This window comes from Phyllopteryx taeniolatus, chromosome 2 (genome assembly GCF_024500385.1).
Source record: "Phyllopteryx taeniolatus isolate TA_2022b chromosome 2, UOR_Ptae_1.2, whole genome shotgun sequence".
In the NCBI taxonomy this organism is placed as follows: Eukaryota; Metazoa; Chordata; class Actinopteri; order Syngnathiformes; family Syngnathidae; genus Phyllopteryx; species Phyllopteryx taeniolatus.
In genome coordinates, this window is record NC_084503.1 from 39,709,390 (window position 1) to 39,853,568 (window position 144,179).

The following is a 144,179-nucleotide window of genomic DNA, read 5'->3' on the forward strand; positions in this document are numbered from 1 at the left end:
TTCTTTTACTGTCATTAATTGGACAGGCTTTGACATACTGATATTATCGCCAACATCCGGGTTTTGTATTCTTTACTTTAATAAACCCATTTTCTTTATTATTATGTGATGATCTCTTATAAAGTTGTTTTGATGAATGAGTATTATATTTTATGATGTACATAGATGTAAACTTGGTAAATTCAAATTGCTTGATGTTCATTTAAGGAATTACGTGTACTTTAACATGAATTTTTTTTAAATGTGATGCCATTAAAAATGATCATGAATCTGAAAGCCTTTGATTATGTACCTTAGAGAAATATGGGAGGCATTCAATGAGACATTTGTCATTGTATGTCCCTCAGACTGTCGGAGGACACCGGCCCCTAACTACAAAGTGGGTCAGCGAGTTTGGCTTTCGACCAAACATATTCCACTACGGGTGGAGTCCAAGAAGCTCGCTCCCAGGTTTGTTGGGCCCTTCCCCATCACAAAGATCATCAACCCTGTCACCGTGAAGCTGAGGCTCCCAAGGTCGATGCAGGTCCACCCTGCTTCTCACGTCAGCCTACTCAAGCCAGCCCGGGAGTCCTCTCTGGTCCCGCCTTCCAGGCACCCTCCTCCCCCCCGGGTTGTGGATGGGGACCCTGTCTTCTCTGTGAAGAGGCTGTTGTCGTCTCGTCGGAGGGGGAGGGGGTTTCAATATCTGGTGGACTGGGAGGGCTACGGGCCTGAGGAACGTTCATGGGTGCCGTCTGCGTTTATCATGGATGACTCGCTCATTCGGGACTTCCACGTTGCGCATCCAGGGGCCGTCTGGGGCCGGCCGTTAAGGGGGGGGGGGGTACTGTCATGGGTGTGTGTTCCGGTTTTTGTCTTCCCCGTTTCACACACACCTGCTCCTGAGAGCATCTTCACCACCTGTGCCTCGTTCACCCTAATTACCCCTTGCATTTAACCTCGTGTCTCATTCGCTCTCGTCGCCAGTTCGTTGTACCTTGTCGTCGCATTCCTTGTTTCCATGTCACAGACCCACAGTAAGACTTGACCCTGTTTCGATTATCGACCTCGCCTTTTTGCCTCATGTTTTTGGATACTGTTGCCTTTTTTGGATTGCCTGCCTGTGTACCGACCTATGCCCGCATATTAAACCTCTCTTTTTTGAAATTGTCCATTTGTTTTGGAGTCGTGCATTTTTGGGTCCTATCCTCTCTTCCGTTCATGTGACAGACTGACACCACCTGCCATGGCCAGTGTTGTCTTGGTCTGTTTGCAGGGCACTACAATTGACAACGCTTGTACACTTCAAACGTTAAGGAAGATGGACTTTGAATAGAGTTTGCAGGGCAACTGTAGCTACACAAGTACAGTAGCTTTCCACCACTCAGTTGTGACTTTGGAGTGAATGAATTGTGTTCAATTGTAAAATGTCTTAGTCTCTTCAAGAGCGCTATACAAGTCAAATCCATTATTATTATTATTATTAGTAGTATTAATATTATCCATCCATTTTCTGAGGCGCTACTCCTCACTAGGGTAGGCAAACCCAAATGATGGTTTCCTTCCTGTTTGTTTGTATGTGCCCTGCGATTGGCTGGCAACCAGTTCAGGGTGTACCCCGCCTCCTGCCCGTTGATAGCTGGGATAGGCTCCAGCTCGCCCACGACCCTTGTGAGGAGAAGTGGCTCAGAAAATGGATGGATAGTTAAAATGACTACTACTAGAACTACTAGTACATAGAAAAATTATAAATAAATAAGGGGACCACGTTATTGTATTACACTGCCAACATAACATTTTTGCACCCTTTTGCACAATTACATTGAATGTTGATTAGTGAACATGGCAAGCGGTATTGCGAATGGATGGATGGATGTTACGTGTATATATGTATTTTGCATTGTACATGTATTTTAATGACTACTTACAATTTTGTTTAAAGGTTGAATTTCCAATCTATAAATTATATACCACATCTAAACAAGTCGTATTTAAACATTACTGTAAAAAAATAAGCTAATAAGTTTTTAAAAAGTAGACCATCGAATGCTTTATTCACGTGTACAAAACTCGCTTCGTCTAATTCGGAGCACATGACTTCCCGTAGTTACATCATCGTAGGGAAATTTTCGAAGTGGCAAGATGGCTACCGAACCAAACAAGACTGAAATTCTTACAATTTTCAAACGACTGAGATCCATTCCTACAAACAAGGTAATTCAATTCGACACATTTGTTGCACTTGTCTCATCCAGTCGATGTATGTTTGATAGTCGTCGGTTAGCTTCGTGTCTTCCGTAACGAGGCGCAGCTCCTCCTCGGTTTAAGCTAGCTGTGGCTAACAGCTGCTAGCCTGCCGGTAAAGGACCAAACACGAAGGCCACGTATACGATTTGAGTTGGCCGATAGAAGCTACTCACATATGGCACACACGGTACATCGAAAAAATGTACCGAATGAACCAACTGTGCAGTAATACACTACAGTCACATTGTAAAGTGGAGTAGTAGTTTGACTGTCATTTGACAGGTGTATTTTAGAGCCTGTCTCTCCTCCTATCACGTCTTACTGTAGTATTGATTGTATTCTGCATTACCGTTTCCCGATTATGTTAAGTTGAATAAAGGCAGTGTATTGTAGTCTCGGACTTGCCGTCACTAAAGACAAAACAAGTATGATTCAGTTCACTTATGCATCACTTCAAACCAGAGTAATACAAAATATATATCCCTTTGGCTGTCAATCAATAGTGAGCGTTTTGTTAAGTCTGAACATATGATACAGCTCTAGAATGTGTTCTTATTAAAGTGTGTCTGTAATCTTGATGTTGTCAGTGTCCGTAGTATTTGCCATTTTTAATTGTAAAATTGCATTTTTATGTTTTTGAGAAACTTAAAAATTTACTATTTGCCATACAATGGTTAAGTACGGTCACTCACAAGTCAATGTAAATTGTGAAAATATATATCAATAAATGTTTGTTCAAGAGCATCAGATATTTAAATTGCATTGCTTGTTCCAATACAGGTGTGTTTTGACTGCTCTGTGAAAAACCCGAGTTGGGCCAGTATTCCATATGGTGTCTTCTTGTGCATTGACTGCTCTGGAATCCACCGCTCCCTCGGGGTGCACCTCAGCTTCATCAGGTGGGTGACAGTTGTTTTTTTTTGTCACAAAAAATGATAACAAATGCTGTATACAGTTTGGTTTGCTGGAATTTCTTTTTACATATATATTGTCTGTTACTACAGTAAATAATTTGAATTTGTCCTTCTCATTGGGGATGCTCCTGACCCCCCCACCCCACCCCACCCCACCCCAGATCCACTGAGTTAGATTCCAACTGGAACTGGTTTCAGCTTAGATGTATGCAGGTTGGCGGCAATGCCAATGCAGTAAGTTGACACTGGCTTTGACAAGCACAACACAAGTTTAGCCTAAATAGAGTGGAATTTAAAAATTACTTTTGTCAGGATTTAACCACCAAGTGCAATGTTGACTGGGCTAGACACGCTTGAGGCAACTACATTTTTCTTTCTGTTTGAAGGCTGCATTTTTCCGCCAGCATGGCTGCTCCACAAACGACACCAATGCCAAGTATAATAGCCGTGCCGCACAAATGTACAGGGAGAAAATTCGACAGCAAGCAAACTCTGCACTGTCTAAGTATGGAACAGATGTGAGTATAAGTCAAGCAGAACCAGTTGGGAAGGATGTGCTTTTATTATTTTTGGAATGTGGTGCTGTTCTGTTTTATATGCTGATAGTCATAATAAATAAACTGACTACAGTATATCAGTCTGTCTTTTGTCAGAGGTGGTAGAGATAGAATGAGAGGTGTCAAGTGATTATCAGTGTGTAAGCCACATAGGAGGCCATGTTCAGAGTCCATAGGGTGTATACTGATGGTACTATCTCATGATTAATTAGCTGGCAATATGCTATAAACATAAACGTTAGAATTCTCATGAAGAGACCATAATTGATGGATGATTGTACCCATCTGTCCTCTTTCCATTGCAGCTATGGATTGACTCCTATGGGGGAGGCAATGCAGCAGCTCCTGAGAAGAAAGAACCAGACTTTTTTGCAGAGCAGACACGGGTCAGTTAGGAAGATGTCTTTATTAATTTTGATACCAAGTTCAGCTGAGCTGCTCGGCAAAGCATGGTGAAAGTACAATTTATTTTTCACATTCAAATGACTAGACGGTAGAATGAACTCATTTGAAATGCAGATAACACTGGATACTTGTATTACGTTTTAAACTTAAACTAAACCAGAGCACTTACCACACAGACCTTCCTCAGAGCTCAGCATTTATTTTATCTCTTAAAAAAAAAAAAAATGCTTGACTGAACGAGTTTGCATTTACAAAATAAAAAAATGTGTTACCTCCAAAATCAAAGAGCTACAAGATCTAGGACCTTATAGGTGTTTAGGCTGGGGTCATCAGTTGGTCATCTTTCAACCCGAAGGTTGCTGATTCGATTGGCAGGACCCCCAGAGACACTGTATTCTGTTTTTATTTGTTTAACACAACCTCCCAACTTCATTGGAATTGGGGTTGTACATGACAACATTTACTGATGCTCATTCTGCAAGTGAGACAACATTCTAAAGCATTTTAATAGCTTAATAGCGTGACAGGTGAAGACCATACATGCTAAGATAATGGAAAGTGTTGTTCTAAGTTCTCCTTGATGTAAGGCAATACCTTGTCACAGCGTAGAAAGCACAAAAATTTCCAATATTATCTGAGTTTTGACAAAAGATACAAGCTTTTGAACATCCATCCATCCATTTTCCGTACCGCTTATCCTCACTATGGTCGCAGGCGTGCTGGCGCCTATCCCAGCTGACTCTGAGCGAGAGGTGGGGTACATCCTGAACTGGTCGCCAGACAATTACAGGGCACATACAACAACCAACCATTCGCGCTCACATTCACACCTACGGGCAATTTAGAGTTTTGCATGCATGTTTTTGGGATGTAGGAGGTAACCGGAGAAAACCCACGCAGGCATGGGGAGACCATGCAAACGCCACACAGGCATGGCCGAATTTGAATCTGGTTCCTCAGAACTGTGAGGCAGATGTGCTTAGCAGTCCTCCACTGTGCTGCGGCTTCTGAACATAATACATTTAAAAAATCTGTTTAACAGAACAGCTTCTGATGCCACCGATGGGAAATTTAGGTGTATTCACATTTTACAGCTTAAAAATGTTGCCTTTCTTGTGTTTTCAGTCTGCTAATGACTGGAGCATGACGCCAGCCTTGGAGCTGGAGCAGAATGGAGCCTCTGTGGCCATGCAGCTGAGGGACACGATGACCAAAAGCCAAGATGACAACCGTTAGTAGAACTGGCACTGCCAGAATCATTGCACCAGTTTTATACATAACGTAGCCATTATCTGGACAACACGTAGCGCAGCACTCAACATGTACTATACCGATCATCAAATCACACTAAACGTTTTCAGTTTTAGGACAATTAGGATTACCAAAATTATTTCTAATTGCTAAATGCCAAAATGTTTTTTTAAAGGCATTTTTTCATTACTTTCTTAAAAGTCAGAAGTTTTTTTCAGCTTGTGCGAGTGCACATTTTAATGGTTGAAAGTTGCCTTTTTTCACACTGCAATCTCCTCCTGCTGCACGCTCTCAGAGAGAGAGAGAGAGAGAAAGAGAGAAGGAGCCGTCTCGGTCGTTGTTTTTAATTCCATTTGAGATAAAAGCGATCCGCTACAAGTTGATTGGCTGCCTGCCACGTAATTGGCTCCTTCTTCCAGATGGGACACGCTTTTTTCCACAGCATCGTTGCATACATGCGGCCCACATATGCGCGTCACAGACGGGCCAGTTCGCCGTTGTGTCTTGTCAGTAGCCAGCCACTACGTATTCATTTTAAATGACAAGTGTGAGCTGTAAACGCATCTGGACTGCTGGTGAACAAGCAAGCAAATGGAAATAATTTTGGTAATCCTAATTGACCTAGAACAGGAAAGGTTTAATGTGATTTTATGTCAGACAGTGAGGGGAAAAAAAAGACTTTTCATACAGTGTATTTAAACTGCTGGTTTCATGTGTGTAATGAGTCTATCTATAATGTTTTTTTTTCTGAAACAAGTGACAAAAAGTATAGAAATTGTTCATGATATTCTCATTTCTTTTTTTATGTTACCTGTATTGCATAGTTATTCTACCATCGTGTTATCAATTGTATCTATGTATTCAAAATTAATATTTGTGGAAATGACTCCTAGTTTCAACGTTATTTTGCTGTGCAGCATCCAATGATTTGATGCCGGTTGTTGTTTTTAACTATTGCTTTATGCAGAGCCAGAGGAAGGACCAAGCATCGATGGTTTGAGCACATCACCCAAAGCCACTACGGGTGAGCCCATTAACTCATCCCTGTTATAAAGTCACCACTTCTCATCTCTCAGGTCCCTTATCTTTAACGCATGTTTTTTTCCCCTGTTCAGTGTCATGCACGGACCCTTTATTCTGAGCTTGGAAATTTTCATCACAGGTATACCTCACCTATGAGAGACAAAATGAGAAAAAAAAATCCAGAAAATCACATTGTCTTTAAAGAATTTATTAGCAAATTATGGTGGAAAATAAGTATTTGGTTAATAACAAAAGTTCATCTTAATACTTTGTTATATACTCTTGTTGGCAATGACAGATGTCAAACGTTTTCTGTAAGTCTTCACAAGGTTTTCACACACTGTTGCTGTTATTTTGGCCCATTCCTCCATGCAGATCTCCTGGTGGGAGTTGAAAGTCTGTTGCCCAGCGACAGCCCCCAAAACATCACTGCTCTCTTATTTTCCACCATAATTTGCTAATAAATTCTTTAAAAATCAGACAGTGATTTTCTGGATTTTTTTTTCTCATTTTGTCTCTCATAGGTAAGGTAATACTGTGCTGAAAATTACAGGCCTCTGTCATCTTTTTAAGTTAAAGTTTTTGCCCCACTGTATGTACACACATGCATACATACACTGTCAGTGCATGTAATCGTGTAGCAGTGGTAGCTTTACCACTTTCAGTCAGGTCAGTTAAGAACTCATTACATACATAAGAATGACTGGCGGAACCACAGCAACACATTTTGAGTCTTCATACGGAGGTGGCATGTTATATTGCTTAATATGAGCAGTGTTTATGAAACCAACCCAACCAGCTACCTATTTTACTTATGTAAAAGTAGCCGATAGGTCCTTCTAATACAGACTTGTCAGGATGACTTTGGCCCGCGCAACGCCATCAGCCAAATGTGCACGTAATTCTACAAGCAGCATCTTCCTATTTGTAATGAACTATACAGTACTCAGAGTTGGGGGTGTGGGGATATGACAGTCGGCCAATCAGGTACCAGTTCCAGTATCCACATGACTATTTATGCACCGCTCATGGATTTTACGTACGAGTAACTCTTACTGCTAATTTTGGAAGCTCTACTTGTTATCGAGTTAATGAAGCATTGCCGAAGAACTCGTGGTTGTGTCTGCGCAAATCTGACTGCAGAAAGTGAAAGTGGCTGGTGAACGATGACGACGAAAACAACACTGACTGACCTTATTTGATCGGAGGCATTGAGGTCGACAGAAATACTTTTCAGATTCTCATGGGGTTTATTCTAAGTTTTGACAAAGCTGTAAATGTTCATTGTGGTTGTTACAGAGCAAATCTGCAAAAAGTGTTTTCATCATTGAAAATAACACTTTTATAAGATTCGGACACAATAGAAAACCACAGTGCCGTGAAAAAGAATTGGCCCCCTTTTGTAATTATTTTATTTTTGCATAGTGTTCCCGCTTTGTTTGCGATTATCAAACAAATATAAATATCAGACAAATATAACCCAAGTGAATTGAAAATGTTGTTTTTAATTGGTGATTTCATTTAGTAAGGAAAAAAACTGCAAAGTTACCGTGCCTGTGTGGAAAAAGTAATAACCAACCTTGTCAAATCATGAGTTGTGGCTAATCACAACTTTTGGTTAATTTTCACTGATCACACCCAAGCCTGATTACCTCCAGACCTGTTCAATCAAGAAATAACTTAAACAGGATCTATCCTGACAAAATCAAGACGGCCAAAAGAGCTTAAAAAGCTGCAACAAAATGATACGATCCAAAGAACTTCAAGAACAGTTGAGGAATGAAGTAATTTACATCTATCTGTCTGGAAAGCGTTACAAAAGCCATTTCTAAAGCTTTTGGATTCCAATGAACCATAGAGAGCACCATTATCCTCACGTGGAGAAAACATGGAACAGTGGTGAACCTTCCTAAGAGTGGCCAGTCTACAAAGATTACCCCAAGAGAACAGTGATGACTCATTCTGCAGGCCACAAAGGAACTCAGGCCAGCTTTTAAAGAACTGCAGGCCTCCCTTGCCTCACCCATGAAGAGTTAAAGCTGTAGGCCTTTGTTGGTCTTTTCAACATGCTCACTTCTTGGTATGACGACTATTTTGCTGCTAGCATTTCACACGCAACATCACTTGGACAAGACGGAAGCAAAGACATGACAGTGCTCATAGCTGACAGCTTGACATGTGGGAGATTAATAGTTTCTCAGCTTCTGCCTATGTCAATTCTCTTAAATTTATGATGCACATTCTTCAGAGGTCAAGCAGGGCTGTGAGTTTGTGAGGTGAAACTTGCTCATCTTTACTGTCACGCCAGAAACATCGGCGCAAATAACTCATTGGTGATGTTGGTGTTAAGATCTGCTTTACAACACTGGTTTGCGGTTTTGTGTTGCAAATTCCTAACAACCCTGATTCCTTCACACTTGAGATAATATGCTTTAGTTTATTAACAAGTTGCACTCAATTTCACAGAGGTTAAGCCATCCATTATTGGGAAGAAGAAACCAATGGCTGTCAAAAAAGGGGTAAGCAATTATTTATAAACATTTTTTTTTCCAACCCACAACACATCCATCATCATTTGGATGGCCAGATGCACTGACTAAACTAAGATGCAAACGGTGTTTGCTATGTTCTCATGATACAGCTCGGGGCAAAGAAGGGCCTCGGCGCCCAGAAGGTGAGCAGCAAGAATTTTACAGAGGTGGAGAAACAGGCTCAAGTGGCTGAGAAGCTACGAGAGGAGCAGGCAGCTGAGGCAAAGAAACAAGCAGAGGAGTCCATGTGAGTATCTAAATTAACCTATTGTATGAAGGATTCTGCTCTTATAGAAAAAGTGAAGCATTTTTAAACTATGGTTTGGATCTGACCCTCATTATGGCCTTTGCAGTGTGGCTTCGATGCGTTTGGCATACAAAGAGCTGGAGATTGACAGGAAGCTTGAGGAAAATAAGCTGAAGAACCTGGAGGGCAAGAAGAGGGAGCAGGCCGAGAGACTGGGCATGGGATTCGGGAACAGGAGGTGACAAAACAACAGACTCATTGTGTCACATCTTCTTAGCCTTTGATCAGCCTTTGAGAGCTTGCAGAGTAACTTTAGACACTGCATTTTGCTAATAATAATATCACGGTACAACGATTGTGTCGCAATCAATATTGTGAAAGTACAAAACATTTATGATATAGCTACATGACTGAAGAAGGGATAACTTTTAAAAAGTCTACATGCTAGTAATGCATGTAGAACTACAGTCCCAAAGGTTTTGGAACAGCAAGGTCAGTTCCTTTTTGTTTTTGTTGTATACTGAACACATTTGTGTTTCAGATCAAAAGATGAATATGAGACGAGTTCAGAATTCCAGCTTTTATTTCATGGTATTTACATCTAGATGTGTTAAACAACTAGGCACAGAGCATATTTTTGTTTGAAGCCACTCACTTTTCAAGTGAGGATAAGTATTGGAACAGACATTAGTAAATTAACTTAAAGTGAATAACATTTAATATTTGGCGGCATAACCCTTTCTTGCAAGAACTGCATCAAGCCTGTGACGCATTGTCTTCACCAGTGTTGCATTCTTCATTTGAAATCCTTTTCCAGGCCTTTACTGCAGCCTCTTTCAGTTCTTGTTTGTTTCTGGGGGTTTCTCCCTTCAGTCTCCTCTTCAGGAGGTAAAAAGCATGCGCTATTGGGTTAAGGTCCGGTGATTGACTTGGCCAGTCTAAGACCTTCCACTTTTTCTCCCTGATGAACCTAACCCTAACACTTGTGTTCTGGCAGTGTTTTGGGTAAGCTTTTCTCGATTAGCTGAACATTGAACTAAAACTTCACCAAAAATCAAACTATCAACTTTACATCACGATGAATTGGGAAAAAAATTCAAACAAATGTTGTCTCGCAGTATCACAAACATTAACCTTGTGCCTCATCGGTGGGTAGGTAAAGGAATCTTTTTATAGCATTTGGTTCCATTCATTTTTCTTTTTGACTCTGTCTGTGGATGACCAAGTCAACATGGGACTGCAAATTATTCAGAAGTTTAAGTTTCACAGGACTGTGGCCAACCTCCCTGGACATGGACGTAAGAGGAAAATGGGTGACCAGTTAGACGGATAATATTAATGGTCACAAAAAAGCAGAGAACAACCTCCAAAGAAATTAAAGGTGAACTCCAAGGTCAAGGTACATTATTGTCAGATCACATCATCCGTCGTCGTTTGAGCCAAAGTGGACTTCATAGGAGACGACCAAGAAGGAAACCACTGTTGAAAGCAAATGAATAGAAAAGCGAGACTGGAATTGGCCAAAATGCATAGTGGCCAGCCTATGCATCTATGAAAATGCATTTAGACAGATGAGCAAAACTGGACCTTTTTGGAAAAGCACATCAGCTTTATGTTCACAGATGTCAAAATGAAGCATACCAAGAATAAAAACTGTACTTCCTGTGAAATATGGAGGAGGCTTGGTTATGTTCTGGGGCTGTTTGACTGTATCTGGCACAAGTTGTCTTCAACCTGTGCATCAGAGGTGGCAGTAAGTCACATACAGACCCTTTCCCAAAAATTAGAATATCATGAAAAAGTAATTCCATTCAAAAAGTGTAACTTTCATAGATTATAGATTCTGGGCCCACAATTTAAACAATTTCAAGTATTTATTTGTTTATTTTTACACCCATTTTACTTCCAGCTCATAAAACCCACGAAATCAAGAATTCAAAAAATTAGAATAATGTGAAGAAATCCCCATTGACTTCTCAGTTTTTGGAGGAGAAAAGAAAGAATAGGAGTACGAATGGTTGCTTGTTTCTAAGTATTGAAGATTAACATATAATTTTGAAAGTACCATATTTTGATTGATTTAATGTCACCCTAATTTCTATGTGCACTGCGATTGGCTGGCGACCAGTTCAGGGTGTACCCAGCCTCTCGCCCAGAGATAACTGGGATAGGCTCCAGCCCTCAACCCTAGTGAGGAGAAGCGGAACGGAAGATGAATGAATGAATCTTCAATACTTGGTTGGGAATCCCTTTGCTTTAATCACTGTCTCGATGCACCGTGGTATTGAGGCAACCAGCCTGTGGCATTGCCTGGAAGTTATGGAAGCCCAGATTTCCTTGATTCTTGCTGTCAGTTCTTCTTTGTTTTTGAGTCTGGTGCCCCTCATTTTCCTCTTGATAATACCCCACCGATTCTCAATGGGGTTTAGGTCCGGTGAGTTGGCTGGCCAGTCAAGCCCTGTGATGGCATGGACATCAAACTAGGCGGTATGGGGGCAGGCGGCAGGTCCTGCTGGAAGATGAAATCTGCATCTCCCTACAGATCATCAGCAGAAGGAATCATAAAGTCCTCTAAAACATTCTGGTATACTGTTGCGGTGACCTTGGATTTAAGAAAGAAGAGTTTACCAACACCTGCACTGGACATAGCACCCCCAAGTCATGATATTCATGATAGTCATATTTCACACTGGACCTCAAGCAGCTTGGGTTCTGTTCTTCACCCGTCTTCCTCTGTTCTTCACCCGTCTTCCTCCAAACCCCTGTACCTTGATTCGTGAATGAAAGGCACACTTTACTTTCATCAGAAAAGAGGACCTTGGACCACTTGCCTACAGTCTGGTCCTTCTTCTCTTTGGCCCAGTTGATAGGCTTCCCACATTGGCTCAGGCTCAGAAGTGGCTTGACCAGAGGAACCCGACAGTTGTAGCCAATCTCTCGGATGCGTCTGAATGTGGTGGTTTTTGAAGCTGTGACTCCTGCCTCATTCCACTCTTTCTGGATCTCTGCTAGATTCTTTGTATTGTATCTTTGTAGATTTCTGTTGTATTAAATAGGTTTTAATGACACCTGGGGAAACCTGTGCAGATGCTTTTGAGTTTAGTAGATGATTTGTGTCTGACACTGTTTAAAACATTTATGGCCTGCAAAATTTGGGCTGATTTCTTAACAGTATTAAATTTTTTTGAATTCCTGATTTTGTCGCCATAGGCTGTTTCGTACGCCTAGAACGCTGGCAGCTAGATCCATTCCACACATCCACCATCCACATGTAATTTCTGAATATTACTCCACGGTGGACGAATATGCGAGCGCATTGGCCTGAGGTTCCGCCTGTGCACTCAGGACCTGCTTTGGACAAGTCACAGGTGTTGACGAGACCAGAAAAAACACTTCCGCCGCTTCTGCTGTTAAGAAGTAACGGTACTTTTACTCCATTACAATGATCTAAATATTGCTCGCTACTTTTATTTATAAATTGGTAATATTGGTTATTTATCAACTATTTTGTGCGCGAGACTACGACTTTGACTTCCCCATCGGGCGCTGTTTGCGCCAATCCAATTTAAGCGCTCGTGACGTTTAAGTCTAGTTCACCAATTAAACGACATAAGAAAGTCACAAGACCTCACACAAAGTCTTCTATTGGGCTTCTCGGGCATAGGTATTAACACTAGATAAGCCAGTCCGGCGTATTAACACTAGATAAGCCAGTCCGGCTGATTGTCGTACCGACGTGACGGCCATGTTGGGAAGGTCGTTGTTACCATGAAGGCAACGGCGAGCTACTGTTGTTTACATTTAGACGAACAAAAACAACAGCTTCCATGTATTGTAGTATTTGTCTGGCACTGTCTGCCCAAACGTGGATATTTCAGCTCACTTTAGAAAACACCGTGCAGTAAATTGCAGATTTGTAGTTTTGACTGTGCATACACACACACACACAGCACCATCAAAATTTGCACATTCACATTTTATTTATTTTTATTGATCATGCTGTGGTTTAAAAAAAATCTGAAATTACTCACTTTTACTCAGTAATTGAGTAATTATTTCACTGTGTACTTTTTACTCCGAGTCATTTTCTGGGAGGACTCCTTTTTACTTGAGTCACATTATTGTCAAGTAACGGTACTCTTATTGAGTACAATATTTGACTACTCTACTTACCTCAGGAGCGGACATCCTCTGTTGTTACTCTTACATTTAAGCAACATTTTTGCTCATCAGATCAGCCAGTGTCGTATTTGTTGCACTGGTCTTTTGTATTTTTGCATTGATGTGCTGCGGGTCGTGGCCCTGGTTGGGGTCCCAGTGGAATGTTTTTCGCATGGACATTGCTTGCAGATGCACGCACATTGGCCGGAACCATGACGTTGACCTCCCCAACATGGCTGCCACGTAGGTTAGCCAGGTTGCTACAGTGCCCTTGCGTATTCAGTCTTCATATCTACTGTATGGTTAGGAACTTATAACTTAGAACGTACTGTAACCCTACCATCACTAGTTAGAACATCCTGTATGGTGTCTGTAGACACTACATTCAGTGACGCATGTGTTTTTGCCTCGTTCTGACGTTGAAGCTAATGCGTCTTTTTTCGACACATAGCTAAGCAGAGATGGGAGTCTAAAGTGCGTAAATAAATAAATGACTGAATGAATGAATTAAGAAACATTTTAAGGAAACAAAAGCAATACAACCAAGCTTCTGTGCCCGTATCCTTTTATAACCTATAATAATGTAGCCTTTATTATTATTATTGTATAGTCTACAATAATGGATAATACTGCAAATGCACAAATGAATGTACTGTATATGAAAATGTTTACTTTGAAGTGATTATAGTGTTTTAGTAGGTTAGTTTACATCAACTCGTGTTGTTGGGTATTCAATAGTACCAAATAAACAACAGTAATTGGTTCATAAACAGTTATCAAATGAAAATTGATTTTGCGATACATTTTAATACAAAATCAAATTCCATACGATTATTCATACTCAAGAATCCTGATTGTCATTGTACAAGACGTAATGAAATTCAGGTGCATTGAAGAATTGGACATATCAAATGCGTATAAAAGGTAATAAGTACTTCCATTTATTCCTGGCCTGGCCAACCCGCGGCTCGCGAGCCTCATGCGGCTCTTTAACTAGTTTCATGCGGCTCTTCAGGAGCTGTCACATGACATGCGTCAAAAATGCTTGGCTGGCGCTGTCATTCACTCCCCCTACAGCTAGATGGCACACTGACGATGTAAGCCTGTTTGAGTGACGTCAAACGAGCGACGAGAGAATCTTTGGTGTGACATCATTTGTGTTGTAAACAATTTCCGTCAAGTTACCTCTTGAAATGGCAGGGAAAAAAGCACAGCCAAACGAAAATATGAAGAAAAACACAGGACGTTTTTGCCTGAGTGGGAGAGTTTATATTTTTTTGTTAAACGTAATGGCAAGCCGATCTGCCTTATATGTCATGCAGCATTAGCGCATTTCAAAGCTTCAAATCTTCAGCGTCACTTCAGCTCACTCCACCCTAACATCGAACAGGAATTTCCAAAAGGGACTGAACTTCGCAAGAACAAGTTGGTCGCTTTGAAAAGCAAGGCAGAAAAGCAGGTGCAGTTTTGCAAAAAATTTACAAAACACTCGGAGACCGTAACGCTTGCATCATATCAGCTGGCTTGGAAGCCAGACTGTTTGAAAGCCCCGCTCGTCACAGATGAGCCTGCGGCTGAGTTGGAGATGATCGACCTTTGTGAGGAGGATCAACTGAAAGCTGTTTTAAGGGAAGGGACCGTTGAGTTCTGGAAAAGTGTGCCAATTGAAAAATACCCCAACATCAAACGAGCTGCGCTTAAGATACTGTCCATGTTTGGGTCAACGTACGTCTGCGAGTCTGTGTTTTCTACCCTGAAACGTGAAATCAAAGCATCGATCTGTTCTGACTGACACTCATTTGAAAGAATTGCTTAGAGTGGCAACAACAGAATACAAGCCAGATTTGAAGAGGATTGTTCAAGATAAGGAATGCCAGAAGTCTCACTAAGCAGCATAGTAAGAGAAAGATGTTATTGAAAATTATTCTATTATTGTTTGTGGACTTGCTTGAACTGAGAGTTTGTGTGTGTGAGACAGTGCACACAATGTTAACTGTTGAAAATTACTGATATGATCATGTTGGTGTGGTTATTTTCATTAGATCTGGCTGAGCAGAGGTCTGTGTATGCGTGAATACATGATTAAAAGATGATGTTCATGTGTACCCGTGTATGTGGCTCTTTGCAGTAACACAGAAAAAAAAGTGGCTCTTAGTCTCTGACTAGTTGGCCACCCCTGCATTAGACGAACAGCTGCTAAGCTAAGTCTCCTATTAATGTGTCGCTCAGCTTTTAACAATAGTCTAGCTCACCATTATTGGTACCCATGAAGTTTAAGTACTAAATGTGGAATATCGCCTGAAGAAAATTAATCAAGTGAAACATTTTTCTATAGAAAACTTGTTTGATACAAAACAGCAAATCAGTTTTATTGGCCAGGTATGTTACAAGACACACAGGGAATTTGTCTACAGTAGTTGGAGCTACTCTATTATAACCGCAAACAGCCACTATGATGAAATATACATTTAGGAAATAAAAAAACACGACTGTGGAGAGTCGTTGAGCAATGAAAGTGTACCAACTCGTGTGATGATACTGAAACAATGGCAATTGATCAAATTATGCAGTCCTCAAGGAGAGCAGTTCAAAGTGACTACAATGATCAAATACAAGTACAATGATCTGGTTGTGCAATTGGTGCAGAGAATTCTCAAGCACATGAGTGGCCAGTAGTAATCAACAACACAATGCAACCAGTCCAGCGTGATAAAACAGTAGGTGTACGAGTAATGTAGAGTTGTTCTGACAAAGATGTGCAAATCCGGCAGCATGTTGTAATGAAACTGTAAGTTAAATGTTTAAGAAGTTAATGGCAAGAGGGAAAAAGCTGTTGGAATGTCTGCTGGTTTTAGTTTGCATTGTTCGATAGTGCCTACCTGAGGCTAGGAGCTGGAATAGGTGGTAACAACAAAGTGAAGGGTCGAAGAGGATTTTGCATGCCCTTAGCGCTGGCAACATGCAAGTCCTAAGAGTGGGTAGGTGGATACCGATAATTCTTTCGGTGGCCTTGACTGTCCGTTGCAGTCTGATTTTGTCCTTTGTGGCAGTACCAAAACAGACTGTGATGGATGAACACAGAATCAATTCAATGACTCCTGTGTGGAACTGCCTCAACAGCTCAACAGCAGGCCGTGCTTCCTCAGAAGCCGCAGGAAGTACATCCTCTGTTGAGCCTTTTTGAGGATGGAGTTGATGTTGATCTCGCATTTCAGGTACTGAGAGACTGTATTTCCCAGGAACTTGAAGGGCTGACACAGGACAGACGGACAGTGTGAGGGGCAGCTGTGGCGAAGGATGCCTTCTGAAGTCCATGATCATCACTACAGTCTTGAGCGTGATTAGCTCCAGGTTGTGTCGGCCGCACCACAGCTCCAGCCGCTTCACTTCCCGTCGATATGCAGACTCGTCACCGTCTTTGATAAGGCCGATGACTGTGGTGTTGTCTGCAAACTTAAGGAGTTTGACAGCCGGTTGTGTTGAGGTGCAGTCGTTCATGTAGAGAGAGAAGAGCAGCAGAGAGGGGACACATCCTTGGAGGGCCTTGGTGCTGATGGTGCATGTGGATGAGGTGGTGTCTCCCAGCCTCACCTGGTGTGTCCTGACTGTCAGGAAGCTGTAAATCAAATGGCACATGGCTGGCGAGACGTTGAGCTGGAGAAACTTGCAGGAGAGGAATTTGAGGAGGATGGTGTTGAACGAAGTCCACGAACCGGATCCTCTCTTAGGTCCCTGCACCCTGTTCCAGGATGATGTGCAGTCCCATGTTGACTTGGTCATCCACAGACCTGTTTGCTTGATAGGCACACTGCACGGCGTCCAACAGGGGTCCTGTTGTCCCAGTCTCTTAGGTCCTGTGACGCTCTTGAGGTGATCCAGCATGAGGCGTTGATCGGTTGTAGCTGGTTAGCGACTGTAATCCACGTCAGACTGTCTTAGTCATAAACAGCCAGCTGGTTTCTCAGCTTGTCTGCATAATTTCTCTTTGCAATGTTAATTTTCTTGTTTTTTTTTTCAGGTGGTTTCTAATGCCATTGTACAGAGCTCTGCCCCCACTCCGATAGACGTCCTCTTTAGCATGGCAGAGTTGGCGAAGTTTGACAGTCAACCACGGCTTATTGTTATTGAACATGCGAAATGTCTTCTCAGAAACTGATGGATGTAATACTCATACTCAGTACATACTCATCCAAGCTGCCAGTTGAAGTACCAAAGAAACTCCAATCTTTTCAGTCTAAACAGTCTTGAAGTTCCATCTTTACTTTATTAGTCCACTTCTTCACTGTTTTCACACATTTAAGTTTGGTGGTCGCTGAGGCAAAAAGTCAGGCGTGGGAGGAGTTCGGTGAGGCCATGGAGAACGACTTCCGGAGGGCTTTGAGGAAATTCTGGTCCACCATCCAGCTTCTCAGGAAAAGGAAGCAGTGCACAATCAACACCGTGTATAGTGAAGATGGGGTGCTGGTGACCTCGACTTGGGAAGTTGTGAGTCGGTGGAATTGAGGAGGTCTAATTATTCTCCCTACAGACACCTCTTCCCATTAAGAATCAGAGTCTTGGGTCTCTGAGGCAGGTTCTCCTGTCTCTGAGGTTGAGGTCACCGAGGTGGTTAAAACGCTCCTCGGTGGCAAGGCCCCGGTAGTGGATGAGATTCGCCCGGAGTTCCTAAAGGCTCTGGATGTTGTGCGGCTGTCCTGGTTGACATGCCTCTGCAACATCGCGTGGACATCGGGGACAGTGCCTCCGGATTGGCAGAGTGCGGTGGTGGTCCCCCTTTTTAAGAAGGGGGACCAGAGGGTGTGTTCCAACTACAGGGAGATCACACTCCTCAGCCTCCCTGGTAATGTCTATTCTGGGGCGCTGGAGAGGAGCAGTGTGGTTTTCGTCCTGGCCGTGGAACAATAGACCAGCTCTACACCCTCGGCAGGGTCCCCGAGGGTACATGGGAGTTCGCCCAACCAGTCTACATGTGTTTGTGGACTTGGAAAAGGCGTTCGACCGTGTCCCCCGGGGAGTCCTGTGAGGGGTGCTTCGGGATTATGGGTACCGAACCCCCTGATACGGGCTGTACCCCCAGTACGACCAGTGTCAGACTTTGGTCTGCATTGCTGGCAGTTGGTCAGGCTCGTTTCTGGTGAGGGTAGGACTCCAGCAAGGCTGCCCTTTGTCACCGATTCTGTTCATAACCTTTATGGAGAGAATTTCTAGGCGCAGCCGAGATGTAGAGGGTATCCGGTTTGGTGGCCTCAGTATTGCATCTCTGCTCTTTGCAGATGATGTGGTTCTGTTGGCTTCATCAAGCCGTGATCTTGAACTGTCACTGGAGTGGTTCGCAGCTGAGTGTGAAGCGGTTGGGATGAAAAACCAGCACCTCCAAATCTGAGACCATGGTCCTAAGTCAAAAAAGGGTGGAGTGCCCTCTCCAGGTCGGGGATGAGATCCTGCCCCAAGTCGAGGAGTTCAAGTATCTCGGGGTCTTGTACATGTGTGAGGGAAGAATGGAACGGGAGATCGACAGGCGGATAGGTGCAGCGTCTGCAGTGATGCGGACTCTGTATCGGTCTGTCGTGGCAAAGAAGGAGCAAAGCCGACACTCTCAATTTAACTGTCGATCTACGCTCCTACCCTCACCTATGGTCACGAGCTGTGAGTCAAGATTCCGGATGCAAGCGGCCGAAATGAGTTTCCTCCGCAGGGTGTCCGGACTCTCCCTTAGAGATAGGGTGAGAAGCTCGGTCATCCGGGAGGATCTCAGAGTTGAGCCGCTGCTCCTTCACATCGAGAGAAGCCAGATGAGGTTCTTCCTTAGCGATATGGCTCTTCCTTAGCGATATGGTGAGAAGCTTTGTTTATCAAAATTTGCATTTTCCACCGTTTATTTTATTCATGGGGAAATAATTTAGTGTTCACAGAAAGCAAGGTAAAATAAAACCTCATTGGGAGAGGAGAAAGTACTGTACCAGTTACTTAACACAAAAAATAACTGTTATTTCTAAATAAGCACTTTCAAAATCCTCGGCCCTCTTAAGACCATGCCATTTTCCCCAAGTTACAGAAAAACCTACAACCTGCCATACCAGTGATGATGAACATTTTAAGCGCACAGAATACGTTCAAAAATCATATATTTTACACATTATGTTAGGGAAATTACTTGGTCAAACATTGTTTTGTAATACTGTAATAATGTCATTGACGAGCCAAAAAGACTGTACCATGAACCATTAACTCGAACCAATGGCTGAAGTGTTAGAATGCTTCATGAAGCTTGACAATCGCCATCAATTTATTTATATATATATATATATATATATATATATATATATATATATATGGGGTCCTGTTTTAATAGTTTTTGTTTTATTTTTGTTCCTGTTTTTATTTACAACATTGTTTTACTTTGTCGTGGCGGCACATCTGCCTCACGGTTCTAAGGACCTGGGTTCAAATCCGGCCTCGACTGCAGAGCTTGCATGTCCTCTGTGTGCCTGCGTGGGTTTTCTCCGGGTACTCCAGTTTCCTCCCACATCCCAAAAACATGTATGGTAGGTTAATTGAAGACTCTAAATTGCCCGTAGGTGTGAATGGGAGAGCGAATAGTTGTTTGTTTATCTGTGCGCTGCGATTGGCTGGCGACCAGTTCCGAGTGTACCCCACCTCTCGTCCAGAATTCGGCTGGGATAGCTTCCAACACCCCCGCGACCCTAGTGAGGAAAAAAAAAATGGATGGATGGATAGATACAAGGAACGTTTGGAGTCTGTCATCGCACCAAAGGGTGTGCAACCAAATATGAAAGAGGGGTGCCAGTATTGCTGCACATCCTGTTTTCTTTTTTTTTTTTTTCTTCTTCTTTGAAATTACAATATCTAAGTTGAAAAAAAACCCAACAATTTATTAAATTACTTTGGACCTCCGATTAAAAGAGCCTGATGATATATTTGGTACTTTCCCATTTATTTCTGAAGATACTATACAGGTTATGCAAAAAATGAAGGGGTGCCAAGCATGTTAAGCAGGACCGTAGATAAAATAACATTTTCACATAGCTGGTATCAGTGCATTGATTTTACATTGATTTAGGTAATATTCATTTTGCCACCTGCATAAATCTATCAAACTCAGTTAAGCAAATACATTTATTGTCAAAGACTGGGGACTATAAAAAAATAAAACATGGCTTTGCTTAGATCCACATCGTCGAGAATATAGATGAGAGGGAATGGCAAAATCATTTGTACACATTCTTGGACTGCACCGGTATTATCTGATACTGTACCATGAGAGATAATGATTTTGTGACTTTGATTTTTGTCACACCCTTAGTCTGCAGGCCATTCAAGTTCTTCTACAGCACACTCATCCAAATATGTCTTGCGGACTTGGCTGTGTGCACAGAGTTTAAAACCCTCCTCGAGCTCTTTCCACAAAATTAGGAGCAGTGACTGTGTAATGTCTTAGTAATCTGAAGAATTCAGATTCAGGGGGGCTCCAAGTGGTGTAAATCCAATTCATGATTGATAAATACTGTAAATTAGGGTAAGTATGGTATTGTGTGTATGTGGACCAGTGGGATCAAAGTTTCTGAAATGAATGGTGGTTTCTTTTTTCAGTGCTGTGTCACATTCAGTGATGTCTGAGATGCAGGTCATCGAGCAGGAAACACCAGTGGGAGCCAAGACCTCGACTCGTTCCAAACTGGATATGTTTGATGAGTCTGGTTTCACCTCTGGACCCCCTAAGTACATGTGACATCCGCATATTGCTCCTTTTGTTTCATTCTATTCGGATAATAAAAGTTAAATGTAAGGCTCTGTTTTATTCAACTTTGCAGATATAAGGACAACCCATTCACGGTGGGTGACAGTTTTGGATCTCGCTGGGATACAGAGGGAGGAACTGCCTCCTTTAGCACCTCATGGGCACTAGAGAAAGAGGAACCCAAAGATGAAGTCACTATCTCCAGTATTCAGCCAATAGGAGAGAGGTATTTGCACAACATTTCTTGTGCATTGTGTATTTCTTCGTAGCATTAAAAGTCAATTATGGTCTCTTATCCAATCAAGACTTCCTAGCAGAAGAAAAGCTGAAGTGTCTGCCCCACTGTCGGAGTCGAGCGAGGCCAGGCAGAAGTTTGCTAATGCAAAGGCCATCTCTTCAGACATGTTCTTTGGACGTGAATGCAACGCTGAGGTAAGCCCCTTCATATTGGTTTCCGTCCAAATCATGAACTTTGCTTAACACTTAACATTCTGCCTCACACTGAGCAATGCGGCCAAACCAGACTGAGCTCTCGCTGTGTGGGGTTTAAGGTTGGGCGTCGAGAACCGATTGGAACCGGGACTAACATTCTGGTTCTCCCGGAATCCTTCCAATTTAAAAAATTTGGCACCCTGTTTCGATTCCTTACAGTCCACCAACCCCGAAGGAGAAAGTGGAAAAAACTAATGAAGAACAACGCGCACAAAGACGTGCTTGTGCCCAACGGTGGCGGAAAACAAAAATGTGTTTTAACTTTAAAAAATGAATGACCAGTCACTTCAGTGCAAAACTTGGAATATGATTATATTTTGCTAAGGAGGCTCTTAACGATGTGGAGAAGTCTGACATGGTCTATCTCGCTCTGAGCGAAGTCATTTTGGTGAGTGTGAAACAATAAAATACGTCTATGCCAACATTGAGGCAGCTACCAAGTTAAACAGTGGGTTCCTCTTTCTTGCACTGATGGTTTTTAGCATTTTACTCCTCAAACCAATGTAAGAGCTGATGACAGACACAAAAATAAAATGGAAATTATTTTACCGTACTGGAAGCAGTTGCATTACAAGCTTAAAATTGAGCTAAAACTTCACCAAAGGTCAAACTAGCAACTTTACATCACAACGAAATGGGACAAAATTCACATAAATGTTGTCTCACAGTATCAGAAACACTAACCTTGTACCTCATCAGTGGGTCGGTCAAGGAATCAACGTTTTACAAGAGCATTTGGTTCCATTCATTACTCTTTTTCATGCAGTCTCGTTTTACTTTCGTTTTTACCTGTGTCGTGTGAAGTTCCCTTTGTGCCAAAATGCTGAGTTGCGATGTGTACCCGTCAAAATAAAAGCATGCTAAAAAAAAAAAGGAAGTCAAGTTAAAACTTGCACATATGAACAATTTAACGTGATAAAACGGTCGCGAATAACTATTTTAACAATGCTATACTTAACTTTTAGCTGAAATGTTAATTATTGAATATTAAGTCAATTGGGTTATATACCCACACATTGCCTTTTAGTTCATAGTTTTAATATTAATACTGGTTATAAAGAACCCTGAGTCAAATGTTCATTTTAGTTCATGCTGCGGGCTGCTAAGAAAATGAATGCTCATAATATGGACACCCCTTATTGAAACCATGCAAACTTTTTTGACCAGGCACCCTAAAAGAATCTGAATCGAGAATCGTTGGGAACCAGAATCGAAATGAAGAACCAGAATCAGGACCGGACCAGCTCAAATTCAAACAATGCCCAGCCCTAGCGGGGTTCCGAAACTATTTTCATGAACGGCCGATCACTTGGCCGCTGGTTTTGTAATGATTCAAAATTTGAATCGCAGTTGCGCAATGTATCAATGTCACGGATTAAACCCAATCAAAATGCACCCGAGCTTTCACACGCCAACAATACATTTCCGGGTTTTAAGCGAGCGATTATTCTTCCTTAACTATCACACTATCTTTTTGTGGTTTAATAAATGTGATAAGTACAATCTACTATATGTGTGGGTTAGGGTTAGCTCAAAATTATTGCAATATTAGTCTTTCGAACTGCTCTCAGTGCTAAAGGACAATAGTCAAAAAAATAAATAAATGTACCGGCATTACCAGGTAACTAGCAACCCTTTTTTGCTCAGTGACTGTTTTTTGTCAATGTCTTAATGTCTCAAAAGTGTTCTCTGTCAATTGACTGTCTGTTGTCGTACTAGAGCGGCTCCAATTACCGGAGACAAATTCCTTGTGTGTTTTTTGGACATACTTGGCAAATAAAGATGATTCTGATTCTGAAAGCCTATACAGCCTCGCCGTTTAATGTCACAGGGGGTCCATATATGAAATCGCTCAATGTGCGCATGAGTCACCAACTGTCACTTTTTTTGTGATGATGTCCAACTGGGTTCGACCGCACTGTGCGGTGAGGTGAACCTTACATACTGTATGTGACCTGTTTTGACATTGAAAATATCCCAAATGCCATTCTTTCATCCTGAAATGTAATTAATTTTCTTAAATTGACCCAAAATATTAGACTTTACACCGATATGTTCGGCTTGATCGATATTGGCCGGTAATTAGCATTTTATGCTGATCGGCTTTGTCATAATTCGCCCATTGATCGGCTCCGCAAAAGACATTTACACCGCTAGTTTATTTTTAGCCTTGTCGCGTGTCTTTTGATGTACTACTGTAAATATCTGACAGCCAATAACGTTATTTTTTTTTAAAAAACATTTTGGCGCTGTGGTACAAGCAACAAAACGTTACGTAGCCTAGCAAACTAGTGCTAGCACCAACGGTTGTGCGTAAACATGCCGCCGTTCTGTCGAATCATGCTCTAAAGTTTCGGTGTGGGGGAAGTAATTACAATAAAGTAATTCAATTACAGTAAGTTAGCACTCATTATTTCTGTCATGTCTAGCGCAGTGATTTCCAACCTTTATGGAGCCAAGGCGCACATTTTACAATTGGAAAATCTCTTGACACACCAACAAACAAAAATGTCACAAAAAGTAGATACACGGTAATTACTGTATGTACTTTCTGCCATCTAATAGAAGAGCATGTATTTGTTCTGTCTGTCACTATGCCTCACTGGCCTAAATTAGATTCATCAGTGTGTGAAATCATGGAGAATAGTGGAAATCTTAAAACTGTGAAACTACATGCCATAAATGTAGAATTTTCTATTTGGGAGTTATTTGAAGAGGGAGTTATGAAACAGCCAAGAACTGTCTGTTCCCACCACATTTGTGCAGATTCCTGCAGAAACATGCACAACGGAGCCAGTTGACTAACCTTGAAGAGGATATGTGGTCAAAAATAAATGTCAGCCAAATAAAGGAAAGCAGATAGTGTTTAATGGAAGGAGCTGTTTTTGTTTTTTTTCCCATGTCAGTATGAAGCAAAGACCCGACTGGAGGGCATGTCTGGAAGCACGGCCATCAGTTCAGCTGACCTGTTTGGAGATGGCAGTGACCATAAAGGTATGAGGGGTCACCTCTTACAACATTCTGTCGTTGCATGTAAAGGCACTGATGGACGTTGTTTTTCCATTTCATTTCTTGCATTCCTGGCCTTAGGGCGGTCATCGGGCTTTGACAGCGTCCTTCCCGCTGGTCCGGACATCACCCAGTTCAAACAAGGAGTGAAGACTGTAGCAGGCAAGATGGCTGTCCTTGCCAATGGTGTCATGAATACCATCCAGGTGGGACTTAAATCAGTGTGGAGTGCAAATTAAGGAAGTACTGTACCCACTGTAATGAATGGTCACTCATGTTTGTGCTTTTTTTTTTTAATTTTTGTGCGAGTTCAGGATCGATATGGCGCTTACTGAGCTGAGCAGCCTCGAGGGACTTGCATCTGTGCTAAGAAAAACTCCAAACGATGCCTCGAGGAGATGAGCGGCCCCAATTGACGGGTCCATTTGGGCAAGGATGAAATGAGAGAGAAGGGAAGCAGAAGGCTTTGCATGAAGAAAGAAAATCTTCCTTCTCACGCCTGAGCTTTTTAGAGACTGTTGCTGGAGTGAATCAGTATTTTGCTCTCTCAACATTTGAGTTTTTATTTTCATAAAGCAAACCATGTGTGGTTGTAGTGTATCTGAAACAACAGTTGTATCTACAGTTGAACATTTTTTCGGCTCTTAAGATTTTCAAATTTTGTCAAAGAGTTAATTCTATATTTTCTTCAGTCTCTGATTAATGTTATGAAATACTTCCATGTTTTGTCTTCTTTTTGTCATTGTGATACTAAATAAAAGGTGCAGCAGTATATGTTTAGCATCACTTTGAACTCAATGTTTGCATTCAGTGTTCAGGTCACTGCTGCACACAACAAGTGTTGGTCATTTTACACAGAGCACTGAATCCTGACGATCTCCAGAATCTGTGAGCTTGGACTTGTACATTTCTGTCTGATCATTAAAAGTCTGATATCCTCATGTCTTCTTTTAATTTTACCCTGATTTCAAGGACACACAATTTAACCAATATACCTTAAGGGCATTGGAATTTGTCTTTGGGTAGTAAACCCTCCTTTATCGTGGGGATTACGTTCCAGAAAACCCCCACAATAAATGGAATTTGCTTAGTGATTGTTTATACTATTATATAAATGTATAATTATTCATGCTAATGTATGCATGCAACTCAATGCCAATTTGTAATACTTTAGACAAGTGCAAGTATTTTATTTGTCCACTTGAGGTCACCATCCACACAAGCACATGCCTATTAAAGGCAGGTGTGCTCTGCTTGAGTGAACAGGTGATGTCCTGCCTTAAGGTATTGGCACCGGTCCTCACACTGACAGTCCTGGCAGTGTCGTCAGCGAAAAGCATTATGGGAACCCAGTATTCTTTGTGATGTTTTTAACTACAGTACTGTAGTTTGGAGAAAATCAAGTTAAACATTCCAGATTCCTTTGTGCCAGGTCGCAGGTTTTTTTTTTTTTTTACTCTGATGTGCACTGTGGTTACTTCAGACCGCTTCCACACGAAACCCATCTCTGCTGCATCAAATCAGTTGTTGAGATTTCTTCTTTGTGTCTTTGTGTTTCATATATTTTCCTGTGGACACATTCTCCGCTTTACTGCAAACATCACCTGACGAGTGGTCCAACACGGAAATCTCTACCTGTCTGTAACGTGGCTTCACGACTGTTCTGCTACAAATAGGTGGAACTATGGAAATGTGTGAGGGTAAAAGACAAACTGCAGAAAATCTTTTAAAAAAAACACTTTTATTTCAGATGGACTTCTCCATAAGGTGTTGAGGCGACATGTCTACTGTCCAGACGGCAGTGAGGGCTGCTTCCAACTATTAATCTGTTTTGCTGCTTTATCCCCAGTTGTAGAAGTAGATCTTCTGCCAGGTGGGCAGGTATTCCATGAGAGGCCCTGAACAAACAACCAATTTGTTAGGGAGAGTGACAATGGAAAGAAATAAAACTGGAACACTTAGACCAACCTTTTTACTGTTAATTACTATGGAAACCGAGTTACCAGAGCTAGTGACCATTCAACCTGGGAATTAGATACTTTTTGATGCTGATATTGATTGTCATTGTAACTACTGCATCTGAATTTGTGTGCACATTACACCCTATTTAGACTTGCCATTTAAATCAAAATTCAAAAGTATATTACAAGTTAAGTATTTTATCTCAGTACGAGAGTTTATGCCAGGTATTAGCTGTCAAGAGCTATTACTGGTTTGTGTATGTGTGCGCCTTTTGTAATTTCTAGACTGCTCACTGCACCGAGAATTTATTTGCATTCATCTAGGTAACACAATGACTCATTGATCAGCGTGATATTAATTTCTTAGTACTATTGGCTCAAGTGACAGCAACAATTTATGTTAAGACTGAAATCTGTGACAGTGGCAATCCCTGCAGTTGAGTAAAACACTGTTAATTATAATTATGTTTATTGTATTTTTCAAATAATGACTATTCAACCAAAGGAGGAAATGCCCATACCTTCATGATTTTAAAACGTTTAACACCTGAGTCAGGAGTACTTACGCGCTACAAGGCCTATTCCTGGAACATGCTTGGCCAGAAGTTGCAGCAGAAAGAGAATCTTTTCCCTGCAGACAAAGGAAAACAATGTCACTACATTGTTTTGTATTTTTATTTTAAACATTTGTGACTTTGCTATCATTGACAAACATATCAAAAATGTTCAGTCATGCAAGACAGGTGAGTGTGTCTGACAAATCACAGATGGACAAACACCAAAGTCGCAATATGTACGATTGTCAATGTGGAACCCATTTGCTCATTTACATAAGGGAATTATTATTATGAGTTTTAGTTTTGGGAGAGTGACAGATAGAATTTATTGAAAAAAAGTATTTTTTATAAAATATATATTTTCCTTCTAAAATTGTACTTAAGGGTATTTGGGCCACATTGACAAGAAAATTGTGATACGAGGGTAATATACAGTGGGGCAAACAGGTATTTAGTCAGCCACCAATTGTGCAAGTTCTCCCACTTAAAAAGATGAGAGAGGCCTGTAATTTTCATCATTTCATCAAAAAAAATCCAGAAAAGCACATTGTATGAAAGAATTTATTAGCTAATTATGGTGGAAAATAAGTATTTTGGTTAATAACAAAAGTTCATCTCAATACTTTGTTATATACCCTTTGTTGGCAATGACAGAGGTCAAATGTTTTCCGTAAATCTTCACAAGGTTTTCATCGACTGTTGCTGGTATTTTAGCCCATTCTTCCATGCAGATCTCCTCTCGAGCAGTGATGTTTTGGGGCTGTCGCTGGGCAACACAGACTTTCAACTCCCTCCAAAGATTTTCTAAGGGGTTGAGATCTGGAGACTGGCTAAGCCACTCCAGGACCTTGAAATGCTTCTTACGAAGCCACTCCTTCGTTGCCCGGGCGGTGTGTTTGGGATCATTGTCATGCTGAAAGACCCAGCCACGTTTCATCTTCAATGCCCTTGTTGATGGAAGGAGGTTTTCACTCAAAATCTCACGATACATGGCCCCATTCATTCTTTCCTTTACACGGATCAGTCGTCCTGGTCCTTTTGCAGAAAAACAGCCCCAAAGCATGATGTTTCACAGTAGGTATGGTGTTCTTTGGATGCAACTCAGCATTCTTTCTCCTCCAAACACAACAAGTTGAGTTTTTACCAAAACCTTCCAGTTTGGTTTCATCTGACCATATGCCATTCTCCCAATCCTCTTCTGGATCATCCAAATGCCCTCTAGCAAAATTCAGATGGACCTGGACATGTACTGGCTTAAGCAAGGGGATATGTCTGGCACTGCAGGATTTGATTCCCTGGCGGCGTAGTGTGTTACTGATGGTAGCCTTTGTTACTTTGGTCCCATCTCTCTGCATGTCATTCTCAAGGTCACCCTGTGTGATTCTGGGATTTTTGCTCATCGTTCCTGTGATCATTTTGACCCCACGGGGTGAGATTTTGTGTAGATCCCCAGATCGAGGGAGATTATCAGTGGTTTTGTATGTCTTCCATTTTCTAATAATTGCTCCCACAGTTGATTTCTTCACACCAAGCTGCTTGCCTATTACAGATCCAGTCTTCCCAGCCTGGTGCAGGTCTACAATTTTGTTTCTGGTGTCCTTTGACAGCTCTTTGGTCTTGGCCATAGTGGAGTTGGGAGTGTGACTGTTTGAGGTTGTGGACTCTTAAAGAAGAAGTTACAGGTCTGTGAGAGCCAGAAATCTTGCCTGTTTGTGGGTGACCAAATACTTATTTTAGTGAGGAATTTACCAATTCATTAAAAATCAGACAATGTGATTTTCTGAATTTTTAAGTGGGAGAACTTGCACAATTGGTGGCTGACTAAATACTTTTTTTGCCCCACTGTATCTGATATATATTTTTTATTGAGTTACTTTGATGAGCTAACAAAGAAAATAGTAGTAACGTTTTTCAACCAATATATTTCATGATATTACATAAGATATCGGAGGTCTCGAAAGAGACGATCTCTGATTGTTGCATTTATATTTGGGTGGGAATTTAAATTACAAATATACTCATAAGATTATAACATTTCCCCCCCAAAAAAATCTATCTTGTGATGCCTTTGTAACTGGATGACGTATAGCAGCTACAGAGTATTATGACATATGTTCTCGTAACTTAACTTAATGACTTATGTTGCAACTTTGGGACTTTTCTAATATATATACATATTACGAGCACACAACAAAAGCACAGCTACACAGACAACCTGGAGACTACATTTATTCAATGTGTGCTTGGTGGCCTTCAAACATACTCACTGTGAATATCTCTCATAAAATGGGGAACGGACAAGGTAGTAGAGTAAAAGAAAGGTTCTTCTCCTCATCTCTTCCCTCTCCCATCTGTTATCAAATATTCTCTCATGGAGCACTGCAAAGCTAGACACGAAAATAGACAAAAGAAGAGAACAGTAATGCTTCTGTGTATGGTTCTAGAGCGGTCAAAAGACAAAAACAGTGACATACTAAAAAGTCACACTTTGAACATTTGTTATACAAAAGCAACATACCCTTACGACCACAAACTTAAATGTATTTTTAATTGAGATTTTAAGAGATTGACAAACACAAAGTAGCACATAATTGTAAAGTGGAACAGAAATGATAGTTTTCAAAATTTTAAGCAAATCCCCAAAATGTGGCGCGCATTTGTATTTGTCACCCGTCGGTGACAACTGATCACTCTGATTGGCTGTTAGCTAGCGAATCAGCACAGAAGCAAACAAACAACAAAGAAAAAGGTACTGTATGGTAAAAACAAGCTTAGCTAAACCTTGATCATTACTTAAATTTGTTCCTGCTTGTATTATGAATGTCTTCGGGCAAGGTCAGCAGGCTATACGTGCATTTTATTTCATAAAAAACGTACATATACATATATACATACATATATACATGTATATATATATACATATATACATATACACATATATACATATACACATATATATACATATATACATATACACATATATATACATGTATACATATACACATATATATATATACATACATATACACATATACACATATATATACATGTATACATATACACATATATATATATACATACATATACACATATATATATACATATATACATATATACATACATATATATACATATATACATACATATATACATACATATATATACACACATATATATACATATATACACATGTATACATATACATATATACACATGTATACATACATATATATACACATACATATATACATACATATACACATACATATATATACATACATATATACATATATATACACATACATATATACATATATATACACATACATATATACATATATATACACATACATATATACATATATATACACATACATATATATATATATATATACATATATACATATATATACACATACATATATATACATATACATATATATATATATATATATACATATATATACATATACATATATATATATATACATATACATATATATATATACATATATATACATACATATACACATATATACATACATATATATACACATATATACATATATATAAATACATATATATATACATACATATATATACACATATATACATACATATAAATACATATATATATAAATACATATATACATATATATAAATACATATATATATATACATACATATATATACATACATATATACACACACGCGTATGTATATATACAGCGGCTGAAATAAGTATTTAACACGTCACTAAATCTATTTCCAAAGGTGCTATTGACATGAAAATTTCCCCAGATGTTGGGAACAACCCAAGTAATCCATACATAAAAAAAAAATAGAACAAATAAGCTCAGAAAGTAAGTTATGTTGTGTAATAATGTGAAATGACATAGGGACAAAGTATTCAACACGCCCACTGGTATTTAATTAATACTTTGGACAAAAGCCTTTATTTGCAACAACAGCTTGAAGATGCCTCCTGTATGGAGAAACTAGTTGCATGCATTGCTCTGGTGTGATTTTGCCCCATTCCTCCACACAAGCAGTCTTCAAATCTTGAAGGTTCCGTAGGCTTCTTTTATGGACCTTGAGTTTCAGTTCTTTCCATAGATTTTCGATTGGCTTCAAGTCAGGTAATTGGCTGGGCCATTCTAGCAGCTTGATTACTTTTCTTTGAAACCAATTGAGAGTTTCCTTGGCCGTATGTATCATTATCCTGCTGAAATATCCACCCTCGTTTCATTTTTCATCATCCTCGTAGATGGCAGCAGATTTTTGTTAAGATTGTCTCGGTACAATTGCCCATTCATCCTTCCTTCAATAATGTGAAGTTTACCAGTACCATTTGTTGAAAAGCAGCCCCACACCATCATGTTCCCACCTCCAAACTTCACTGTTGGTATGGTGTTTTAGGGTGATGTGCAGTGTCATTTCTCCTCCAAACATGGTGTGAATTATGGCATCCAAAGAGTTCAATTTTGCTCTCATCCAACCAGACTATATTCTCCCAGTATTTAACTGGCTTGTCCAAATGGTGTTCAGCAAACTTTAAACGAGCTTTGACATGCTTTTTTCAGCAATGGGGTCTTGCATGGTGAGCGTGCATATAGGCCATGGCAGCGGAGTGCATTACTCACTGTTTTCCTTGTGACAACAGTACCTGCTAATTCCAGGTCTTTTTGAAGCTATTCACAGGTGATCCTTGGCTCTTGGACAACTCTCCTCTGACAGAAATCTTGCAAGGAGCACCTGATCGAGGCAAATCTATGTTAGTATGATTGGCTTTTCACTTACATATTATGGCCCCAACTGTGCTCACTCCAACATTCAGAAGCTTAGATATGCACCTGTAACCAATGCCATCGTTATATTTTGCAAAAATTTGTTTGCTATGGTCTTGAGACAGCTCTCTGCTCTTACCCATCATGAAATGTGTCTTGACTCACACCTTGCCAATGAGACCTTTTTGTAGACCATCAATTAGGACTGAACCAGCTGATACTCATTTGCACTGACAAGAGGGCTGGATTGCCGTTTGATTATTGATAGATTTTAGGTGTTCTCTTGGCTTTTCATGCCTTTTCGCACCTCCCTTTCTTCATGTGTTCAATACTTTTTCCCTGCGTCATTTCACATTATTACACACAACTTAATTTCTGATCTTATTAGTTCTACTTTCTTTGTATGTATGGATTACTTGGGTTGTTCCCAACATCTGGGGAAGATTTCATGTCAATATTTAGTGAGAAATGGTGATGCGTTAAATGCCACTGTCAGACATGCAAACGCCAAAGGCATGAAAAAGGTGACCAAAAAATAAACATTGCAGGGAGGTCTGGGGGAATCCCCCGGGTCCCAGCAGAGAATTATTATTTTTTTTAACATAAATTAAGCAATCTGGAAGACTCTGAAGAGTACAATAAGGCAAAATAAGCAAATTTTCTTCACACAGAAAAAACATGTATTTACCCCGCTCAAGTACATGTAGAAATTTAAGATTGTAAATAAATTTGCCTCATTTCTTTGCTTTTTTTGTTCTGGCCTCTAATTTGAGCCAGGCCCATTTCCACCTGCACCTGATGTCTGTTTCAAGCTGTGCCACATGAATAGCATCCTCCTCTTTAAGCACTCTCATTCTGGAAAATAATTGACTAAAATCATTGTCTGTTTCACTTCATTTTTCACAATTACCAACTTCAGAAGCTAATCCCAAATGCACCCTCCAGGAAAAATACTATGTACAGTATTTTTCTATTTATTAGCCATTTCTGAATTTGAAGTTAGTTCATTCTGTGTTGTGACATAATCCCTAACATCGCTCCGCCACTTAATATATTTAACATTAACATCCGTAAGGTAATTAGATAATTGTAGGCGCATTTCCGAATTAATACAAGATGTACTAGCGGATCAACTCTTGTCGCCGATGTTACGTGTGCTTCGCGGTTCCACTGGGACCCCAACCATGGCCACGACCCGCAGCACCTCAACGCAAAAATACAGAAGACCAGTGCAACAAATGCCACGCTGGCTGAACTGATGAGAAAAAATGTTGCTGAAACGTAGCAATAGAGGATGTCCGCTCCAGAGGTGGGTAGAGCAGTCAAATATTGTACTCAAGTAAGAGTACTGTTACTAAAAAGTAGTCCTCCCAAAAAATTACTTCAGTAAGAGTAAAAAGTAAACAGTGAAATAATTACTCAAGTACTGAGTAAATAGTGAGTAACTTCAGATTTTTTTTAAGCACAGCATGAACATCAATAAATTAAAAATAACAAAATAAAACGTGAATGTGCAAATTGTGATATTGCTGTGTGTGTGCGTGCACAACCAAAACCACAAAAAAAAGTCTTCAACTTTCTGCAAGGTGTTTTCTCAAGTTATAAGCGTGCTGAAATATCCACGTTTGGGCAGACAGTGCCAGAAAAAAAATACTAAAATACATGAAAGCTGTTGTTTTTGTGTGTCTAAATGTAAACACGCCGAGTAGCGCGCCGTTGCCTTCACGGTAACGACGACCTTCCGAACATGGCTGCCACGTAAGCACGACGATCAGCCGGGCTGGCTTATCTAGTGTTATTACCTATGCCCGGGAAGCCCAATAAAAGACGTTGTGTGAGGTCATGTGACTTTCTTGTATCATTTGATTGGTGAACAAGACTTAAACGTCACTAGCGCTTAAATTGGATTGGCCCAAACAACGGCCAATGCGGAAGTCGAACTCGTAGTCTATATATATATATATATATATATATATAAACTTGAATATATTGTCCAGATAAGAGAACAGCGTAGTGCAAAAGAGACATTTACAAACCTGGAAAGTTCTAGACCTGCGGAGACAAGCCATGGCTTCCAGGACAGTTTTCCGCACAGTCCGAGGCTGAATACTGCAGTCAGAAAAGATGTTTTAAGGACAACTGTCTAAAAAGGGCTTCAACAGAGCAATCAAATGTTTTCTAAATGATAACTTCTATTGTAAAGGTTTTTGTCTTATGTGACCATGGCTTGTTTGTAATGTTCTTAAGTTAAGTGCATCAACGTTAACCCAAACTTATCAACAACACAACATTTATTCAGGATTTTACAGCAACTGTCAAGATGCGAAGACACTGAGATCATTCATCCATTCTACATTTAACTGCTCTCAGACAAACCTTTTAATTTAATACAAGTCAGCTTGCAGTTCTTTGCCACCTCGAGGTCAACACAATTAATGCAGGAAACCTCACTTACAGGACAACCAAACTGACCAAGGGATGTTGGGAAAACCATTTATCCATTTTCTATCCTGCTTATCCTCATTTGGGGCACGAATGTGCTAAATCCTATCTTGCCTGACTTTGGGCGAGAGACGGGGCACAGCCTGGACTAATGGCCAGCCAATTGCAGGGCACATATAGACAAACAGCTATTCACACCCACATTCACAACTCAGGACAATTTAGGTCATGGCCATCCAACTCAAGGACCGGGGGCCAGATCCGACCAGCCAAATCTTTTTATGTGGCCCTCTAGATAATGTGTGTGTCCTTCACATTTCTTGCTAAATGGATTGTCGGCAGAAAAGCCGTGCCAAAATTGCAATTTTTCTGACAAGCATCTTTTTTCCCCATTCTTAACATAAATTGGACTATGGTTGAATCCTAAAATATTTGCTCGCCACTAAATATTTTCCACAATTTTAGCTCTCAAATTCAATTTGTTGTTAAAAATATACACAAATTGCATGGGGCAATCATGTTCAGTATATGTAATAATACGCAGAGAATACTGGCAGACAGCTCTCATCCTTTGTCCTGTAAGTTTGAGCCTCTTAAGTCTGAAAGACGCTACAGAGCTCCACTGGCCTAAGGCACTTTAAAAAAATTTTTTTATTACAAATGCCGTTACGATCCTGTACTCAACAAAGTGACTCAACCACACTTATGCCCTTAACTGCTCCAGTCCGATGTTTTACTCATTTTACCTTTAGTTTTATTCCTCTTCATGATATCTTACTTCAGTTATGAATGCGTTTATTTTAAGTTGTATTTCTGTCAATATCTGTATTGTAGCACTCTTTGAGCCAAATACAATTTTCCACCTTGGTCAACAATAAAGAATTATTTGTATCCATTCTATTCTATTCTAATATGATGACATGATTATAAATTTACAGTGCCACCAGAAAGTATGTGAATACTTCACGTTTTCCACATTTTGCTATGTTAGACTTATTCTAAAGCTGAGTTGAGTATAGTTTTTTATTTTTAAAACATCTACATAAAATATCCCATAATGACAAAGTAAAAACAGATTTTCAGACATTTGTGTAAATTTATATAAAATGTAAACATTCAAACAAGTATTCACACCCTTTGTTATGACACTCAAACTTAACCTCAGGTGCATCTGATTTCCACTGATCATCCTTGAGATGCTTCTACAACTTGAATGGAGTCCACCTGTGGTAAATTCAGTTGATTGAACATTATTTGGAATGGCACACACCTATATAAGGTGCCATAGTTGGCAGTGCATATCAGAGCAGAAACCAAGGAATGAAGTCTAAGCAATTGTCTGCAGACATCTGAGACCGGATTGTGTCGAGACACAAATCTAGGGAAGGATACAAAAGAATTTCAGCAGCATTGAAGGTCTCGATTACTCGGAAATGGAAGAAGTTTGTAACTACCGGGACCCTTCCCAGATCTGGCCGTCTGACCAAGCTGCGTAACCGGGGAAGAAGGGCCTTGGTCAGACAGGTGAACAAGAACCCTATGGTCACTAAGGCGGAGCTCCAGTGTTCCCTTACGGAGATAGGAGAACCATCCACAAGGTCAACCATTGATAACGCACTCCACCAATCAGGCCTTTGTGGTAGAGTGGCCGTATGGAAACCACTTCTCACTGAAAGGCACATGGCAACCCGCTTGGAGTTTGCCAAAAGGCACCTTCAGGATTCACAGACCTGCAGAAACAAAATTCTCTGGTCTGATGAAACCAAAATAGGACTTTTTGGCCTGAATGGCAAGCGTCATATCTGGAGAAGAAGAGGCACTGCTCATCACCTGGCCAACACCATCCCTACTGCGAAGCATGGTGGTAGCAGCATCATGCTGTGGGGCTGTTTTTCTGGTGAAGGAAACTGGGCAACTGGTCCGCATAGAGGGTAAGATGACAGCTGCCAAATATAGAGAAATTCTTCAAGAGAACTTGCTCCAGAGTGCTCTGGAACTCAGACGAGGGTAGGGGTGTCAAACTCATTTTTGTCGCGGGCCACATTGTAGTTATGACTGTGAACCCATATAAAATAGTCTCATATAATGACATATACACAACAAATGATAGATAACTAGTTTTAAAACCAGAAGCCAATACAAAATGTTCAACTATTATTACATTTATTTAAAAAAGGTGATGGTAACATAAAATGCTTGCAATATGTCAATATTATACAAGACACCAATTTTGGTATTCTCACAAGAGACATGAAGTCGACACATGATTTCCTTTCGCGGGCCACATAAAATGATGTTGCGGGCCGGATCTGGCCCCCGGGCCACCAGTTTGACACATGTGGACTAGGGCATCGATTCACCTTCCAACACGACAATGACGCAAAGCACACAGCCAAGATAACAAAGGAGTGGCTTCAGGAGCAGCCTGTGAATGAGTGACCTAGCCAGAGCCTGGACTTGAATCCAAGCCAACATCTCTGGAAAGACCTAAAAATGGCTGTCCACCGACGCTGTGCCCATCGAACCTGACTGACCTTGAGAGGATCTGCAGAGAAGAATGGGAGAAAATGCCCCAAAACAGGTGTGCCGAGCTCGTAGAGACATACCCAGGAAGACTTGAGGCTATAATTGCTGCAAAAGGTGCTTCAACATAATATTAAGCCAAGGGTGTGAATACCTATGTACTTATTATGTTTAAATATTTCCATTTTCAATAAATTTGCACAACTGTCTGAAAATCATTTACTTTGTCATTATGGGATATTTTATGACGATGTTTTAAAAATATATATATATATCAGCTTTATAATAAGTCTGTAACATGGCAAAATGTGTAAAAAGTGAAAGGATGTGAATACATTCCGGTGGCACTGTATATGGGTTTCACAGTTGTAATAGCCCTCTGAGGGAAACCAGCACCATGTGGCGTGTGACCAAAATGAGTTTGACACTCCTGATTTACTCTTCTGTGAACCTAACATGCATGTTTTTGGAATGTGAGCAGAAGCTGAAGTACTGTGAGAAAACCAACGTAAGCAAGCGAAGAACATGCAAACTCTAATGAATAATGTACTTTCTGTGTTAGAATTGGAGTCAAAGTCTCATTCAACCTCATACAGCACTGATTATCACATGAATAATTGTCACATTTACAGCCAAATGGAAAGAAAAAATAAGAACACAGCAACATATTACACAATTGTTTTAAAACCTCACTGTGGTCAACGTGATCATTCACTTATGAATAAAAGTCAAATTGTTGTTGTTTTTTCTGACCACTGAACTACTGATGATGCACCTCCATAAAATGTTTGAGTATCAAAATGTTTGTAAATTCAGTCATTTTCATAGTTTGTTTTTGTTTGTTTCCCATTTTTATCAATGGGATAGTGAATATAATTTTTTTTAATGTAATGTACTCAATTTCTCAAGGGAAAATTAAATCTCACACTACTGTACTGTTTTTGTTGCATACCACACAGAGAACACAATCACACACACACTCAAGTCAAGAATTAAAGGTGCGCGCAAACAGTGCTACACTTCTTGAGCCGGAGGTTTGGGGACGGTGCCTTGCTCAAGGGCACTTTCACAGTAGCCAGGAAGCAGACAAGGATCCCTCCAAAAACTAGTTGTCGTTTTGCATTTTGTCTGCAGCAGCACTCAAACCATTACCCTACAGCGCCAAAGATCAAGTCCTTACAGATGAGCTGTATTTTACTAGTGTTTTCTATCCCAAAATAACTGATCAAAAACAAATTGCAGAAGTGGGACAATATGGAAGGATACAATGTACAAGAGGTCGACTGATGTACACAGTCTCGGCGATGGTCTCCTGTAGCCTCAAGGGTGTCGGTTTTGTGTGGACCTTCTCTTCCTTCAAGTTTCGACTCCTCTTCTTACTGGCTGCTCCCCACTGCAGAGGCTGCACAAAGGGAGCTGCGACATCATGGAGAAGTGCCAAATTTGAAAATTAGCTAGTGACAGATTTTAACTGACAAGAGCTTGTCCTAACAGTTTTGACTGTCGTGTAACTATTTAACAGCGATATTAGACACAGCTTGTATGAATGATGCAGTACAGTTTCACACAACTGTAAAGAACAACCATTCAATTCTATGAGAAAGTTACCCCTTGCTATTACCCCTTGCTATATCGCGGTTCACTTATTGCGGATTCAGTGCATCGCAGATTTGAGGGGGGAGTCAGTGTAATCCAGTTACTCACATGCACATCTCTGATACATTTAGCTTTATTGGCTATGTGATTAAACCTCTTAGCCAATGTGGTTAAGCAGTATAAAAATCTCCTTGCCACACTTGTGTGTAGTTAGCCAAAACATCACGTGTTTATGTGGCTAAACCTTTAGCCACACTGAGCCAGTCCTCGTCACTGGGAGGGAAGCAGAAAAGCCTTAACGATGAGGGCCAAATTAAAAATCAGAATCAGAATCAGAATCAGAATCATCTTTATTTGCCAAGTATGTCCAAAACACACAAGGAATTTGTCTCCGGTAGTTGGAGCCGCTCTAGTACAACAGACAGTCAATTTACAGAAGACTTTGGAGACATAAAGACATTGACAAAAAACAACAACAAACAACAATTGTGCAAAAAGATGCAGAGTCCTCAGTTCGAATGGCTAATATCGCAATAGTCCGGTGCAATGACCATTGTGCAAAGGGCACTGAGACTTCAAGGAGTGTATGCGGTTTAAAGTGACGAGTACTGCGATAATCTGGGACAATGGTTGTGCAAATGTTACAGATACTCCTCAATCAGTGTGCAAATGGAGCAGATGCTACTCTGGCATGAGTGGCCACTATATGCAAATAGTGCAGCACGGCGAGACAACTACAGTGAGTGCACGAGTAATACATAATACAGAAATGTGACAACGAACTCAAGTCAAAAAATTGCCAGCTTGTTGTAATGGAATTGTAAGTTAGCTGTTCAAGAAGTTGATTGCAAGAGGGAAGAAGCTGTTGGAATGTCTACTAGTTCTAGTTTGCATTGATCGGTAGCGCCTACCTGAGGGAAGGAGCTGGAAGAGCTGGTGACCAGGGTGGGGAGGGTCCGAGAGGATTTTGCACGCCCTTGTCTTAGTTCTGGCAGCGTGCAAGTCCTCATGGGTGGGTAGGGGGGTACCGACAATCCTTTCAGCAGTTTTGATTGTCCGTTGCAGTCGGAGTTTGTCCTTTTTTGTAGCAGCACCAAACCAGACTGTGATGGAAGAACACAGGACTGATTCGATGACCGCTGTGTAGAACTGTCTCAGCAGCTCCGGTGGCAGGCCATGCTTTCTCAGAAGCCGCAGGAAGTACATCCTCTGCTGGGCCTTTTTGAGGATGGAGTTGATGTTGGTCGCCCACTTCAGGTCCTGGGAGATTGTAATTCCCAGGAACTTGAAGGTCTCGACGGTTGACACAAGGCAGCTGGACAGCGTGAGGGGCAGCTGTGGCGAAGGATGCCTCCTGAAGTCCACGATCATCTCTACAGTCTTGAGCGTGTTCAGCTCCAGGTTGTGTCGGCCGCACCACAGCTCCAGCCGCTCCGCTTCCTGTCGATATGCAGACTCGTCACCGTCCTTGATGAGGCCGATGACAGTGGTGTCATCTGCAAACTTCAGGAGTTTGACAGTCGGGTTCGCTGAGGTGCAGTCGTTCGTGTAGAGAGAGAAGAGCAGCGGAGAGAGGACACAACCTTGGGGCGCCCCAGTGCTGATGCTGCGTGTGGATGAGGTGGCCTCCCCCAGCCTGACCTGCTGTGTCCTGCCCGTCAGAAAGCTGTAAATCCACTGGCAGATGGCAGGTGAGACGCTGAGCTGGAGAAGCTTGGATGAAAGGAGTTCAGGGATGATGGTGTTGAACGCTGAGCTGAAGTCCACGAACAGGATCCTCGCGTAGGTCCCTGCACTGTCGAGGTGTTCTAGGATGAAGTGCAGTCCCATGTTGACTGCATCATCCGCAGATCTGTTCGCCTGGTAGGCAAACTGCAGGGGGTCCAGCAGGGGACCTGTGACACTCTTGAGGTGGTCCAGCACAAGACGTTCAAAGGACTTCATGACCACAGATGTCAAAGCGACAGGCCTGTAGTCATTCAGACCCGAGATTGCAGGTTTCTTGGGGACTGGGATGATGGTGGAGCGTTTGAAGCAGCATGGAACTTCGCACATTTCCAGTGATCTGTTGAAGATCTGAGTGAAGACTGGCGCGAGCTGGTCCGCGCAGACTTTGAGGCAGGATGGAGACACGTGGTCCGGGCCTGCCGCTTTGTTAATCTTTTGTTGTTTGAAGATGCGTCTCACATCCTGTTCATGGATGGTTAACGCAGAGGTCAGAGGTGTGATTGTGGTCGCGGGTGCGGCCGGGTTGGTGTGTGGTGTGAAACTGTCCTTTTCAAATCTGCAGTAGAAGGTATTCAAGTCGTTGGCTAGTGTGCTATTGTTCTCAGCTTGGGGGGATCGTCGCTTGTAATTAGTCAGCGACTGGAATGCATGCCAGACTGATTTAGAGTCGTTTGCGCTAAACTGTTTTTCCAACTTTGCTGTATAGATCCTCTTTGCAATGTTAATTTCTTTGGTCAGCTGGTTTCTAGCTCGATTATACAGGGCCCTGTCCCCGCTCTGATATGCGTCCTCCTTAGCTTGGCGAAGCTGCTTAAGTTTAGCAGTGAACCACGGCTTATTGTTGTTGAATGTGCGAAATGATTTTGTTGGAACACAGACCTCTTCACAGAAACTGATATAGGATGTGACAGTGTCCGTATATTCATCCAGGCTGCCAGCTGAATTTTCAAAGACACTCCAGTCTGTGCAGTCTAAGCAGCTTTGAAGTTCCATCTTGGCTTCATTTGTCCACTTTTTGACTGTTTTCACTGTAGGCTTCGCACATTTAAGTTCTTGCCTGTACGTCGGTATTAAGTGAATTAATACGTAGTCATCAATCAGGAGTAGGGCTGAACGATATTATTTTTTTTTAAACAAATATTGCGATTACAATTTAGCATGCGATTTTTCGGGAAGAAGTTTATCTTCAATATTATACACTAAATACAAGAGATAAATTGCTCTATAGTTTGACCAACACAACATTGGAATATAGCCACCAAATAACTCTTTCCTGTAGGGCAGGCCTAAATGAATGAATTGAGATAAAGAACAAATCTTAATTTTACTATTGAATTTTAAAAAGAAAAACCTTCCATCACAATTAAATATTGACATTGATTTAACTTCATGCCTTGTAAAAATTTAATAGTGTATAATTGTATAATAATGCTATTGTCTGTAGCAGTAACACTGGTGTCAGTGTCAGCAGAGTACATAGAATAAGTGGAGTAACACTTTTCATCACAAAGATGTGCATATAAAAGCGGTTCAAATGGTAAACTATATTAAATGGGGGTTAGTGGGTCCCCCATTGCTTGTCTGCAACTGGTTCAAATGCTGCGGCTCGTCTTTTAACTGGCACAATAAAGTATGAGAAGTAGATTTCACAGTAGAATATTGACTTATTGACTTAACTTCATGCCTTGTAAAAATGTGTAGTGACTTTGACCCAGTTGTCATTAGCAACCCCCCCGCCCCCAACTGATAACTCTGCATTCCTCTTTGCAGCCGTGCTGTGCAAGAGGGCCACCAAATGATGCCTAATTTATCTATTTAGGCAAGACTATCAATTATCTAGTAATAGCTATGCCCGGGAAGCCCAATAGAAGACGTTGTGTGAGGTCATGTTCCTTTTTTTTCTCGTTTGATTGGTGAACTAGACTTAAACGTCACTCGCGCTTAAATTAGATTGGCGCAAACAGTGGCCAATGTGGAAGTGGAAGTTGTAGTCTTACGCACGAAATGGTTGATAAGTAATAATTGATAAATAAAAGTAGCGAGCGACATTTAAATCATTGTAATGGAGTAAAAGTACAGTTACCGCTAGCTTCCAGCGTTCAAGGAGTATGAAACAGCCTATGAAGACACCGACCCCCCCCCCCCAAGGAAAAACTCATCGGACCTATACAATTCACGTAAATGGCCTATTTTGAGCTCAACACGGCGGATTTCATCGAAAGGCGACTGATTTGCATGTATGTTAGAGCCAGCAGCGGCTGCACGGCGGATTGAAGCGTTTTACAAAGCAGGGGGGAAACTAAACCATTAACACCGTTCACACACAGCAGAATGAGAGCGCTTACGTGAACTTTTATGAGGGAGGGCTTTTGAGTTTTGGCGTATAGGCAATTTTGATTCGCTAGCAGCGCGAACCCTGGATTTTAATGTGATAGCAATTAGTCATGTAAGGTCAAATAAGAATAGTTTTTTTTAACAGGAAAAGAAACCTGACTGAGTAATCTCAACTCACAAAATTTTTGAGCATACAAAGAATATGACCTGAAAGTCACTGTTCAAAGTACGGAGTTTTATGAAATAAATTTATAACTACCAACCTTAGCCTGACGAATAGCTAATGTGCACACTTATAACATTATCAACAGGAACAAATGCAAGTAAAGAGCAACGTTTAGCTTGATTTTCTACAACTACAGTACTGTAGTCAAAAACCATCACAATGAATTTTGGGTTCCAATAATGCTTTTAGATGACTACATTGCCAGCACCGGACTGTTGCTCTGACACAGTGTGAGCAACGGTGCCAGTGCTTAATGCAGGAAATCGCCTGTTCACACACTGTACACATTGGGCTACCCCAAAGGCAAGCGCTTGTTTAGTGTGTGTGGACAGTGACCACAAGTGAACAAGTAAAATACTTTCACTTCAATAAAGTATCACATATTGGCATTGGATTACATATATGAAACTTATAGATTAATACAATAATGTAATACATAATTGGTTGTTACTTCGCAAATATTCACTTATTGCAGGGTTTTCTGGAACATAAACTCCCCCCCCCCAATAAACAACGGTTTACTGTACTAAGAATTATTACCTCTCTAAAATATTTGATAAAGCTCATGTAATGGATATCATTATAATGTGCAAATGGTGTGACTGTTTAGTGTATGTATGTGTATTAGTCTCTAAGAAGTGTTATGCCTATTACCAGTGCGTGCACTCTTTAGCCAGAAATCAGGAGGGTACTACTGCATTGTCAAAAAATTATCCCATTGATGGAAAAGTCTCCATATCTAAACTATTATATCAAATGGAATCTTTACCTAACATGCATTTGTAGTTTCAACAATACTTACCACGGCCTAGTGATCTGATGACACGTCCTGACCTCTGGCCCACAAAGCAGGTTTCTTGTTGCTGCTCCACATTACCATCATCTGTGCACAACAGAATATGAACACAAGAAACTGTTTTTGACGACAAACATTTAACTCCGGAGAACTGTACTGTGCCGTTAGCTCTGTGTCCAGGATAATTAATCTTTGTTGGGTCAGCTCTTTTTGGTGTGTAATGCAGTGTGGTGAAAAAGTGTTTGCCCCTTTCTCAAATTCTTCTTTATTTTTTTGTATAGTTTCCTCACTGTAAAGTGGAAGTAAAGCCTAGATGTAAAAACTTTGTTATATTGTAAATGTCCTTATCTTCTTTATCTGATGCAGTTTACTTAAATCTACTTAAAAGCGGTGCGGAAAATGAATGAATGAATAAATACATTTAAAACAACGCCTTGGGGGCCACCATTTTTACGTAATTCCGTGTGCAAAAGTCGCAAGAATGTTATGTGAATCTGCCCTTCCTTCTGGCGAAAGGGAGTTGACATCAAAGTTAATGTAGCTACTAGCTAGCGTGTTCCCTTACATTTGAGGAAGCCTAATTTATTAAAAATGGATTGGTAGGAATTGCAAATGTGTCAGGCTGTCAGCATCAAAAGTAAGTGTGCAGATTCATTTTCACCAATTAAATGGCCTCAGAAAAGCAGTCCGCTGGCTGTGCGATTCAACCGGTCACTCAGGCAGCTAGTGGCCTAAGTGCTAACGCCGGCGAGCTAGCGCCGTATTCTACCATTCAATCAATGACAGCGTAATAAATGAGTGTTTTTTTTCTGTGTGTATTAAATTAACAACTGAACATGATTTTGGGATGCTGTTGTGTTGATGTTGGTTGCAATAGTATATCATGGTAATATAACCTCAGCGCACCCGACTGTCAAACTCCTGAAGTTTGCAGATGACACCACTGTCATCGGCCTCATCAAGGACGGTGACGAGTCTGCATATCGACAGGAAGTGGAGCGACTGGAGCTGTGGTGCGGCCGACACAACCTGGAGCTGAACACGCTCAAGACTGTAGAGATGATCGTGGACTTCAGGAGGCATCCTTCGCCACAGCTGCCCCTCACGTTGTCCAGCTGCCTTGTGTCAACCGTCGAGACCTTCAAGTTCCTGGGAATTACAGTCTCTCACGACCTGAAGTGGGCGACCAACATCAACTCCGTCCTCAAAAAGGCCCAGCAGAGGATGTACTTCCTGCGGCTTCTGAGAAAGCACGGCCTGCCACAGGAGCTGCTGAGGCAGTTCTACACAGCGGTCATCGAATCAGTCCTGTGTTCTTCCATCACAGTCTGGTTTGGTGCTGCTACAAAAAAGGACAAACTCCGACTGCAACGGACAATCAAAACTGCTGAAAGGATTGTTGGTATCCCCCTACCCACCCTTGAGGACTTGCATGCTGCCAGAACTAAGACAAGAGCGTGCAAAATCGTCTCGGACCCTTCGCATCCCGGTCACCGGCTCTTCCAGCTCCTTCCCTCAGGTAGGCGCTACCGATCAATTCAAACTAGAACTAGCAGACATTCCAACAGCTTCCAACAAATTCCTTGTGTGTTTTTTGGACATACTTGGCAAATAAAGATGATTCTGATTCTGATAAATAGTGGTCAGGAGAGCATCCAGTTGAGGAGTCAAGGTCGGCAAGCCAACTTCATGCCTGAAGCCAACTTAAAGTTGTGGAGGCCAACTTAATAAAAGCCTAACAAAGCATTGATGGTGAATTTATTATTGGTGGGGCTTTTTTATTGTACTTTTTTTTATAAAAACGTATTAATACGTCTTTGGCACGAAATGAGTTAAGTGACTTCTTCATTGAACAGATCTGGAGGTAATCAAGTTTTCTATGTGGTTGGTGAAAATGAACTAAATTTTCCCAAAAATGTGATTAGCCACAGTTAATTCATGACTTAACAAGGGGGGCAACTATTTTTTCCACACTGGGCCAGGTAGCTTAGAATATATTTTTTACCTTTAATAAATAAAATCACCATTTAAAAAGGTTTTATGTTTACTTGGGGTATTGTTGTCTCATTACTTACATTTGTTTGATGATCTTAAGAGTGGGACAAATATGCAAACAAATAAGAATTTGAGAAGGGAGGAAATACTTTTTCACAACAAAGTAAGTGCAATGTTTTGTTTGTGAACAATGGATGTGACAATATTTTAGAAGTTATAAACTGTTGTCGAATTGTCAAGCACAAACCAGAGGCACCAGAAAAAAATCACTGACCTTCGCCACCTATTTCTGCACCTCTGTCAAGTGGAAGGATGGGGGGTGAAGTCTGGATTCCTGATTTGTACCACAAAAGAAGCACAAGCCGCAAAACAGCCCTTTGTGATTAATGGGAGAGAAAAACTGAGTCAGGTGAGAAGGAACAGTGCCATGTGATCCCACTGCACTGCATGGCAAGCACAACATGTTAATTAATACACATATAAAATAGTACCTAAACATGATACTGTAGTTGGAACTCGCCCTGCAAGGCATCCAGCGATTTTCTACACAACTTCTGCTCATTAGGGTCACTAGAGCATATCCAGCTGACAAGAGGCGAGTTACACAGTGGAATGCTTGCCAGTTCATCTCACAAAAGTGAATACACCCCTCACATTTTAGAATTATTTAACTATATCTTTTCATGGGACACCACTGAAGAAATTACACTTTGTTACTATGTAAAGTAGTCAGTGTACAGCTTGTATAACAGTGTAAATTAACTCTCCCCTCAAAATAGCTCATCACACAGCCGATAATGTCTAAATCGGTTGCACCAAAGTGAGTACACCCGGAAGTGAAAATGTTCACATTGGACCAATCTGGCAATTTTTCTCCAGGTTTTATTTGACTGGATAGAGTTGCAAGGTGTGAATGGAAAAACTTGAAGTCTTAAATCATATCCTCATTGGGTTTCCCCCCCAAAATCTATTGTGGAGGTCTGGAAACATTTTAAAAACTCATTGTCATTGACTAAATAATGTACTTCTGAATGTAACTGTATGTACAGTATGTCACTGTTGACACAACTCAAAATTCAAATCCTATTAAAAGTCACATACTTCAGAATTTGAATGAGTCCGATGACCAGCCAGCAGCCAACTTCACCGCACACCTTTTGGGTGCCCATCTCCAGGAACACCTCCACATATTCCAACACTGAGAGCCAGGTGAGGATTCTCTGCTGTGAGATGGACTGGACAACAGAGCCGAGGAAAAACACTTGAGAATTCAGCAGACAACACAAACTGAATCATTTTCTACATCTGCGCATATCCAAGCTGGTACCACTTGACTTTCATTCGTTAATTTTCCATACCACATATCCTCACTAGGGTCACGGGCGTGCTGGAGCCTATCCCAGCTGACTCTGGGCGAGAGGCGGGGTACACCCTGAACTGGTCGCCAGCCAATCGCAGGGCAAATATAAACAAACAACCATTTGCACTCACATTCACACCTATGGACAATTTAGCATCCTTAATAAAATTACCATGCATGTTTTTGGGATGTGGGAGGAAACCGGAGAAAACCCACAAAGGCACGTGGAGAACAAGCAAACTCCACACAGGCAAGGCCGGATTTGAACCGAGGTCTTCAGAACTGTGAGGCAGATGTGCTAACCAGTCGTTCTCCATTCCGCCCCACTTGACTTGAGTGAGGATAATAAAGAGTACAATGGATCTGTCATGAGACAGTCTCCAGTTGAAGCTCTTTACAGCACTGCTTGAATGGAACGACTATCGCTTCAAACAGAATTCTTTTTTTTTTAGTAGATCATCATCTGAGGCACTTGAACAATAATAAAAAAATAAATAAAAAAAAACATCTTTTAACAGTGCTCACCACAGTCAGGGCACACTTCAGCCCTTTGCGCAGAATGCTGTCATTGAACAGCACCAGGAGATTAGAAGCAGAGTAGACTGAAAAACACGCACAGTCATACAGTAAATCCCATAGAACATATATGTCAAACTCAGGCCCGGGGTCCAAATTTGGCCCACGATGTAATTATATTGGCCCGCAAGACCATATTAAATGTGTATTAGAGCTGGCCCGCCAGTATAGAGCACATGCACCACTAATATTACAAATCCCAGAATGCTTTGCTAGTGTGTTGACCCATCAGTCGAGACCGGCGAGAGCCCCTTCCCTTTCTGTTGCAGTCGTTAGCAACTATGCTACCAGTCTGTCTCTATCCATCCATCCATTTTCTTTACCGCTTATCCTCACTAGGGTCGCGGGCTGCTGGAGCCTATCCCAGCTATCTTCGGGCGGGAGGCGGGGTACACCCTGAACCGGTCGGCTACCAGTCTCCTCGAGCAAATTTACACTTCCCCTTCCCAAAAATGGCCAAACGAAAGATGGAGTCAGTCAGTCAAGCGGAGCGCTCATTAAAGTCACACAAAAACATTTACAGATTTTGGAACTCGGCGCACACATAAGGCGCACCGCATTGTAAGGCGCCCCATCCATTTTGGAGAAAATTTAAGACTTTTAAGTGCGCCTTATGGTCGTGAAAATACGGTAATTGTACAACAAGTAGTTCTTCAGGGAACATGAATTTACCTTTTATTGTATCTCTAATGAACAGTTAACAGGAAGGATCATTTTTGTATTTCTGTTCAAATGCACCCCTCCTTGAGCCGTGACCTTATCGTGGTGGAGGGGTTTGTGTGTCCCAATGATCCTAGGAGCTAAGTTGTCTGGGGCTTTATGCCCCTGGCAGGGTCACCCATGGCAAACAGGTCCTAGGTGAGGGACGGGACAAAGCACGGCTCCAAAAACCGCTATGACGAGTACAATTAATGGATTCAGGTTTCCCTTGCCCGGATGCGGTCACCGGGGCCCCCCTCTGGAGCCAGGCCTGGAGGTGGGGCTCGAAGGCGAGCGCCTGGTGGCTGGGTCTGCACCCATGGGGCCCAGCCCGAAAGGGTAACGTGGGTCCCCCTTCCCATGTGCTCACCACCTGTGGGAGGGGCCATAGGGGTCGGGTGCAGTGCGAGCTGGGCGGTGGCCAAAGGCGGGGACCTTGGTGATCCGATCCCCGGCTACAGAAGCTGGCTCTAGGGATGTGGAATGTCACCTCTCTGGCAGGGAAGGAGCCCTAGCTGGTGTGTGAGTTCGAGAAGTTCCGACTAGATATAGTCGGACTCGCCTCCACGCACAGATTGGGCTCTGGTACCAGTCCTCTCGAGAGGGGTTGGACTCTCTTCCACTCTGGAGTTGCCCACGGTGAGAGGCGCCGAGCAGGTGTGGGTATACTTATTGCTCCCCGGCTCAGCGCCTGTACGTTGGGGTTCACCCCGGTGGACGAGAGGGTAGCCTCCCTCCGCCTTCGGGTGGGGGGACGGGTCCTGACTGTTGTTTGTGCCTATGCACCAAACAGCAGTTCAGAGTACCCATCCTTTTTGTAGTCCTTGGAGGGGGTGCTGGAGAGCGCTCCCGCTGGGGATGCCATCATTCTGCTGGGGGACTTCATTGCTCACGTGGGCAATGACAGTGAGACCTGGAAGGGCGTGATTGGGAGGAACGGCCCCCCCGATCAGAACCCGAGCGGTGTTCTGCTATTGGACTTCTGTGCTCATCACGGATTGTCCATAACGAACACCATGTTCAAGCATAAGGGTGTCCGCATGTGCACTTGGCACCAGGACACCCTAGGTCGCAGTTCGATGATCGACTTTGTGTTCGTGTCATCGGACTTGCGGCCGCATGTCTTGGACACTCGTGTAAAGAGAGGGGCGGAGCTGTCAACTGATCACCACCTGGTGGTGAGTTGGCTCCGATGGTGGGGGAAGATGCTAGTCCGACATGGCAGGCCCAAACGTATTGTGAGGGTCTGCTGGGAACGTCTGGCGGAATCCCCTGTCAGAAGGAGTTTCAACTCCCACCTCCGACAGAACTTTGCTCATGTTCCGAGGGAGGCGGGGGACATCGAGTCCGAGTGGACCATGTTCCGCGCCTCCATTGCTGAGGCGGCCGACCGGAGCTGTGGCCGTAAGGTGGTTGGTGCCTGTCGTGGCGGCAATCCCCGAACCCGTTGGTGGACACCAACGGTGAGGGATGCCGTCAAGCTGAAGAAGGAGTCCTATTTGGCCTTTTTGGCCTGTGGGACTCCTGAGGCAGCTGATGGGTACCGGCTGGCTAAGCGGAATGTAGCTTTGGTGGTCGCTGAAGCAAAAACTCGGGCATGGGAGGAGTTCGGTGAGGCCATGGAGAAAGACTTCCGGATGGCTTTGAGGAAATTCTGGTCCACCATCCGGCGTCTCAGGAGGGGGAAGTAGTGCACCACCAACACTGTGTATAGTGGGGATGGGGCTCTGCTGACCTCGACTCGGGATGTTGTGAGCCGGTGGGGAGAATACTTCGAAGACCTCCTCAATTCCACCGACACGCCTTCCCATGAGGGAGCAGAGTCTGGGTTCTCTGAGGCGGGCTCTCCTATCTCTGGGGTTGAGGTCACCGAGGTGGATAAAAAGCTCCTCGGTGGCAAGGCCCCGGGGGTGGATGAGATTCGCCCGGAGTTCCTCAAGGCTCTGGATGTTGTAGGACTGTCCTGGTTGACACGCTTCTGCAACATCGCGTGGACATCGGGGACAGTGCCTCTGGATTGGCAGACTGGGGTGGTGGTCCCCCTTTTTAAGAAAGGGGACCGGAGGGTGTGTTCCAACTACAGGGGGAATCACACTCCTCAGCCTCCCTGGTAAGGTCTTTTCAGGGGTGTTGGAGAGGAGGGTCCGTCGGGAAGTCGAATCTCAGATTCAGGAGGAGCAGTGTGGTTTTCGTCCTGGCCGTGGAACAGTGGACCAGCTCTACACCCTTGGCAGGGTCCTCGAGGGTGCATGGGAGTTCGACCAACAAGTCTACATGTGTTTTGTGGACTTGGAGAAGGCGTTCGACCGTGTCCCTCAGGGGGTCCTGTGGGGGGTGCTTCGGGAGTATGGGGTACCGAACCCCCTGATACGGGCTGTATGATCAGAGTCAGAGTTTGGTCCGCATTGCCGGCAGTAAGTCCGGTGAGGGTTGGCTGCCCTTTGTCACCGATTCTGTTCATAACTTTTATGGACAGAATTTCTAGGCGCAGCCGAGGCGTAGAGGGGGTCCGGTTTGGTGGCCTCAGTATTGCATCTCTGCTTTTTGCAGATGATGTGGTTCTGTTGGCTTCATCAAGCCGTGACCTCCAACTCTCACTGGAGCAGTTTGCAGCCGAGTGTGAAGCGGCTGGGATGAGAATCAGCACCTCCAAATCTGAGACCATGGTCCCAGTCGGAAAAGGGTGGCGTGCCCTCTTCAGGTCGGGGATGAGATCCTGCCCCAAGTGGAGGAGTTCAAGTATCTTGGGGTCTTGTTCACGAGTGAGGGAAAAATGGAACGGGAGATCGACAGGCGGATCGGTACAGCGTCTGCAGTGATGCGGACTTTGTATCGATCCGTTGTGGTGAAGAAGGAGCTAAGCCGAAAGGTGAAGCTCTCGATTTACCGGTCGATCTACATTCCTACCCTCACCTATGGTCACGAGCTGTGGGTCGTGACAGAAAGAACAAGATCCAGGATACAAGCGGCCGAAATGAGTTTGCTCCGCAGGGTGTCCGGACTCTCCCTTAGAGATAGGGTGAGAAGCTCGGTCATCCGGGAGGATCTCAGAGTTGAGCCGCTGCTCCTTCACATCGAGAGAAGCCAGATGAGGTTGCTGGGGCATCTGATTCGGATGCCTCCCGGACGCCTCCCTGGTGAGGTGTTCCAGGCACGTCCCACCGGGATGAGACCACGGGGACGACCCAGGACACGCTGGAGAGACTACATCCTTCGGCTGGCCTGGGAACGCCTCGGGATCCCCCCGGAAGAGCTGGATGAAGTGGCTGGGGAGAGGGAAGTCTGGGCATCCCTGCTAAAGCTACTGCCCCCGCGACCCGACCTCAGATAAGCGGTAGAAAATGGATGGATGTTCAAATGCATGCTGTAATTTAAATGGGAAAATGAAATACAGTTGGGCGGCACGGTGGACGACTGGTTAGAGCGTCAGCCTCGCAGTTCTGAGGTGCAGGGTTCAATCCCCGTCCCCGCCTGTGTGGAGTTTGCATGTTCTCCCCGTGCCTGCGTGGGTTTTCTCCGGGCACTCCGGTTTCCTCCCACATCCCAAAAACATGCATTAATTGGAGACTCTAAATTGCCCATAGGCATGACTGTGAGTGCGAATGGTTGTTTGTTTCGATGTGCCCTGCGATTGGCTGGCAACCAGTTCAGGGTGTACCCCGCCTCCTGCCCGATGACAGCTGGGATAGGCTCCAGCACGCCCGCGACCCTAGTGAGGAGAAGCGGCTCAGAAAATGGATGGATGGATGGAAATACAGTTGCATTCTGTGTATGCCCTGGCTTCTTGTACTTTTTCCTCTACGTGTCAAATATCCACACTGCCACGATGCTGCGACACAACTATTAATTTTTTTTTTACTTTGCGAATTAAAGGTGATTGTAGCCTCAACTGTTTGTGAAATATATTTACATTACATAACGTTAAAAAAAAATTTAATTACATCAATGACAGTTTGACCCCTTACAATCCATTGCATCAGTCTACCCATTTCTTTCGGTTTCCTTCTGACTATGTTTCATTTTCATGTTTAGTCATATTGGTTGAAAGCAGGAAACTTGGGTTTCCTGACAGTCAATTTATACTTCTTTTATAGTATGCCTAGTGCAGTTACAGGAAGGACCATTTTGATATTCTGTACATATAATTTACATATTTTCAATGACAAAACACAGTACAATTAAATCGTATTCTGTTTGTACTGTATGTGCATATTGAAACCTCAAAAGGAGTTCAAAGAATGACCTCCAATTATTTGTATGAAGTGAAACTCCAAGATAAAGCTAAAGTGTTGCAATATGGAAATGTGTGATTCAGTGTTTATTGTCGTTGAACCATATAACAGCTTGTATGGACCTCCTGTGCCAACAGGTCTGGCATAAGAGAGAGGAGAAAAACAAAATTCTTTAAATAGGCACTTCAACAAATTTGAAAATTTGATTATGTTTTTGCAAAGTCCAATCTTCTTCTTTTCCTTTCGGCTTGTGCCCTTAGGGGTCGCCACAGCTTGTCATCCTATCTCGTTCATCTTCCTCTCTAACACCAAGTGCCCTCGTGTCTTCCCTCACTGCGACTATCAACCTTCTCTTGGATCTTCCTCGAGCGCCATCCCCATCATCCTTCTACCAATATACTCACTCTCTCTCCTCTGGATGTGTCCCAACCATCAAAGTCTGCTCTCTCTAACTTTGTCTCCAAAACATCTAACCTTGGCCGTTCCTCAGATGAGCTCATTTCTAATCCTACCCATCCTGGTGTTTCCTAGAGAGAACCTACCACAGCTTCATTTCTGCCACCTCCAGCTCTGCTTCCTGTTGTCCCTTCAGTGCCACTGTCTCTAATCCGTACATCATGGCTGGCCTCACCACTGTCTTATAAACGTTTCCCTTCATCCTAGCAGAGTCTCTTCTGTCACATAAAACAGCTGACACGTTGCTACACCCGTTCCAACCTGCTTGGGACCCGTTTCTTCACTTCCTTACCACACTCGCCACTCACTGAATTGGTCACCAGGCAATCGCAGGGCACATATAGACAAACAAGCATTCACACTCACATTCACACCTACGGGTATCCGGAGAAAACCCACTCAGGGATGAGAAGAACACGCAAACTCCACAGGCCTGATTTTAACCCGGCTCCTCAGAACTGTGAGGCAGACATGCTAATCAGTCGTCCACCGTGCCGCGCACACATATACGTCATTACACACATATAACTGATAGTGTAGTGGTACACTCGCCTGACTTCGGTGCGGGCAGTGTGGGTTCAGTTCCCACTCAGTGACGGTGTGAATGTTAGTGTGAATGGTTGTCCGTGTCTATATGTGCCTTGCGACTGACTGGCGACCAGTTCAGGGTGTAGTCTGCCTTTCGCCCGAAGTCAGCTGGGATACGCTCCGGCGCCCCGTGATCCTAACCAGGATAAGCGGTGTTGAGAATGGATGGATGGATATCTATCTATCTATCTATCTATCTATCTATCTATCTATCTATCTATATATATATATATATATATATATATATATATATATACACACACACACACACGTATACACACACGTATTTCTATGTATATATGTGTGTATAGTGGCTCAAATAAGTATTTAACGTCACCAAAGACGAGCCGCATCTTTTTGAACCAGTAGCAGACAAGCAATGGGAACCCCCCATTGAATATACCATTTGAACCGCTTTTATACGTCCATCTTGGTGATGAAAAGTGTCACTCTCCACTTAATCTCTGTACTCGGCTGACAGTGATACCAGTGCTACTGCTACTGACAATAGCATCATTCTACAGTATTACATTTTTACAAGCCATGAAGTTAAATCAATGTCAATATTCTATTATGATGGAAGGTTTTTCTTTTTACAATTAAATAGTAAAATAAAGATTTGTTCACATGCTAAATCGCAATCGCAATATTTGTGTCAAAGAAACAAAAAAAACCTTGTGTAACCTGGTAAATGGGTAGCTTTAATTGGACCCATATCGTAAAAGCTTATCGACTTAGTTCCCAGTGACGAGGACTGGCCAAGTCTGGCTAAAGATTTATCCACAAAAACGCACACGATGTTATGCCTAACTACACACAAGTGTGGCTCAGAGATTTTTTTACTGTGCCAACCCTGATAATGTAAACGTAACCTCATTTATCTGTAAAACTTTATGACACCCAGTTCAGTTTTTCACAGTGACCATGAGCACACCCACCTCACTCGCTTTGTCCGGGTACTCAATGTTCCTTCCACATTCAAAAACATGCATGTGAGGTTAATTGAAAACTAAATTGTCCTTAGGTGTTAAAGTGAGTGTGAATGGTTGCTTGTCTGTTTGTCTACATGTGCCCTGTGATTGGCTGGCAACCTGTCTAGGACATACTGTGCCTCTTGCCCGAAGTTAGCTGGGACAGGCTCCAGCACACCCAAGACCCTAATGAGGGTAAGTGGTACAGAAAATGGATGGATGTAATTGCCTAAGTGTAGTCGACCTTTTCCCCCATGCAACATTGCATTATGTTCTCTCTTGACTTGGTGTCAATTCGATTTTATGTTCACCTTTAGGTTCACACTATAGTATAGTGTATAATAGAGTGGTTATAAAGTAGATGTATTTGACATAGTATATATATTATATCTATATTATTTGCATTCCAGCTTGCTGTAGTTTTTGTTTTTCGTGAAAAGTAACATTTTCAAGATGCCTTGCTGTATTTTTTTTTTTTCACCTACCGCCTCCCTGCCACATCACTTCGACACAACACATTAGATCATTGTATAAAATTGTGCATTAAAGGCAATTTGTTTTCAACAAATGTCTAACCTACATAGCCTTTCCATCCATTGCATCATTCGCATTTCTTTCTGTTTCCTTTTGACTTGCTTTCACTTTCATTCTTACTCATTCAGGATGGAAATTCTATTTAATGTTCAGAGATGCAAGTATGTTTCAGGTACTCTTACTTTCATTTAATAATTTACTGAGTGATTACAAAATGGCCAGCTATTTGAACACTATTACAAACCAGTAATACAGTCCCCTCCAAAAGTATTGGAACGGCAAGGTCAATTCCTGTGTTTTTGTTGAATACTGAAGACATTTGGGTTTCAGATGAAAACATGAATATGAGACAAAAGTTTAGAATTTCAGACTAGTCGGGAGAAACCTCATCATGCAACAAGACAATGACCCAAAACACACTGCTAACTCAACAAAGGACTTCATCAGGGGGAAAAAGTGAAAGGTCTTAGACTGACCAAGTCAATCAGCGGAGCTTAACCAAATAGAGCATGCATTTTACCTCCTGAAAAGGAGACTGAAGGGAGAAACCACCACAAACAAACAAGAACTAAAAGAGGCTGCAGTAAAGCCTGGAAAAGCATTTCAAATGAAGAATGCAACAGTATTACACATCTAGATGTAAATACCATGAAATGAAAGCTGAAATTCTAAACCACTCTCTCATATTCATCTTTGGATCTGAAACCCAAATGTCTTCAGTATTCAACAAAAACAAAGGAATTGACCTTGCCGTTCCAATACCTTTGGAGGGGACTGTATATCATATTGAACCTATTTTACGAGTTTTAGTTTCATGTGGAAACTGAATTACAAATACATGTACTATATTTTGTATTAGCATATGTTTGGGCTGTAATATAACGACTAGTGATTGGGATACTAATTTGATTAAAATGACCATTCAGAATTATATTGATTGTGTAGAATTGATTGTTGATTAACCTTGTCAGGTTAACAGGTAATCTGGAGTGCACTATTTGGGTACAAGCAAATGAGGCACTGTTGATTCAGTCTTAACTAGTTTGCAATCTAAACTACAACATGATATCAGTTATGGAAAGTTGAGCTACAGCCACAAGGCAATGGGGTAAAAAAAATTAAAAAAAAGAGTTCAGAAAATTCTGATTGAGATTGCCTTGTCCCTTAAAAAAAGAATAAATCAATTCATAGTTCTTTCATTTTTTCCCATAGTTGGATCGAAAACGTTTTGAGGGGATCAAGATCAGTGACGTCCACAGACATATTTGAGTCGGCAGTGATTTTTCACCAGTTAATTCTGTATGTAATAAGGGTATACCGTTACGTTTAATGCTCCAGTCACATCCAGATTGTTGAGAATCTCTTCTGTAAATCTATGACGTCACCAAGCAAAACTATATTGCACCACTTTTAAAGGGTATGCAATAACCCGCTTCCATAGGACAGGACTGAAGTTCGCTGACGCCCACACCAGCACAGATGTCCAATTTTAAATGCGCAAGTCCACGAAAGTACCAAAACTGGGTTTAGCCCACCTCCTCGCAGAGTGGGCAGACAATACACAAGCTGTCCAGACATGTGGGTTGGATCCTAAATATGTGAACAGTAGACATCAAATCATTGTAGAAAGCATCCATCCATCCATTTTCTGAGCCGCTTCTCCTCACTAGGGTCGCGGGCATGCTGGAGCCTATCCCAGCTATCATCGGGCATGAGGCGGGGTACACCCTGAACTGGTTGCCAACCAATCGCAGGGCACATACAAACAAACAACCATTCACACTCACATTCACACCTATGGGCAATTTAGAGTTGTCAATTAACCTACCATGCATGTTTTTGGGATGTGGGAGGAAACCGGAGTGCCTGGAGAAAACCCACGCAGGCGGGGCCGGGCATTGAACCCCGGTCCTCAGAACTGTGAGCCAGACACCCCAACCAGTCGTCCGCCTTGTGGAAAGCAATTCATTGAAAACACCATCATTATTAATGTCATTATTTGCCCCTTCTTATTTCTTCTTATTCTTATTTCTTAAAATCACCCAACTGGCCAGCACGCAATCATTTGGCAGGCTTGTTAACAACACTATTCTCTGTGGTGTGTCAAATTTATATGACATTTAATTTCCCTTTACAGGGACTTTATTATATATTATTTGTTTAACTTAATAAAGGAATTTACCTTTTATTGGGAGTGATTTAACCCAATAAAATAAAGAAATTAAACAAATATATGAAAAATAAAGAGGCAGAGCAAAAGATTCCGACCAACTGTCAAATAATTATATATAACGTTAATGATATGCATTTATGTGCCTACCAAAACATGCTTAGGGCATTGAATCGATTCCAACTGGTCTGTTCTGGTTGTCTTAGAAAACATTTTGCCTCTCATTGGAGCAGGCTTCATCAGTAAGTTTTTTCCGCCTTGTAGTTCACATCCCCTTAAAATAGCTAACTAGTAACTTTAACATTAATCAATTCATTAAGCATTCATTTCCCCAATGAGAAATCAACAAAAAGTGAATCAAATGTCAATTTCTAAACCAGGTATACACTCAACCAAAGACGGAGGACGCTTAATATATAGATTTATCTTTTTGTCAAATGTAACTTTTTCTTACCAAGTTCAGATAGTTCATGGGAATCTGCAAATCTTCCTGCCAAAAAAAAACACAAACAAAAAAAACTGCGTTTGATGGTGATGGTTTTCTCGAACTAACTGCAATTTTTTTGTGTGAAGCATAGTTATTATTAGTGGAAGTCACTCACCTGCGATTAGGTAGGAGATGGTCCGGACCGTGCTCTCTACCTGTGCTGTTGCAGTTGGGTTTTTTCTTACATACTCTGTGTACCGCTCATAACCCCGAATCACTTTATCTATGTGCTCTTTAAATCGAGACATTTTAATCAAAATCGACACTCTACATCAAAATATTATTGTAAACACCGGTATTTATCTTAATGTTGTTGTAAACACCAGTATTTGAAAATGTTGTAGTTACTGAAACACAAGTAAAGAGAATATACATTCGCCTGCGGGACACATTTCCGGAGAAACAGTCCTACCCCGATTGTAGTCCCGTTGCTCATGTGCATTGACGCACATTAGTTCCTAGCATGAGTATTTAAGAACCCGGTCTCTCTTCTTCCTGACACGTTATTGTTGCATCAGCATCCAACAGCGTAGCAATGTCGACCACAAGTGAACAAGGTACTTGTATTACTCTATCTCCTTGTAAGTCTGTTTCTAAAATGCCTGTTTAACTGTCACTGCTACTCATAACAGTCCGTATTTTACGTGCAAAATGTGGGCATTCCTAGCTAACGTGTCAGTAGTGATACGCTAAACGGGCCATTTAGTAGCTGTTGTTTATTATATATTATTTTATTTTATTTCACTATGGTACTTTTCAATTAGTGCTATATTATGCTCAGAAATGAAAACTTTTCTCTGAAACCTGTTTTTTTTTGGTGGGGTGACGATCGGAAGTTATGACTATATTTGCTGTAACCAATCAGCTGTTTAAACATGAATGTAACACGAAAGGAATTAATGAGAGCCTCTCCTATAATCATGCAAGATTGTGATAGTGTAAACTTTAATAAATCCTGCTGAAATTAATTTGAAAATCTTAACTATTTATTATTATGCTGCCAGCAGTTTTCCAAGACATGTTGTGCTTAAGGTACTGCGAGTCAGTAAATTAGAGTTTCCGTAACAATTAAGTAATCCAGCTGTTTTCTGTGCTCGATTTAAAACTTCAAATTGAAATTAAAATGATTCATAGTTATGGTCCCAGTTACTAGTGTGTTTTAGCTCAAATTGACTAAAATGTAACTGGATTTTCTATATGAAGTGTAGGGAAGGCTCCTTTTTAATTTAAAAAAAGAAAATGGGGGGCCGGGGCTACCATCTTACATCTCGGTTATTTCGGTTTCATTTTGAGTTTGCCTCAGTTTCATTCTTAGTCATTGGTGCATGCCCACAGGAAACCGTTCAGTTTCACTCTTAGTGTGCAAGGTGGATTAAAAATAAATAAATGAATACAATTCACCATGGGATTTTTACAAGGATCCAAATGGTTGCCAACCTTTCATTGGTTTGTGTCTTTTGATTTCAATTAATGGTTTATTTTCAATGGTTTATGCTCCATCATATACATTTCCTGTATTATGCCCTCATTTTCTGTGGATAATGATGTTTCTTTGGAATGCAAGACCAAGATGTTGGTCTCAATTTTTTATATAACAAAAACCTGGCATTTGAACAGGTGTGTCGACTTTTTATAGCAACTGTACAATAATGGTCTAAAACGGTATGAAAGCTTGCAACAGTTTATAGGCATATCCTGATATTACCTCTGCAAGTGTCAATAATTTATAAGAAGTAAAGCTTCTCATTTCTGATCCATGATTGTCCATTACATTCTGTAGTGCCTTCTGTCATCATCTAAATGACAGGGGGGGGGGGAATACACTTAGCAACAATAATGCATGCCACGATATCAAAGATGAAATCTAAATACAGTATTTGACAAACTGGATAACTCAATGCTGAAAGGGTTTAATGAGCTTTCTTTCATTTCCCCTGTCCTTATTTTTTTCCTGACTGCTTAATAAAGTCTAACTACAGTATCTATCAAATCTATCTCTGATTGCATCTTTCCAGGGGAAACTTATAGGGGTGTTACTGGTTGTTTCAGGCTGCCGCAGCCTACTTTTATCTGCAACTATTTGCTTTCTTTCTATTTTACAGCCTTTGAGTATGGCTTCTTGCTCCAAATAAAAGGGGAAGCTGCACTGGCAGCGGCACTGAATGACTACCTAACCACTCGCAGCTACCTGGCTGGTTTCAGCCCTTCACAGGCTGACCAGAAAGCGTTTAAGCTTCTCCACAGGCCCCCAGACCCACAACATGTCCACGCTCTGCGTTGGTACAGACACATAACATCCCTCCAGCAGGACCTGAACCCAGACAGCAGCAGTGAGTAGAGTGTTGAAGACCTGAGCAGGCTAGTCTTGTTGTCTGTGGAACCAGCTTGGATGTTGAGGTCCTCCGGCAGGGAAAGTGGATAGTCACCCCCTCTACAAACACTAGCACTAACACTTTCGCTTTCACTGTTAGTCATACACGTGCTTGCATACATTACACGTTACATTCGATGGCTACTTTAAAAAGAAAATATTGTAATATTAGTTCTGTTGATATTTAAATAGCTGTTTTTCTTGGGCGGCACGGTAGCCGACTGGTTAGAGCGTCAGCCTCACAGTTCTGAGGACCTGGGTTCAATCCCCGGCCCCGCCTGTGTGGAGTTTGCATGTTCTCCCCGTGCCTGCGTGGGTTTTCTCTGGGTACTCTTGTTTCCTCCCACGTCCCAAAAACATGCATGAATTGGAGACTCTAAATTGCCCGTAGGCATGACTGTGAGTGCGAATGGTTGTTTGTTCCTATGTGCCCTGCGATTGGCTGGCAACCAGTTCAGGGTGTACCCCGCCTCCTGCCCGATGACAGCTGGGATAGGCTCCAGCATGCCCGCGACCCTAGTGAGGAGAAGCGCCTCAGAAAATGGATGGATGGATGGATGTTTTTCTTGGTTTATTGGAAACTACTCTACGTTTGCAATCTTTGCATATAAATGCAATTTGAAATTACGGTTGAATAATTTTGACTGCTGTAGACAGACCTAACGCACACCTCAAAAGTGCTTTCGTTTTGACAGAAAAATGTACAATGAAATGGGCAATAAATGAGAGGTACACAATTAATAATAATTTGACATTTTGCATTAACAACATTAAATGTTTGTTTGGTGTCATTGAAAATCAGTAAGGTTTGTAACGCCATGTAATTTTTTTCCCCCTCTTCCAACTGTGATTGGGTGAGGGAAGTGTTCTCTGCTTGCATGCACCCTTAAAAGCTGATGATTTTTATATGATGCATCATACAAGTTTTATCATAGTATTCACCCTGAACCAAGAAACATCATGTTGACAGTCATCATTTTCAGTCATGAGTTGTTGCCTGGAAGGACACACCCAAGACACATTTAAAAAGTGTTCCAGTTCAGCGTCACTATGCCTAATTGGCCTTCTCCCTGAAATGAGGCTGCTCCAGAGGGAGATGGCAAAGTCTGATTCAAGTCCTGACACAGGCCAGTGTGATGGAAAGACAGACTGAGTGGTCATCGGCCACTGACAGGAGAGAATGTGGGGCAATGTTGGATATGTTGTGCGTCCAGGAGAGCAGATAGAAAGGCTAGAAGTTTAGGAGCAGGGTTAAAATTATTTTACTATGGTGTAGATGGGAAGAGAAATGGAGTACGGGAGATTTTAAAGGAAGAGTTAGCTAAGAATGTCTTGGAGGTGAAAAGAGTATCAGATCGAGTGATGAGGCTGAAACTTCAAATTGAGGTTGTTTTATGTATAATGTGATTAGTGCCTATGCCCCACAGGTAGGATGTGACCTAGAGGTAAAAGAGAAATTCTGGAAGGAGCTGGACTAAGTAGTTCTGAGCATCCCAGACAGAGCTGTTGGAATGTCTGCCAGTTCTAGTTTGCATTCATCGGTAGCGCCCACCTGAGGGAAATAGCCGGAAGAGCTGGTGACCTGGATGTGGAAGGTCCGAGAGGATTTTGCATGCTCTTGTCTTAGTTCTGGCAGCGTGCAAGTCCTCAAGGGTGGGTAGGTTTTTGGGTTTTGTTTTTTTTTTTTTTCCCCCCCTGTTTTTTTAAAAATTTATTTATTTATTTATTTATTTTTTGTGTAGCGGCACCAGACTGTGATGGAAGAACACAGGACTGATTTGATGACCGCTGTGTAGAACTGCCTCAGCAGCTCCTTTTGAGGACGGACGGAGTTTGTTGATTGCCCACTTCAGGTCCTGAGAGACTGTAATTCCCAGGAGCTTGAATGTCTCGACAGTTGACACGATGCAGGTGGACAGCGTGAGGGGCAGCTGTGGCGAAGGATGCCTCTTTGAAGTCCACGATCATCTCTACAGTCTTGAGCGTGTTCAGCTCCAGTTTGTGTCGGCCGCTCCACTTCCTGTCGATATGCAGACTCGTCACCGTCCTTGATGAGGCCGATGACAGTGGTGTCATCTGCAAACTTCAGGAGTTTAACAGCCGGGTGCGTTGAGGTGCAGTCGTTCGTGTAGAGAGAGAAGAACAGCGGAGAGAGGGCACAACCTTGGGGCGCCCCAGTGTTGATGCTACGTGTGGTCGAGGTGTTCTCTCCCAGCCTCACCTGCTGTGTCCTGCCCGTCAGGAAGCTGTAAATCCCCTGGCAGATGCGAGGTGAGACGCTGAGCTGGAGAAGGTTGGAGGAAAGGTGTTTAAGGATGATGGTGTTGAACGCAGAGCTGAAGTCCACGACAGGATCCTCGCGTAGGTCCCTGAAGTGTCGATGTGTTCTAGGAGGAAGTGCAGTCCCATGTTGACTGCATCATCCGCAGACCTGTTCGCTCGGTAGGCAAACTGCAGGGGGTGTAGCAGGGGACCTGTGGACCTCTTAATGGACATGTTGGTGAAAGAAACAGGGGTGCTGAAGAAGTGATGGGTAAGTTCGGCATCCAGGTAAGGAGCCTTGAGGGACAGATAGTGGTAGACTTTGCACAAAGGATGGAAATGGCTGTAGTGAGCACTATCTTCAAGAAGAGGCAGGGACAGTGTGATCTACAAGAGCGGAGGTAGAAGCATGCAGGTAGATTACATCTCGTACAGATGATGTAATCTGAAGGAGGTTACTGACTGTAAGGTAGTGGTATGGGAGTGTGGGGCTAGACAACATAGGATGGTGGTGTAAGATTACTCTGGTTGTGGGGAGGAAGATTAACAAGACAAAAGCAGAGCATCGAACCATGTGGTGGAAGCTGAGAAAGGAAGAGTCTTGTGTGGATTTTCGGGAAGAGACAGCCTCTTGGCGGACAGGAGGCGCTTCCAGAAGACTGGACCACTACAGCCAAGGTGATCAGAGAAGCAAGCAGGAGAGTACTTGGTGTATCTTCTGGTAGGAAAACGGAGAAGGAGACTTGGTTGTGGAACCTCAAACTACAGGGAATCATACAAGGAAAGAGGTTAGCTAAGAAGAAGTGGGACACTGAGAGGACCGAGGAGAGGAGAAAGGAATACATGGAGATGCAACATACGGTAGAGGTGGCAAAGGCCAAGCAAGAAGCATATGATGACATGTATGCCAGGTTGGACACTAAAGAAGGAGAAAAATATCTATACAGGTTGGCAAGACAGAGGGATAGAGATGGGAAGAATGTGTAGCAGGTTGGGGTGATTAAGGATAGTGATGGAAATGTGTTGACTGGTGCCAGCAGTGTGTTGGATAGATGGAAAGGATACTATGAGGAGCTGATGAATGAGGAAAATCGTAGAGAAAGAGGAGTAGAAGAGGAGAGTGTGGTGGACCAGGAAGTAACAATGATTAATAAGGGGGAAGTTAAAAGGGCACTAAAGTGGATGAATAATGGAAAGGCAGTTGGTCCTGATAAAAGGCCTGTGGAGGTATGGAAGTATCTCAGAGAGGTGGCTATGGAGTTTTTGATCAGCTTGTTCAACAGAATTCTAGTGGGTGAGAAGATAACTGAGGATTGGGGGGAAAGTGTACTGGTGCCCATTTTTAAGAACAAAGGTGATGTGCAGAGCTGTGGGAACTATAGAGGAATAAAGTTGATGAGCCACACAATGAAGTTATGGGAAAGAGTAGTGGAGAAGAGACTCAGGACAGAAGTGAGTATTTGCGAGCAACAGTATGGTTTCATGCCTAGAAAGAGTACCACAGATGCATTATTTGCCTTGAGGATGTTGATGGAAAAGTACAGAGAAGGTCAGAAGGAGCTACATTGTGTCTTTGTAGATCTAGAGAAAGCCTATGACAGAGTACCCAGAGAGGAACTGCGGTACTGCATGTGGAAGTCTGGAGTGGCAGAGAAGTATGTTAGAATAGTACAGGACATGTATGAGGGCAGCAGAACAGTGGTGAGGTGTGCTGTAGGTGTGACAGCCCCTTCTTGTTTGCAGTGGTGATGGATAGGCTGACAGATGAGGTTAGACTGGAGTCCCCGTGGACCATGATGTTCACAGATGAAATTTTTATTTGCAGTGAAAGCAGGAAGTAGGTGGAAGAACAGTTAGAAAGGTGGAGGCATGTACTGGGAAGGAGAGGAATGAAGATTAGACCAAGTAAAACAGAATATGTGCATGAGTGAGAAGGGTGGAAGGGGAAGAGTGAGGCTACAGGGAGAAGAGAGGGTCAGGAAGTGAAGAAACCGGTCCAAGCAGGTTGGAACGGGTGGAGGTAGGTGTCAGGTGTGTTATGTAACAGAAGAGTCTCTGATAGGATGAAGGGCAAAGTTTATAAAACAGTGGTGAGGCCAGCTATGATCTACGGATTAGAGACAGTGGCACTGAAGAGACAACAGGAAGGAAGAGCTGGAGGTGGCGGAAATAAAGATGGTGAGGTTCTCTCTGGGAGTGACCAGGTTGGATAAAATCAGAAATGAGCTCATCCAAGGCATGGCCAAGGTTAGATGTTTTGGAGACAAAGTTAGAGAGCGCAGACTTCGATGGTTTCGACATGTCCAGAGGAGAAAGAGTGAGTATATTGGCAGAAGGGTGATGAGAATGGAGCTGCAAGGGAAGAGAGCGAGAGGAAGACCAAAGAGAAAGTTGATAGATGTAGTGAGGGAAGACATGAGGGCAGTTGGTGTTAGAGAGGAGGATGCAGGAGATAGGCTTACATGGAAAAGGATGACAAGCTGTGGCGACTCCTAACGGGACAAGCCGAAAGGAAAAGAAGACGCACCATGTACAGTTGGTTACTGTGGTCCAATATTAGAATTTTTGTTTGTAAAAGGTGGACCAAGGAATGACATCAATCATAATCAGCGTTTGCCTGTAATGTATTTGCAGCAAATGAAGTAAAGGTTTGCCCTGTTTAATGCTTTTGGCAATCTGATTTCAGTGAAAGGAAAGAGGGTACAGCCTCAGTGGTCTCCACCATCTGGAACAAAGGTTCCCCAACTTCGACTCTACAACAGTCTCACCAGAGCAAAAGTATGTAAAGTATTGTAGTTTGCTGTCTTTTAAATACTGTACGGGCAATGTTTTAAGTGACCTTTTCGCATAGGTCATTTTCACAAAAGAACTGTTGGTACAAAGATTTTAGGACTGTAAGACCTGTTGCAAAGGAGGAAGGTTGACCTTGGTTGAGTCCGATCTTGATGTTGTTCATATTGTTCAAATTGAATACTTGACCCGACTTGGTCAGCCACTACTACTCTTAACCCATTTAATTCCGAAAACGTAGTTTTACGTCTTTTAGAACTTGATCACCTAATCCCAAAGATGTAGTTTTACGTCTTTGATGGTTTTTGTGCACGCAGGCTTCAGAAGGGGGCTGACGTCACTCCTCCCCATAGGATTAGGCCTGCGAGCAATTTTAATCCCCATTAAAAACAGACACTCGATGGCAGCCGTGCATCATACGATTTACAATTTTGGTATTACTTACCGATGTTCTACCGCAAATTACTAAAAAATTGAAAAAGGGAGAAACAAGCTTTTTTTATTTTTGTTTGAAAGATGGAACTCTAATCTTTATTTTGGTGGGTGCCATGTTTATATAGCCATAGAACACAATATTCTGTGTGCCTTGAAAGATCGGTCAAAAGCCTCTAAAATGGCTGGTACTGAGGGGGGGTTCTCTTTTGAAAAATGGCTGGAATTAAATGAATTAAGCAGCCATCAAAATTGAACTCTCCTAAATCAGATAAAATGACTGAAAATCTGCAAACTGTTGCAGTTTCATCACTGGTAGTGTTGTTAATGCTCGTCAATCATTTTGAAAACACAGAGCTTCCTTTTCACTTCATGCTAAGTTATGCTGTGTATTTATTTAATAACTGTTTTCAAGAGGTCTGTTAAATGATTATGAAAAGTGTGCTGCGTTTTTGTACTTCACATATATAGTAAGCATTTCACAGGACGAAGACGTGGAAATTTTGACTTTGCAAATCTGCGCTTTCCCCTTTTTAAGCGCACATTTACTGTATCTTTGTGTACGTTCATGTCTGCAACATACAATTGCACTGCGTTTTATGCATTACTGGTGTGTTTAGTGTCAAAGTCGGCAATGTTCAAACCTTATATCTACACATACTAATGCCCCTTAAAAAAAATTGAGGGACATCAGATAAGTTTAGCAGAACATGTAATCAACTATTAACTTTCTTCTTTTGAAATATTTTAGGAGCTATTTGTTCCTCAGAATGGAAACAAGGTCACATGGTACAGCTGTGGGCCAACAGTGTATGACGCCTCTCACATGGGGCATGCCAGGTAAACTGGACGCAGTGAAAAGCATTCCACAAACTCACCTTTCCTTCATACTGACTTTCTGATTCCTGATGTCTTTCCAGGTCATACATCTCTTTTGATATTCTGAGAAGGATATTGAAGGACTACTTCAAATATGACGTCTATTACTGCATGAACATCACAGACATAGATGACAAAGTAAGAACAAACCAGACAGTATGACTTTCAAAATAGATTTGATTTAAGTGAAATAATAACTTATTTTGGACTGTTTATGTTTGCGTTTTTCACATCATCATGCATGCCTCTGCCATCTCAAGAAGTGCAACTTCTAATTACCTATATAAAACAAAATGATGTGCATTTTTGTGTTTATTTTTTTTAATCAAAGCTACAGTGAGGCGGTGTCTCTTAGCGCAGATCCTCCTCACCAACCCATCCATCCAATCAAATTGCAAATTTTGAGTGAGGTCCTTTTCAAAAGCAACTGCGCAGATGAAAAAGAGTTTCCACATCACTGTGGAAGCTCCTAAAGTTAAGGCAAGTTTCCTTGCGCTGAAAAACTCAGTCGACATATACAGTAGCATGCAGTGCACTTTTGACCGTGCAAAGTATGTTAGCTATTGGCCATTTTCCATCAACCAACCAACTGATTCATTTCCTATTTCGCTCTTCAGAAGAGAAAGCTGGCGTGGTTTGGTGCACCTGTTAAGGTCTTGGTTCCTCATGGCATGAAAGATGTCACTTCTTCTTCAGCCACGGCTCACATCACTGGCTCACCGCCTTGCTTGCTATTGGGGGCTCTCGGCATATTGAGAAACTGTTGTGGCATAAACGAAGGAGATGTAATAGCTGCCTCACCTTCACAGTCTCTAATAAAGAAATTAACAATGATCCCAAAGGCAATGCTAAGAAAATTTATGTCGCCATTCTTTAAAAAACTGAACTTGATCATTTGAAAAATTAACTTGATCTTAAACGCTTCATGCCCCAAGAGACTTTATACACAATCAACACACTAAAGTAAAAATAAAAACATCAATTTTAACATTCAAACATAAAGAGAAAAAAACAAATACTCTTATAGGCAGAATGTACAAAGTCCAACACAAAACTGAGAAAAAAGTTCATTATTTGATTTCAGCAGGTATTTGGATGATTGCTGTTATACATATTTCGAGTTCATGAAGACATTCCCCGACATATGCCACGATGAGCTGGGGATGTGAGCCGGAAGTGACCGCGAGCAGCCAAGACCTTATGCCAGTGCCACAAAAATGCGCTAGCCCTTACTTCTTCAGAATGAAACTCGGCAGGCACATGGGAGCTGCGTGGGTGCGCGAGGTGCGTTCAGGGACACTGCATAAATGGGAGTGAATGTGTTCTTTTGTAATACAGTACATAATTATAAAAATAGATTACTAGGAGCATTATTTGCATCAAAATGCTTTAGTTAAAACACTATGGTCACACTATGATGATAGGGAATTCCCTCGTTTTTCGCGGTTAATGGGGAGCAGAACCCCCCCGCGAAAGGTGAAATAACGCGAAGTAGGATTTTTTTTTTTTTTTTTTTTTTTTTTTTCCCCCTCACCACCCGAGGAATTTTCGTGGATGTGTATGTGGGTACCAGAATGTTTAAAGTATGTAAACAGTATTTATACTTTACATATATGAGAGAAAGATTACAACAGTACACATATGTACTTAAATCTTTAATTATAAAACCTTATACAGTAATTAACATTTATTATACAGTAATTAACATTCATCAGCACCTTCTTCAGCCTCTTAATTGTCGTCATCGGGCAAGATTTGGTCGTAGAGAGCATTGGGCTTTGTCCTGGTATTAGTGTCCAAACTCTTTTCCCTGCAATCCACAATGCCAATGCAGCTTCCATTTTCACAATTCTCTTATTACGCAGAGTTACCACACGTTTCGCTTCCTTATTGAAGGTTATTGAAGCAGTTTTGCGGATGTTTGCTTCTTTCTTGATGTACCACAGTGTAGATTCATTCACGCCATAATGGTGTGCCACTGATGCATAACTTCTGCCCTCTTTGATCAAATCTAAAAGTTTCACTTTTTCACTGATGGTCATCATCTTCTTCTTCCTCTTGGGCGCCCCGGAGGAAGCTTTCGCAGCGGCGCCGTTGTAAGGGCTTGCTTAACTAATCAATTAAATCATTGTATGAATGCCCTTACAGTACAGGCATGTACAAAGCCTCTGAGTCAACTCATCTCTTTGTTTGGCATGCAAGGAAACCTTCTCTCGCGCGCATCAACATGAAACAACGCGTCTTTCCACAACATGGCTGCCGATATGGCTGTATTTTTTATTTATTTATTTTATAAATATTTGGGAAAAACCCTCGAAGCACTGTAGCCGCAAAACGTGAAGCGCGAAGTGGTGAGGGAACACTGTATACTGTAAGATTAGATGCATTGTTTTTCTTAATAGCCAGCACTGCTAGGAATGCAAAGTTTTTAGTCCTTTTCACTGTCATATTGTTTTGTGTTTTTGTGTGCACATTAAGGACTAATTCCTTATTTAAAAAAAAATAAAAACTCAAGTTGCATGTTTTTCCTCACGTTTTTGAGATTGTAAGGTGAAAGCTGCAGCTGGCTACTAGTGTGGACTGAATGGGTGGCAGCAATGGGAAAATGAAATGCCAGTATTTGGAGGGGGGAAGCACAAGAATCTTTGTGGGCAGGCACGGCCCCCTAGAGTCCACCCATGGCGACGGGTCTGGAGCCTCCAGGAGATAGAGCTTCAATGTGTCATGTCTCACTGGTGGTTACGCACACGATCACGGGTTATGCACTGTCATAAGTCATTAGCAGAGAATTCGCGTAGGTAAAAGGTGCGCAAGCCAGGCGCTTTAAAAAAACAAATAATAATAAAGGCAAACAGGAGAATATGGCCCCATGTGTGGCTGCACGAGGCAGCATGGCTTGGAGGGTTTGCAATGTGTGTCTAATTTTTTTTTTATATTGCTATTCTTACACGGCAGGTATTCTTGTTCTTGACACATTATGGCATCCTCAAGTCTGTTATGTTGAAATTGAAGACTATTAACCAACACTTTGGTCACCAGTTTATCACAAGGAATATGACAACAGAGTTCTTATCAGTGCCATGTTTAATACCACTTGAAAAGCCATTTTTATTTTTTCCACTGAGGGAAATTAAGTGACTATGATTGTAAGTATACTGCCTGTATCAATCATTCTGTCAGAGAAATTGACTTGTACATTTTTGTCTCTGTCAGATAATTAAAAGGGCACGTCAGAACTATCTGCTAGACCAGTACAAGGGAAAAAACCCACAAGCTTCTCAAATACTGAAGGATGTGCTGACTGCCCGAGTGGTGAGATGTTACAAAATTCAACTTTGTATTTATCAGCCTTAAGTTTGTGTGACCAAACAAGTGCAGGTTACACTTAAACTTTAACTGTGGAGATTTGAAAATGTGTAGTAGTGGTTGTATGATTTGAAATTACTGACTTGTTATCCTCAGCCCTTTCAGGCCCGTTTGACCTCGACTACAGACCCAGATAAGAAACAGATGCTAGAAAGGCTTGATGCCGCCATCACCGGCACTCTGCAGCCTCTGCGGGCAGCGTTGGAGAGTAAAGCTGCAGATGATGTGGTGGAACCTCTGGCCCAGGTAAGACTTCACCTTAATTATAACCACTAATGTATTTCCTTCACAAGGAAACAACTTTGTTTTACTTACCTTTTCACATTTAATCTTAGTAAAACTGTGTAATGTTGAGTAAAAAAAACATTTCTTACCAGCCCCGACTCCTACTTGTTAACTTGGGAAGGTCCTCAGTGATTTGCAGGTGCGCTTTCTGAGTCAGCAAATACCATCAGGGGCCCCCGCCGCCGGGTCGCATTCAGCCTCAAATCAGGCAGGAGGATGTCAGAGGAGACAGATTCACAGTCAGGCTTATTGTTGGAACTTGGTGATAAGATAACCTTAGAACCGAGGAGTCCTTTGAAATAGCTCTGTCAAAAATAAACACTTGGAGCGGCAGATGGTCTGATTACAATTGCAATGTATTAGTAGAAAGCAAAGAGGTTACCTAAGTGCAGACGTCCAAGTCTCCCCCCCCTTGGACAGTGAAACAAAAACGACACGAACAGAAGAAGGAAAAAAAAAAAAAAAAGACACATTCGAGCTAAATCCTTCAGTATTTATACCTTTTCAAAATGGGTCTACCCCCCTCTGCTTGTGTAATGTTGGCTTCACAACATTCACTAAAGGTCTGGCATGTTACATCCTTTAAGAGCTTGTATTCCTATACACAAAGTCCCAGAAACATACCTTACAGTATGTTTCGAGGAAAATGCATACAAAGTATGAAACGCCACAGAGTTTTGAGGGTCAAGGTATGCGTACATAATGCTTGACAAGAAGACAGACATTCCCAGACCTGTGGAAGGTGGGGCATCCAAGCACCCTCCACCCCGTTGACGATCAGCTTTAAGGAGCATACGATCAGGTTTATGGGGAATCTAACGGCGACTGTGTATCGATCGCACCCACACCCCACCCCGTCGACAGATTGGTTTGGGGAACATGCACTACTCCTGTGCCCCCCAGGCATCAGCGCAGGTTTCCATGCCACTGCACTTTTCCCAACACATTATCAGCAAGCAGTCACAAGTAGCCACAGTGAGGCAAATGGTCTTGCATGTCTCCAACTATAAGGAGCAAAGAAGAGGGATAAATGTCCCCCAAATACCTATACAGCTGCGATTGGCTGGCGACCAGTTGAGGGTGTACCCCAACTCTCGGCCATAGTCAGTGAAGATAGGCTCAAACATGCCCGCGACCCTAGTGAAGATATGCGTTGTGGAAAATGAATGGATGAATACCTATATAGTATATCTTCTAAACTACTGTAAAGCTGAGGGTAGAGGGAAAATATTTGCTGGATGGAGGAAGAATAGTTACAAACAAACCGTAAGGTCTCTCTTACAAAAGGCCCTTCTCACACTGTAATCACCTCTTTAAAGCCCCTATTCTCTCAACTCCTCCTCATTTATGATCACAAAGCGAAGAGGGAGTTCAGCTGTTGGATCCTTCCCTAATCTGTATGGAGAAAGACTCATCTGTTTTCTAAAATTTAACCCCCCCACAACATTGCATGAATAGCACAGTCATAAATGTCTATGAATGGATAATATCAAAAAACATGGGGATAAGATACTAGGTTAAGAATTGATAAACTTAACACAAGTTGAAATATGTCAAATTACAAAGTCTTTATCATTTAACGTAATAGATTTGGATGTAGTTTCAGTATTTTAGTGACGTTTGACATGAAGATACACTATTAAAACATCTTTCCTCTAGGCATTACTGTCAAATGCCAAAGACATGCTCTCTGACTGGCTGGATGGTCAGTTTGGAAGTGAAGTCACAGACAACTCAATCTTCTCAGTTCTGCCTACATTTTGGGAGGGGGAGTACCATAAAGATATGGACGCCTTGAACGTAAGTAGCAGGGACGGTTTTATATGAAAGCTAACGTTGTGTCACAAACCACTCAGTTAGTGTCTGTCCTGTTGTCTACCCAAGAAAAATGTACTTCTTGTATTGAATTAATACTCTGTATTAAATATTGGAAAGAAAAAAATGGCATTGCTTAATATAAGTTGGTTATAAACTGTAAAGTGTATTTTTTTCTTTTTGTAGTACTTTGCTAAAATGATCTTTCTGTTCTCTAGGTTCTTCCTCCTGATGTCCTGACTCGTGTCAGTGAATATGTGCCAGAAATTGTAGAGTTTGTGAAGAAGATTGTCGGAAATGGCTATGGGTAAAGAAGAGTGTTCCAATATTACTGCTTATAACACCAATAAAACCTTTCGAATTTCAGTATAAATGGTAATGGGGAAAATGTTGTTTACAGGTATGAATCGAATGGCTCTGTTTACTTTAACACTGCAAAGTTTGATGCCAGTCCACAGCACTCGTACGCCAAACTAGTGCCAGAAGCAGTTGGAGATCAGAAGGCTTTACAAGAGGGAGAAGGTACATGATTATATTTTTGGGAAGATTACAGTGGTGAATTTTACATGACTTACCCTAAGATGGCTTGTTTACATATTTTTGGGAGACCATGGTCAATCCTAAAATGCCCATTCTCAAAAGCTAGATGTGTATAACCCCACCAGTTGAGGTATAATTTGGAGCTCTATCATGTATTTAGTTTCATCTGTTTTCTAGGTGACCTGAGCATTTCTGCTGACAGATTAAGTGAGAAAAAATCGCCCAATGACTTTGCCTTGTGGAAAGCGTCCAAGCATGGAGAGCCTTCGTGGGACTCTCCATGGGGAAAGGTGAGAATTGTTTCAGTTTCCCTTCCTAATTGAGAGACTTCTACATACAATTGATTGAAGACTATAAAGGCTTTGGTCTTTTGAATGTTTTAATAGGGAAGGCCTGGCTGGCATATTGAGTGCTCGGCCATGGCTGGCTCCATCCTTGGGGAGTCTATGGACATTCATGGTGGGGGTTTTGATCTCAGATTCCCCCATCATGACAATGAGCTGGCTCAGTCTGAGGTACAAAAGTCAAAACTTTCTATCATTAACATTAAAGCTAGCGTGAAACGGGGTTAGCTGCTAATATAATCAAGGAAATTCATTTTGTGTTTTTATTCTTCCTAGGCTTTCTTTGAGAATGATTACTGGGTCCGTTACTTCTTGCACACTGGTCATCTGACAATTGCAGGATGCAAGATGTCGAAATCGCTGAAGAATTTCATTACCATTAAGGAAGCCTTGGCAAAAAATACAGGTATGGGTTCTACTTCGCCTTTTCTCTCATACATTTTACCTGAAGTGAGTACAATTAACCCTCTGGTGCATAGCGTTCCTTTGGTCCTGTAGTCCACTGGATTGGACATGTCTGTAACTTTATGAAAAATCATATTTTTGGAGGGGGAAAAAAAATCTTGAATACTAAGACTTTCATAATTCATGCATCAGAGGGTTAAGTCAACAATGACAATTTCTTTTAGTAGTGGTGGACGAAGCAACAGACAAAACTTTTACGGCGAACTGACTTGAGTAAAAGGTGTTGAAACCAATCCTACTTGATTTGAGTCTGTTAAACTGGAATGACCGATTTGTATTTGTGGACCGAATGTGTTTTACTGTTGTAAACACCAATGTCACCAAGATAAAACATGTATCCTGGGCTATGTTAGCGCCAACCCTAATATGAGAAGCTGTTTGACACACTTATGGGATGTCGGTGGATATGTACTGTACAGTTTTTTTGTTGTTGTTGTTTTTTGTTATTTAATTTTTATTTTGCAACTCCTGTACAGTTTATGAACCATTTTCACTATTAATCTGCCCTTTCTGACATCCACTGTTTACACGCGCTACAGAATACCTAAATATTACGTTAAATGAATTGAATCCAAATGTTTAAAAAGACCTTAATCTGACCCTTTTAGAATTTAAAAAAATTGGATTAACTCACCCACACAATTCTATCGCATGTATACACTTCCTCCGGTTTCCTCCCATATTCCAAAAACATGCATGGGAGGTTAATTCATCCATACATCCATTTTCTGAACCGCTTCTCCTCACTAGGGTCGTGGGCGTGCTGGAGCCTATCCCAGCTGTCATCGGGCAGGAGGCGGGGTACACCCTGAACTGGTTGCCAGCCAATCGCAGGGCACATAGAAACAAACAACCATTCGCACTCACAGTCATGCCTACAGGCAATTTAGAGTCTCCAATTAATGTATGTTTTTGGGATGTGGGAGGAAACCAGAGTGCCCGGAGAAAACCCACGCAGGCACGGGGAGAACATGCAAACTCCACACAGGCGAGGCCGGGGATTGAACACGGGTCCTCAGAACTGTGAGGCTGACTCTCTAACCAGTCGTCCGCCGGGACGTTAATTGAATATTCTAAATTGTGTGAATGTGAGTGCGAATGGTTTTGTTAATATATGTGCCTTGCGATTTGCTGGCGACCAGTTCAGGGTGTGCTCTGCTGATCGCCTAGCGTCAGTTGGGATAGGCTCCAGCATACCCGTGACCCTTGTAAAGATAAGCGGTATGGGAAAGGGATGGATGTATACAGAGCTGGCTTTCTGCACATGGTCCAGTCTAAGGTGGAAAGATAGCAAACACAAATTTTGCATTAATTCCCAACAGAAAACGAAGCCGATGGGGGCGCATTGAGACCAACAGTGAAATAAATACATGCTACATCATCTGAAAGAAGTCCGTATTTTAAAGTATATAATAGAAAAACAACAGTGAAGTGTCCCTTTTTAAAGTGTAGTGACTGAGCAAATCCAAATCAAACCGGTATTTTAACACGAAAATTGCATTTTTCTATTTATTTAAATTTGAATTCAAATAGACTTGAAATAATACTGCTGTATTTTGTTAGTCCATGACATTTAAAACGGGTAAAGGTTTGCTATAAAAGTAATGAATCTTAGAGTGAGTCCCAGATTGTCCAAGAAGAACATTGGCGTATCTGGTCAGTCTTAATTTTGAAAGAATGGACATCAACAATATGTAATTGACGAATGAATTTAAAGTAATGTCCTAAACTGTAATTACATTATATTTGTGTGTGTGTGTGTAAACATACTGATTGTAAACCTACAGTATACATGGAGATAGGCAGTTTGTTAGCTTGTGAAACAACCTTTAACAGTCTATGTTCAAAATTGAACTGCGTGCAATAAACTGTTACAAAATATTTATGGTGGCAAAGTACCGTAAGTTCTCACTTATAATGTTATATATCAATATTCCCCCCCATCCCCCCCAAAAAATTGTCAAGTCAATAGTGCGCATTATACATGGGTATAGGGGAAAATGGGGAGGGGGGAACTTTCACATTTTATAAATGTATGCCGCCATCTAGAGGTTATAAAAAAGCTGTACACTTTCATTCCAATATGCCAGCACCATCTAGAGGTTATGAAAAAGGTGTAGCCTACACTTTCATTCCAATATGTCAGGGGTACATATGACTGCATAGATGTACAGTTGTGCTCATAAGTTTACATGCCCAGACAGAATTTGTGAAATGTATATATATTTTTTTAATATGACTGAACAACCATCATTAATTTGTTTATGGTTATGTTTTGTTTAGTGATAAAGGTTTTCTGAAATGCTTGACTGTTTAATTTTAATCCCATTAACATAAAATGAAATGTGTTTCGCCTGGTCCTTCATGTTTTCTTTAAAGAATTGTTCACCTCTTAAAAATTCTGCCTGGGTAATCAAACATGCAGTATGAGCACAACTGTTTGTTTTCTCGTTCACTAAATAAAAGTAGGGCTGTGAATTTCAAAATAAGAGCAAGTAAATAAGAATTAAGTGTTCAAATAAAGTGCTTAACTTCAGAATAATTCTTGGAAAAAACTAAAAAAATACAGATAATACTTCATGTTTTGATCATATGGGTAGAAGCAAAATCATGCATCTTAAAAATATATTATACATGGGTAGAAGGGTTTTCCAGAAGTTTGAGGTCAACTTTGGGGTGCGTATTATACATGGAAGCCTGGATGGAGAGGTTCAAACGACTACTTAAGTCTGTTTTTGGAAGCTAGAGGGACATGAGAAGGAATTGAGAGGATGAGTAGCATCCATACAGATAGACTTGGCTCTTTTAAGCACCTGGATGCCTTGAGGTGAACCACTGGAGGATGTGTGTAGGCTGGACAGTGCTCCATTCTCTCTTACTTGTTAAATTCTATTTGTAAGGAAATCTAAAATCCAGCCCACAAGACCGCATCCAGGCCAAAAGAATTTGTCAGTTTGTCAGCTTATAACACGGGCTGAATTGTGTTAAAGGCTTACGAAAAGTCAACAAATAGAAGCCTGACATTATTCTACTACCTTCAAGATGCTTATATAACCAATTAAGTAAGCTTGCTGTGGCATCTTGTATGACTCTATTGACTCTTTAAACAAATTAGGTAAACACCACTGGTCAAAAAATAATTCAATGTGATAGGATTGCTTTTTTGGCAAATGGCACCACAACAGATGCATGAGGATGGTACCCTCTTCAGAGAGACATGTTAAAAATAGAACCAACCTACTCAGCACAGCTTTTTAACAGGCAACCACTAATACAGTCTGTGCCAGGGCTTATTCTCTGTTTACACTTCAATGTACGTGTCTTTTATTATCTTAAGAGATTTAAAAAAAGATTGGGAAAAAATATATATATATTTTCACCTTACAAGTGTCTATGAGATGTTGAGAATATTCAAGAAAAATAACCTTTCAGACTGAATCGAAAATGGTCTAACCACTCTTCCTGGTTGTTATTGCAGCCCGCCAGCTCCGTTTGGCTTTCTTGATGCATTCGTGGAAAGATACCTTGGATTACTCTCCCAACACTATGGAGTTAGTTGTCCAATACGAGAAGTTCCTGAATGTATGTGATACAGGAAAAATGGATCTCTCGCACGCAAACATTTGTTTATTGTATATAATAGTAAAAATAATATTTTATAATCCGTAGTTTTCTTCCCTTTTGTGCAACAGGAGTTCTTCTTGAATGTGAAGGACATTCTGCGTGCAACTACTGACATCACCGGGCAGTTTGAAAAGTGGGAAGCAGCAGAGGTGGCGCTTAACAAAAGGTAGGAGAGAACAATGGTGATGTTGCATGTTGAAGCTGATAAGAATAGTTAAAAAAATTCACCAAAACTTGGTTCGTTCTTGTCTGATCCACCCCTCCACAAAGTTGGGAGGTTATGAAATAAATTTGCTGTCAAACAAACTTCAATGAAAAGCAGAACCTTCTTGGTGTAGTGTTATTTTTTGCTATAATGTATTAATGTGTGTATAAAGTACTGTATAGGCAGCACAGTGTCCTAGTCAGCACATTACAGTTCTGAGGTCTGTGTTTTGAATCTCGATCTGGTGTTCTCCAGGTACTCCAGCTTTGTTGTTGTTACTTTTAGGTCATTTTCATCATTTCCAGGACTTTCCCATACTCTAGAACTCAATGTTGTAGGCGTGTTCATCCAAATCCATGGCGCCACCCCTGCACAGTTGCAAATAATTAAAAGCTGTTTTTGTATTGTCTGTGTTCTCTAGTTTTTTGGACAGAAAGTCAGCCATCCACGAGGCTCTGTGTGACAACATTGATACACGCACAGTCCTGGAGGAGATGAGGCAGCTGATTAGTCAGAGCAACAGCTACATCGCTAGCAAGAAAAGTGCCAAGCTAAGACCCAACCGCATGCTAATGCAAAGTATCGCCATGTATCTCACCAATATGCTGCAGGTGAGCTGATGCCCTAGTAAGAATATGCAATGACCACAATTAATTTCGTTTTTTTCTGGCTGAGTCGATATTATATAGCGTGAATCAGTTATTCAATAAATGGACTTAATTTGCTGTAAGATCATGAAAGGGACCGCCAGCAGTACCTCTCGTGACCACTAGTCAGATAAAATAACTATTATTACCCGGTATACAATCTTTATCGTTAAAAGCGGCACTGCGTTGCTTCATTTGTTGTAACCAGGTCAGAGCAAAGACAAAACATTGATAAATCACTTATTTCTAAAGGGTTGCTACACTATGTAATTTGAGTTAGTTATCTGACGTTAGAAGTTCAAATCTTTGTTTCACAAAACAAAGAGCACAGTCCACTTATTTTGTCAGGTTTAATTTCTAATTCTACCATTACAGAGTAAAATGTAATCAATGACTAAGGCAAGTAGCGAGGGATGCACCAATTTGTACTTAATTTGGTAAATAGCAAAGTTTGACTCACGGTTTGAAGCAGCGGCCAAGGATGCTGTTCGCGATGGGGATGAAGTTTGACCTGAGTGGCGACTGGAATGAAGAAGAAAGTTCAGCTTTGCCAATTTTCTGGGACCAATTGTCCCGAGGTCTGGCTGGCTAGGCGGGTCACACCGCCGTGCCTCTGTTTGAGAGAAAGCGGTTGCTTTGTTGAAATATCTCATCACGTGGGTAGCCAGTGGTTGGACCCAAAAATGCAGTGGGAAAAATGAAAGATTAAAATTGGGCTTACCCAGCCCCGGGAGGACCTGGCTAGGTCAAAACCAAGCACCCAGAGAGGTCAGGAACCAGAGCTTCTCCTTTTAATCTTCCCAGGAGATTGACAAGAAGGGGAGGGGTTTATCCACCTGAGTTTCTGATGAGTGTGAAAGTTTCTTTCTGTGCTAATTTTCTTGAAAATGAATTTGGGGAGATTAACCTTTTAAACTTACTCTCATATATTACACTTGGCCCACAATTTTACATAGTTTTGGGGTACGGAAAATAACTTTGTCGTGAAGTGTCGCTCATTTGAGTCTAAACATGACTTAGTCATTTTAAACTTACCATCTTCATTACCACTCTTCTGTATATTTTTTCATAAAAGAGAAGGAATGTACGGGAACAAGTTGCACAGCTTAAGAGATATCAATAATAAAATCACAATTCGTCATCTGCAGTATAAGAAAACACCAAAAGACAAGCTTAAAAACCTTTTTCTCTTTGCATCAACAGTTTGTCAAGCCCCTCTTAGGAGTGCTGTTACTTCACTGTTCAGCAACTCTGAGGATACCCTTTGTCTGGGGGTCACCATAGTAGTCTCCTGTTATGATAACAGAACCTTCAAAAGGGCCGAATTATTTTTTTATCCATTAGTTTGTTGCTTCACAGATCCAACTTCTCAAGCCATTTCTAATTTAGATTCTGTCTTTTGGTGGTTACGACCCAGTGGGGAGTCTGGATAGTTAAATTACTTATCTTTGTCTTGAGAACGGAGAATAGGGTGTGCGGGTATGCCGGATGGCCATTTTTTATTTGGAGTGCGGTCTTTTTGTGGACTTTGTGATATTTGTTTCAATGATTAAGCCCATTTCACTTTTTTGCCTCACCCCCAGTCACTCCACATCTTGTTTTACTGCTTTCAGATTATTCATTCATTTTCTGTACCGCTTATCCTCACTGGGGTCGCGGTGGTGCTGGAGCCTATCCCAGCTATCTTTGGGCAAGAGGCGGTGTACACCCTGAACTGGTTGCCAGCCAATCTGAGGGCACATATACACAAACAACCATTCACACCTACGGGCAATTTAGAGTCTTCAATTAACCAAGCATGCATGTTTTGGGGATTTGGGAGGAAACCGGAGTACCCAGAGAAAACACGCACAGGCACGGGGAAAACAGGTCCTCACAGGCACGGGGAAACCCAGGTCCTCACAACTGTGAGGCAGACGTGCTAACCAGTCGTCCACCGTGGCGCCCACTTTCAGATTATTATAATGTGAAATTGTTTGGTCTATGTTAATTTCAGAACCTCTCTAAAATGTTGTTGTCTTCTAGATATTTGGGGCAATTGAAGGATCGGAGCCCATTGGTTTCCCTGTGGGAGGACAAGGACAGGATGTTGATGTAAGAAATACACATATTTGCAATGTTTTCTTTGTAGGTGAGCATGACATGACAAAACAGAGATGTTAAAATATGACTACATACCAATAATCACAAGGTTGCTCACTCAGTTCCCCTGGTATAGTTTCTGTCCATAAAATTATTTTCAATTTTACTTATCTGGTCTGTGCTTTGTATACATTTTTCTTTTTTTAATCCAGTAATGATTTCACAGTCAAAATTGTTGAATTTTTCGTATTTCCTGTTCAAATACATGAGTGAGCGGCCACCCTCACCTCAGATTGTACAATCCCTCACTAAAAGCAGATAGCACAGAGCTAACATCATCTTTTGGTAAAGTTTATGTACTACAACAGACAAGGCTTTTGGCAATTGCCTGTTTGTATCTCTGTCTCCAAAATATTGTTTTCAGACACTTTTTAAATGCACTCATAAAAGGACAAGGTGAAGCAGATGGTATTCTGCCTCACAAAGTCCATTTTCTGTACCGCTTATCCTCACCAGGGTCGTGGGCATGCTGGAGCCTATCCCAGCTATCTTTGGGCGAGAAGTAGGGTACACCCTGAACTCGTCGCCACCCAATTGCAGGGCACATACAGTGCCACTTGAAAGTATTCACACCCCTTTACGTTTTCCACATTGCTCTGTTACAGAATTGTGCTAAAGCTGATTTGAGTATAGTTTTCTTTTAAGAAAATCTACATAAAATATCCCATAATGGCAAAGTAAAAAACATATTTTAAGACATTTGTCAAATACATAGTCAAACCACCTTTAGAATAAATCTGTAACTTGGCAAAATGTGTAAAAAGTAAAGATGTGAATACACATGGAAACAAACAACCATTCACACCTATGGGCAATTCAGAGTCACCAGTTAACCTACAAAGCATGTTTTTGGGATGTGGGAAACCGGAGTGCCTGGAGAAAACCCACGCAGGCACAGGGAGAACATACAAACTCCACACAGGTGGGGCCAGACTTGAACCCGGGTCCACAGAACTGTGAGGCAGATGTGCTCACCAGTCGTCCGGCAAGCTGCAATCCCCTGCATTCTAAATGTTTTTTTTTTTTTTTTTTATTATTTTATTTTCTCCAAATTAGAGCCAAACATGGATGATATTACAGCAAACCTTTCAAAAAATATATACTGTATTTTCACGACCATAGGGCGCCACCGCATTAAAAGGCGCAGTCTCAGTTACGGGGTCTATTTCTGTATTTAACTCATACATAAGGTATTATTGGGTGCAGGCATGGTAAAACATACGGTAGCATGCATGCACGCTAAAACAATGTTTTTAAAAGGCAGTGGGAGCAAAACTGAGTTCGGTTGTACTTTATTGTAGTATTTAACAATGTACTCACGTTATTTTTTGATCGCCACTCTGTTCAAGTTGGTATTATACCTTATGTTGCTGTTATGTCATATCATATGAACAAAAGCTAGCACCCCCAAATTCTGTTCAATTGCTAATTTATTAGTGTCAATCATTAAAATGATAAAACCCGGTGGGTGAGTGCCACATCCTTGCAAGTATGAACCCAGGCAACATGGATTAATGACCCAAAACTGTCACCAATCATCACCAAAATTTACACAGACATCTCTTCTCATGGCAGCTTCAACCTCTGAAAATATTACCATAATTGGCCCAGTATTTTGGATTTTTAGGGGTGTTACGGGTGTTCCTTTTTCACTAATGATCGCCAATGGAGAGGAAAACATTTTGGTCAAAAAAAAATCATAAATACAAGGCCGATTGTTCTGATATTTTTTTAAGGTGTAAGTGGGGATAACTAGAGATGTACACATACATTTTGATGACGATCAGTCGCAGTTTTGGGTTGTTAAGCGATGTAGAGCTTTTCATTGTGATCGATAGGAACTCTCTTGAATCATCTTTTATGTATTTGTGGTGCAATCAATACAGCTGACATATGCGGAACTGAATCTGCAAGAATTACATGTGGTATGACTTGGCTGTCTTCCTTACACAAGGAGGGATTTCAATGGTGGAATTTTTTTTTTTTTTTTTTTTTCTTCTTTTAAATAACAGGCCTTCCAAGTCATCCAGACTGTCAATATAGGCAACAATTACACCACAGAATACATAGAAGTGACATGAGGAAATGTTATCAGCTCCTGCTCATTACGTGTTCGGCTGTGACAGACTGACGTGTCCAAAATGTGGGCGGACCAAAATCTGGCTGAAGATAAAATATTTCATCAAAAAAACGAGCCTAAAAGTACTACAGAGTCCATTTTGGAGAGATTTTTGTTCTGCAGACATTTGTAAGTCCAGAACTATTGGAATAAGTGCTCACCATTAACTAGTTGCCAATAAGACCAATGCTGGTGGTTAAAGATCTGCTTCAAATAACAGGTCAGAAAATACTGTTTTTCAGTTTTTAATGTCAGGCTGCTAATTTAATAGCAAATATGGAACTCTGGCTCATAAATTTCTAAATCTGACTGTCAGTGCCTCACCAGCCATGAACCTCACCACACCTCACTGCCATTCGGATTCCCCCGGATACAATTTCTTGTCTATGTGAATGACATAGTTTTGGGACTGCCAAAGAATATATTTTAGTTTAATTCCATTTCAATGCAGTGCAACTAAAGATCAACGACTTTGGTCATGTTTATTTGTTGGCCAGCCGAGACACCACTCATGTTGTTACAGCTAGCATTGGAACTAATGTTACTAGAATTTCATGGCAATACTTTTGTTTACTGACTTAGTTGAATTGGCTTCTGACCATGTTTGCCACTATCAATCTGCATTTAACGTGGTTTTAACAGCAACTGCTGGGGGACCCCTGGAAAAATAAGTTTATTGATGTAGATAAACTTTAACATTTCTTATCTGAAATGCATATTATCAACAACATCCACTTTAACAGTTTTAAGAATCCAAATCACTTTTCATCAATTTCAGGTCAATTTGATTTGTTTTATCAAAATGAATAACTGTATAAAAGTATAACATTAATTAATACAACCACCAAATAGTTATTGATGTTCTAATATGATGGCTACTAATGCTCAAGAGATGCTGAGTCTTTAGTTTCTGTTGTCTTTTCTAGCTGGAGAGCACAGTGATGCCTTACCTCTCTGTCCTCTCGGAGTTCCGAGAGCAAGTGCGAAAAATTGCCAGACAGCAGGAAGGTAAGACACACATTCTGCTCTTCCTTGATTTTGTTTTGTAACATTTAGTACAAGTACAATACAGTATGTAAGTGTTTTTTTGTTTCTGTGAGAAGTGTAAATATTTGTTTTTAACCTTTGTCTACCAGTCCAGGAGTTGCTGGTCCTCTGTGATGATGTCCGTGATATTACATTACCGGAGCTCGGTGTCCGACTCGAAGATCATGAGGGTAACATCCAGTTTTGTGTACTTGTAGTAATGCTTTGCCAGTTACCTGCGTGGACATAGGTTGACGGTATGTTAGAACACATAGAATACAGTATTTAAATAGCACTCAGTTGAAATGTTAACAGAAGGGGGGAACAGCGAGCAGAATATTATGCTCTGACAAAAATGAAACAGTAGGTGGTAATGAATGGCTTTTTTGTGAAGCCATGCAGAAATATAAATGACTGATCTGCTAACTCCTAGTGTAACGAAATCTTGCCAATGGAACACAAAATAAGCCTTACTTGGTAACACAAAAGTGTGTGTGGTACACACAGAATGACTGGGGCAGGAGGAACACTTCTATCATGATTCAAACCACCAAAAAAAAAAAAAGTAAAAACTGGAATCTCCGTAGATGCTTTTTTTCTAATTAATGCAGATTCATTGGTATATGAATAGATGGACAGGACACTAGTTTGCATTTGAGAGAAATGAGGAAGTAAATTCTTCATATCCCAGGTGACTGGGCGAGAGGCAGAGTACATCCTGGACTGATCGCCAGCCAATCGCAGGGCGCATAGAAACAGACAACCATTCGCACTCACATTCACATCTACGGGCAATTCAGAGTTTTCAATTAACCTACCATGCATGTCAGAACTGTGAGGTGGATGTGCTAACTAGTCGTTCACTGTTCTAGTCAAATTTACTCTTATCCTCAAAATATACTTTCCATTTTTGTAAATACCATAATTTAACGCAAATGCAGTATTATTGGAGGTCTTATGAGCTTTATGTATCCTGTAGTTATGCAGTGTGTCTGTTGCAGGACTGCCGACTGTGGTGAAACTTGTGGACAAGGAGATTTTATTGAAGGAAAGGGATGGGAAGAACAAGGTAAGGGGAGGTGGTAGCATTTTTAATTGCAACGTGTGAGTGAGAGCAAAGGCTTCCCAAGTGGGAGTGTTTCCTCAAATTTCCTATCTGAGTGTGGCTTCATAGTAATGTCAGTAAAAAAAGAAAATGTTCACACCACAAACGAGAGACCAGGAAACTCAGACAAGACTTAAAATAGTTTAGGTAGGAGTAATTGATAACCAGTCAGTTCAGTATCCTTTTGGAATGGTGAGAAATGTTGCGATGCATCCTGTGCATTTGAATTTCTGTGCTGGTAGGCTAATTCAGAATGTCTGTAAACAATATACATCTGAGGATGGCTGACCTGAAAGAGATCTAGCCAGCTACTGTAGATCTTGTCTAAAAAATTGTTGGCGATCTCAAACAATGACCCCCAAAATAATTGTGTGTGTGTGTGTGTGCACTGCCAGATATACACCAAAAGTTTTTTTTTGAGGGGGGGGGGGGTTATTTCCTTGGGAGGGGGATCTAAATTAATCCAGCGGAACCTTTGGGTGAGGAGGATAAGGCAAGGCAGAATTTGTAATATCATGTAGGCCAGTGTTTCCCAACCTTTTCTTGAGCTACGGTACCCATTTTGCATAAGACAAATCTCATGGCACACCACCAAACAAAATGTCTCACAAAATATAAATGGGTCAGTCACATGACATGCATATTTTTGTGTCAGTCCATTATTCAAATATAAAATGTAATCTTCTCATGATATCTCACTTTATTATATAAAACCTACAACCACAATTCCAATGACGTTGTGTAAAACATAAATAGAAACGAGAATACAATGATTTGCAAATCATGTTCAACCTATATTTAATTGAATACACTACAAAGACAAGATATTTAATGTTCAAACTAAACAACTTTTGTTTTTAGCAAATAATCATTAACTTAGAATTTTATGGCTACAACACGTTCCAAAAAAGCTGGGACAGGGTCATATTTACCACTGTGTTACATCACCTTTTCTTTTAACAACATTCAATAAACGTTTGGAAACTGAGGACACTAATTGTTGAAGCTTTGTAGGTGGAATTCTTTCCCATCCTTGCTTGATGTCCAGCTTCAGCTGTTCAACAGTCCGGGATCTCCGTTGTCGTATTTTACGCTTCATAATGCGCCACACATTCTGAATGGGAGACGGGTCTGGACTACAGGCAGGCCAGGCTAGTACCCGCACTCTTTCACTACGAAGCCACGCTGTTGTAACACGTGCAGAATGTGGTTTGGCATTGTCTTGCTGAAATAAGCAGGGGCGTCCATGAAAAATCCAAATGCTTGGATGGCAGCATATGTTTCTCCAAAACCTGTATGTACCCTTCAGCATTAATGGTGCCTTCTCAGATGTGTAAGTTACCCATGCCATTGGCACCAACACAGCCCCATACCATCACAGATGCTGGCTTTTGAACTTTGCGTCCATAACAGTCCGGATGATTCTTTTCCTCTTTGGCCCGGAGGACACGACGTCCAGCATTTCCAAAAACAATTTGAAATGTGGACTCGTCGGACCACAGAACACTTTTCCACTTTGCATCAGTCCATCTTAGATGAGCTCGGGCCCAGAGAAGGCGGCGGCGTTTCTGGGTGTTGTTGATAAATCTTTTGCTTTTGCTGTTTTTTTGCTTTGCATAGTGGAATTTCAAGTTGCACTTATGGATGTGGCGCCGAACTGTATTTAGGGACATTGGTTTTCTGAATTGTTCCTGAGCCCATGTGGTGATATCATTTACACATTGATGTCGGTTTTTGATGCAGTTGCTGAGGGATCGAAGGTCACGGGCATTCAATGTTGGTTTTCGGCCTTGCCGCTTATATGCATTGATTTCTCCAGATTCTCTGAAACCTTTGATATTATGGACCGTAGATGATGAAATCCCTAAATTCCTTGCAATTGAGGAACATTGTCCTTAAACTGTTCGACTATTTTCTTACGCACTTGTTCAAAAAGAGGTGAACCTCGCCCCATCTTTGCTTGTGAATGACTGAGCAATTCAGGGAAGCTCCTTTTATATGCAATCAAGGCACCCACCTGTTCCCAATTAGCCTGTTTACCTGTGGGATGTTCCAAATAGGTGTTTGATGAGCATTCCTCAACTTTCTCACTTTTTTGCCACCTGTCCCAGCTTTTTTGGAACGTGTTGCAGCCATAAAATTCTAAGTTAATGATTATTTGCTAAAAGCAATAAAATGTGTCAGTTTGAACAATAAGTATCTTGTTTTTGTGGTGTATTCAATTAAATATAGGTTGAACATGATTTGCAAATCATTGTATTCTGTTTTTATTTGTTTAACACAACATCCCAACTTCATTGGAATTGGGGTTGTATTTATTTTCATACATTTTCAGTAAATTCAAATAATTACATCAGTTTGTGTTGGCTTTTCAAACCCCTAAGATGTCAGGTGATGCAGCTGTCCGAGCAAGTGAGCAGACTAAGAAAACTTAATGTTGTCTTGATAATGATTAAGTCAAAATAAAACATTCTGGCATTATTTTTTTGTTTTTGTTTTTTGTTTTTTAGATCAATAGTTTTAAAGCTGTTAAAATAATTGCAAAATCTTCGTCCAGCAATTTACATTTCCTAAATGTCAGGGTTGTGAAACCTAAACATTGGATTTTTATTTCAAAGTAAAGGGACAGTAGCTGGAAACAAGATCAGCCAGATGACCTCAAGTGACCCTTAGGACTAAGCTAAAAAGGTTTCTAGAGCTCTATCAAATACTGATAAAATAACTACTTTCAACTCATATGTAGGCTGGTACACGTTCCATGCCAGATCGCAAAACTAGAAAAATGCTATTTTATCATAAAACTATCTATATTTTTCAGTGGTTTGTTTGAACTTCATCACAAGGGTAAAAGCTAATGCTAACAGCCAAACAGAAGCCTCTTTAATTTGAGATTAGTTGAAATAGTTAGGTGGTGCACCCAGTCACTTTTGACTCCTGTTCAAAGCTCTAAAGATTATCCATGAAACTTCTCAAATGTTTACTAGTTTTAAAGTTAAAGATATTAAACATTTAAAAACATTTTACATGATAATCTGTGCATTTTAAGTGCAGTAATATTAATAATAAAGGTATAATGTTTACGAAGGCTTTAATAGAGACTGAGTAAAACACAATCATGTCGCTATTTGAAATGAAAATAAAAAAATATTCTGCATAGTTCATATCATAACGAATGTTGTCAGGTGGCGCAACCAATTTAAACCAATAAATGATCAAGTGATCAAATAGTTTCTAAATGTAATGTTGGTAGCTATTATACTAAATATGAATTAGTGTAATTATTTTCCTGTTTTTGTAAAATTGGATGTTAATATCTAAAACCTGACCTACAGAATGCAAGATCTTAAATTACTAAAAAAAATATTTTAGGAAAAAAAGTTACCTAGTGTAGACACCCTAAGGCGTGGGTGGGCAAACAACGGCCCGCGGGCCACATCCGGCCCATTTATCATTTCAATCCGGCCCGCCAAAGATTGGTACAGAATCGCCCAAATTATATCAAAATCAGGACTGCATTGATTTGACCTTATCCTGTAATGCCCAGTGGTTCCTCCAGGTAGCGCAGTAGGTACAATGATGCATCGACTTGACTTTGGCTGTTCTGTTTTTACTCTACTGCTCTGAACCCTTCTTCAACCATGAGTGGGCCAAAGAAAAGAAAAGTCAACAGTGAGTGCTGAGTGTTTAATATAGAATGGACTACTAATATTTTTCACTGAAGTCCGGTCAAAGGCTGTATGTCTAATTTGTTAAACCATTACGGTTTTAGAGAAATATAACCTCAGCTGTCACTTTTCTCGCAAGCATACTGATTATGCTAACAGCCAATCAACGCAGGAACTGTTGGCCCTGGATTTGGGGATCCTCTGCCATTCCTCCTAACAGAGCCTCTCCAGTTCTGTCAGGTTGGATGGTGAACACTGGTGGACAGCCATTTTCAGGTCACTCCAGAGATGTTCAATTGGGTTTAAGTCAGGGCTCTGGCTGTGCCCTTCAAGAACAGTCACTGAGTTGTTCTGAAGCCACGCCTTCATTATTTTAGCTGTGTGCTTAGGGTCATTGTCTTGATCCCACCAGCATGCTTCACTGTTGGGACTGTATTTTCTCTACACATACCACTTAGAACTTTTTGGCCTTAATTCTATCTTGGTCTCATCAGACCAGAGAATCTTATTTCTCACCACCTTGGAGTCCTGGTGTTTTTTTTTTTTTCGTTTTTTTTTTTTTTTTTTTTAAAGCAAACTCCATGCAGGCTTTCATGTGTCTTGCACTGAGGAGAGACTTCCGTCGGGCCACTCTGCCATAAACCCCCAACTGGTGGAGGGCTGCAGTGATTGTTGACTTTCTAGAACTTTCTCCCGGCTCCCTACTGCATCTCTTGATCTCACCCAGTGATCTTTGGGTTCTTCTTTACCACTCACCAAGGCTCTTCTCCCCCGATTGCTCAGTTTGACCGGATGGCCAACTCTAGGAAGTGTTCTGGTCATCCCAAACGTCTTCCATTTAAGGATTATGGAGGCCACTGTGCTCTTAGGAACCTTAAGTGCAGCAGAAATTATTTTGTAACCTTTGCCTGAAGAGCTCAGAGACAGAATTGTGGCAAGGCACAGATCTGGCCGTTCCTTTGACCTCATGATTCTCATTTACTCGAACATGCCCTGTGAGCTGTAAGGTCTTGTATCGACAGGTGTGTGGCTTTCCTAATCAAGTCCAATCAGTATAATCAAACACAGCTGGACTCCAATGAAGGTGTAGAACCATCTCAAAGATGATCAGAAGAAATGGACAGCACCAGAGTTAAATATGAGTGTCACAGCTAAGGGTTTGAATACTTATGGCTGTCTGATATTTCAGTTTTTCATTTTTGATCTGCAAAAATTTCAACAATTCCGTTTTTTTGTCAATATGGGCTGCTGTGTACATTGAGGGGAAAATTAACCTAAATGATTTTAGCAAATGGCTGCAATATAACAGGGGGTCTGAATAATTTCCGTACCCACTGTATATTGGTGGAAAAAATTCCTTTTTTAGAAGCTCAATAAGCTAAATCAGAGGAAAATTTGCTTTCTGATTTAAATTCCAGTCAGACATTTTCACCTAGCTATAATAGACAGGGGAGTCTCAATACTAATTCATAATAGAATATTTTTCCACCAAAAAGCAAAATAATTGACCCAGAAGGCCGATACGTAATTGTTCAGACAATTATAATTAACAAATCATACACATTAGGTAATGGAGACGCTCCTAATATTGATCTAGCTTTTATTCAAAAGCTTTTTTTATCATCCGTCTTATTTGTCAGCTAATTCAACAATTATTGTAGGTGGCGACTTTAATATAGCACTTAATCCCAACCATAGACCGCTCAAATAAATAAAAAAACAATCGCAGTCTTCCTGAATATTACAGACCCTTTCCAAAAAATTTGAATATCATGCAAAAGTTTAATTCCATTCAAAAAGTTAAACTTTCCAGCTCATAAAACCCATGAAATCAGGAATTCAAAAAATTTGAATACTCTGAAGAAATCACCATTTACTTCAGTTTTTGTAGGGGGAAAAAAAAGAGAAATTACGGTCACATTAAATCAATCAAAATATGGTACTTTCAAAACGATGTGTTAATCTTCAGTACTTGGTTGGGAATCCCTTTGCTTTAATCACTGCCTCGATGTGCTGTGACATTGAGGCAATCAGCCTGTGGCATTACCTGGGAGTTATGGAAACCCAGATTTGCTTGATGTTTGCTGTCAGTTCTTCTTTGTTTTTGGTTCTGGTGCCCCTCTTGATAATACCCGAGCCGATAATAATGTTGTAGTGACCTTGGATTTAAGATAGCAGTTTACCAACACCTGCACTGGACATTCCACCCCAAATCATGACTGACTGTGGATATTTCACACTGGACCCTCTAGCAGCTTGGGTTCTGTTCTTCACCCGTCTTCCTCCAAAACCCTCAGATCTTGATTCCCAAATGAAAGTCACACTTTACTTTCATCGGAAAAGAGGACCATTGACCACTGGCCAACAGTCCAGTCCTTCTTCTCCTTGGCCCAGTTGAGACGCTTCCTACAGCTCAGGTTCAGAAGTGGCTTGACCCGAGGAACCCAACAGTTGTAGCCCATCCCTGGGATGCTTCTGAATGTGGTGGTTTTTGAAGCTGTGACTCCCGCCTCATTCCACTCTTTCTGGATCTCTGCTAGATTCTTGAATCTTCTCTGTTTGATAATTCGCTGAGCCCACGGTCATTTCTTGCTGGTGCATCTTCTCCTGCCACATTTTGTCCTTCCACTAGACTTTGCATTGATATGCTTGGACACAGCACTTTGTGAGCAGCCAGCCTTCTCAGCTATGAACTTTTGTGGCTTACCCTACTCATCCTATGGAGGGTATCAATGATGGTCTTCTGGCCAGTTGTGAAGTCTGCAGTCTTCCCCATATGGAACCCAACTGAGACAATTGAACTAAACTGAAGCAATTTAATGACACCTGGGGAAACCTGTGCAGGTGCGTTGCGTTTAGTAGATGATTAATGTGTGACACTCAGTTTAAAACGTTTATGGCCTGAAAGTTTTGGGCTGATTTCTTTCATTCACATTTCTTGGAGTTCCTGATTTTGTGGGTTTTATGAGCTGGAATCTATAATCTATGAAAGTTTAACTTTTTGAATGGAATTATGGAAATAAATAAACTTTTCCATGATATTCACATTTTTTGGGAAAGGGTCTGTTGATGATGTGCACGATTTTGGACTCGACGACATATGGAGAATAAAGAAATTGTACAAAAAGGAATACACTTTCTCTTCTTCAGTACACCGCTCCTTCTCTAGAATTGACTACTTTCTTATAAATAACTCAGCTGCTCAAAAAAGTACTTTCAAAATACATCCAATAATCAGCGATCGTGCTCCAATTTCTCTCTGTTTCAAACTTGAATCAAACATGATACCTTCTCCAACCTGGCGCTATAATACTTCTCTACTGAAAGATAGAGTTCGATATATTTGTAAAGAAGGAATGGAAAGATTTTCTAGATGATTCCACAACTATATCACAATCCTTACTTTTGGAAGCAGGGAAAGCTGTAATTAGAAGCAAAATCATTTCATACTCTTCCTACAAGAAAACAACAAAAATTAGAAGCGAATTGGAAATGAAAATCAAACAACTGACAGAAGAATATGCAATAAATCCGACGAACCAACTCTAATCAGTGACTTTTTTTCTCAAGGTCTTTACGTCTCAAAAGTGTTCTCTGTCAGTTGACTGTCTGTTGTCGTACTGGAGCGGCTCCAACTACCGGAGACAAATTCCTTGTTTTTTTGTTTTTTTTACATAATTGGCAAAATAAAGATGATTCTGATATTAAAAAGAACACAGTTCCTACTACAACAGCTAAGCTGCACAATAATAAATCAGGAAAATTTCTCGTAAAACCAACTTCAACGTAACAGAAAAATGCTAATTACAACCATACAAGATTCAAATGGCAAATGTACTCAATCACCACAGGATATTAATGATATAGTCTACAACTATTACAGTAGTATCCATCTTCCAATAAGCCAAATAAAGATGACATTGAAACTTTTATCAATAACCTAAACATCCCTCAATTAACTTCAGAACGTAAAGTGTCTTCAGAGGGCCCATTAACCCTCGCTGAATTATAAGGCTGTAAACGATATCCGAGCAGGTAGAGCTTCAGGCAATGATGGATTTTCCACAGTTTTATAAAGATTTCTGGTCTATACTATAACCACTATTTTTCAGAACGGTGATAAAGATAAAGGCCTAATTAGAAGCCATATTCACACAGCGGCAGTAAAACTACTAATGAAACCAGGGAAAGACTCCACTCATCCAGCTGACTGTCGTCACTAATTAATACAGACATCAAAATAATTTCAAGGCTTTAGCCCACAGACTAGAAAAAAATTCTCCCCTCAATAATAAATTGTGACCAAACAGGTTTCAATAAAGGTCGGCGCTCCAACAATGTCAGGTGACTGATAAACCTAATAAGTATGTCTCAGCATAATAATCTTAACGCAATCGTCTTGTCACTAGATGCAGAAAACACTTTTGACAAAGTTAACTGGTCTTTTTGCAGTACTTCAAATTTGGTTTCGGTGATTCATAAGTTCACTGGATGGCAACGTTATACAACTCACCCAAAGCAACTGTCACCACAAATTGAGTTACATCACAAAGTCTCACTTTACAAAGAGGAACTAGACGAGGATGCCCACTCTCACCCCAATTCGCACTATTTATCGAACCACTGGCAATAGCGATACAGCAGAACACTAGTATTAAAGGTATGTGCTCTCCTGTGTCAGAAGACAAAATCAATCTATACGCATATGATATCCTTCTTTATTTACAAGAACCCAATTCACTTCAGGTTTTAACCTCATGAAGACATTTTTGCAAATTATCAGAATACGCTATCAATTGGTCAAAATCAACAATACTCCCTATAACGACTAACTCATGGAGTCCTTTGGACCAAAACCCAAACTATCCTATTCCTACAAGGAATTCAAATATCTAGGTATTAATATCTAGGGAAAACTTGGAGGTAAATCTAAATCGCGTACCTCTACTGGTGGAAAAAAATTGACGACTTAAAATGTTGAAACAGCCTACCTATCTCACTTCCAGGGCGTATAGGTACAGTAAAAATTAAAAGGAGCACACTCTGCACATTTGTATTACTCACACAGTACATATTTCACACATTGGGCATATTCACATCTCATTCAGGGTCTTTTGGGGCTGGCAAGAGGCATGATGAGGCAGACGCCGGGCCGGGTCCTGGCACATCTGTGCTGGTATCCGGTCCGGTCGCCCAACCCCCCTTCTCTGTCCGGCCGGTCCTCCAGTTTTAATGCATCATACACCTGTCAGTGGGGGTGTGGCAATGTCAGGCTGGGGACGACACTTGGCCAGGTGTTACAGCACTCTGGCCTGCTCTCTGCCCCTTTCCCCTGCGGATTTTTTATGCACCATATGCCGACACAGCAACGCTGTACACTAGTTGACTAATATGCATGTCATATGGTGTTCATTCACTCATACATTCCATAGACACGCTATAGGCTTTAATTGCTTGTGCTGGGACCACTAATAATAACCCAGGTTCTATTAAGATATCAACTCACAGGTGTTTAGACCCTATAAAAGCATCCCACTGCACCACTCTTCAGTAGCACTGCCTTCCTCATTTCCCACATGCTATCCTGCCCCGGCCTTTTCTGTCCTCTCTCATCTTGTCCTCTTGGTTAGTTGTTGCATGTCCTCACCCGGTGTGTTCCCCCCATCCACAAACAAGAACACGATTTGACTTTGTAACATTACTTTTAGTCAAATATCTAGACTACCTATTGTTCTGCTGTGGTCCGCACCCCTATTCCTTGTCCATTCGGTCCCTCCCTCTATCCCCTAAAACCCTTTTCTGTCCGGCTGCATTTTCAGTGAACGTCAGAATGCTTAAAAAAATAAGCAGAGGAAGTATTTCAAACTCCCCTGTTGCACAGAAAAACTGTTCCAGCACAAAAGGCATACAGATCACCATTCGGCATAACCATGCAGCTGAACAGGACTGGTTAAAAAAAAAAAGAAAAGCTCATTTGTCATTGACACAAACTGAAATAATGATCTCGTCCAAATCACAATGGAAGAAGTGAGGAAAGCAAAACTTAGCTGCTGGTTGATTTAGTATTCCCACATTGGTTTCATCATTACCGTGAGTTTGGTATGAATAAATTCCTAGTTGAGTAGACTATAGCACACTATCATCACAATCATGGCCTTCTCGAGCTCACAGATTTTAAGTCAAACCTCATTAGTCACCAAAGAGAACCACTCATTGGTAGGTGAGCATTTCCTGAATTGGCTAGTCCCTCAGTGATCATGTTACCACATCCACTTTTTTTCACCAACTTGCTTGTTAAAAGGTAAATTATGGCTACTGTTAAGTCTCCCTTCTGAGCAGTGTACCTCATGAAGCATCCTATTTTTTGACTGACCCTTTATACATTCAAACTACGGTGGTAGAGTAAAAGGCCAGTCAATCAGACACATGCCCTTGTGAATATGAGACTTGTCGTACCCACCCCACAAGAAGAAAATCATTCATTCAAGCCATTTCCCCAGTTTTCTCAATTGCTCTGCCTTGGCCAAATGACTTGTAACGGTCGTGTACCAGCCGCCCCCAGGCTTTGAACCTGCGCCGCCACAGTCTTCACCGGTTGAGAGCTGGGTGCGCTAACCGCTAGGCTAAAAGCCTGTCGGCTTGGGCCCTCTTTAAGGCATTGGGGGAATGAGGTTCCATGCACAGTTATACATGGAGTCGGCCAGCACTGTGCTCACCTCCGTTACGCATGGACTGGTTCGTTTAAGAGCGGTGCCATCAAAGAACACTTCCGCATTTGCTACCCGAAAGAACGGACACTATTGTTGTGACATCATGCTGAATTGTCAAAGAGGCTGGTAATGGAGGTTTTAGAACACAAGACTGAAGGTGTGAACTAATGTTTGCAGCTGGAGGAAGAGAAGCAAAGAAAGAAAGAGGAGGCTGCCAGGAAGAAAGAACTACAGGAGGTCAGTTTTGAACCCTTCAGCTTTAGATATTTTACAGTAAATCAAACTGGAATGTTTCCTGATTAGTTTGTTCATTGGTTTTGTTTCAGATGGCTAAGCTTGCTAAAATGAAGGTCCTGCCATTTGAGATGTTCCTCGCAGAAACCGACAAATATTCCAAATTTGATGAAACGGTAACATATTATTCAGGTTTTGAAGCTAAAATATGACAAGCATAATTCAAGCATTTTCAAGAATTTTATATACCTGGGAACCATGTAATAAAAATGAGCAACATCAGGCAAAATTTTAGCATTTAGTATTATATGTACGATAATAACTATTGTGTGAGGGTGGTGAACAAGTGTATCTAATTAGCCAAACTCCAGTTGTGCATAAACAAAAACGTCCATATCCCTGACCTTTTAAAATCACCTTTTGCCATCCTGAGCGTAATATCCACGTTACAAAAAAAATTATTTCTGACACTTGACACGTCTTGTCATGTCATTTCTTCATCTATCCACAGGGTTTCCCCACTCATGATGTTGAAGGGAAGGAACTCAGCAAAGGACAAGAGAAGAAACTGCGCAAGCTTTTCGAAAGCCAAGAGAAGATGCATAAAGAGTACCTTTTGAAAAAGGGTGTGCAGTCAAGCGAGGCAAAAAATGATTAAAATTATTTTAGTTTAGTTTTAGTTATATGGTCTGTGCTTAATATTTTTTTCTTTTTGAGGCCGATAATGTCCATTGTTTCCTAGTCAAAATAGCTAGTCTCTCCTTAAAATTGGACTGCCATTTGAAAGATGAATGTGTAAATCTGACTGCATCAGTGTCTCACCACCCATGAACCTCACCGCACGTCACTGCTTTTAAGCCAAAATGGCAACTATTTCTGTTTGACAAACTGCCCACTCTGCAGACAAGCAACAGCCTAAAGGCCTGAGATGATTGTCTCTTGTACTTGTAAGTTAGCCCTTTTTTTTACATCCACATGAACAAACAAACAAAGCCATCACAGTGAACACAGTTGGGTGCTTTGCTTAAAGGATTATAAATTACATGTGTTTTTAGACACAGTGCACGAGGTATATTATGACTGTCTGTGACAACCTTCAACCTGTCGGTCTGTTCCATGTCATTCTGAAGGTCCATCACTAATTTCTCCTTGCTTAATCAAACAGGACTCTGTAAGGAACTCTTATGATAGCATGTCAAGAAATCCCAATGTCCTATTCTCTTGAAAATCTATTCAATTAAAAACTGCATTATAATTTTAGAAAGCTTGTTGTCTACTAAAAATGAGAGTAACCATTTTCTAAATCAGAAGGGCAGCCGCACGTCTGTGTTGTCAAATAACGGCTTGCGCTTTGTCACATTTCAGATTCACTGTCCTCGATATATATAAACGAACAATACAAAAAATATAATGCTCTCAAAAGCAGCAGTCCCAAGAGCTAAGTCCGAACAGCAGGTTTGGCACATGGAGAAGACCGAAGATCTTTGAATTTCTCCTATTTATCTGTCGCCCTTCATCAGCGAGCATGTCCATGAGTGACATCAAATCATGTTCGACTTGGGCAGAAACTTGCCCAGATTACTTGACCTCTGTTCCTGCAAAGCAAACGCACAACGAATGTGCCCTATTGGTCAGACAAGGAAAATATTAAATGGCTGTTTGTTTTTGATGTTTTTGAATTTGTAAATTTTATTTCTAAAGCTTGAAAAAGAAGACGAGGTAGAATTTCACGAGTTCTTTTTGCATTCTGGTCATGATTCACTTGTTGTTTTTATAAGCCCATGCGGGCTGGGTTTACAGTTGTATATTTAATTGAGTAAGATTTTACTCATGTAGGCTGGGTTTACAATTGTAAACCCAGCCTGCATGAGTAAAATCTTACTCATTCATTCATTGTAATTAATACAAACACTGCTGTTGTACCAACATCAACAAAATAATTGGATCATTGAAAATCTCAATACTATTTCAATTAATCAGCAATATTGAAACAATAATGTGGTTCCAACAACATTTTAACTGTAATAAACTAAGATCCAGGCTTCAACCCTTTTAAAACAACCACCAGATCACCAGTGCCACCACGGCCCATGCGTATTTCAAATTACCATAACTCCTTGCTACTTTGTGCAATTTTAATCATTCAAACTGCCCCTGAAAGCTGGGAAACTAATAAATCTATGTATTATTATGGCTGCAATTGCCTGGCGACCAGTTCAGGGTGCACCTCTCCTCTCGCCCAAAAATAGCTGGGATAGGCGCCAGCGCCCTAGTGACTATAGTCAGTACAGAAAATGGATGGATGGATATAATTATGGTGCTAAAATGGTTAAAACCCTGCTTAATCTACAGACCGCATGTAGAAAAACCTAGAAAGTCTGGCATGCAAAACAATCTCGAACCAATTACAAGTGACCCCCCCCCCCATCCTGAGAACAATAAAGGACTAGCTGCGGACTTTTAACACCTGTCAAGTGGGGTGCCAAGCCACATGAAGCGATGGAACAAAAGGTTGTGATTGGCTTATGCGGCTGGGTTCAAATGTGTATGAGCTCAGCCCCAGTTTCAATTCCTGGGTTAACCACCAGAGGTCGCCAAACCAGATTTAGATCATGAGTATGAGTCGCCAGTTCAAGCATAAGTCTTCTTAATATCTTAATACTATTAAACCCCGTATCATAGTAAACAAACACATACTGAAGTCAACAACTTATAACCATGGTTTGATTTTATATCCTTGAGATAACTTTGATGTTCTCTTTGATGTTATAACTGATGTTCTTTTGAGAAACATTGATAATGAATACATCAAGCCTAGTAAGGCTGTTTTACATTATTCTTACTTTTGTATTACTAATGAAAAATGCTTTGAAACTGCTTTTGTGCAAAAACTATAACCTGTGTATGACTGTCTCTCTCAGACAAAGTAACACAAGATGTACTACAAAGAAAAGAACAAACCTGTTGAATGCATGAGAGAATTGTATTCACATGAAAGTATATACATTTATTTGACATTTAACATATACACATGTATTGCAAATTGCTTAGAGATTAACATGGTGTGATGAGATGTGTTGGTTGAGTTCAAGACATTAAATGTGCTTGTAATTGAATGTATTTACTGAGAACCTACAAGACATGAAATGTGCTTGTAGTTGACTGTATTTACTGAGAACCTATTTGGGTGAGCAAATAAGGGTCAAGTCAGGACTCTGATGTGGTAATATAAGGTACTTTCCACTCAGGTCGTATCAGGACAGGCCGACAGCGAGGAGCGCATGTCAGAATATGTAAACAAAGGATTATTCTAGAGTAGGGGAGGTCTGAAACCAAGGTTATAAAAGCCACACATGCTGATAAACGGGGCTCTCTTATCCTTCCAAGGATAGGGAGACACACGCTCTTTTCTCTCGCAATGACAAGGGATATGCTGGCAGGAGGAATTCATCAGGCTACTTGGATAGCTCTTCATTTTTGAACTCTCCTCTTTAATTGGGTAAGACTAAAAGAATATTATAATAAGGTAACTAATAGAACCGCGATTGACATTGTGTGGATAGGGAAGAGAGCTAGTCAGCTGTCCCGGGATTCTTATATTCCAAATTATCTTATTATTAATTGGCATCTCTGCTCCGTAGGACTTGATCACTCCTTAAAGCTCACTCAAAAGGTAATACTTGTTTTATGATTTAATTCTTTTAACTATTTCTACTTCTTTTCATTTTTGTTATTATTTTATTGTTTATTCTATATCACAAACCCTTACTGTCATATTATTATTTTAACCTTAAGTAATCACTGAAATAAAAACCTTGCTTTAATTTTATTCTATCTTTGTCATTCTTATAATGAGAGTTGGCTCATTTTAACACTCAACCTCTTATAAGTGATTGAACGTCGACGACACTATTATCACCGGGTCGTAACACCATCCCAAAAGTAACTCCTATATATCACTTGCACTTTGCACTTGTCATTGACCTAGTAAATTTAACAGTCCTTGTTAGGACCGTACGGATTTGTTTTTGTATTAAGCCGAAGTGATATAGATGAGTTACTTTTTGGGATAGTATTACGACCCGGTGGTATTAGTGTCGTCGACGTTCAATCACTTATAAGAGGTTGAGTGATAAAAATGAGACAACTCTCATTATAAGAATGACAAAGATAGAATAAAATTAAAGCAAGGTTTTTATTTCAGTGATTACTTAAGGTTAAAATAATAATATGACAGTAAGGGTTTGTGATATAGAATAAACAATAACATAATAACAAAAATGAAAAGAAGTAGAAATAGTTAAAATAATTAAATCATTAAACAAGTATTACCTTTTGAGTGAGCTTTAAGGAGTGACCAAGTCCTACGGAACCATAATGCCAATTAATAATAAGATAATTTGGAATATAACAATCCTGCGACAGCTGACTAGCTCTCTTCCCTATCCACACAATGTCAATCGCGGTTCTATTAGTTACCTTATTATAATATTCTTTTAGTCTTACCCAATTAAAGAGGAGAGTTCAAAAATGAAGAGCTATCCAAGTAGCCTGATGAATTCCTCCTGCCAATACAATATTCAAGTCTTCTTGAGATAAAAGCATGGATAAGCTTCTCCTGGTCTTCTTGACACATGCATGCCTTCACTCTAGATATGTTCTTCAGATGGTAGAAGGCAGTTTTAGTAATTGATTTGATACGACTGTTGAAAGTCAGGTCGGAATCTATCAGAACAGACCAAGTCCGAAACACCAAGGTTTCGGACTTGGTCTTTGGTTTTTAAAGAGAGTGACTCCAGGTATTTACTAACAGTCCTCTTTTCTTTATTGCCAAAAACAATTATCTCGGTTGTGTTGTGATTGAATTGAAGAAAATTTTGACTCATCCAGATATTTATCTGTTTTAGACAGTGGCACAACACCTCAATTGAACTGTAGTCATCTGGAGACACTGCTAGATATAACTGTGTGTCATCTGCATAGATAGCTATTCAAATTAAAATTGAAATTTTTGTACAAATTAAATTAAAGTTATGAAGAATTTGACCCAAGGGTAGCATATACAGGCTGAACAGGTGGGGTCCAAGAACTGACCCTTGAGGGACCCCTAGGTCATTGCCATTCGATGAGATTGAACACTTCCAATGGTTACAAAATAACTCCTTTCCTCCAGGTAGGACCTGAACCATCTAAGGACTGTTCCATTTAGTCCTACCCACGTTTCCAACCTGTTCAGCAGTATATTATGATCTACCGTATCAAAGCCGCACTGAGGTCCAACAAGACCAGAATTGACACCTTTCCTGAGTCAGTATCCGACCTTATATCATTTAGCACTTTGATAAGAGCAGATTCTGCACCGTGATGAGTTTGGAAACCTGATTGAAATTTGTCAAAAAAGTCCCTTTAAGTTCAATAAATTGCTGAGTTGATTAAAAATAACTTTCTCAACAATCTTGGCTATGAAAGGGAGATTTGAGATGGGTCTATAGCTTGCTAACATGGAAGCATCCAGCGTTCTATTTTTTAGCAAGGGCTTAATGGCAGCTACTTTAACAACTTTAGGAAACTTGCCTGACTGAAGTGAGCAATTGATTATTTGCTGAAAATCAGCTAGCAAAGACTTCGCTACAGCTTTGAAAAAGTCAGATATTGAGTCAAGACAGCTCGTTGATGGTTTCAGCTGCTGAACCATTTTTTCTGCAGTTTTTTGGTCAACTATATCAAATTCTGACATGGTAATAGAGTTTTTCCTGGGTGGCTTCAAATGTAATATAATTTTATCATTTTGCTGATTTGTGCTAATATTTAACCTGATGGATTGTATTTTTTCACTAAAATAACAAGCAAATTCATTGCATTTATCTGCTGTTAGGAGTTTTGGAGCTATCTGATTCGTGGGGGTTGTGAGCTTGTCAATCACAGCAAACAGAGTGCGAGTATTGTTGAAGTTCTTTCTGATGATTTCAGAAAAGTCTTGCTGTCTAGCCCTGACTAAATCTTGGTTCAAATTACAAAGACTTTGTCTGCAGAGGTCAGTCAATTTAGAATTGAGTTTTTCTCCACTTATGTTCTGCTTTGTTACACTTTGATTTAGAGGTCTTTAGCATCATTGTGCTCCTCCACACTGTTCTCGGTCGCCTCAAGATTGTCTTAGTATTAATAGGAGCGACAGCATTCATTACATTTGAGATTTTACAGGTGAAATTATCCAAACGTTCATCAACTGTTTCAGCATTCACAGTTTGTGGCACAGCAATGGTCTCCATAAACTTAGTGGCGGTACTCTCATTTATGTACCTTTTCTTAATTGACATAGAGGTTGTCTGAACTTTTGGAAGAATCTGTAATTCATAGAATACACAAAAATGGTCAGAAATAGCCATATCCTTAATGTCAATTGATAGAATTTCAACATCTTTAGAAATGACCAGGTCTAAGATGTGACCTTGAGTGTGGGTTGGACTCTTAATATGTTGAGAGAGGTCAAATGTGTCTAGTATAGCAGACGGTTCTTTTGATTTTTTTTTTTTTTTTTTTTCCACGTTAGTCAACATGAATGTTCAAGTCTCTCGTTATGACAAAGCAGTTGTAGTCAGTACAAATAACTGACAGCAGTTCTGAAAAGTCCTCCATAAATGTTCTATTGTATCTTGGAGGCCTATAAATTATTAAAACAATAACCTTTGGGTCACCTTTAACTAAAAAAACAGAGACATTCAAAAGCTAAGATCGCCCAGTATAATTTCTTTACACTGAAATAATGACTTAAAAATAACAGCAATACCACCGCCTTTTTTCCCTATTCGACACTTAAAATTTTCTGGTGATGCCTCATTTAAAATGGTATAACAGCTACTTTCTGTTTACCACGTTTCATTTAGTAACAAAAAGTCCAGATCATAGGTTGTAATGATGTCATTAATCAACTTTGATTTATTACCCAGTGACCTGATATTGAAAAGAGCTAGTCTCGCAGAGATAACTGGTGACAATGGTTTGATAGATTCACATATTATCCTCACTAAGTTTGTAGTTCTACTTTTTTTGTGCCATATTTCTTTGACCAACTTTCTGTCCCTCAATTTAGAATCTTCAATTAACCTACCAAGCATGTTTTTGGGATGTGGGAGGAAACTGGAGTACCCGGAGAAAACCCACGCAGGCACGGGGAGAACATGCAAACTCCACACAGGCGGGGCGGGGCTGGGATTTGAACCCCGGTCCTCAGAACTGTGATGGCGATGTGCTAACCAGTCGTCCACCGTGCTGCCGCATATAATTGTTTATTGTTATATAGTGAAGGAAGGATGAATGGGCAAACGCACAGAGACATTCTTGACAAAAATCTGCTGCCATTTACGAGGATGATCAAAATGAAACAAAGGTGGACATTTCATCAGGATAATGATACAAAACATACTGCCAACACTACTCTCAAATGGTCTCAAAGGAAAACAATCAAGCTGCTAGAATGGCCCAGCCCATCACCTGACTTGAATCCAATTGAATATCTATGGAAAGAACTGAAACTCAAGGTATATAAAAGAAATCCATGGAACCTTCAAAATTTGAAGACTGCTTATGTGGAGGAATGGGCCAAAAAACACCAGATCAATGCATGCGACTAGTTTCTCCATACAGGAGGTGCCTTGAAGCTGTCATTGCAAACAAAGGCTTTTGTACAAAGTAAATAAATACCAGTTGGCGTGTTCAATACTTTTTCCCTGTCATTTCACATTATTACACACATCTTAATTTCTGATCTTATTTGCTCTACTTTCTTTGTATGTATGGATTACTTGGGTTGCACTCAAAATCTGGTGAAACTTTCAGGTCAATAGCACCTTTGGAATTATATTTAGTTAGAAAATTGGTGACGTGTTAAATACTTATTTCAGCTGCTATGTATGGATGTATATATCCATCCATTTTCTGAGCTGCTAATCCTCACAAGGATCGTGGGAGTGCTGGAGCCTATCCCAGCTATCATCGGGCAGGAGGCGGGGTACACCCTGAACTGGTTGCCAGCCAATCGCAGGGCACATACAAACAAACAACCATTCGCACTCACATTAACTCCTACGGGCAATTTAGAGTCTTCAATTAACCTACCATGCATGTTTTTGGGATGTGGGAGGAAACCGGAGAGCCCGGAGAAAACCCACGCAGCCACGGGGAGAACATGCAAACTCCATACAGGCGGGCCGGGGATTGAACCCCGGTCCTCAGAACTGTGAGGCAGACACTCTAACCAGTCGTGCCCATGTGTGTGTGTGAGAGAGAGAGAGCGAGAGAGAGAATTTTTAATGACAAACACAGACCACCGCATTGTTCAAACTTGTGAAAGGTAATTTTTTGTGCTTTGCGCTCATTGCTCAATGCTCTGGCGTCTTTGTACTTCGGGTGCTGCTTGACTGTAAACAAAACATCCATCCATTTTCTGAGCCGCTTATCCTCACAAGGGTCGCGGGAGTGCTAGAGCCTATCCGAGCTATCATCGGGCAGGAGGCGGGGTACACCCTGAACTGGTTGACAGCCAATCGCAGGGCACATACAAACAAACAACCAGTCGCACTCACATTCACACCTACGGGCAATTTAGAGTCATCAATTAACCTACCATGCATGTTTTTGGGATGTGGGAGGAAAACGGAGTGCCCGTAGAAAACCCACGCAGGCATGGTGAGAACATGCAAACTCCACACAGGCGGGGCCGGGGATTGAACCCCGGTCCTCAGAACTGTGAGGCAGACGCTCTAACCAGTCACCCACCTGCCTGTAAACAAAACTTTTTTTTTATTAAAGCCCATATATATGTTGCCTTCTATTAATAACATGTCTTATGTTTGCAACAAGCCCATCCGTGTCAAAATCGGCAAATAATTCAACGAGTTCGGATGAATTTAGTGGAGCCAAACAAATGTAACTCAATACAAGTGAATGGAAGAAATGACTGGCGAGTCCCGGTTCAAGATGGCGGCGCCGTCTGCATACGTTCATATCCCAGCCGAGAAGTTCTCTAGTGGTTATGTATATCTATAGTCAAGGGCGTTGACCAATCACATTTGACGCTGCTCGATTTGAATGCTGCTAACGGTCACGGGTATTTTAGTTTGGTCGATACATACCAACTTGTCCGCTTTTCCTGCTTTAGTATGCTATGTCTCTTTCTTTCCTTTGTATTTGAAGTAGGGTCGTAACGTCACGCGCTGCTACGTTTTCTTTATTCCTATTTTCTGTTTTTCACCCTGTTCCAGTCGTTAAGCTATCTCGTCAAAGGTAGAATCGAAATGGCACGGATGGCGAAAGTTGCTCTAGGAGAGATTACCAACTGTCCTGGTGCAGCGGGCGTCACAAAGGTAACTTTTGTTACGCCGAATTTTACTAACATTCTTCAGAACATGCTGTTTTCCTAACACTCGTACCTCCCCAGTTGACATGGAGTCACGTATTCGACAAAAAAGAAAATGTTGGCCAAACTACTACCGTAATCGTTTGCCGCTGTATTGTACAACAGTACTCAACACAGTGAAGTTCATTCTCCTCTCTCACTTCCTTGTTTTCCACCAATCACATATCATGTGGTAAAATGCACCTCGAATCCACTGACTGGCATTTGTGCGGCCAATTTTGCCCTTTTCATATTCATACATTGGCTTTGCAACGAAACTATTTACAGCTGAAAATAGTACCAAAAATGTTTAACACACCAATAAAGAACAGCAAATGAGTTAGTGGCAAACTCTTTTTAACAACTAAAGGCTTGACTGGATATGTGATCCAGACATCTTTAATTCAGTTTAACCCAAAATAACTTTTTTGAAATCCGGAAATAGTCTTCCTAGCCTTTTCAGATAATTTGCAAGGGCATTTCAACTAGGATAAATTACATCACTTTTGCAATTCATGTGGATGGGGTTTGTCATTCTGGATATCTCCAAATCAGTTGCAGATATCTGTAATTCATATGGTGGAAATGTAGCTATTTGTAACGCCAGTTTGATAAGTCTACATTTGGAAACTGACAAGTTACTAATTCCAGTTCAAATTATCTTTATTTCACCTATATTCAAGATATCTACATGTCCCGTTACAGATAAATCAAGTTTTAACTAGGCTAAATGACATCACGATCTCTAAGTGGATTTATGACAAAGGTTACAGATATCCGCTGGTGAATTACAGACATCTGCAACTGAATTGTAGAAATCTGTAATGAGAAAATGACATGAATGGTGAAAGTTTTGTCCTAGGCAAAATGACAATGCTGATATCTGTATTTTCATTTTGCAAAACTGAAGTACAGATGTCGTTTTGACTAGTCACAATTATGTTAGATATCTTGAACAAAAATTCCAAATATTAAAACTATAATCACATCAGTCGGAAGGACGCGTTTGATATCTGCATCTGTAATTCCGTATAGTGAAAATTTAGCTCTTAAATTTTGAATCAGCTTGCCATACAACCATGATTGCACCCCTTTATGCTCTGTGCCAAGATTTGCTTTATTTTTATTTTGGTTTCAAATGTGGAGATGCGATTATGCTGCTGCTCATTACAGAATGGATCCACCCCCTATTCTATTTGGATACAGGGCTGTTGGTCACCTCAAATCCAAAAAAAGCTAATCAAAAGGTCCAAAACCTGGACTTTTTGATTAGCTTTTTTTTTTTTTTTTTTTTTTTTTTTTTTAAACTAATGTTTATAATTGATATGCAAATCTTTATTGTTGTTGAATTAAAGGTAAAGAATGTCAGTGGCCCATGCATCATTTTTATTGTATCCCCCCACCCCACTTCTTTTCTGTATGCGGTCCTTGTAAGATAAATTGCACACCCCTGTCCTACATTGACCAAAGTATTGGAGTATGCACAGTGGCCACAACATTGTTTACCCTTTTTTCGCCCCTAGACTGGAAATGCATCACAAAATCAGACGGATAAGACAACTTTTACTGCTCATCTAAAAATAAATTTAAAAAAATTCATTTTTATTTAGTTTTTTCTCATGTCATGGTGAATGATGGTGGGGCAGCCTCTGTAGGTCAGCTGACACTGCCTTTACAGTACTACAAAATTTATCATGCTTATGATGAAAATGACGCAAGTTTAAGTACAACCACTGACCTATACATTTGAAATAGTGTAACAAATTTATAAACTCTCAGCGTCCAACGTTAAGAGCGTCATGAGCCAAGTTGTGGTGGCCCTGTCTGCACTTGTACTGGCTCTGTATATTCATTATACAGTATGTTAAGTTTTAGTGATTATTTTGTATTTAGCATGTTTATTATTTAAGCCTCTTTAATAAATTAGTCCAATTGCATTCAGAGTGATGACTCTGTACTAACCTCAATACAATCAAAGCATTGCAATTGCACAAATTAAAGTTGTTTAAAATAATAAATCAATTACAAAATTATTAAAATATATACTTAGCAGTGACATTCCAACAATGCTTTATTTTGTGTCTTGAAGTTGTGCGCACTATGTATAATTAGGGGTGCTCCGATGAGGGTTTTATGCCGCCAATTCCAGTACTGATAATCTGTGAGTGAGATCTGCCGATCATGGCCAATACGATCATATAGATTAACTCTAATTTTTTTAATTTATTTATGGTGTGTGCTACTGGCTATATGATCTGACATGTTTGCATAGTTCAAAGAACCCTTATGAAGACAAAAACTATTGAAACACGTTTTCATTTGGGCAGACATGTGTCACTGGGGGCATCCTTCTGGGGCCAGGCCAGGAGGTGGGGCTCAATAGCGATTGGCTAGTGGCCGGGCACAGCCCGAAAAGGTAACATGGGTTCCCCTTCCCATGGGCTCACCACCTGTGGGAAAGGCCAAAGGCGTTGGGTGGTGTGTGAGCTGGGCGGAGGCCAAAGACTGGGACCTTGGCGGTCCGAACCCGAGTGGTGTTGTTATTGGACTTCTGTGCTCGTCACGAACTGTCCATAACGAACACCATATTCAGACATAAGAGTGTGCACTTGACACCAAGGCACTATTGAAACACGTTTTCACCTGGCACAAGGCACCCTCAGCCGCAGTTCGATGATCGACTTTGTGGTCATATTATTGGACTTGCAGCCACACTCGGGTAAAGAACGGACATGCAAATCAGTCGCCTTTTGGCGAAATTCGCAGTTTTCAACTCAAAATAGGCCATTTATGTGAGTCTTATAGATCCGATGAGTTTTTCCTCAGGGGAGTCGTCGTTGCTATCGTCATAGGCTGTTCCGTACTCCTTGAAAGCTGACAAGTGATCCATTCCACACATCCACCATCTACACAAGTAATTTCTGAATATTACACCGCAGCGGACTAATATGTGCTCGCATCGACCTGTGGTTCCGCCTGTATGCTCAGGACCTACTTTGGATAAGTCACATGAGTTGATGAGACTAGAAAAAAACACTTCCGCCTCTTCTGCAGTTAAAAAGTAACTGTACTTTGACTCCGTTACAATGATCTAAATGTTGATCGCTGATTATATTAATCAATTATTGCTTATCAACTATCCGCATTGTGCACTTTTTGCTCCGATCCAATTTAAGAGCTAGTGACGTTTGTCTATTTCACCAATCAAACGACACAAGAAAGTCACATGACCTCACACGTCGTCTTCTATTGGGCTTCCCAGGTGTAGGTATTAACACTAGATAGGCAAGATGATCAGCCTGGCTGGCTTATGTGTGGCCACGTTGGGAAGGTCTTCGTTACCATGAAGGCAATGGTGCGCGACTCATGTTTACATTTAGACGAACAAAATCAACAGCTTTCATGTATTGTATTATTCGTCCGGCACTACCTGCCCAAACGTGGACATTTCAACCCACTTATAACTTGAGAAAACATTTGCAGTAAATTGCAGATGTTTTAGTTTTGGCTGCGCGTACACATGCGTGCACACACACACAGCATTGTCGGAATTTGCACATGCACATTTTATTTTACATTCATGCTGTGGTTAAAAAAATCTGAAGTTGCGCACTATTTACTCAGTACTTGGGTAATTATTTCACTGTGTACCTTTTACTCTTAATTTTATGGAGGACTACTTTTTACTCGGCTTTACACGATCAGGATTTTTGGGGCCGGTCAAGTTTAAAAAAAAAAACGATAACCGATCACAAGATGGAGCAATGTGTCTATTTACATGACTTGTTCATTTATTGTATATACTTGTGTACTGTATCCATCCATCCATTTTCTGTACAGCTTATCTTCACAAGGGTGGCTGGCGTGCTGGAGCCCATCCCAGCTCAAAATTATTCTCTAGCATTTTAGACAAAAGTTAAAACACCAATGAGGCGGCACGGTGGCCGACTGGTTAGAGCGTCAGCCTCACAGTTCTGAGGTGTGGGGTTCAATCCCCGCCCCCACCTGTGTGGAGTTTGCATGTTCTCCCCGTGCCTGTGTGGGTTTTCTCCGGGCACTCCGGTTTCCTCCCACATCCCAAAAACATGCATTAATTGGAGACTCTAAATTGCCCGTAGGCATGACTGTGAGTGCGAATGGTTTTTTGTTTCTATGTGCCCTGCGATTGGCTGGCAACCAGTTCAGGGTGTACCCCGCCTCCTGTCCGATGACAGCTGGGATAGGCTCCAGCACGCCCGCGACCCTAGTGAGGAGAAGCGGCTCAGAAAATGGATGGATGGATAAAACACCAATGACCTCTAGTGGGCATTCAAGTTTTGGCCACTGACATAAGTTTAGGTCAGATCAACATTACATGACAGAAATGGGTGCTAACTTACTGTAATTCAATTACTTTATTGCAATTGAATTACTTGAATAAATACTCTTAATTACATGCTTACTTTAACTTTCTCACTGTCCCAGCTATAGTTTGAGTCCGTTTGACACTTGTCTTTTTAAAAAAAAAAATAATAATAAATAAAATATATATATATTTTTTTGTGGTTGTGCTCCCAGCGGAACCATGTAACATCGGCGACGAGCGCTGATCCGCTAGTACATCTTGTATTAATTAGGAAACGGGCCTACATTTATCTAACTAGTTTACGGATGTGAATGTTAAATGTATTAAGCGACAAAGCGATGTTAGGGATTATGTCACAACACAGAATGAATTAACTTAAAATTCAGAAATGGGCAATAAAGACAGAAAAATACTGTACTTACTTACTGTAAATACTGGATTTGCCTTTGAAGTTGATAATGGTGAAAAAAGAAGTGAAACAGACAATGGTTTTAGTCAATTATTTTCTAGTATGAAAGTGCTTAAAGAGGAGGATGCTGTTCATCTGGCACAGCTTGAAGCAGGTATCAGGTGCAGGGGGAGATGGGCATGGCTCAAGTTTGAGGACAAAAGAAAAAATCAAAGAAATTAGGCAAATTTAATGGACGGGGTGGTCGGGGGTCCGCTTTGATGACGTCAGTATTACGTCGCTGATTCTTGCAGATGTGGTTCTGATTGCTGCATCAAGCTGCGATCTTCAGCTCTCAATGGACCGGTTCGCAGCAGAGTGTGAAGCGAGTGTGAATCAGCACGTCCAAATCTGAGACCATGGTTCTCAGTCAGACAAGGGTGTATCAAGGAAGAGATCCTACCCCCAAGGGGAGGTGTTATCTCAGGCTCTTGTTAATGAGTGAGGGAAGAATGGCACGGGATATCGACAGACAGAGCATCTGCAGTGATGTTGACTCTGGATCGGTTTGTCGTGGTAAGAAAGGAGCTGAGCTGAAAGGTAACTCTCCCATTTTGGATGGATTGAGCAATATACAGAGTTATTTTTAGACAGTTAAATAATATACTGCAATAACTGTCCTGCGGCAATGTTCTTGACAAGACTTTGAAAATATGGTCCTTCATACAAATTTGGGCAAATTGTTCTTGAAATGAATTTCTATCGGTTGGTAGCTCTGCTTTTTATACAGTCAAGGAGTATCTGCTGTTCCTGCTGTGTGCGCCTTGGCCTCTTGGGGGCAGTGTCGTGCGATGTATGCATGGAGCAACTAATTTAATTTAAGCTAAAAAAAAAAAGAGAGAAGCCATGCTATAACGTTAATAAAATCGTTTTTCACAGATTAGGACAAATATATGAATACTATATTACCTGTCTTTATGTGTTACTACGGTGTTTGTGCATGAATATTTATTTGAAGGAAAATCTTCCCGTGACCAAATGCTAATATCAGCAAGCCCGTCAGTTAGGGTGTTCCATCAACTGTTACCATTGAGCTGGCGATTTCTAAAACAATGTCTTGTATTTAAATAAATTAGGGTGATTGTTTTTGTTGTGCACTTTGTTTTACAGTAAACTCCAACTGGGCTGTCAGTAAACTGCTTAGAGCATGCTCAGGGAGGGCAGATTAACATTCTACAGGCTGAAAAGTACCAGCTGCTGTTATGAGGCTAGTGGCGTTAGCTTCACCCATCTTCTTGCGGCTAACCTGAATGTGTGCCTTTTTATCCAGTCAGGCAGTGCTGGTCGTGTTTTTTTTTTCCCGTTCCGTCATCCCAACATCCTGTCTTGGACGGGATATTTTGGTGATAAAAGAATTTGAGACCGGCACCGAAAATGCAGTTTCGGGCCATGTTCGCTGAGTGAAAAATATCTTAGAAATAGAACTTAAAAATGTGTACTGGCGCGAGCGGGCCCGTGTGTCGGTGGTGGCCTGACATAGTGGCATAGTGGCCCAAGGCCGCCGTTAATGTCGGACCCTGAATTATTCTTTTAAATTATGAAAAATGTTTAACACCATAATTTGATACGCAATGGCTGCTGTGTTTTTACATGTGCAATGCATTCTGGGATAGATTTAACATGGGTTGCTGCAGTGATTCCCCAAGTTTGAGAATTACTTGTGGGTAGGGCGGTGTCAGGGTGGTGCTGTGGTGTTTGATTAGCACTTTTAAAATCATCTAGTCAAAGGTTTATGAACTAGGCTTATTTATTGCACATGAGCAACAATGTAATTTTCAGTTGGCTATTTACAAAATCGACAATTTCTGTCTGAGCAATTGATCTTTGCTTTGAGGGGGGAAAAAAACTTTCACCAGCCATTAACTTATTTTTCGCAAAGTTGTCAATCATTCTTTTCATTTTATCATCCACAGCTATTTCCACTCTAAATCTGATGGGTCAAGGCCCCACACCTAGGCTTGTCCCTATAACATTTTTGAGGATGATATATTTTCCCAGAAACTATCATTATAAATGATCGTATCATTGTTTTTTAATGCCACTGACATATTGGAGCATAATAATTCAAGTACATCTTTATTAAGAGCGATTAACTTAATTCTCGAGAATATTGAACATTAGAATTGAAATGTAGAGTAAGTAACACAAGCAAAATTAATTACTAATGTAAAAAAACATGCACTTTTTTGTTTATTGCTTTTTCTAGCAGAAATACTGGCAAATTCATTGATGTGGATCATTTTCTCTTCCCATTGCACTGATATTACACAGTAAACACTTAAACAACAATATAATTTTTTCAATTCAGTGTAAGGCAAAACAATTACCAGGAACAGTAGAGAAATGACGAGGAAGTGGAACAATATCCGTTATTAAAGGCCTAGTTAAGACACAAACATATCTTGTAAATTTACTCACAGAGAAGTGTTCATAACATCCATCCATTTTCCATACTGTTTACCCTCACTCGGGTCAGGGTCAACATGTTCATATACGTGTGTCTGTGTGTGTGTGTGTGTGTGTGTGTGTGTGTGTGTGTGCGTGCGTGCATGTGTGTGTGTGTGTGTGTGCGTGCGTGTGTGTGCGCGTGCGTACAGTGGTTAGGGAAAGTTTTCAGACCCCCTTAAAGTCAGGTTGATTAACTGGACCATTCTAGCAACTTGCACATTTGTTTGTTGGTGTGCTGTGAGATTTTTCAACAGTAAAACCACTGCTCTAGTCAGGTCATGTATTCTAATCAGTCAGGTCAAACCAACATTTCAACATGACAGAAATAATGGGTGCGAACTTACTGAAATTAAATTACTATGTTGTAATTAAATTACTTCACCCACAACTTTAGAGGATGATTCGAGAGAACGCCAGCATGTTTACGTACAGCAGTTAGTGCTAGCACTAGCTTGCTAAGCTACATAACTTTTTGTTGCCTGCTTGCGAGCCGTATCGTATTAAACTACGTGAACATATCTCAGGCAATCCTGGAATTAAAGTCCTGTCCCGAGCACTAGTGACCACCACCACATTTTTTTCCATTTTATTCTTATCATACACACGACGCAATCAATTGTTGTTGTAGTCGCCATGGTAACGAGTGTATCCAGTCGCACTTGAGTTGACAAAATAACACCCAGTGATCATAAAAGACGGGATGCGGTGGTATGGGAATACAAGATTTTACATCAGTAGTCTGACAAAGTGCCATCGTGAAAGACCAAATTTGTCTTGCAGTCTGATATGATCCTTTCAAAAAGTTAAAATTTCATAGATTATAGAATCTGGGCCCACAATTTAAACAATTTATCATTTTTACATATTTTGTTACATAATTTTACATTATGTAATGTGATTTTTTAATTATTTTTTAAATGTAATTTTTTATATAATTTTATTTTATGTAGTGTTTTTAAATGTTACATTATGTAATTTTACATTTTATATAATTTGGGTTTCCAGCTCATAAAACCAACAAAATTAGGAATTCCCAAAAAATTGAACAGTGAAGAAAGCAGCCCAAATTTTGCAGGGCATAAATCTACTACACGCTCTAATCTACTAAACGCAAAGCACCTGCACAGGTTTCCCCAGGTGTCATTAAATAGCTTCAGTGTGATTCAATATGGGGATGACTACAGACTTGACAACTGGCCAGAAGACAATCATTGATACCCTCCATAGAATTGGTAAGCTACACAAGTTCATAGCTAAGAAGGCTGGCTGTTCACAGTGCTGTGTCCAAGTGTATCAATGGAAAGTCTAGTGGAAGGACAAATTGTGGCAGGAAAAGATTCACCAGTAAAAGAGATGACTGTGGGCTTCAGGGGATTATCAGAGTGGAATGAGGCGGGAGCCACAGCTTCAAAACCCACCACATTCAAGCGCATCCGGGAGATGGGCTACAACTGTTGGGTTCCTTGTGTCAAGCCACTTCTGAACCTGAGCCAATGTAGGATGCGTCTCAACTGGGCCAAGGAGAAGGACTAAACTTGTTGGCCAGTGGTCCATGGTTCTCTTTTCCAATGAAAGTAAAGTGTGCCTTTCATTCGGGAATCAAGGCCCAAGGGTTTTGAGGAAGAACAGAACCCAAGCTGCTTGAGGTCCAGTTTGAAATATCCACCATCAGTCATGATTTAGGATGCCATGTCCAGTGTAGGTGTTTGTAAACTCTTCTTTCTTAAATCCAAGGTCACCGCAACAATCTACCAGAATGTTTTAGAGGACTTTATGATTCCTTCTGCTGAAGATCTGTATGGAGATGCAGATTTCATCTTCCAGCAGGACCTAACCTCTGCCTATACCACCAGAAGCACCAAAACCTGGTTTGATGCCCATGCCATCACAGAGCTTGACTAACCAGCCAACTCGTCGGATCTAAACCTGAGAGTCTATGGGGTAATATCAAGAAGAACATGAGGGGGACCAGACCCAAAAACAAAGAACTGACAGCAAGCATCAAGGAAATCTGGGCATCCATAACGCTGAGGCAATGCCACATGCTGATTGCCTCAATGCCTCGGCGCATCAAGGCAGGGATTAAAACAAAGGGATTCCCAACCAAGTATTGATTAACATATCGTTTTGAAAGTATCATATTTTGATTGACTTTAATGTGACCCTAATTTTGTATTTATTTTTTATTTTTTGAAATCTACAAAAACTGAGAAGTAAATGGTGATTTCTTCACAGTATTCAAATTTTTTTAATTCCTGATTTCGTTGGTTTTATGAGCTGGAAACCCAAATTAGGTAAAAATAAACAAATACCTGAAATTGTTTAAATTGTGGGCCCTGAATCTATAATATCTTAAAGTTTAACTTATTGAATGGAATTATGGAAATACTTTCCCATGATATTAAATTTTTTTGGAAAGGATTTCTAATTACATTTCTTCTTCTTACATGTTCTTGTACGCATACAAGTACATTGCACAAAATAGAAAGCCAAAACTATTGTCCATACATAAACTATCCAATTCAGTCTATCAGCTATATGTTTTTGCAAAATGGAGTGCTGAGTTTTGAGATGCTGACATTTGAGATCTGAGATCTGATTAATCTAATTTAATAGACTTGTTTTTGTTACCAGTGTTGAAAAGAGAATTGGAAAAGGTGAATTAATCCATAGACAGATATTTTTGATTGAACGTCATGATCTCATATATTGGTACAGGACTTTGATTCATGCTCCAACAGCGTCCTCCTTTATAAGGTTGATGTAATAAAAACATTAAAATGACAAATAATGAAGCCATAATTTTTTAACTGGTTATGACTGTCACACGGAAATGTTCTTGACAGAATTTTGAAGATATGGAAATTCAGACAAATTTGGACAAACTCTTCTGGAAGTGAATTTTCATAGGTTGACAGCTCTGCTGACGCCCCCAGTGAACACAGTCAGCAGAGGAAATGCAAGGCTCTTTACAGCAGATACCCTCTTTCTCAGTCTGCTATCCCAAGCAGCAGCCACAGACTCCACTGAAAATGATCGTCTCGAACTTCTTCACGCCCCTCATCTTCATTCTCATATCCATTTTCATTGCTGGTTTTACTTTGCGCACTCGCTCCTCATGTCTTTGATCTCACACTGACTAGAACTCAAAAGGCTGAACCGTGTCGATCGCTGACACCGGCTGGTACTTGTAGCTACTGCTAAAAACACTGGTGAAACTGGGTGGAACAATTTCTGATGTCACTACCCAGAATGCACTGCGACCCAAACAATGGCAACCTATGTTGAAATAGTTTTTTAAAAAAAAATGTAAATCTGTAAATGATTTTTGAAAGTTTTTTTTACTTAAATCTAAAGCAATCATTTAAACCAAATGTCATTAGTCTGTTTTTTTTAATCAATTGCCAACGTCATTTTCTAAATTCATTTTAAATGGTGTAGACGTGTGTCCTACTGTCAAGGTCATTTTTGCTGGCTAAACATTCATAACACCTCTCTACATAGGTTTTCATGCTTCGGCACACTTATGGTCAACAGTGGTAATGGTACTCTGTCTGACACTGGAACTCAGTGATACAGCACTATTAGTACTTGGGGTGACAGTCACACAATACAAAGATGGAATGAAGAAAGCTTTTATTCCTTCCAATAATAAATCTGCTCTAAATATGAAGCAAACCTAACTACAGAAATGTTGTCTCCAGAGAAGGGGACAAGGCAAAGTGGCAGATGCTCAGAATCCTAAACCAGTCCAGCGGATCGTTGCGCTCCAGGTTAAAGCACTAGCAGCAGCTATGTCGATGGAGGAGGAAGAGGAGGCGCAACTGTGCCAGGCTTTCTCCAATACACTGCTCCCAGTGGAGGATGTAGACGAGCAGGATGCCTACATGCCCCAGCTCTGCTCTGAATATGTGAAGGATATCTACACATATCTGCACCACCTGGAGGTAATTTATTTATTTATTTTCACTGCCTCGTTACACAATGTAACACATACAGCAGCTGAAAGAAGTATTTAACATGTCAGCATTTTTCTCACTAAATATACTTCCAAAGGTGCTATTGGCCTGAAAATTTCACCAGATGTTGGGAGGAACCCAAGTAATCCATACATACAAAGAAAGTAAAACAAATAAGATCAGAAATTCAGTAAAAATGTGAACTGACACGGGAAATGATGGGTAAGAGCAAAGAACTGTCTCAAGACCATCACAAACTAATTAACTAACATAACGATGGCATTGGTTACAGGTGCATATCTAAGTTTCTGAACGTTCCAGTGAGCACAGGTGGGGCCATAATACGTAAGTGGAAAGCCAATCATACCGCCATAAATTGGCCTCGATCAGGTGCTCCTCGCAGGATTTCCGACAGAGGAGTGCAAAGATTAATCAGAATAGTTGTCCAAGAGCCAAGGACCACCCGTGGAGAGCTTCAAAAAGACCTGGAATTAGCAGGTACTGTTGTCACAAGGAAAAGAGTGAGTAATGTACTCCGCCGCCATGACCTGTATGCATGGTCACCACGCAAGACCCCATTGCTGCTGGGGGAAAAAAAGCAGGACAAAGCTCGTTTAGTTTGCTGAGCAACATTTGGATAAACCAGTTACATACTGGGGGAATATAGTCTGGTCAGATGAGAGCAAAATTGAACTGTTTGGATGACATAATGCCACGTTTGGAGGAGAAATGGCACTGCACATCACCCTAAAACACCATACCAACAGTGAAGTTCAGAAGTGGGAACATGATTGTGTGGGTCTGCTTTTTAGCAAATGGTACTGGTAAACTTCCCATTATCACCGGGGAACGCAATTTTTGTTGAGTTAGGTCTGACAGCTATTTTAGAGTGCAGAATCCAAGACTGATCAGTTTTTCTCTATCACGTCAAGTTTTTGAACAAAGTGGAACAAAGGAAAACTATACCTATGTAAATAAAACACTAAGATATAATAGTTACAAGCTTTGAAAGCTCAAAAAACTGCATAAAACGACATAGGACTTAGAATGGTATGTCCATGGTTACAAGGTTAAGAGAAAAGCCAGCACAATCCTCTTAAATCCTACAATGCTAGCTTTCTGTTTGCAGATATTGATAGTACTGACCTATTGGGAGCTGTGCACACCTCACTGCTATCTCAATTGTGACTGCACAAACAAGTTTCCATGTAGCTGTAGATGAGTCCAATCATAATCAGCTGGCAAGCCTTACTACAGCTAATCAGTGGAATTTTGCTTATCTGGAGGGTAAGCTGTGGAGAAAAAAAACTTGATGTGCTAGAAAAAAACTGCAATTTTGAAATCAGCATGCCAATTTTAGTTTTAATCAGCATAAAAATCTAACTCAACCGAAATTGTTTTTTTCAAATTGTTCCCCAGTGTTATTGAAGGAAGAATGAATGGGCAAATGTACTGATACATTCTTGACAAAAATATGCTGCCATCTAAGAGGTTGATGAAAATGAAACACGGGTGGACATTTCAGCAGGATAATGATCCAAAACAACCTGCCAAGGAAACGCTCAACTGGTTTCAAAGGGGAAAAAAATACCTGCTAGAATGGCCCAGCCAATCACCTGACTTGAATCCAATCGAAAATCTGTGGAAAGAACTTCAGTTTCAACTCAAGGTTGATAAAAGAAGCCAACGTAACCTTCAAAATTTGAAGACTGCTTGTGTGGAGGAATGGGCAAAAATCACACCAAAAGCAATGCATGCAACTTGTTTCTCCTTACAGGAGGAATCTTGAAGCTGAGATTGCAAGAAAAGGCCTTTGTGCAAACTATTAAATAAATTCCAGTTGCATTGTTCAGTACTTTTTTTTTTTCTTGTCATTTCACATTTTTACACACAACTTAATTTCTGATCTTATTTGTTCTACTATTTTGTATGTATGGGTTTACTTGAGTTGTTCCCAACATATGGTGAAATTTTCAGTTCAATAGCACCTTTGGAAGTACATTTAGTGAGGGAAAAAATGGTGACGTGTTAAATACTAATTTCAGCCATTGTAATATACTCTGTGTCTCATTGCTCCTTTGCATAGGTAGAGCAGGCTGTACGTGCTAACTACATGCAGGGTTATGATGCTACTGAGCGCATGCGAGCACTTCTCATCGACTGGATGGTCCAGGTTCACGCCAGGTTCCAGCTGCTGCAGGAGACCTTGTATAGCTCTGTTGCCATCCTCGATCGGTTTCTCCAGGTAGGATCCATCCCAATTAATGTAGTCTTATGGACTTTTGGTAGAGGGATATGTTTTTCATGTTTTTTTAATTCTTTGCAGCAGTGAAAAGTTCATATTTTTATTGATTTGAAAATACAGTGGAACACGGACTAATAGGGGTTGCGGGGTGTCGCCCAGTATAACCGATTGTCCGTTACATTGAAGCACTTTTTTAACGAGGCCTAAAGCACCCAGTACAGTACAAAGTTATGGTAAAGATAAAAAAGGCTTAAATGTTTGACATTTCACATTTTATCCAAATTTACCACATCTGTGTGCTTGGTCATGGTGATATTGTTGACAGTACTCATCATCGGCGGGTCGCTTTCATGAGGAAAGGAATTACTGTGCTTCCTAGTTCCACATCTGTTGCCAAAAGCGAAGGGCTTGGGGAAAAAAAAACAAAAAACTTACTGTACCAAAAATAGCATGTTCCAGACTTTTGTATTCTTCAGTTAACACTGCTGCCATGCTCTCGCGCTCGCTCTCTCTGTCTTACTCTCTCTCTTTCTATCTATATTTCTCGCTGCGTTCTACGGCGCAATAGATATAAATATAAAATCAAGTGTCAATGCTTTTATTGCATCCACTGTTTTTAAAAATAAATAAAAAAAATTAAAAATACAAACAAAAACTTTTCTGAAAAAGTTTCCGATAAAGTTACTAAGTATGCATGAAAGTACACTACACAGTGGAACCTCGATAAAACAGATATCGGATAAAACCACCATGTGAACAATGTGGCCAAAAATAGTTTCCATTTGTCACTTAAACTGCTGTTGACTAAGTCTGTTAGTTCCCATTCTCTGCCTGCATTGCCAGCAAACAGCGGCCATTCGGGAACTAACAGACTTTGTCAACAGCAGTTTAAGTGACAAATGGAAACTATTTTTGGCCACATTGTTCACATGGTTGTTTTATCCGATATCTGTTTTATCGAGGTTCCACTGTGTAGTGTATTTTCATGCATATTTAGTAACTTTATCGGAAACTATTTCAGAAACTTTTTTTCTTGCTTAAGTGTTAATTGTGGCCCACAATTGAATTGTCTGGAAAATTATTTGGCGTGGAACCTAACTTAGTTGCCGCCCCTTGCTACACAGACACAGCAAAAGGGCCACTCTGTCTGTCTGCCTCACTGTTTCACAGCTCTGCACCTTGATTAGCTAGGCTAGCTAGCGTCACTAATCATGAAGTCACTAAATTACTAATATGCCATTTGCTCCTGCTTTCATACAGTGCAGATGCTTGTTTTGCTCGCTCTGCTTGCGTTGCCTCTGTTCACATTTTTCTTGCTGATAAGGTTGTTTTTCTTCTTCCAAAGAAATTAGAAGCAGCGAATCCTGGAAAGTTTTAAACCTGTGGGACTGTACTTTTGTAGACAGTCAGTCGTTGCCCTATTATTCCAGTATTTTCTGATAGCCCCTCACTGTGATTGTGACCTGCTAATTAGCACAAGTCAAGCTATTAGCAGTTCTCCATGGAATTTATTGGGACCAAAACCTAAAGATATGGGACAGCATCCAAAAGAGGAGACAGAACACCAGCAGATTACTGAGGAATCCAGCTGGCCTCCATTTAATTTCTGCTTAAACCCAGAGAGATCTGCCGTGTATGGTCGCTACAGCGAAGGGCCAAAAAAAAAAAAGACGCAAGTCAATGCAAAACATTGACATCAGACTAACAAATAGATTTGAACACTTACAAGACCCTGGCAAAGAATCCTCATCCCCCACCACCACTGAAATGTATGAAACTAAATCAGACAAGGAAAAAATGGCACCCCAAACATTCAAAGTTGGTGATGGAGCTGTCAAGGATGTGAAACGTTTTTGCAGCAAGTACACTACCAAGGTAGTGTTTTATCAACGATATGATGACTGATGGCTCTTGAAAAAATCTGTCATTATATACACAGGGGCCCGGGATTTTGTTAAGCAGTCATCAGAAGTACTGAAATGAGATTTCATTGATCTCCTAACAAAAGGGCAATGTTTGGATGTGTTAAGTGGACCTCTCCTATTGGTACAATAAAAAATGTGTACTGCGCTATCCATGAGCTTCATTGACAATTTCAGAATTTTTTTTGGGGGGGTGGGGCGCAGACATCTTGACAAGGGTGTATTGCTGCTGTTTTTAAATCATTATTTCAGTGTAAAGAAATTATCTTGCGTGATTGTAGCTCCATTTTATTTATTCATTTTTTGGTAAAAGGTGATCTAAAGGTTATCGTTCTAATCATTTCTTGACCTCTAAGATACAATGGAAAATTTATGGAGGATTTTTTAAGAACTGCAGTCAGTTATTTGTACTGACTTAGTTTTCAGTTTTGTCATAATGGTAGACTAACATTCATGTTGAGAATAATATAAAAACAAAAAAACAAACACAAAAGAACTTTGTGTTACTGGACGCATTTGATCTCTTAACATATAAAGAGTCCAACCCACACTCAAGGTCAAATCTTAGACCTGGTCATCTCTAAGGATGTTGAAATTCTATCAGTTAAGGGTATGGCTATTTCTGACAATTTTGCTCCCAAAAGTTCACACTACTTCTGTCTATTAAAAAACGTACATAAATGAGAGTACCATCACTAAGTTTGTGGAGACAATAGCTGTCACAAACTGTGAATACTGAGACAGTTGATGAACGTTTGGATAAAGTCACCTGGAAAACCTCAAATGTCCAGAATGCTGTCACTCCTGTTAAAACTCAGACAATCTTAAGGTTCCCTAGAACACCGTGGAGGAGCACAATGATGGTAAAGTCCTCTAAATCAAAGTGTAGGAAAGCAGAATATAAGTGGAGAAAAACTAAACTCCAAATTGACTGACCTCTACAGACAGTCTTTGTAATTTTAACCAAAAGTTAAGGGTTCTTTATACTCGCGCGGGCGGAGACCCCGCTGACGTCACTGCGGCTGTCCCGCGTGTAGTTTGCCTTTATACTCGAGCACGATCCACGCGCGCAGTTTTGAAAATGTACTGCAGTTCACCTCCAAGTTTGGGGTGTCGCTACGGTTGGTATTGGCTAGGACACCACAGGGGGGAGTTTCCTCTGCATTTTTTTTAAACAAAGCAGCAACAATGGTGACCGTGGAACAGTGTCTGCTAGAACAAATGGACCTAGATGACCAGATGATGCGTTTAATTATGCTGCAAAATGGTTCAAGAAGGCGGCGGCGTAGATGTTATGTAGAACCAAGGGGCCTGCTGATCAGATACGTCATCACAGCATGTGACCAAAACAGAGCAATCACGAGAGATGATCTCCGGCGTTCTATGCGCAGCAACAATTTTTTGCCGTGTGCGCGTCAAGCTACGTAGAGGGGCCGTGCGGGCCAATTCGTCGGTCACGTGATGCAATCCAGGCCTTGTCAGCTGCACGACCGCAGGAGTATAAAGAGGCCTTTAGTCGGGGCTAGACAGCAACATTTTTCTAAAATCATCAGTAAGGACCTCAACAGTACTCTCATTCAGTTTGCTGCTGTTGTTTTTTTTTTTTTTTTGCTGTAGTTGACAAGCTCCCAAACTCCTAACTTAAATCTAAAGAATTTTCTTATTTTTGTGAAAAAATCCAATCCATCAGGTTAAATATTAGCACAAATCAGCAAAATGATAAATGTATGCTACATATGAAGCCACCCAGAAAAAACTATTACCATGTCAGAATTTGATACAGTTGACTAAAAAATTGTAGAGAAAACGGTTTAGCAGCTGAAACGATCAAGTTGTCTTGCCTAAATACCATCTTTTTCAAAACTATTGCGACGTCTGTGGTAGCTGATTTGCGGCAAATAATCAATTGCTCACTTCAGTCAGGCGTGTTTCCTAAAGCTCTTAAAGTAGCTGCCATTAAGACCGGCTCGAAGCATAAATTTGACTATTTTTTGTTTTTTTTCTATGTCGTGCCTTCAAAATACGTCTTCATGTGAAAATGTTATAATTTTGTTATTTATGTATTCTTTGAAGCATTATTCATTTGTGCAATTGTAGTCCCTTGATTTTAGTAAGGTTAGTACACAGTAATAGCCTTGAATTGTACTAATTTGTTTAAATATGGCTTTTTTGGGGGGTTTTATGTGCATGTGTCAAATGTGCATTGTCTATTCGCAAACTGGTGAGCTAGAGCATGTGTGACATCACTTCCTTGATTTGCGGCCAAGATGGATGTGCCCATTTGATTAAAAACTTTGCCATAAAAGTGCAATAAATGAATATAGAGGTGTATTTTCAGCTTTTAGGCACCTTTCTTGGCTAATTACTACAATTCAAGCCAAATATGAATTTGGCCAGTTTCCTTTTTAAGTGAAAAAAACCTAACAGGCCATCCTCCTGCCCTGCAGGTTCAGCCAGTTTCTCGTAGAAAGCTGCAGCTTGTCGGTGTGACTGCAATGCTGCTTGCCTGTAAGTATGAGGAGATGTATCCTCCAGAGGTGGGAGACTTTGCCTACATTACGGACAACGCGTTCACCAAGGCTCAGATTTTGGAGATGGAGCAGTTGGTTCTGAAGCGCCTCAACTTTCAGCTCGGACGTCCCGTTCCGCTACATTTCCTCAGGAGAGCTTCAAAAGTGGCTAATGTGAGATTGTGTAGTTCAAGTTGACAGACTGATTCGCGTGTTTTATCCAAATTGCATTAAGCATTGTCAGGTGTCTACTTGTGCTGATCCACATTATGATAAATGTCTCGCTTGGGCATCTTTTCTTCCAGTCAGACATAGAAAGGCATACACTGGCCAAGTATCTGATGGAGTTGACCCTCATTGACTACCAAATGGTGCATTATCACCCTTCTGAGATTGCTGCTGCTGCTATGTGCCTCTCTCAGCTGCTGCTGAATGGACTACCTTGGGTCAGTTGGATAATAAGCTGCAACATTGTGGTAATTTTTGTTTATGCAAGGGCCTGAGTTGTGTATAGGCTTACTTGATTTTTAATGGAATCGTTTTTCAGAAGTATTTATTTTACTCTCTTACCTGTCAGTCAACCACACAGGCACACTACTCGACGTACGAAGAGGCACACCTGAAGCCCATCATGCAGCACATGTCCAAAAATGTTGTGATGGTAAATAGCGGGAAGACAAAGTTCCAGGTGAGTGGCTGGTGACCACAATGAGTTCAACATGAGAAGCACAGTGTGAGAAGTGTTTCTCTCTTTCCAGGCTGTGAGGAACAAGTATTCAAGCAACAACTTTATGATGATCAGCCTGATTCCTCAGCTCAAGTCACCGCTCATCAGCAATATGGCAGCTGCTCTCAGTGGTCCTTGAACTCTGCATATACATATATTTTTTTATTGCCTCCACAATGCACTTTATTTTAGATCATTACTAAGGCTGAGACTTCTCTGCTTTTTAAAAATATATATATAGAGAGATATATTTTGTATGACTCATTCCAAAGATGGTTATTGAAATGATGCAACTGGATTCCTGAAAATCTACTAGCTGCTTTACACCTCTTCCCTGTCATGGCACATTTCTAATCTGTATGCTTAATATTATTCTTTTCAAAATGTTAATTTAGACATTTTGTTTGGAAAAGTTTCCCAACAAAACTTAGCCAGGTAGTGACCGTTTGAATTTTATTACTTGTCCTTAATCCCTTGTTTGGTATCCACATTGTGACATATTTGTATATCATTTGCTGGAAGTCTTTAATGTTCAACTTCTCAGATTTAAAATTCCCTCGATGTGTTTGGTTCCATCAGCTACTGTTTGGAACTGATGGTTTCACTGAAAAAAATTCTGCAGTTCTTTGAATAAAGTGATTTGAGAAAAAAAATTGAATCAGTTTATTGGAGTACAATGAACATGTTTATGTAAAAATGAGTGGGACAGTCTGTGGATGAGCTGAGTTAATTGAAGCGGACTCTTCTCATAGAGCCCACAGCGTTGCTCTGGCTGCCCCAATCTGAGAAGTTGTTGAATTCTCGTTTCTCCAGGATGTAATGAGGCCCTCTGTAGTTTGGTTCCTGATATACAACCCACCTACAGGCACACCGGTTAAGCAGAGTGTAAACTTGCAAATTAAAAATGTATTTAAACCTTTGCCAATGCAAATTTGTCATTGTCTTGTATCGTACATGCAGTTATAGCCAAGGATCACTTGAGGTTACGAAACACCATCCATTTGCCATACCGCTTATCCTCACTAGGGTCACAGGCGGGCTGGAGGTTATCCCAGCTATCTTCGGGCGAGAGGCGGGTACACCCTGAACTGGTCACCAGCCAATCACAGGGAACAGATAAACAAACAACCATTCGCACTCACATTCACACCTATGGGCAATTTAGAGTCTTCAATTAACCTAGCACGCATGATTTTTGGGATGTGGGAGGAAACCGGAGTACCCGGAGAAAACCCACGTAGGCACGGGGAAAACATGCAAACTCCACACAGGCGGGGCCGGGATTTGAACCCTGATCCTCAGAACTGTGAGGCAGACATGTTAACCAGCCTTGAATCAATCATGAAACACTATGATTTCCAAATTTGTCATTGTTAATGTGTTGTTTCATACAGTTGGACAAAGGCATGCTACAGTATTTAAACTGAACTACTGTTGCAAAAAAAAAAAAAAAGTGAACCCTTTGGAATTACTGTAATTTCTCGTGTATAATGCGCACCCATGTATAATATGCACCCCCAAAGTTGACCTAAAGATTTTGGAAAACCCTTCCATGTATAAAGCCTTTTTACAATGTATGATTTTGCTTCGACCCATATGATCAAAACATGATCTGTATTTTGTTAGTTTTTTTAAAGAATTATTCTGAAGTTAAACACTTAATTTGAACACATAATACTTTTTTTTTTTTTATTTACTTGCTCTTATTTTGAAATTCACAGCCCTACTTTTATTTAGAAAATTAGAAAACACAGTTGTGCTCATATATTTGATTACCCAGGCAGAATTTGTAAGACGGGTACAATTATTTAAAGAAAACATGAAGGACCAGGCAAAACACATTTAATTTTATTTTATTGGGATTGAAATTAAACGGTCAAGGATTTCAGAAAAGCATTATTATTAAACAAAACATAAAGAAATTAATGATAGTTGTTCAGTCATCAGTCATTTTTAAAACAACATTTTACAAATTCTGCCAGGGTATGTAAATTTATGAGTACAACTACATATATGCAGTCATACGTACCCCCTGTCATATTGGAATAAAAGTGTAGGCTGCACATTTTTTAAACCACTAGGTGGCGGTGGTATTTTGGAATGAAAATCCATCCATTCAGTTTCAACACCGTTTATCCTGGTTAGGGTCGCGGGGCACTGGAGCCTATCCCAGCTGACTTTGGGCGAAAGGCAGACTACACCCTGAACTGGTCGCCAGTCAGTCGCAGGGAACATATAGACACAGACAACCATTCACATTCACATCGTCACTGAGTGGGAACTGAACCCATGCTGCCCACACCAAAGTCATGGGAGTGTATACAATTGAATTACATTATAAATTATATACAATTATAAAATGTGAAAGTTTTTTCCATTTGCCCCTGTACCTATGTATAATGGGGACTATTGATTTTTGACATTTAAAACATTTTTTTTTGGGGGGTGGGGATTATTATGAGAAATTATGGTACCTGGATTTCTGCATTAATTGGTTGTAAAATGTGACCTGATTTAAGTCACAATAGACAGTTTTATGAAAAGTAATCCCAATAATTCTGTTTTTACTGAGCATGTAAACATCACAGTTCAGGGGGGCAAAAAGTATGTGAACCTTTGGAGCCTCCTTTTTCAGCAGTAACCATCAAAATGTCTCCTGTATTTGCAGCTCCAATCTGAATATTAATTAATTCATTCATTTTCCGTTCCGCTTATCCTTCACAAGGGTCGCGGGCGTGCTGGAGCCAATCCCAGCAATCTTCAAGCGAGAGGCGGGGTATACCCTGAAGTGGTCGCCAGCTAATCGCAGGGCACATCGAAACAAACAACCATTCACGCACACGTTCACACCTAAGGGCAATTTAGAGTCTTCAGATCAACCTATTATGCATGTTTTTGGGATGTGGGAGGAAACTGGAATGCCCGGAGAAAACCCACACAGGCACGGGGAGAACATGCAAACTCCACACAGGCGAGGCAGGATTTGAACCCCAGTCCCCAGAACTCTGAGGAAGATATGCTAACCAGTCGGTCACCATGCCACCACAATCTGAACAATGGTAAGGAATTTCAGGAACCATTTCTCTTTACAACAATTTAAGATCGGCAATATTCTTGGGATGTCTAGTGTTAATCGCGCTCAAGGTAATGCCACAGTATCTCTATCTGGTTGAGCTCTGAGCTCTGACTGGGCCACTCCAGTTTTCTTTTCTATTTTCTTCTGTTTAAGCATTCAGATGTTAATTGACTTTGGGTTGTACTATATCATCACCCATCTTCTGTTAAGCTTCATTTGGCGAACATGGTCTTTCTTGGAGAAGTCAGTAGCCTAGGGGTTCACATAAACCTCCACCCCTGCACTGTGAATGTTTACATAGTATATCCAATAAAAACAGGAAAACAATTGTGTGGTATTGGTTTAAGACTGTCTATTCTTGTGACTTTTAACCTCAGAACATGTTATGACCAATTTGTACAGCATTTCAAGTAATTCGTAAGGGTTTAAATACTATTCCACCAACTGTATATTAAACGACTAATTATATGGACAAATACCAGAAAGGTGGAGCCCTATTTAAACAATTCCACATGTAACATGTTCATAACTGCATCTGGGAAGTACCCCCTCCCAAGGAAGTGGATTCTTTGACCAGAGGTTTACAGTTGATACAGTGCTCTCAGGTGTTTTGATGTTTTAGTGGTTTCTAATCATGTCAATGGAATTCTATATTCTGTACTTTAACATTGTTTGTACGGCTGTGGCTCAGTTGATAGGACAGGTCGCCAGTTTGAATCCCCGCTCCGATTATCCGCGCGTTGAACCATGGTGTGGTGTATGAAAGTGTGAATGTGAGGCTTTGTAAAGCGCTTTGGGCAGTGGTTTAGTGTCAATAAAGTTCTAGATAACTGTAAGTCCAGTCCATTTACCATTTTAAGGGGAGAGGTGGGACATTCCCCATCTTTGCTTGTCCAAGAGGTGTTCACACTGATAGGAAATTTTGAGAGGCTGTACTGTACTTACGCTCCTCCCAGCACACGAATGGAGGCTACTCTGTTGAGGCTGTAGCGGCTCATCAGGTTGGGAATGTCATCCTGGATCTCCATCTTCTTGCCAGAGAACCCAGCTCGCTCAAACAGCTGAGCTCTGGCAGGGTTGTTGTCCTACAAGACAAGATCAAAATGCACCTTATTTTTGTGCACAGATTTTTCCATTAGAAATAATTCTCCTTGAATGTGGTGTCAACCCAAAAAAAAAACACAAAAAAAACTGAATCTTCCTGTTGCAGTTTTGATCCAAAACCTGCCACAATGTCGTACTGTATGTGTGCACTTTCACCTGCTTGACAGCTCTGACAGAGGAGATGTGATCCGCCTGGGCACACCACTTGTCATAGCAATTATACTCGCCACGCTCAGACATGTCCCAAAGGTACTGGCGACCTCGGAAGTTGTCATGCTCGTAACCGATCCATCTAGAAAGGGTGGAGAGTCAAAAGGAAGATAATCAAAACTTGCATTTTGCAATCAAGCCTCAAAGTTGAGCTCATTTTGCTAAATTAGTGCAAGTCAAAATCATTAGCCCAGCCGAGAATATTGTTGGACACTTGCTTACTTCAAGTGACCTATCTCACTATTTTGGCAGTGACAACTTATCACATAAATTAAGAGTGTCCTCAAAACTTTCTTGTTCATGTTACTCAAAGCCAGCTGAACAAAATTTGAATGTAATTGCAAATTAGGCTACTGTCCAAACCAGCTGTGTGTCTCATATGAAGTAAACTTAAGAATAGAACAGAATATTAAGCATTGGTGACCTTAGCTGACCACGAAATACTCCAGCTCCCCCTGACCCTGATGATGTGTGCTTTAGGAAATGTAAGGGTTGATGGATGATTCAAAAAATCAATAAAAATTGGAAAATGCTGGTCACCAGTCGCTTCGGGGTACACACGACTAACTTTTATGAATCCATATGAGTGTGGGTGGTTGTGTGTGCTGTGTGATTGACAGGTGACCCCTGTACCGTTTTCAGCTGGGATGGACTCCAACACCTGTCATGGTCCTGGATAAGTGGTATAAAAAATGAATGGATGGGTGGAATATACTGCTTGCGAACACATTCAACCTTTTTTTTTTTACCTATGAAAACCTAATTTCAGTTGGGTACACATTATATTGTTATATTCAGAGAGTTACATTAAACTTTGTCACGCATACTTGGTAATGATTATTACTTTTTAGTAATGATTATTACTTTTGAACAGATTCTACTATTCACAATAAAGATAAGTTAAAAACAGGAATAAATCACCCCCAATATCGTCAGTGCTACGAAGGCCTTTAGGGGTCAAAAATGCTCCATCTCAAATCAGATTTCTATAATGATGTCTGTGATTATGCATTATGAGTTATTCTTACACACTACCATCGACAAATGGGACAAATTATTATACTGTAATTTAATTAGAAGCATTGCGTGAGGTCTGGACGAGTGATGTAAAGATGGAATATCTTTGCATGCATCTTATTTTCTTTAAAAAAAAATTCTCCGGTTTCATATTCAATTTATAATTTTTCAAAATTTAATTAGTTTATTACATACTAATTGAAAGGTACTGTATGAGTAATATTATGGCGGATGTGAACTAGTGTTGTTTTCATATTGCATTTGTTTTTACAGATTGTAATTTTGATTACTTAGAGAAGGAAGCAAAACTAGCACTGATTTCCATTGACAGGGTCAGCCATGCATTGGAGTATCACGGCATACTCTTTTCACCTGTAAATTGCAGTGTGCACTTACGCTCCACTCTCCACCTGCACAGAGTTGCATCTCTCTGGGAAGTTTTTGTCACTGAGCCTTGCACAGTCAGAACTCAGGTCCAGGTGTCTGCCTGCAAAGTTACGCTGTTCATAAAGGGTCACCTGAGGAGAAAATAAAGACAACAACTGAGCTGGATGTCACGTCATGACTTGATCAGGCACAAACGGTGGTTTTCTCTACATTTTTCAAAGAACATCTTAGTCACTGATAAAGAGCAGTAGACAGCATCTGTCAGAAAAAGCTTAGTGCGTTGACCAATAACTACAGGTATACCGTGACTTGACTCACCCTCCCACTGGACCCGTAGAAGGCACGTTGGAGCACAGACCCCAGCTTGCTGTAGATATAGACATTGTTTCATCACATAATAATACAGTTTTTTTAACTATTCATTACCAATAATGAGAATAATCGGTTATTTTCTTGTCAAGAAATATCTGAAATCCCATTCAATTTAGCATAAATAATGGTAAATTAAATAAGGGGTGGGGGGGGGGGGGGATCTGTTCCAATCTATCAAATTCTCGCCACACTTTTGCACCTAAAGTGTGCATTTCTCCTCAGCCATTTTTTGATGATTTGGGAAACCTAGTGTTGGAGTCTGAACACAGCAGGGGTGGATTGTGATGGATCCAAGGGCCCACCCACTTCCACAGACCTGAACAGAGGGCCTGCCTGCGCCGCACACCACTGGCAACATACCTGGTCGGTTGAACTAATCCTGGGACCTTAGTAAAGATGTTCATGTCCGCTCAGTGAGGCCACAAAAGAGCTCCTTAAATAGAGCATGTTCGGTTGAGCTGACAACTACCAGAAAGCTCACAGTGGTTCCCTGAACAGTCGTCATGGCTATTGATATGCTAAATGTACAACCCCACTTGTCTACTCAGTCAACATGAACACATCAGGTAATAGAATTGCAAATATACAAATGCAACAAGGTGAGAGAAGCATCTGACATTTTGACATGTTCATGTGTGCACAGAAAAGTGCCATGCTAGCTGGTTTAGCGTTGAACAATTCAGCATTTTGGAGAAGAGCCTGTTAACAATGCACCTCATGATAATGACTGTATTCATGCTTTGTGTGTAGCCTGAGTTCCAGGCCACTGTGTTCACTGAAAAGGTCATGACCTGGAGAGGGGCTGCACTCACAGTCGAGGGCCCCAGCTATGGAAACACTTAGTATGACTTTTGCTGCTTATGCGCAGAGACACACTGATAAAAACTACAACCGATTGACTGCCTTACATGCAGCTCTCACCAAACAGTACAATGCTTGGAAAGTCGTACGGTACATACTGGACAGTAAATGCTATGAAGGATTCTGCCACAGGCCATACAGATCTATAGATGGATAAAAAAAAGGGTTTTGAATGTAATAATACGGTCATGCACACCTTCATTTTTTTTCATAAGCTGTATAATATCTTCAGAAATGAATCGAAATGTCCCAAACTTATATCATCAGGATCTTTTAATTGGATTTCCAAAGTAATTCAACAAAGAATTTATTTTCTTTTTTCAACTTAGATATTGTAATTTCAAAGAAAGAAAAAAAAAACTGAAAACAGCATGTGCAGCAATATTGGCACCCCTCCTTAATATTCTTTCTGAAAACCGGTCCACAATCTGGAGTTGATTTTCAAGAGTCAAAGATGGCTGCTGGTTGGATTCCCACTGTGTTGTGTTTTGACCACTGTGTATTCAACCTATATTTAATTGAATACACTACAAAGACAAGATATTTAATGTTCAAACTGATTAACTTAAATTTTTTTTTAGCAAATAATCATTAACTTGGAATTTTATGGCTGCAACACATTCCAAAAAAGCTGGGACAGGGTCATGTTTACCACTGTGTTACATCACCTTTTCTTTTAACAACATTCAATAAACGTTTGGGAACTGAGGACACTAATTGTTGAAGCTTTGTAGGTGGAATTCTTTCCCATTCTTGCTTGATGTACAGCTTCAGCTGTTCAACAGTCTGGGGTCTCCGTTGTCATATTTTACGCTTCATAATGCGCCACACATTTTCAATGGGAGACAGGTCTGGACTGCAGTCAGGCCAGTCTAGTACCCGCACTCTTTAACACGTGCAGAATGTGGTGTGGCATTGTCTTGCTGAAATAAGCAGGGGTGTCCATGAAAAAGACGTTGCTTGGATGACAGCATTTGTTTCTTCAAAACCTGTATGTACCTTTCAGCATTAATGGTGCCTTCACCAATGTGTAAGTTACCCATGCCATTGGCACTAACACAGCCCCATACCATCACAGATGCTGGCTTTTGAACTTTGCGTCCATAACAGTGCGGATGGTTCTGGACACGACGTCCACAATTTCCAAAAACAATTTAAAATGTGGACTTGTCGGACCATAAAACACTTTTCCACTTTGCATCAGTCCATCTTAGATGAGCTCGGGCCCAGAGAAGCCAGCGGCGTTTCTGGGTGTTGTTGATAAATGGCTTTTGGTTTGCATAGTAGAGTTTCAAGTTGCACTTACGACTGTAGCGCCGAACTGTATTTACTGACATTGGTTTTCTGAAGGGTTCCTGAGCCCATGTGGTGATATCCTTTACACATTGATGTTGGTTTTTGATGCAGTGCCGCCTGAGGGATCCAAGGTCACGGGCATTCAATGTTGGTTTTCGGCCTTGCCGCTTACATGCAGGGATTTCTCCAGATTCTCTGAGTCTTTTGATGATATTATGGACCGAAGCTGATGAAATCCCTAAATTCCTTGCAATTGTACGTTGAGGAACATTGTCCTTAAACTGTTCGACTATTTTCTAACGCACTTGTTCACAAAGAGGTGAACCTCGCCCCATCTTTGCTTGTGAATAACTGAGCAATTCAGGGAAGCTCCTTTTATACCCAATCATGGCACCCACCTGTTCCCAATTAGCCTGTTCACCTGTGAGATGTTCCAAACAGGTGTTTGATGAGCATTCCTCAACTTTCTCAGTCTTTTTTGCCACCTGTTGCAGCCGTAAAATTCTAAGTTAATGATTATTTGCTAAAAACAATCAAGTTTATCAGTTTGGACATCAAATATCTTGTCTTTGTAGTGTATTCAATTAAATACAGGTTGCACATGATTTGCAAATCATTGTACTCTGTTTTTATTTATGTTTAACACAACGTCCCAACTTCATTGGAATGGGGGTTGTAGTTCATATGTGTATATGTAATACTACAGTATGATGAGGTGATGAAACATTTGTTGTTGTGATCACGTGGGCTCTGCATACCGTCGTGGCGCTGCTGGATAGAAATGCTGGAGCGTAAAGTTGAATGCACTGCTTGTGTGAGAATGGTCAAATAGGAGATTTTTCGATCCAGTTTGATCCGATCCTTGTTTTTCTGCTGACATCGGACCGATTTCCGATCTCAAAGATCGGATCAGGACATGGACACCCCTATATGAAATATAGGCCGAAACCTTACAGTTCAGTTCTAAAACTACAACTGCAATGATAAACGTTGTGAATTAATACCTCCATGGCAGTGTTAATTAAAACTGGGCATTGATGTGTTTGTAAGGACAGAAATTATACATTAGCTTTTTTTTTTTTTTTTTTTTTTTTTTTAGGTAAAGCAGGTACAGGTGTAGTATTTTAGTTGGTTTGCCATTTTATTGTATAGCTATTCAAATGACTCACCACATGTAATGTTCAGTCAATGTTGAAGCAGAACAAAAATAAAGGCTCAAGTGTTTTTAAGCACTTTACATTGTGGCTTACTGGAGCTGTTTAGCACATTCTCCATATTATGTCACAAGACTGTTGGAATTCTTTTTGGGAAAAGAAAGAACTGTAGCAGGCAGATTTATTTAACAAAAATGACTTTTACCAAGCAGAAGTATGCCTTCTGTTGATTTCTACTTTTCTTCCACAGTTAGAATCGACACAGAACGTTAAGAGACGATAAGACCTGATCAGTTTTGTAGTTAAATTAAGAAACAAGTCTTGCATTAACTTTGCTTACGTGGCAAAATCTACTTGCTCCAAAAGATCTGTTGGCCGCAGCAGATTTTCACACTTCAATGATTTTAAATGGAGATGAGTGTGTGTGTGTGTGTGTGTGTGTATGTGTGTGTGCGTGCGTGTGTGTGCTGTATGTAAGCTGATGAAAGCAGTAAATGTCCTGGACGCTTCACTGTGTTTTGTGACTGGTGACAGTGTTGCCCATTCAACCAGCCCAGAAAATCGGAGACGTTTCCTTTGCTTTGGAACACTTACCTGCACAATCCAATGCGGTACGAGCAGCAGGTCAGACAGGTACATGTGCTTGTGAATACAGGCAGACCAGCCTGGGGTACTCGTTGAGCAAAGGGGATGGTGTACTAGGGAGAGATACAGCACAAGGCAATATCAGCTGGACTCACAGGAAACTTTACCTACTTTTAATTTGTAACTATATTTTTGGCATTTTCAAGTTACATCCACTAGATATGTCTCTTGTCCTGGCAGTGCTGGACAAACTGTCATATTTTCTGTCTCTCGTTGGGTTTTGTGTCAGCGTGTCTTCCAGTTGGCTCAAATGAATCTCGACTCCAATCCAGGAATCTTTGCTAGATAAAACGTTATTCCTGAGGTTTAGGGTTTGAGTAAAATGATTTTGTTCAACACCTGGATATCTGACACTTGTGAGTTTAACGTCTCTGTCCTCATTTGAGCCTTTTTAGGGTCAAGTGCAATGTTTTAATGTGGTCGTTCTCTACACTAGGTATGATTAATCACAATGCTGCGGTGGTGCCTACTGCGATTGTACCACATAGTTACACTGGTGCTGTGCATTTCAGCGAGGGAGGACTTTGACTGGACAAAGAGTGAAAGAACAGCTTTCTTTTATGGGACCTTCCCAACAGGTAAGAGTGCAAAGGGTTCCAAAAATCCAAAAAGTCAAGGAGTTGGGAATGTCATTCTTGGGAACAATATTTGACACAATAACATCACCATAGTTGTTCAGGGCATTTTCAAAGATGAAAACTTTCTTTGGGAAATAAAGTGGACATTTGTAAAATGGCATGTTGGACTATAACAGGCGACTTCAATGGTTCAGTGAGCTTGGTTAAAACATTTTATGCATCTCTATGAATGTGTTTATTATATCTATTTATTCTATTGTTAGGTGGCATTTTAAATATTCTCAAATCAACAAATGTAAAAAGGTCATTTTAAATCTTAAATTCTTGTCATGTGCCCCAACACCTCATTTTAAGTGGCCTGCGAAAGCAAATCTTTGTCTACGTTTGTCTATGGGATGTTTGTTGCTAAAATCTGTTCCAAAATTGCAAATAGTCTTTTTATCACATCACTTTTAATGATGTTGAGAGATTGCAAGCATTTATTGTTACCATCCATGTTTCTTCACCGCTTATCCTCACTAGGGTCGCGGGTTGTTACCAAAACACTTTTTAAAATAAATTGAACAATAGTTAAATATTTAATAGTTTCCTTGACTTCGTATTTCAAAACTTGTTATCCATCTTTCTTTTTTTTGCGTATATCTGTATAATATGATGAGGCGATTTTACATTTATAGTGTTTCACAGTCATAACAGCCCTCTAAGGGAAACTATAACTACACTGCAGCACACGACAAAAATGAATTTGACACCTCTGATCTAGAATACCATAATCATCAACTCCGAAATAACACGTCAATGATTTAAAGGGACTGAATATGAAATGATTATTAATTTGGATTAAAACTGAACTATATACTCCTACTGGCCTCACTCAACCTTATGTACATAATCTAATGAGCTTTGCTACAAGAGCTGTACCAAAAATTCCCCCTTCACTAAAGTAATACTGTTCATCATTGATTGACACTGTTAAAGAGTTATTAATTTAACGTGTTTACTATTGTGGCTGAAGAAGTAGCTAAATATGGCAAACAAAGTATTAAGAAAACTTTTGTTGCAACACCACTGCAAACCACAATTACAATAAAATAAAACATCAGAATACATCAATAATCATTATTTCCGATGAAAAATGACCCAAAAGAGTAACACTATGGACACTAATTTTCTCTGCAGGTTTCACCTGGGGGGCTGGCAGTTCTGCTTATCAGACAGAAGGGGCTTGGAATGTCGATGGCAAAGGGATGAGCATCTGGGATGCATTTTCCCATAAAAAGGGGAAAATATTCCAAAACGAAACTGGAGATTCATCATGTGACGGTTTCTACAAATTTAAGGTGAGAAAACCTAAAGAGGGACATATTTTGTTCCCCAGTGCTTTTGTGCCTTCATTGCACTGATTATACAGTAAATGTGGCTATTGCATCAATGCACTTTCATACAAAGAACAATAAAGCCCCAAATCTAAACGCTAATAAATCCTTGTATGAAGAAATGCATCCAAAGACACCACTCCTGTAAACAGATTTTAAACATCTCATAATGTGACACATTAAAAACAAGGTCAGGAGCTTTGGGGCCCTTAACCATTTAATACCACGATACAGGAGAGTATATTACTTCTCATCTAGATTTGTGTAATGATGTGTTTTTATCGTTTTAGAGATCAGCATTTGGCACCTTTCTTACACTGAGGGTGGGAAATAGTATATCATTGGGGTAGCTATATGGCGTTTCACTCAGGTATTACTCTCAAATGTAGTGACACGTGACTTTTTCAGTCTTACCTATACTTACCTTGGCATCTATGGGGGTACATTAGGAAATGTATTTTAAGAGAGATAAATTGATTCTTAATGTATTCCTACTTCTGAAGAGGATGGAACAAGGCAATGACTTGACATTAAAATATTGTGTGATGTTTGTTTTTAAGGAGGACATTAACTTAATGAAGGAGATGAAGTTGAATCATTATCGTTTCTCCATCTCCTGGCCAAGAATTTTACCAAGCGGGCTCAAAGGTAATGCACATTGTAATTTGGCTAGAAGGATTTGCAAAATATACATAAAAGTGTTGATATAGTTGTTCAACCCCTCCTTGAGCCGTCGCCTTATCGTGGTGGAGCGGTTTGTGTGTCTCAATGATCCTAGGAGCTAAGTTGTCTGGGGCTTTATGCCCCTGACAGGGTCACCCATGGCAAAGAGTTCCTAGGTGAGGGACCAGACAAAGCATGGCTCCAAAGACCCCTATGATGTTTGAAAATACAGGAAAACGTTTTCCCTTGCCCGGACGCGGGTCACCGGCCCCCCCGGCTTTGTGCTTGTGTCATCGGACTTGTGGACGCATGTCTTGGACACGCAGGTGAAGAGAGGGACGGAGCTGTCGACTGATTACCACCTGGTGTTGAGTTGGGGGAAGATGCCGATCTGATCTGGCAGGCCCAACTGTATTGTGAGGGTCTGCTGGGAACGTCTGGCAGAATCCCCTGTCAGAACTAGTTTCAACTCCCACCTCCAGCAGAACTTCACCTACGTCCCGGGGGAGGCGGGTGATATTGAGTCCGAGTGGACCGTGTTCCGCGCCTCCATTGCTGAGGTGGCCGACCGGAGCTGTGGCCGTAAGGTTGTCGGTGCCTGTCATAACAACAATCCCCGAACCCATTCGTGGACACCAGCGGTGCCGTCAAGCTGAAGAAGGAGTCCTATTGGTCCTTTTTGGCCTGTGGGACTCCTGAGGCAGCTGGTGGGTACCAGGTGGCCAAGCGGAACACAGCTTTGGTGGTCGCTGAGGCAAAAACCCGGGCGTGGGAAGAGTTCGGTGAGTCCATGGAGAAGGACTTCCGGACGGCTTCGAGGAAATTTTGGTCCACCATCCGGCGTCCAAGGAGGGGGAAGCAGTGCACCCTCAACACTGTGTGTAGTGGGGATGGGGCACTGCTGACCTCGACTCGGGACTTTGTGAGTCGGTGGGGAGAAAACGAAGACCTTCTCAATTCCACCGACACACCTTCCCATGAGGAAGCAGAGTCTGGGGTCTCTGAGACGGGCTCTCCTATCTCTGGGGTTGAGATCACTGAGGTGGTTATAAAGCTCCTCTGTGGCCAGGCCCTGGGGGTGGATGAGATTAGCCCGGAGTTCCAAAAGGCTCTGGATGTTGTAGGGCTGTCCTGGTTGACACGCCTCTGCAACATCGCGTGGACATCGGGGACAGTGCCTCTGGATTGGCAGACCGGGATGGTGGTCCCCCTTTTTAAGAAGGGGGACCGGAGGTTGTGTTACAACTACAGGGGAATCACACTCCTCAGCCTCCCTGGTAAGGTCTATTCAGGGGTGCTGGAGAAGAGGGGCGTCGGGAAGTCGAATCTCAGATTCAGGAGGAGCAGTGTGGTTTTCGCCCTGGCCGTGGAACAGTGGACCAGCTCTACACCCTCGGCAGGGTCCTCATTGGTGCATGGGAGCTTGCCCAACCAGTCTACATGTGTTTTGTGGACTTGGATAAGGCATTTGACCGTGTCCCTCGGGGAGTCCTGTGGGGGGTGCTTTGGGAGTATGGGGTACCAAACCCACTGGTACGGTCTGTTCGGTCCCTGTACGACTGCAGTCAGAGTTTGGTCCGCATATCCGGCAGTAAATCTGACTCGTTTCCGGTGAGGGTTGGACTCCGCCAAGGCTGCCCTTTGTCACCGATTCTGTTCGTAACCTTTATGGACAGAATTTCAAGGCGCAGCCGAGGCGTAGAGGGGGTCCGGTTGTGTGGCCTCAGTATTGCAGCTCTGCTTTTTGCAGATGATGTAGTTCTGTTGGCTTCATCAAGCCGTGATCTCCAACTCTCACTGGAGCGGTTCGAAGTCGATTGTGACGCAACTGGGATGAAAATCAGCACCTCTAAATCTGACACCATCGTCCTCAGTCTGAAAAGGGTGGAGTGCCCTCTCCAAGTCAGGGATGAGATCCTTCCCCAAGTGGAGGAGTTCAAGTATCTTGGGGTCTTGTTCACGAGTGAGGGAAGAATGGAACGGGAGATCGACAGGCGGATCGGTGCAGCGTCTGCAGTGATGCGGTCTTTGTATCAGTCCGTTGTGGTAAAGAAGAAGCTAAGCCAAAAGGCTTCAAGCTACATTCCTACCCTCACCTATGGTCACGAGCTATGGGTCGTGATCAAAAGAACAAGATCCCCGATACAAGCGACCGAAATGAGCTTCCTCCGCAGGGGGTCCGGGCTCTCCCTTAGAGACAGGGTGAGAAGCTCGGTCATCTGTGAGGGACTCAGAGTAGAACCACTGCTCCTCCACATCGAGAGGAGCGAGTGAGGTGGCTGGGGCATCTGATTCGGATGCCTCCTGGACGCCTCCCTGATGAGGTGTTCCGGGTATGTCCCACCGGGAGGAGACCCCGGGGATGGCTCAGGCCACGGACTACGTCTCCCAGCTGGCCTGGGAATGCCTTGGGATCCCCCGGAAGAGCTGGATGAAGTGGCTGGGTAGAGGAAAGGCTGGGCTTCCCTGCTAAAGGAACTGCCTCCGTGACCCGACCTCGGATAAGCGGAAGAAAATGGATGGATGGTTGGCTGGATATTTGTTCAAATTATAAAAAGATTATATTCACAAAAAAAATAAAAAATATGTGTTTATATCAAGCAATTCCACAAATTAGTATTTTGTTTTTCCAACACAAAGATTTTAGCTGAGGGTGGATCAACACAATATTGTTGTATTGTTGTGTTAAACAGCTAAACAAACAAACAAAATGCTATCATGTGGAAGGGTTTGACATAAAATTGTATTGTAATTTTTTTTCAGGGTAGAATATATGTAATGAATTTAATTTATGTGATTCTATAAATCTCTTTTAGGTGAATCCATCAATGAAAAAGGAATTAAATATTACAATGGCCTGATTAACATGTTGCTGGAAAATAAGATCACTCCCATTGTTACTTTGTATCACTGGGATTTACCACAGGTGAAAGACAAATTAATGAAGTCTATTTTTGAATTTTGGATTAACTGATTACAACCTACAAAACTGATATGGTTTTATCATCTGACCTCCCAGGTCTTGCAGGAGAAATATGGCGGCTGGCAGAACATCAGCATGGTCAACTACTTCAATGACTTTGCCAATTTATGCTTTGAAAGGTTCGGCAGTCGAGTGAAGTATTGGATCACATTCAACAATCCCTGGGTATGTAAAGCCAAAGATGACGGTGTTCCTTCGCTGTCACGAAAATGGAATTGTTGTAGAAGCACTTGTGTTTCCAGTCGATTGCTGTGGAGGGATATGAAACGGGGGAACATGCACCAGGTTTGAAGATGAAAGGAACGGGAGCTTATAGAGCTGCACATCATATCATCAAGGTAACGACCTAAAGCGTGTCTTTGCCCAGTCTGCTTTCCCTAAAATGTTCTCAAAATTTGGACCCAAAGCAAATGGACTTGCTGGTCTCCACTTGCATTCTATTTGATGGTTAACATGACCTAGATGGCTGAGAATCTACACATGCCTAAATTCGATCCATATACTGTAATCCAAGCCCCTTTCATGACAACTACTTTAACAAATAAGTTGGTATGTACTAAGTCCTGAGTTCGACAGGTTAAAGTATACCTGCCGTTTCACTTGTGACAAACCTATTTTGGTTTAGATTATTTCTTTCACAGAATTTAATTGAGTCTCAATAGAGCCACTGACAAAAGAAAAAGGGGAAAAAAAGTTGCCGTGCCATATTTTTTTCTGAACACAATGTGGCCAACAGCAGTTTCTGCAATCACCAGCTTGCACTCTGACAAGGAGGAGGAGGAGGCAGTAGATGGCAATAAATGGCTTTCTTTGGGAAGCCATGCACAAGCACAAAAGGCAGTGATATTTTTCCTGCTACTGTAAAAGCCTCCTCTTGAAACACAAAATGTCATTTAAATTAAACCTAAGCCATAAGCCATGTCAAAGATAATTTGAAATCACCACAAGCTCCAAATAATGAAGTCGGGGAGACCGGGACGAGATGTCACACTTTTTACTTTTATATATTTCTTGGAATCAATACATCATCCATATATAAATAAAATGTGTACCAGATGAAAGATCAAAGTCTCAGGTATATATTTTGTATGCATGTCATTTTCATATTTTGTTTCAGTGCAGTTATAAGCAATCTAATAGAGAGTGTGAACATTTGACAGGTTGCCCCACCATCGGGTAAGTTGTCTCACTATATGGGCTAAGACGTCACACTGGATTTTGCAACTAATAAAACAAGGACAAAATTATTGTTGTCGACTTTTTTTTTATTTGAAAGTGAACCTCGACGTCAGGCACAGAAAATGTTTATCATTAAGCTTGAAAAATACGTCAAGTCAGGCAGTCTCAAATGCTTGTTTTACCTTTGTTAAACTGAAAACGAAATATTAAAATGAAAGAACAAAAAAGAAAGCTTCGCTTCAGGATGAAAATACAAGTAACCCCAAAATGACGAAGACATTTTGCCCCAAACTGCCATGTTTGCCAATGCTAGCGCTATCTTAAAGTTATCTTAAAACAGAACAATGAGTAAACGGTATGACAGGATGCCTTAATCTCTTCTCTAAAAAGGCCACATGTACAACTGCTAGGAATTTTATCTGGAAGAAGCCTTTTTTAAAACATAAAATTAACTTTTTGTTACTTTGGGTTGTGCTAAAAGTTTAACTGGCGCTCATCTCAGCTCACAATATGCAATTCTCTTCTCAGAGAGGACACCACCCCTGACCATGTAAAAAAAAAAATGTATCTACAATTTAGTTGGAACCTCTGGTGGAGAAGATATTTGCAATGTGACAACTTACCCATGTGACAACAAGCCCGGGTCTCCACTACAGCATTTTAGAAATCATTAAATTATTTGACCCAAGCTCAACATGCATCCAATGTACTGTATGTCATAAAAATAAGTATTATGGTGTATGGAAAGTTTAACACCCCTTGTAATTTTGTGCAGAGTGTTGTATGTGACTTTGTTGATTAACTGTTGGAGACGCTGATCCGAACATCCTTTCTATTTGTTTTACCACAGGCACATGCAAAGGTTTGGCACACATACGACACAGGATGGAGGAGCAAACAGAAAGGTATAAACTATAAAGTAAAGGAAAACATATTATTAACAATGGTCAAATCAGTATGTCCAAATTTGGTGAAATTCATATTTTTTCACAAATCAATACTATGGTCAGTCCTCACATGGGTTTGTTAGTTTTACAAATTCTTGACCAATTTTAAGTGTTGAAAATGGTTTGATCTCTTTGACGATGCAATGTTAAATGCCAAACAAACATGCGTTTTTTTTTTGGTTTCCTGAAAAGTGATGGTTTTGGGGTTACAAGGATTCTACCCGATGGCATGATGAAACAAAACAAATGTGTGTGTTCAGGTCTAGTTGGCATCTCGCTGACAGCTGACTGGGGTGAACCAGTGGACACCAGCAACCAGAGGGACATTGAAGCAGCAGAGCGATACATCCAGTTCTACTTGGGATGGTTTGCCACACCAATCTTCAATGGAGACTACCCTCAGGTTATGAAAGATTACATTGGTACGTCTTGGTCACGTATTACAGCCCATTTACTGCAATTTTACATCAGTATTTATCCTTTATACAGTTAGGTTAAGTATTTGGACAATGACAGAGTTTGCCTTGATACACTAGCACAATAGATTTGGAATAAAATAATGTACATGTGATTGAAGTGTAAACATTCAGCTTTTGTGCGGTTAATAACAAGACGATGGGGGGGGGGGTGGGGGGGGGGGGGGGCGAGACCCAGTCATGTCTCTTTACTCTCCACATACAAACTGAGTGTTTTCACATCAAACAGCCAACCACTCCCTTTTAATCTTTGATCTCCTGCCGCTCCTTGAAGATATACCCCCCTGGCGAATGTCTCACTCTTGTGGGTCACCAGAGCATTTATGATTCAGGAATAACAGCTGTATATGTACAACCCCAATTCCAATGAAGTTGGGACATTGTGTTAAACATAAATAAAAACAGAATACAATGATTTGCCAATCATGTTCAACCTATATTTAATTGAATACACTACAAAGACAAGATATTTTCAAACTGATAAACTTTCTTTTTTTTTGCAAATAATCATTAACTGAGAATTTTATGGCTGCAACACGTTCCAAAAAAGCTGGGACTGGTGGAAAAAAAGACTGAGAAAGTTGAGGAATGCGCTTCAAACACCTGTTTGGAAGATCCCACAGGTGAACAAAGCTAATTGGGAACAGGTGGGTGCCATGATTGGGTGTAAAAGGAGCTTCCCTGAATTGCTCAGTCATTCACTAGCAAAGATGGGGCGAGGTTCACCTCTTCGTGAACAAGTACGTAAGAAAATAGTCAAACAGTTTAAGAACAATGTTCCTCAATGTACAATTGCAAGGAATTTAGGGATTTCATCATCCACGGTCCATAATATCATCAAAAGGTTCAGAGAATCTGGAGAAATCACTGCATGTAAGCGGCAAGGCCGAAAACCAACATTGAATGCCCGTGACCTTCGATCCCTCAGGTGGCACTGCATCAAAAACCGACATCAATGTGTAAAGGATATCACCACATGGGCTCAGGAACACTTCAGAAAACCATCCATCCATCCATCCATTATCTGAGCCGCTTATCCTCACAAGGGTCGCGGGAGTGCTGGAGCCTATCCCAGCTATCATCGGGCAGGAGGCGGGGTACACCCCGAACTGGTTGCCAACCAATCACAGGGCACAAATAAACAAACAACCATTCGCACTCACATTCACACCTACGGACAATTTAGAGTCTTCAATAAACCTACCATGCATGTTTTTGGGATGTGGGAAGAAACTGGAGTGCCTGGAGAAAACCCACGCAGGCAAGGGGAGAACATGCAAACTCCACACAGGCAGGGCCGGGGATTGAACCCAGGTCCACAGAACTGTGAGGCAGATGCCCTAACTAGTCGTCCACCATGCCGCACTTCAGAAAACCAATGTCAGTAAATACAGTTCGGCGCTACATCCGTAACTTGAAACTAATATGCAAAGCAAAAGCCATTTATCAACAACACCCAGAAACGCTGTTGGCTTTTTTGGGCCCGAGCTCATCTAAGATGGACTGATGCAAAGTGGAAAGGTGTCCTGTGGTCCGACGAGTCCACATTTCAAATTGTTTTTGGAAATTGTGGCCGTCGTGTCCTCCGGGCCAAAGAGGAAAAGAACCATCCCGACTGTTATGGACACGAAGTTCAAAAGCCAGCATCTGTGATGGTATGGGGCTGTGTTAATGCCAATGGCATGGGTAACTTACACATCTGTGAAGGCACCATTAATGCTGAAAAGTACATACAGGTTTTGGAGAAACATATGCTGCCATCCAAGCAACGTCTTTTTCATGGACGCTCCTGCTTATTTCAGCAAGACAATGCCAAACAACATTCTGCATGCATTACAACAGCGTGGCTTCAAAGTAAAAGAGTGCAGGTACTATACTGGCCTGCCTGCAGTCCAGACGTGTCACCATGTGACGTATTATCCATCCATCCATCTTGTGAGCCGCTTCTCCTCACTAGGGTCGCGGGCGTGCTGGAGCCTATCCCAGCTATCATCGGGCAGGAGGCGGGGTACACCCTGAACTGGTTGCCAGCCAATCACAGGGCACATACAAACAAACAACCATTCGCACTCCCATTCACACCTATGGGCAATTTTGAGTCTTCAATTAACAATTAAGAACATGCAAACTCCACACAGGTGGCACCGGGGATTGAACCCTGCTCCTCAGAACTGTGAGGCAGACGCTCTAACCAGTCGTCCACCGTGCCGCCTGTGGTGCATTATGAAGCATAAAATACGACAACAGAGACCCCGGACTGTTGAACAGCTGAAGCTGTACATCAAGCAAGAATGGGAAAGAATTCCACCTACAAAGCTTCAACAATTAGTGTCCTCAGTTCCCAAAGGTTTATTGATGTTGTTAAAATAAAAGGTGATGTAACACAGTGGTAAATATGACCCTGTCCCAGCTTTTTTGGAACGTGTTGCAGCCATAAAATTCTAAGTTAATGATTATTTGCTAAAAACATTAAAGTTCATCAGTTTGAACATTGACTATCTTGTCTTTGTAGTGTATTCAATTAAATATAGGTTGAACATGATTTGCAAATCATTGTATTCTGTTTTTATTTATGTTTAACACAACGTCCCAACTTCATTGGAATTGGGGTTGTAGAGTAAATCATTTCAGGAAATCATTGTAAATGACACCATAATATGAAATCCTCGAATCAAATCATTTGGATTTAATGACTGCATGAAGTCTGAAGAGTTTCCTCCCTGGAGTTGCTTTGCCGGGTCTTTACTGCATTACCTTCAGTTGCTGCTTGGTTGTGAGTTTTGCTGCCAGAGAGTAGAGCCCTATACCCGTCACAATTCATTGAGTTACTTCTGTCAGTAAGCGTTATACGTACATGCCTATGATAATACACTGTATTTTACATGTTATTATGAGGATCATAAGCTGTTCCTTTCCTTTGTCATACTTTTTTCTCCCCTTCCCATCATTGTGTTACAAGTTGACCTTGGTTTCTTCTGGGCAAACAAACTGATTTTAGAACATTGGGGCTATTTTTGTTGCTATTTTAATGTTTTCTTGAATAGCCATTTTCTATAGCCCTTGTCCTCACTAGGTTTGCAGGTGTGGTCATCAAGAAATTGCAGGGCACATATAAACAACCATTAACAATCACATTCATTCAATCCTATGGGTAGTAAGATGGTCTGCGCCAAGATTTAACTCTCTTGACCGTGAGATGGACGTGCTAATAATGACACCTTTTTTATCTGCAAAG

General features: G+C 41.1%; 6 protein-coding genes and 1 long non-coding RNA gene across 19 annotated transcripts in view; 4 read left to right on the plus strand and 3 right to left on the minus strand.

Moving 5' to 3' along the window:
* The first annotated feature begins 2,055 nt into the window (after nt 1-2,055).
* Nucleotides 2,056-25,519, plus strand: arfgap2 (ADP-ribosylation factor GTPase activating protein 2). Its single transcript, XM_061766211.1, has 16 exons — nt 2,056-2,196; nt 3,010-3,128; nt 3,305-3,377; nt 3,530-3,661; nt 4,006-4,086; nt 5,231-5,336; nt 6,324-6,380; nt 8,846-8,898; nt 9,021-9,157; nt 9,264-9,395; nt 20,930-21,058; nt 21,151-21,303; nt 21,383-21,509; nt 24,476-24,563; nt 24,660-24,784; nt 24,893-25,519. The coding sequence occupies exons 1-16, from the start codon at nt 2,125-2,127 to the stop codon at nt 24,911-24,913; spliced, it is 1,605 nt and encodes a 534-aa protein (XP_061622195.1). The 5' UTR covers nt 2,056-2,124; the 3' UTR covers nt 24,914-25,519.
* Nucleotides 25,520-26,300: 781 nt separating this feature from the next.
* On the minus strand, nt 26,301-58,010 carry pex16 (peroxisomal biogenesis factor 16). Of its 3 annotated transcripts, XM_061766214.1 has the most exons (11): nt 57,712-58,003; nt 57,564-57,599; nt 47,409-47,485; nt 46,625-46,758; nt 45,798-45,898; nt 43,535-43,615; nt 38,115-38,264; nt 33,920-33,992; nt 29,364-29,483; nt 27,106-27,170; nt 26,301-26,476 (listed from the first exon to the last, which is right to left on the minus strand). In XM_061766214.1, the coding sequence occupies exons 1-11, from the start codon at nt 57,842-57,844 to the stop codon at nt 26,418-26,420; spliced, it is 1,029 nt and encodes a 342-aa protein (XP_061622198.1). In that variant the 5' UTR covers nt 57,845-58,003; the 3' UTR covers nt 26,301-26,417. The 3 variants fall into 3 exon arrangements, 2 of the variants coding, with proteins under 2 accessions (XP_061622198.1, XP_061622199.1); XM_061766215.1 differs by lacking the exons at nt 26,301-26,476; nt 27,106-27,170 and adding an exon at nt 31,763-31,851 and having other exon boundaries at nt 57,712-58,008; XR_009787513.1 differs by lacking the exons at nt 26,301-26,476; nt 27,106-27,170; nt 29,364-29,483 and adding exons at nt 35,718-35,813; nt 35,900-36,211 and having other exon boundaries at nt 57,712-58,010.
* Nucleotides 58,003-98,451, plus strand: cars1 (cysteinyl-tRNA synthetase 1). Of its 2 annotated transcripts, XM_061766212.1 has the most exons (23): nt 58,008-58,153; nt 59,699-59,926; nt 64,916-65,007; nt 66,203-66,291; nt 66,372-66,468; nt 69,544-69,642; nt 69,793-69,942; nt 71,641-71,781; nt 72,015-72,103; nt 72,197-72,318; nt 72,514-72,626; nt 72,723-72,851; nt 72,957-73,086; nt 76,624-76,727; nt 76,838-76,935; nt 77,396-77,585; nt 79,647-79,715; nt 82,809-82,890; nt 83,019-83,099; nt 83,910-83,977; nt 94,566-94,625; nt 94,715-94,798; nt 95,134-98,451. In XM_061766212.1, exons 1-23 carry the CDS (start codon nt 58,132-58,134, stop codon nt 95,278-95,280), a joined length of 2,484 nt encoding a protein of 827 aa, XP_061622196.1. In that variant the 5' UTR covers nt 58,008-58,131; the 3' UTR covers nt 95,281-98,451. The 2 variants fall into 2 exon arrangements, with proteins under 2 accessions (XP_061622197.1, XP_061622196.1); XM_061766213.1 differs by lacking the exon at nt 59,699-59,926 and having other exon boundaries at nt 58,003-58,153.
* On the minus strand, nt 69,841-79,634 carry LOC133474464 (uncharacterized). The gene is made up of 4 exons (XR_009787514.1): nt 78,343-79,634; nt 78,082-78,234; nt 70,071-70,179; nt 69,841-69,980 (listed from the first exon to the last, which is right to left on the minus strand). It is a non-coding gene; the product is annotated as an uncharacterized LOC133474464 (long non-coding RNA).
* A 5,138-nt stretch (nt 98,452-103,589) lies between the features above and the next one.
* LOC133474465 (G2/mitotic-specific cyclin-B2-like) lies at nt 103,590-122,850 on the plus strand. Of its 3 annotated transcripts, none has more exons than XM_061766217.1 (8): nt 103,590-103,778; nt 103,873-103,984; nt 114,962-115,204; nt 117,303-117,461; nt 121,831-122,067; nt 122,199-122,369; nt 122,471-122,581; nt 122,652-122,850. In XM_061766217.1, the coding sequence occupies exons 2-8, from the start codon at nt 103,916-103,918 to the stop codon at nt 122,757-122,759; spliced, it is 1,098 nt and encodes a 365-aa protein (XP_061622201.1). In that variant the 5' UTR covers nt 103,590-103,778; nt 103,873-103,915; the 3' UTR covers nt 122,760-122,850. The 3 variants fall into 3 exon arrangements, with proteins under 3 accessions (XP_061622201.1, XP_061622202.1, XP_061622203.1); XM_061766218.1 differs by having other exon boundaries at nt 103,591-103,728; XM_061766219.1 differs by having other exon boundaries at nt 103,595-103,778; nt 122,199-122,339.
* A 418-nt stretch (nt 122,851-123,268) lies between these two features.
* crybgx (crystallin beta gamma X) lies at nt 123,269-129,250 on the minus strand. The gene is made up of 6 exons (XM_061766220.1): nt 129,147-129,250; nt 128,733-128,781; nt 128,424-128,545; nt 126,957-127,092; nt 126,642-126,781; nt 123,269-123,479 (listed from the first exon to the last, which is right to left on the minus strand). The coding sequence occupies exons 1-6, from the start codon at nt 129,188-129,190 to the stop codon at nt 123,347-123,349; spliced, it is 624 nt and encodes a 207-aa protein (XP_061622204.1). The 5' UTR covers nt 129,191-129,250; the 3' UTR covers nt 123,269-123,346.
* Nucleotides 129,251-132,563: 3,313 nt separating this feature from the next.
* The window catches only part of lctla (lactase-like a), a 26,324-nt gene continuing 14,708 nt past the window's right edge, over nt 132,564-144,179 (plus strand). For 2 of the 8 annotated variants that reach the window (XM_061766227.1, XM_061766221.1), the window contains exons 1-9: nt 132,565-133,098; nt 133,179-133,320; nt 134,500-134,660; nt 135,257-135,344; nt 138,176-138,285; nt 138,379-138,507; nt 138,585-138,680; nt 140,372-140,426; nt 140,729-140,890. In XM_061766227.1, coding sequence (XP_061622211.1) covers nt 133,194-133,320; nt 134,500-134,660; nt 135,257-135,344; nt 138,176-138,285; nt 138,379-138,507; nt 138,585-138,680; nt 140,372-140,426; nt 140,729-140,890 — 928 coding nt within the window. In that variant the 5' untranslated portion in view covers nt 132,565-133,098; nt 133,179-133,193. Of the gene's footprint in view, nt 133,099-133,141; nt 133,321-134,499; nt 134,661-135,256; nt 135,345-138,175; nt 138,286-138,378; nt 138,508-138,584; nt 138,681-140,371; nt 140,427-140,728; nt 140,891-144,179 lie in introns of those variants that run through there. The other 6 variants (XM_061766222.1, XM_061766223.1, XM_061766224.1 and 3 more) reach the window with 6 other exon arrangements.

Excerpts from the sequence above, each read along its gene's own strand:
- arfgap2 (XM_061766211.1), top strand. The coding sequence starts at position 2,125 with ATGGCTACCGAACCAAACAAGACTGAAATTCTTACAATTTTCAAACGA. Across the intron at positions 9,158-9,263 it reads AAACAAGCAGAGGAGTCCAT|TGTGGCTTCGATGCGTTTGG; the intron begins GTGAGTATCTAA and ends TGGCCTTTGCAG. Across the intron at positions 24,785-24,892 it reads GTGTCATGAATACCATCCAG|GATCGATATGGCGCTTACTG; the intron begins GTGGGACTTAAA and ends GTGCGAGTTCAG.
- pex16 (XM_061766214.1), bottom strand. The coding sequence starts at position 57,844 with ATGTCTCGATTTAAAGAGCACATAGATAAAGTGATTCGGGGTTATGAG. Across the intron at positions 57,600-57,711 it reads CATCTCCTACCTAATCGCAG|GAAGATTTGCAGATTCCCAT; the intron begins GTGAGTGACTTC and ends TTTTTTTGGCAG. Across the intron at positions 33,993-38,114 it reads CAGTCGACCTCTTGTACATT|TATTCAGCCTCGGACTGTGC; the intron begins GTATCCTTCCAT and ends TTCTGACTGCAG.
- cars1 (XM_061766212.1), top strand. The coding sequence starts at position 58,132 with ATGTCGACCACAAGTGAACAAG. Across the intron at positions 71,782-72,014 it reads AAGATATGGACGCCTTGAAC|GTTCTTCCTCCTGATGTCCT; the intron begins GTAAGTAGCAGG and ends TCTGTTCTCTAG. Across the intron at positions 79,716-82,808 it reads GACAAGGACAGGATGTTGAT|CTGGAGAGCACAGTGATGCC; the intron begins GTAAGAAATACA and ends TGTCTTTTCTAG.
- LOC133474465 (XM_061766217.1), top strand. The coding sequence starts at position 103,916 with ATGGCACGGATGGCGAAAGTTGCTCTAGGAGAGATTACCAACTGTCCT. Across the intron at positions 122,068-122,198 it reads GAGCTTCAAAAGTGGCTAAT|TCAGACATAGAAAGGCATAC; the intron begins GTGAGATTGTGT and ends CTTTTCTTCCAG. Across the intron at positions 122,582-122,651 it reads GCGGGAAGACAAAGTTCCAG|GCTGTGAGGAACAAGTATTC; the intron begins GTGAGTGGCTGG and ends CTCTCTTTCCAG.
- crybgx (XM_061766220.1), bottom strand. The coding sequence starts at position 129,190 with ATGAACATCTTTACTAAGGTCCCAGGATTAGTTCAACCGACCAG. Across the intron at positions 128,546-128,732 it reads TCTACGGGTCCAGTGGGAGG|GTGACCCTTTATGAACAGCG; the intron begins GTGAGTCAAGTC and ends TTTTCTCCTCAG. Across the intron at positions 126,782-126,956 it reads CTGTCAGAGCTGTCAAGCAG|GACAACAACCCTGCCAGAGC; the intron begins GTGAAAGTGCAC and ends CTTGTCTTGTAG.